Below are 144,179 nucleotides of genomic sequence, written 5' to 3' on the forward strand. Positions count from 1 at the left end.
GCAACAGAATTGTAATACAAGTTATACAACGTTGTCACATGACTCGCATCCACCACTTCCTCTCAACTTAAAACAATAGCTCAGCTAGTGCATCCGATGGATACAAGGCACAGATTTAAATATGGAATCAACAGAAATCAGGATTTTTGAAATTTTATCTTACTAATGAATAGTATTCATTTTGGGTTATGCAAATCAAGCAGTTATTAATAGAACCAAATCTTCTACCCCAAGAAAGAAATCTAGATCCAAACCAGATTATTCAAATTTTACCAAAGCAATTTAAAGAGAAGAAATGGACTGGACATGAGCAAGGTTAGCATATTTGCAAGACAACCTATTATTTTTCTATGCCGATTGCCACACCACATGGGGAAACAAAGTCGTAGTTGGCTTCCATAAATTTGCATAATTGCACAGGCAAAACCAGAAGAGCACTTTGATCCTTCTGTGGTGATCCATAGCGATATCATCCAGTGGGTACTACCAGAACTAAGTTGACTCTTAATTTTTTTGTCTTAGTATATTTTCTAAAAGTGATTGCACCACTCTGTTTTCTTCTTCCATCCATCCATTGCCAGGATCCACAATAGAGAGCTTTGTGAAGAAAAACAAAAACAGATAAGAAATGATTCTTGCATGTGTCTAGTGGTTCTCACTGCTTCTGTAATACAAATAATGTATGGTCTAAATGATAAGCAGCATCTTAGTTTAATAAACCAAGAAGGCACTTCTAAGCATTGGCTTAAATCTGATATACAAGTTCAGAACCAAAACATTACTCCTAGGAAGTTGCACCGAGGATTTTAGGCATCAGCCTTGGAATTTGCAGTACGTATTGCACGTCTAAGCTCTGCCACAAAATCCATCTGCCAAACATAACAACCAGGTTGATTATTGAGAGAGGTTGATTAGAGAGAGAGAGAGAGAGAGAGAGAGAAGAGCAGACCTGGTGAGCCATCACCTGATGAGGAAGTCTCAAAGGTCCCCATGCTGGTGCATTACTTCCTGAGTATATTACCGGTCGTTCTGACACAAAGGCATAAATAAGCAAAAGATGAGAAAACTGTACCATGTCTATAAATAACATTTATACAAAGGCATATTCAAATAACTATGCAGTGCCTTTTTTATAATAAAAGAAAAAATTTTATTAGGAAAAAAAGGAAAAAGGATGGTGACGCAGTCACCCAAGAGAAAAAGAAGCAAGCTTCACCTCCAACGACCAGCCCACACCTCTTTAAAAAACATACATCAAACAGGAACCATCCCCCCACCCCCCAAACCTAAAAGGTGATTATATACGAACCTCTTTACTTCTCCTAAAGACTTACTCAATTTCTTTCACTTTCTTAGTAGGCCCAATTTTGAACAAATCCCTTTTAACCATGCAAACACTTTTGAAACCTAGAATGTTCCAAGGAATTTCTGATTGTTGCAACGTCTTACAGCATTAGGCTTCTTCTTTACATCCCTCAGACCCCTTTGATCATTATAGATTCTCTCCAACTCCAAAACCACATTCCTCTGAAAAAGACCGACTGAAACCACCTTTTCCTTTCCTTTACAACCAGCCCCACCTTCTTTAAGCATGCTCAACTTCTTTTGGACACAATATGACCTTGAGCTGACAACATTCTTTTCAGAGCCCAAACTAGAATTTTCATTTTTCTGTCACAGGCATTGGATATCTTCCAACTTTTTGAACATTTTCCTAGCAAAATCCTCCCCTCCAAGAATAGGCAACCCCCCGAGCCTTACCTCCACCTCTACCATTTTTTTATAGGAAAAAGTAACTTTCATTAACTTAATATGAGAAGAAATACAACTGTCACCTACAGAGACATAAGGTGACCCCTCATCATATAATCAGAATACAAAACAGCCCAAAACAAAGTCTCCCGATTAACCCTTTGCTTTGCTAAAGAGTCAGCTAAAGCATGTGCTGACCTCCTAGTTCATTCACCTTTTCCAAATCAACTGTCCCCTCATATATTGCCATGAAACATTGTTATTGGCTTTTATTTCTTCTAATTTTTTCCTTTTTGATCAATAACAAATAAAATATTAAAGTAGGACAAGTAAGAGATATAAAGACCATCCTTCACAATACAATACCACACAAAATTTAAAAATATCACCTTGGTGGAGAAGAAATGAAATACAAATTGTACCAAATCCTCCTGCACTTGCAATTACTGGACCTGGTTTATGGTCAGTAGTTCCCAGCAGCTATGTCACCAAGATTTAGAAATAGACCACCATAAGTATCATTACAAGGAAGAACATATTTATCATGTTAGAAACACAGCAGGTGGAACATTGCCATAATCATGTCATGGAATATCTAATAGGCAAATGAATGATGTTGAGACAATCCCAAAGACTCAACCTCAAGGACAGAGAGTTTGATTATATGGCTTTTCATGATTGTGCTTGGATCCTAGTGCCTGTAACTGCCTGGGTATGGTCATTTTTCATATTAAAACCATGACTCAAGCTATTCTGGATAACAATTGCATTTTGAATCATGACCATGAATGTTTGAAACAGTTGAGAGGCACACCTAGTTGAAGGTGCTTTTGTCTAATGATGGTTTATACTAATGGAGAGCAAAATTGTAATCCTTTGTCCATTCATATAAAGTCTCTAATGGAAAGGACAACACTCATTATTGAATACCTCAAACGTTTCTCTTTTTTCTCTTATTTTTCTCTTCTTATTCTTTTCTTCTCTTATTTCTTTCCTCTCTTTTTTTCTCAAACATACATTGCACAACTTGGTATCAAAGAAACCTACAGAAGAGGGTTCAACTACAGTAACCATGGCTAACTGTACAACCAGCTCATCCTGCTGTCCATGGAATTCTTCTGAGAAAATCAAGAAAATCAGATTTGAATGTTTCACTATATCTATTGCTTATGTGAAGTTTTTGATCATTGGATCCTGCTCTATTAGATCCATATGAAGTTTCTCACTGCTCCATATTTGATCTCACTTGATTTGGTGATACAATAATGTTTTTTCTACTATATATTTACTGCCTAGCCCCATATCTTGTTTTCTCTCTCTGCTATGTGCTGAAATCATATCGACAGGGCTGTTGGAGGATTGTTCTTTATGTTTTTCCCATCTAGTTGAGTCATTAAGTGCTGTTTCTGGTGTGAAGAATATCTACCCAAGTACCTCTATGAATTTATTGACTGATAGATGGTGAGGGGGTTGAAGAATTGAAGGAAGCTTTTGGATATTTGTTGTGGAATTGATGATAGCCCTAATATCCAGCTTACCACTGAAATTTGATGGAATTATTTTCTTGGAGTGGACTCAGTTCATGAAGGTGTATATTGGAGGAAATGGAAAAATGAGCTACTTAATCAAAGAAGAGCAGAAACCTTTTCCTGGAGATCTTAATCTTGCTTGGTGGCAATAGGAAGACCTCATGATTGTGACGTGGTTGGCTGAGTGATTGAGTCTAGGCAACCCCACATAAGCAAGGAATCATCTGTTTTTGTGAACTGCCAAGGAGGTACAAAACAGGGTCTCAGGCTCTCAGCTACCTATTCTTAGATTCATAACACTGTCAGAGTCTACTTGGTTGTGCAGGGAAGCCAATAATTTCAGACAGAGGCAGAGATCTGTGGCTTGATATTTTTCCACTCTTCAGTCACTATGGGAAGAGAGAGATCATCTGGAGCCACTCAAGTTAAGAGATTCCTTTCATGAGGAGCAATTTAGGAAGCATAATGAGAAGCTCCAGGTCTTTTGAGTTTTTTGGTAGGGGCTGCATCCTCAATATGATTTTGTAAAAGAAGTCCAGTTGAACAGAGATAGAAAAGAGAGAAGAGAGAGAAGGGAGAGAAGAAGAAGAAGAAGAAGAAGAAGAAGAAGAAGAAGAAGAAGAGAAAAGTATCTAACTGAGAAGACAAAGAGTCTAACCCAGTCGACCATCTATTTAAATTTAACAAAACAGTATACAAAGACAGAAATGCCCCTGCATATGTATGAGACATATAAATAACACATTACTTAAATGGAAAAGACTAGAATACCCCTCTTTAGTCGACTCTAACACTCCCCCTCAATCTGGAGAGTATATATCATATAATCCCAGCTTGTTACATATATAGCTCACTCTTCCCGAACTCAACCCTTTTGTGAACAATGCCCACTGATCACCTGTTCTCACATGCTCTGTGCTTATGACACCATTAAGGACTTTTTCCCTTACAAAATGGCAATATACCTCTATGTGTTTAGTTCTCTCGTGAAAAACTGGGTTGGATGAAATATGAATTGCAGCTTGGTTGTCACAATATGGCTTCATGGGTTTGCTTATTGAGAAACCGATTTCCTACAATAGATTCTTCAACCACACTAGTTCACATGTAGTGTGTTCCATGGCCCTGTATTCTGCTTCTTCACTGCTCATTGCTATCACAGTCTACTTCTTACTCTTCCATGTCACCTCCTGGCTTTGTACAGTAACCCATGGCTTGGAGCCCCCTTCAAATACTGCACAATCCTAAGAATTGCATCCCAGTGAGGCACTCGAGGACTTTGCATAAACTGGCTTACCACACTGACAATAAATGAGATATCAGGCCAAGTGATAGTTAGATAATTCAGTTTTCCCACTAACCTTCTATACCTTCCAGGATTATCAAATAATTCACCTATATCACTTCCCAACTTCACATTCAGTTCCATGGGAGTTTCAGCTAGTTTAGCACCTAGTAGTCTTGTTTCTTCCAATAGGTCAAGAACATATTTCCGCTGACATAGGTTCATGCCTTGCTTTGATCTAGCAACTTCTATACCCAGGAAATACTTCAACTTTCCAAGATCTTTTGTTTGAAAGTGATCTTCTAGAAATATCTTCAATCTATCACTGCCAGTTATGACTATGTCGTCCACATAAACTACTAGCAAGATCTTCCTGGCCTTAGAGTCATAGCTAAATACTGAGTGGTCAACTTGACATTGTCTCATTCCGAACTCCTTCACTACTTCACTAAATTTGCCAAACCAAACACAGGGAAACTGTTTGAGCCCATAGTTCGCCTTCCTAAGCTTACACACCTTACCATCCTCCCCCTGAGCAACAAACCCTGGTGGTTGCTCCATGTACACTTCCTCTAGAAGATTACCATGGAGGAAGGCATTTTTAATATCAAGCTGAAATAGAGGCCAATCATGCATAACAGCTAAGGAAATCAACACATGTACTGAGCCAATCTTCGCAACAGGAGAAAAAGTTTCTACATAGTCTACACCATAAAGTTGAGAGTATCCTTTTGCAACTAAACGAGCTTTCAGGCGTTCCACTCTTCCATCTAGTAGATACTTAACAGTATGCACCCATTTACAACCAACAACATGCTTACCTGGGGGAAGATTGGTGAGTTCCCACGTATGATTGTGATGAAGAGCAGAGAGTTCTTCTTCCATAGCTTTTCGCCACCTTGGCAAGGTAAGGACCTCTTGAATATCCTTAGGTGTGGATATAGAGGATAACAGAGAAATAAACCCGTGATGGGAAGCAGAAAGGTGAGATACAGAAACATAATTGGATATGGGGTGTAAAGTGCAACTACGTTTTCCTTTCTGCGATGCAATAGGAAGGTCAAGATCATAAGGCAATTCGGGTGTGGAAGGAGCTGGATCAGTAGGCAGACTAGAAGGTGGTGGTGCTGCTGGTTTTTGTCGGTGAGTATATACTTGATGGATTGGTGGTCTTTTAGTACGCTCCTACATTGGGGAAGGTGGAGACTCGGTCATAATGGGAACCACCGGAATAGAATTACCAACCGGAAGAGGAATAGGAACCTCTGTAGGATAAAGAGGGATATCCGGACCTGAGAAGTACGACATCGATTAAAAAAATGTAACATCAGGACAAACAAAGGATTTCCAATTAATAGGATTGTAGCATTTATACCCTTTCTGGGTCCTAGAGTAGCCAAGGAAGATACATTTAATGGAGCCAGCAACCAACTTATCTAGACTAGGACCAAGATTCTAAACAAAGCACACACACCCAAAGATCCTAGGAGTCGGGGGATATGGAGACAAAGTGGGAAATAAGATAGAGAACAGAGAATGACTATCAAGAATGAACGAGGGCATGCGATTAATAAGAAAACAAGCAGTAAGCACTGCATCACTCCAAAAACATTTAGGAACATTCATATGATGAAGAAGAGACCGAGTTGTTTCAAGTAGATGTGGGCACAGGATGTCTGATGAAGAATACCATGTTGTTCCAAGTACTGTTGAAATTAAGAAAGAAAATACTCTCTACCATTGTCGAAATGATGAATTTTAATTGAAACACCAAATAGTGTACGCACTTTAGCATGAAACTTTTGGAAAATGGAAAATAATTCACTTCTTTCTTTCATTAAATAAAGCCATGTCATAGTTGAACAGTCATCAACAAAGATAACAAAATATCTGTAACCATTATAAGACTCAATTCTGATTAGACCTCAAACATTTGAATGAACTAAATCAAAAGGACTCAACATATGACTATCAACTCTAAGACTGAAGGAAACCCGATGGTGTTTCCCATACTGACACGACTCACACTACAAAGAAGACAGACGACTCAATGACGGAACAAGGAACTTGAGAGCTTTAAGAGATGGATGACCGAGTCTACAATGCCACTAAAGAGGAGTTAAAGAGGTTTGAAGTGCAAATGTAGTACCACCACCATCAAGGTAATACAATCTGCAAGCTTCATGTCCTCCACCAATCTTCTTCCCCATCGTTAGATCCTGAAAAACACAAGAGAAAGGGTAAAATGTGATAGAACAATTGAGGAATTTCGTTAGTTTACTAATAGACATAAGATTAAAAGGAAACTTGGGAACATATAAAACAGAAGACAGAGAAAGAGATGTTGTGTTTACATTACCAACACCGTAAATGGGGGAAGTAGATCCATTGGCAAGGGTAACATTATTTGATGCGGAGGTTGGAGAAAGGGAGGAAAACACACCTGGAGTCCCGGTCATGTGATCAAAGGCTCCAGAGTAAATTATCCAGGGTGAAGGTTTGGATGCTAGGCAAGCCATACCTGAGCAGTATTCTGATGTGAAGTGGCCTGAAGGAATCTCACATACTCCTCTCTTGGAATACTAATCATCTCCTTCCCGAAAGTAGTTGTGACTATAGAAGATGTTGGATCAACTGGTTGAGTATCATTGACTTCACTACCACCAACAGTTGCATATTAGCCCATGTGGATGGTGGGCCATGCAGATCATAGCAGAAGTTAACTGTGTCCTTCTCTCCTACAATGTGTGCATTCCTAGTAGTGCTTCCCCTTCCTCTAGCATGGCCTCCCCCTGAATCACAACCTCCTCCATTGCTACAACCAACCATAGGGTTACCACGACCACTCTTAACTGTACGACCACCTCCTCTGTGCCCATAAGAGCCACCTCGAGTGCCAACAAGATCTGTTGGGAGGTATGTTACTCTCTGTGGGGCTAAGAGATATCCTACGGAGATGGGCAAACACTTCTTCTAGAGTAGGGAGAGCAGACCCCCCCCCCCAATATCTGTGCTTTGACAGGTTCATACTCTGCTTTCAGCCCCACCAAGAACTAGGTAACAACTAGTTATTCCCTTTGTTGCTGCTGAATTTTGACATCCGGAGTTAAGGGATGATAGACATTAAGTTCATTTTGAAGATTTTTGACACTGGCATAATATTCTTCAAGAGTTTGATTCCCTGCTGCAAACTGAAGTATTTCTGATAAAGCTGATAAACCCTTGTAGTGTTGTCTTGTCCAGAATAGAGTTTCTTGGCATGTCCCCATATATCCATTGTTGTATCTAAAAACATGAAGTTAACACTGATTTTAGGCTCCATACTGTTCCACAACCACGTCATGATTTGAGCATCCTCTTGCTCTCAATCACTGAAACTCGGAGATTCAGCAGTAGGTTTCTCCTCCCGTACATGTTTCACTTTCTTCTTAGCCTTAAGAAATATTTCCACTGACTTGGCCCACGGAACATAGTTTTCACCATTTAGTTTGATGGATGTCATCTACACACTTAAAAAATCAGAGGAGATCATCACACTCAATTTCTGGTCACCACTCGCATCACCCATTGATGCCATTTCAATCTACGAAGCTGGTTCTGCCCGTCACAAAAAATTATCAGTTCCAAATATTGCAACTACTGTTCTTCAAACACTATACCAACACACTCATAATCACCACGAACTTGCCCTAGCATGCATTCGGCCACTTTGAACACTATTGTACTGCAAACAGGCAGTTTTATAACCACAGAAAATCCCTCTTGAAACTGCTCATTAGAAGGTTCAGACCACCATGGCTATCACGCATGGTGACAGTAGTCCACAATTTTTTTTTCTTTCACTAGGACTGTCGCATTCTCCCCCTTTCATCAGTAGTCAAGCCACTGAAACCCTAGGACTGTCAAAGGTAGACCTGTTCATGGGCTAGGCCGGGCCGGGCTCGGGCCGGGCTTTTACTGTGTATTAACAAATTTTTTTAAGGCCCGAGCCCGAGCCTGGCCCGACCATCGGGCCTACAATTTGGGCCCGAGCCCGGCCCTCATAAAAAGCCCGAAGCCCGAGCCTGGGCCCGGGCCCGAAATTTAGCCTATATTATTATTATTATTATTAATGTTGAAGCAGATGAATAAAGAGAGAGATAGATTGAAATTATAAAGAAAAGAATAAAATATATATATATTAAATTATAAATATATATTTTAATAAATATTATATTATTTATATATTTTATATAATATATAAAATACATATTATATATTTTATAAAATATATAATACTGAGTCGGGCCGGGCTTTTTTGACAAATCCCGAGCCCGGCCCGAAACACAGTCGGGCTTACTGTGTTAAGCCCGAGGTCAGGCCCGCGGGCCTAATTATATGACCAAGCTCGGCCGGGGTGCGGGTCGGGCCGGGCCGGGCCGTCGGGCTACCCGGCCCATGAACAGGTCTACTCAAAGGGATTGCCGCAGATATTTCGGTTTCGTCGCAGCCTTCTCCACCACCTACTCCAGACTGCACAGACCAGAAAAAAAAAATGAAAATAAAAAAAAAAAGAGGGAGGGAAATAGAGCTGACCGATTGAAGCTGTAATCTTCCTTTATTAGTGGTGCTTTGGTACCATGTGAAAGAAGTCCAGTCAAACAGAGATAGAGAAGAGAGAAGAGAGAGAAGAGAGAGAAGGGAGAGAAGAATTAGAAAAGATAAGTGTCGAATTGAGAAGACAGAGTCTAACCCAGTCGACCATTTATTTAAATTTACCAAAACAGTATGCAAAGACAGAAATGCCCCTGCATATGTATGAGACATATAAATAACACATTACTTAAATGGAAAAGACTAGAATACCCCTCTTTAGTCAACTCTAACAGATTTTACACACAAACATATTCTAAGTAATAATGTTGTCACTCTTCCTGCTACATATTCTTTGGTAGGGCGGCCATGATTCAGTCCCCTGCTGTTGAGCACTCAGCTATGGTGGTGACCATTGAATCTAAGCTGAGTAGAATTTCTAAAGGGGCTCAAGCAGTAGAAGGAGAAGAGACTATGTGTGGTTATTGTAAAAGAGCAAAACACGCAAGAGAAAGGTGTTGGGATCTGCATCTGGAGTTGAAACCAGCCAAGTCATTGCTGGTACAGAGGCTTCAACAGGTGATCTTACATCAATCAGTTCTAGTCATGGAGAAACCTTAGTGCCAAGGCCAAGATTGAAAAACTCAGTTGCCACCTAACTCAATTGGAAAGCAATAGTAATGCCAACTCCTCTGAATGCATTGGTCACTCTATAGCCTTTTTCTAAGTCAAGTAATTCCATTGATTGCCATGCATCCATGCCTTGTTGACTTATTTATCCATGTGCTTCTAACCACAGGAAACGTATGTGTTCTTGTTTCAGTTCCTACCATTTATGTTCTAGGAGAGATAACATTAATTTAGCTGATGGATCACACACTCTAAGCTCTAGTGCGGGTGATCTCAAGCTAAGTTCTAGTCTTCAGCAACCAAGCAATCTTTATTTTGTGCAATCTCAAGGAAGTTAGGGAATCTCTCTTTAAGTGGATGATCTCCACACCAAGTATCAGACCAGAATTTAATTCTCGTACCATATCCCACTGTATACTTGATTCCTTTTCTAACTCCACAAGAGCTTTTTGGATGCCTCTCCAAACGGCACACCCATAAGACATGCTCGTCTCCCCTGGCTCCCAATTTAAGTTACTGGCACCATATTTAGCTAAAATAATCCTTCTCCACAAAGCATTGGGTTGCTCATTCCACCTCAAGCCACTTGGCCAGACAAGCCTACATTTCCTAAGCTTCCTCAACCCTAAACCCCCTGCTTTCTTTGGATACAAACTTTGCTCCATTTGACCAGCTGCAATTAAATTCATTCTTCTACCCTTCTCAGAAAAAGTCTTGCATTTTCTTTTCAATTGTCTTGGCAGTGCTGGCTGGAATAAGGAACAGTGATAGTAGGTAAGTGGGAAGGGAGGACAGAACACTCTTAATTAATCGGTTTAGAAGTCTATAGGTAAGTGGGAAGGGCAAGGTTTTGTAGGCTTTAGAAGTCCATCTATGGGTTCAAGCAATCTCCTTAAGCTTTGTTTGATCGGTTCAGAGATGCTCATCAGAAGGTGGCTTATACACTTATAGATAGTCGTATGCTAATCATGCTTTATGAGAAGAGATGGAGATTTGGTCATAATTTTGATAGTGTGTGTGGATGATATAGTGATTACTAATAATGATATATTGATAATGGTTGTTGAAATAATTCAGTTATTTGTGTTAGGGTCTGTTTGGCTAGTTAAAGCATTTTTTTATTTTCTGTTATTTCTGTTATTGTACTCACTTACAGAAGGGGCACAAGGGTCTTTTCCCTTCTTATTAATGCTGCCCTATATAATATAATAGAAACTGGCGCCACCAGCACTGTTCTATTGCTCCAAACCTTTTCTTCTTCCTTTCTTTCTTCTCCTTTTCTCTCTTCTTCCCTTCTCTTCTCTACTTCCTCATATTTCAATCGGATTTATTGCCAAGATGGTATCAGAGCAAGGCTGTTGAATCTGGGCGACCAAGTTTTTTCTCTTCAAGTTGCTGAATCTGGGCGGAACAGAGGACTGAATCTAGGCGGATCAAATCAGATCTGCAACTGGTACAACCCTAAAGTTTTCTTTCTTCTTTTATTTCTTTCCTTGGTCGTGTACCAAGTGGAGAACAAATGAATCCAAACCACTGAATGTCGGCAGACTTTTGTGAGGGTTATATTTTTTATTTGTTGGATTGTGTGATCCTGTACCTATGAAAAGGTGACTGTAGGTCATAGATGACCTGTTTTCTCTGCTCGTTGGTCTGATTTCATGTGTGTTAGGATTTCTCTTATTGATTAATGCTGTGGTGGAACTTACTGGAAAACCAGTAGGCTGGGACTGTTCTTCATGCAGATCTGAAAATCAGTCTCGTCATAGTTCTTCTTTGGAAATTGGTGCTGTTTTTTGTGCTCAGATTAAGTCCAAAACTGAATTGTTGTGTGTGGAGCTTTTGTCGATATAAGGAGGGATCCTAAGTTGAGAGTTTGGATAAAAAAACCTTATGTTTACCATGTCGTCTGAGAATTCTGCTACTTCGGAGATTTCAGGGAGCCACAATGGAGTGAGTGGGGGAATGGATATGAATTTCCCCATGGCTGTTATTCCCTTTGATGGTCTAAACTACCTTGAGTGGTCTAGGGGAATAAAACTCTACATCACTGCTAGGGGGAAAATAGGATACATCAATGGGAGAGTGAAGGAACCAAAGAACGGAAGTGTTGAATATGATAGGTGGAACCAAGAGAATAGTATGGTGATGTCATGGCTCTTGGTTTCCATGCTTCCACAGGTAAGGAAGACTTTTATGTGGGCTGAAACTGCTTGTGAGATATGGGAACAAGCAAAGTCCACCAATTCAGAGCAGAGACACTATGCCAAGATATACCAACTGCAAGCTGAATCCTCTACTTGCAAGCAGGGGGAGAGGAGTCTCTCGATGTACTATTCTGATTTGACATCGATATGGAAAGAACTTGATCACTACCAGAATGTGAATTGGAAGTGTGATGAAGATGCAAAGGCGTATAAGTCACTTGTATCTCAGCAACGGGTCTTTGCCTTCCTCCTAGGGCTGAATCCTTCATATGAGTCCATCAGGGTGCAGATCGTGGGTAGTAAAGACTTGCCATCAGTTCAGGAGGTGTATGCCTTAGTGCAGTTAGAAGAGAGTAGAAGAAGTGTGATGAATTGTGTAGAGGGAGAGTCAGTTGCCCTAGCTGTCCGAGGAAATTCAGATACAAATGTCGGAGGTGCTTTTAAGAAAGGTGACTCTCAGAAGAGAACAGATGATAAGAGTAAACTTTGGTGCACTCACTGCCAAAAGACAAGACACACTAGAGATACATGTTGGGATCTCCATGGAAAACCTAAATGGGCACAGGATTTGGGTAAGAAGTCAACACCTGATCAGGGCAAGAAACCAAGTCAGTAGAATCAGAAAAAGTATAACTCAGCTAATATGGCGTCTCCAGAGACTAGTCCATTGGTAACTCAGGAGAGGCATCCCAGTTCTAACCCTAAGGAAGAAATTATCAACTCCTTTCGTGACCATTTGAAATTGTATGGTAGGACTCTCCACCAGATGGATTCTGGTCCTACTCCTTCTACCTCCTTTGCGTCTACATCAGGTAACGCTGCCACTGCCTTTGTGTGTCATCTCATACCACTAGTTCTCCTTGGGTTATTGACTTCGGAGCCTCAAACCACATGACCGGTAAGTCAAATTTATTTCAGACATATAACCTTCTCTCTGGGAGAGATAAGGTGAGACTAGCTGATGGTTCTTTCTCTACCATAAATGGCCAAGGTACCATACCTCTCCCACTCGGCCTTACCCTTTCTAATGTACTGCATGTTCCGAAATTACCTATAAATTTGTTGTCCATTAGTAGTATAACTCACTTTTTGAACTGTTCAGTCACTTTTTTTCCGTCTTCATGTGTGTTTCAGGATTTGGCCTCGGGGAAGACGATTGGTAGAGGAAGCATGGTGGATGGTCTCTACATGTTGGAGAATAAAGCTGGTCTTGTGGCTACAAAGTCCACGAGTTTGTCCAATGAGAGTCAAGCCAATTTATGGCATAGTCGTCTTGGTCATCTTTCTTTTGAGTCATTAAAAGTTATGTTCCCAAAGTTGTTTGAGTCCTTGTCAGTGAGTCAGTTACAGTGTCGGACATGTCAATTGAGTAAACATTGTAGAAGTTCTTTACCTTTGAGAAATAAAAGATCTGAATTTCCATTTCATATTGTTTATTCTGATGTTTGGGGCCCTGTTACTCTACCCACTGAGGCTGGATATAAGTACTTCATTACCTTGATTGATGATTACTCTATATACACTTGGGTTTACCCTATGCGATCTAGAGATGAAGTGCCAAAAATTGTGAAAGACTTTCAACGCATGGTGTTCACTCAGTTCCAAACTGAAATCCATATCTTCCAGTCAGACAATGCAAAGGAATACTTTCATAGTGATCTCACGGAGTTTTTTGCTTCGAGTGGGTTACTTCAACGAAGCTTCCAGTCAGACGAAGCTTGCTAGGACACCCCAACAAAATGGTGTTGCTGAACGAAAGAACCGTCACCTTCTCAAAGTAGCTTGCGGCTTATTAATTCATATGAATGTGCCAAAACGTTTTTGGATGGATGTAGTTTTGTGTGCTACATACATCATCAACCGTATGCCATCTCGGTTACTAGAGTATAAGGCCCCACATCAGCTTCTGTTTCCTACAACTCCATTGTCCACCATTCCGATGCGTGTTTTTGGGTGTCGTTGCTTTGTCCATAACTTGTCCACTACTCGAGGTAAGCTTGATCCTTGGGCTATTCCTTGTGTTTTCCTTGGTTACCCTTTATCTCAAAAGGGGTATTGTTGCTATGATCCTACCTCTCGCAACTACTATGTCTCCATTGATGTATCTTTCTTTGAGAATCAACCTTTCTTCTCGGTTTCTCCTCAGGGGGAGAGTAGGGCTGAGGAGAAATAGGTGGCTCAAACTCAACTACCTCTTTTACCCAATCCTCCTCCATTATGGGTCTTTCATCGTCACCATAAAAGCCAGCAGAGTTCAAGAGCCATGGAACCTGACACTATGCAACCAACATCATCGGATTCGCCAGAGGCAGATCCGTCTCATCAGCCAGGTACACTTGCTCCTATTGATATGCCTGTTCCTCTCAATATTGATTCCCCTGTCATCAATGATCTTGATGTTCCTATTGCTAAGAGAAAGGGTGTTAGATCTTGTACCACTAATCATCCTATCTCTGATTTTGTGTCCTATGATCACATTTCACCTTCATTCCGTGCATTCCTCTCTTCTGTGAACAATGTCCCCGTTCCTAAGAATGTGGCAGAAGCTTTATCTAAACCTGAATGGACAGATGCAATGCAGGAAGCAATTGATGCATTACACAAAAAAGGCACTTGGGAGTTGGTGGATCTTCCTGAAGGGAAGGAACTAGTGGGTTGCAAGTGGGTGTTACACAGTGAAACACATGGCTGATGGAACTGTTGAAAGGTATAAGGCTAGATTGGTAGCAAGAGGTTTTACACACGTATATGGAGTGGACTATGCAGAGACTTTTGCTCCAGTATCCAAGATGAACTCTATCAGGATTCTTCTTTCATTGGCAGCAAATCTTATTTGGGAACTTCACCAATTGGACATAAAAAATGCTTTCTTGAATGGTGACTTGGAAGAGGAAGTGTACATGACCCAACCTCCAGGTTTTTGTGCCAAAGGCAGTGAACAAAAGGTGTGCAGGTTAAAAAAATCTTTATATGGGTTGAAACAATCACCTCGGGCTTGGTTTAGTAAGTTCCACTTAGTAGTTCAACAGATTGGGTTCAAACAATGCCAGTCAGATCACACTCTATTTGTGAAAAGAGGTGAAGGGAAAATTGCAGCTCTAATTGTTTATGTGGATGACATAGTGATGACAGGAGATTGGGAGGCTGAAATACGGAGACTAAAAAAATTCTTAGCCACACAATTTGAGGTGAAAAATCTAGGCCCCTTACGTTATTTCCTTGGAATTGAAGTTGCCCGCTCTCACAAGGGCATCTTTATTTCCCAACGGAAATATGTACTAGATCTACTAGAAGATACAGGCAAGTTGGGGGTAAAACCAATTAACTCACCAATTGAATCTAATCATCAGCTGGGAGACAGTCAGGGAGAGTTTTTGAAAGATGTGAAGAAGTTCCAGAGACTCGTAGGGAGACTCTTGTATTTGTCTATGACCAGGCCTGATATTGCTTATGCAGTGGGTGTCCTTAGTCAGTTCATGCACAATCCTATGACAACTCACTTTGAAGCTGTAGAGAGGATCCTTAGATACCTCAAGAAGTTTCCCGGAGCTGGTTTGTTGTTCCAGAAACATGGTCACTTAAAGGTGGAAGTATATATTGATGTTGATTGGGCAGGAGCAGTTGATGACCAGAAGTCTTACCAGTGGGTATTGTGCCTTTGTAGGAGGAAACCTAGTCACATGGAGAAGTAAAAAACAAAGTGTGGTGGCTAGATCTAGTGCTGAAGCAGAATATAGAGCGATGTCTCATGGGGTTGCTGAAATCATGTGGATAAGAAATTTGTTAGGTGAACTGGGTTTTGCAATGAGCAATCCTATGTCACTCTACTGTGACAATAAAGCTGCCATCAATATTGTTGCTAATCCAGTCCTGCATGATAGGACGAAACACATTGAAGTGGACAAGCATTTTATTAGAGAGAAACTTGTAAATGGAGAAGTGTGTACTCCATATGTCAGCTCAGAGGAACAACTTGCAGATATCTTCACCAAAGGTCTTCATCATGTGCGGCACAATGATTTGTGTGACAAGTTGGGCATGATTGACATCTATGCTCCAACTTGAGGGGGTTTGAAATAATTTAGTTATTTGTGTTAGGGTTTGTTTGGCTAGTTAAAGCGTTTTTTTTTATTTTTTGTTATTTCTGTTATTGTACTCACTTACAGTAGGGGCACAAGGGTTTCCCTTCTTATTTCTGTCGCCCTATATAATATAATAGAAGTTGGCGCCGCCAGCACTGTTCTATTGCTCCAAACCTTTTCTTCTTCCTTTCTTTCTTCTCCTTTTCTTTCTTCTTCCCTTCTCTTCTCTACTTCCTCATATTTCAATCGGATTTATTGCCAAGAATGGTTAAGATGCATAAATTAAAGTAGTATTTAGCAACTGAAATTGAAATTAAGGACCTTGGTGAGCTTATATGTTTTCTGGGAATTGAAGATGCAATTTCTAAAAAGGGTATCTTCATCTCACAAAGGAAATGTATTCTTAATTTGTTGAAGGAAATTAGGAATGAAACAAATTGGGTTCTAAACCAGCTGACACTTCATAAATCCTACTCACAAGATTTGTGGGGATGATGGAGATGTGTTGCCAAACAAGGGTAGGTATCAATAGTTGGTGGAGCAAGTTACTTTATCTATGTCTGACTCAACCTGACACCTCTTATGTAGTGAATGTGGTCAGCTAATCATCAGCCTCAACTTCCTCATCTTGCTTCAGTTGAAAAAAATACAATGTTACTTGAAAGGTACTACCAACACAAGTTTATTATATGCTTCTCATGATAATCTGAAGGTTAAAAGCCTATACTGATGTTGATTGGACTAGATCCCTTTATGAAAATGTTGCACTTTTTTAGTAGCAAATAAAAAAGAAAATTTTTATTAATAAAAAAGAGAAGACAGTACATTGAATACTTTGATGAGACATCACCAATATACAACAAACTCCACAAAAAAAAAAAAAGAGGAAAAACAATTTAGGAATAAATACTTAAATCTCCCCTAAGCTATCTGACAATTACATACTCATCCTTACTTTTCTAATTTGACTCTAATATCCCTTGCCGGGAGATGTCATCAAACAGAGACTACCCTTCCATTAACCATCCATCACTCACTTTTTGCATGTGATGGCAAATGATATTTAAATTGTTTAGAAAACTTAAAAAGTCCCTTTTTATTTACCTTTACATCTCTCTCACGATAATCTGGAAAGCCAATTAGAGAAACCATTCATCATTGAAGCAGATGGGCTATTGCAGATTTTTTATTACCTATATGTCCGATGGTCAAAACTCATTTGGTTAGATTGATTTTGTCATACACAATGAGGGCACCTGTTTAGTGAGTTTTGATCATACCATGTGACAAGTTCTAGGCCCAGATTGAGGAAGTTCCCAAGCCCAAAAATTGATCACATTTCTCCTTGTGAAATTATCTATAGATTTCTCTTCAGATTTCTCCTCCCTCCCTGCTCTTGTTATCCATTTTCTGAAACAATGATGCTGAAGTCTAAGGCATTCCTACCTTTCTCTTCAGTCTCTTGCTCTGACTGATTCCAGCAATGGAAACAACCCTGTGAACCACCCCACTGTTCAAGTTGAGTTTGAGGTTGAATACTCACCTAGGGTGGTAGGGATGTTAAATGAGACAGGTGGCATTTGATAACACTTTTTAGACATCTAATGTCTGAAAAACTTACTTTCCAGACATGCAACCCATTTATGTTTAGGTCTGAAAATAAATTTTGATCAAATAAAATAAGTCTGAAAAGGTAAGACATGGCCCAGTCGTTTAACGTGGTTAGACGCATTTCAAAGCCTAGCCAAATTCATAAGTGCTCCTAAAACTTTTTGAAATGACCCATGTTGCTCCTTTAAAACCCAATTCGAGTATTGTAGGCATTGACAATGATGGTGATGTTCTGTGATGTTTGGAGGTTGAAGAGGAACGCTCTGCTGTACTTCGTCAACTAAGGAGGAGGCCAAGGAAGAGTGATAGGAAGGGAAAGAGAAGTATAAGGAAAAGAAGGAAAATGGGAAGATAGAGAGGAGGGGAAGTTAGTAAGTCACTACGGCGAAGAGGGAGAGGATGTGGAGAAGAAGAAGAGGGAGAGGAGTAGGAGAACGTGAGTAAGTAGCTGTCAGCGGTTTAGGTCTCTCCATTTGCCACCAGAGGATGAAACTATTCAGTAGCTGGGCGATTCAAATCCAAGTTCTGTGAAGAACACCCCAAAGCGCTCTTATATTTTCAGAGGCTCTGAAAACCAGAAAAGCATATCTGCCACTTTTTAGACTTCAAACCTGAAAAATAGCTTTTTAACTTTTCAGACATCAGATTACAGAGTTATTAAGCGCCACCATAGTCTACTCTCAATTGTAGGGGAGCACAAACATGATGAAATTATACAAAGTACATAATCTTCAGAGTAATTCCCCCCTTTGGAACCTTCGAACATCCAGTTTGCTGGATCTTTCCCCCATCTTTCAACTCTCTCCCTCTCCCTCCGTCCCTCCTTTGTTCTTTCCCCTCACTATTTTTAGCTTCTAGTTCTGTTATGTTTGAGATTTGTTAGGAAGATATGCAAAGATGTTAAGACATAGACTTAAATATGCAAATATTGGATAGTACTAGAACCTATGATATGAAATTAAAAGGTGAAAAAATGTTATCAAGCTATAGTTAAAGAAAAGAAAGAAAAAAGGGACAGCACAAATACATGAAATCCATGTAAAACAAATAGGTAAGTTTGCCAACACCACTAACTAGCAGATTATATTTTTTTAGTTATTGTTCAAAATTTGTTAAGGAGACTATCCACTTCCAAGCATACCTTCGAAGTCATCAATAGCATATGGGCAACTGGAAGCATACCCTTATGACATTTCCTTTGAATTAAGGAAATTAGTTGGCTATGTCCCATCAATAGTCTAATGTAACAAAAATAGGTTGGTAGGTTGGTAGGTTAGACAAAAAATAGGTTGGTAGGTTAGACAGGGCGGCTCAGGTGAGTTGGGCTGTTGCTGCATTGTGCCTCGCCAGTTCCATGGTTTGTTCCCTCAGGTGGACAATGTCTTGGTGAGAGTTGACTGCATCATCTCAGACAACAATGCCTTTCCCAGAGTTGTTCCTCTGGTATGACCCCAGGTGTCTTCTTGAACCTAAACCATTTTGTGTGTGGTGGTGTCATTAAATCTCTGCAAACCCTCAGCTATTTTCTGGGCAGCAAGAAATCTTCCTAATCAATTTATCCATTCCATGAATGATAACAAAATCTTTTCTAGCAAAGGTAGTTTTTGAATTATCAAAACAGTGAAGGTATGAGCAAGAGCAACTAATTGTCAGATATCCCAAGGGAGATTTAAGTTTTTTACCCTTTAGCTAAATGTTTAAAATAGTGATATTAGATGGGTTTTAATATAAATAAATTCTTAAAATGGAAAATAATGCTTATTGTGCAAATTATCATCAAAACAATTAAAGAGCATCGTACATAAGTGCATGTGGGGAACCTTAAAATTTCAATATATATGCATGTATCTGTGTTCAAGTGCCACTCCAAAACCTTGGAGCACTTCAAATCAGAAACTCCACCATTTGGTCCATTTCCAGTCCTGCTTCTCCATGACTAGGTTACTTATACTTGGAGTGGACCTCACTTGATTAGGGATGTCAACATGTCAGTTTGCTGATGATACAATTCTTTTATGTGAAGGGGAGGATGTGAGGTGGATTAGAAATTTGGAGTTGGTAGTTCAACCTTTTGAAAAAATGTTAAACATGAAGGTGAATTTTGATAAGAGTCGTGTGGTGGGGATTAACATGGAGGAGAGAGCTATGATGGAAAGGGCTGAAATTCTGGGATTGTGGTGTCATAGTGGCCTATGAATTACTTGAGGATGGCTTTGAAGCCCTGTAATTGATAGGTTCCCGAAAAGGTTAGCCTCTTGGAAGAAGAATTATTTATCTCTGGGTGGCACTGGCAGAATCACTTTGATAAAGTCTACATTGTCTAGCTAGCCAGTGTATTATTTATCTGTTTTTAGGATCCCAGAGAGAATAAGCAGTCTTGGAAAATTTGATGAGAAATTTCTTGTGGGAACCAAGGGAAGATAGGAAAGATAGTATGGTGAATTGGGAAATAGTCTCTAAGAGTAGGGCTGAAGGTGAGGCTTGAAGGGGATAGGGAAAAGTTGTGGGCTAAGGTAATTTTGAGTATTCATCAACAGGCAGATGATGGCTGGGACACTAGGGTTTTGGCAAGGACTACTAGAGCTTCTCCTTGGAGATCCATACATGCCATTCCTTCATCCTTTTTGTAGTACGTCAGGTATGATCTTTGTTCTAAGAATTAGGTGAAATTTTGGGAGCACCTTTGGGTGGGTCATGTACCTTTGAAAGATCAATTTCCCTCTTTATTTCCCCTCTCCCAGTATAAAGGAAAATCTATGCCTAATTTTTGGTCCCTTCTAAGTCAAACTTTGGGTTCAATTGGGATTTGGGTCTTAGAAGAGGCCTTAGGGATTCAGAATTTGGAAATGTTCTAGAACTAATTTAGATTTTGAATGGGGTGGTGTTGGACCCTTCAAAAAGGGATAGTAGAATTTGAACCTTATTCCTTTCCCGTGCTTTCTCCTATGTTTCTTTCTTTAAGTCCCTTGTGCAACCTACTAATAGCATTGTACAAACTTTTCCAATAAAGGAAGTATGGGGTGAGCCAATCCCTCCAAGGATTGGAGCTTTTTGTTGGGAAGCCTTCTTGGAAAGATGTAATACTTGTGACCTACTCCAAAGAAAAAGGCCTAATTGGTGCTTGTCTTCAAGTTGGTGCATCCTATACAAGGCTAATGGTGAAAGGTCCTACCACTTATTAATTTCTTGCCCTTTTCTTTTTGATATATGAGATTGGTTTCTTTGTTTGGTTGCAGGTGAATCCCTCCGCCAAATATACAAGGCTCGTTTGCTACTTCTTTCCTTAGATGGTCGAAGAAAAGGGGTAGGATTATGTGGAGTGTAAGGGCTGCCATATGTGGGACTTTATGGGAGGAAATGAACTCAAGGACCTTTTTCTGAAAAGGAAAGGAATAAAGAAAGTATCACTGAAGTAATAACAGTTAGGGCGGTGCAATGGCTAAAATCTTTGGACCTGTTTGCTGATGTCTGATGTCTCTACAGATATGCTGCTTAACAGTTGGATGGAGGTGGCAAACTCTGCACCTATTCCATCAATTGCATGTCCTCTATGGTCACCACCAGCCCCTGGTTTTATAAAGTTAAATTTTGATGGTAGCAGTGATGGAAATCCAGGGCCTTCAGGAGTAGGAGGTGTTTTCAGAGATGAGAATGGGAAGGTGGTTGCAATGTATTCAGGTCCCATTGGGGTTGGTGACTCTCTAAGAGCTGAGGTTTATGCTTTAATGGAAGGTTGAGCTGAATATCCAAAAACTAGTTGTTGAAGGAGACTCAAAGCTGGTTTTAATCTGGTTACAGGACAGTGGACTCTGGAGATATGCCAATGAGAGGAGGGAGGTTAAGTGGCTAACCAGGGGGTTGAAAGTTCAGATTCATTGGGTAAAGAAAGCTGCAAATGCTTTTGGAGATCCTTTGGCAAAGCAGCAGGTGGGAAGGGATCAAATGTTTTGGGCTATTTTGCAAGTCATTTTCTTCTTCTATTTGGGAGAATTAAGTCTCTTTATCACTCCCTGAAGTGTTGTAAGTAAGCTTTTCTTTTAATAAAATGAGTTTCTGTTATTGATAAAAAAAAAAAAAAAGTTCAGGCTTAACCCAAATCCAAACCAACCTCACCAAAGAAAATGAAAATACAAACCCAATGTGACCAGCCCTTCAAATAGTACATCTATACTCAATAAAAGCTAATTTTACAAATGTTTCAATGCTACACGTAAACAGGTTGGGTTTTGCTGCGTGCGGGGAGGGAGGGCACTCAACGTAAACCCAATTAAGGCTGACCCAGCCCTAACCTGATAGGGTTGGGTCAATGCAGATTTACCACTTAACCCAACCCATTGACATACCACACTAGAATTCTTGGCATTGCCTTCCATAGCATCATTTATGCTGGGAATAAGCATAGGAGTGACCAAATACCAGTAAAAGGGACAGTGTGATATGAAATCAGGTTTAGCATCCATCAGAAGGATATCAAGAAAGCATTATCCACTCTTCAAAATAAATCTAATAGTCATATCAATCATATAAATGAACTATCAAAAAAAAAAAAAAAACGAAAACTAAGATTTCATCAAGGACTGGAAATGACAGGAGATGTTTTGCATGACCAGAGATACACAAGAGGCCTGTTGAAGTTGCACAACAGACTTCTAAGTATACAGATTTAAGCAGGGCCCAACTGTAGTTGAAATTCCCTAACAAATGTTAACTGGCAATAATAGTCGGATGACAAAGATTATTATTTTTGGTGAATGCTCATGACATCATTGCTTTTCTTTTCAGAAGTTAAAAGTATATTTGTATTAACTGAAAAAAAAAATACAAAAGATTAAGGTCCCCTGTAAAAAGAGTTTCTGTACATCTTATCTACATTTAAGGACCTCCAAAAATGTCAACTATCAAAAAAAAATGAAGCAGATAATTCATCTTCTTTGAACAACCTACACCCAACTTCTTATCCCATCAAAGACCTGTTTTTCACTATCTCTACCGAATTTCCTTTTCTGATCAAAAACTCTTTGGTTCCTTTCCAACCATATTGCCTACAGGACTGCTAATGGGATGGCTGACCACAGAAGTCTGCCCCTCTTGTTCCTTGCCAAGAGCTTTGCTTTGATCAGCATCCCTCTGCTCCAAAGCTCAGATGTTGAAGATGATAAATTGATAACATAGCAAGGGCTGGACATAGAGATGTCAGGGGAGGATTAATAGGGTAACCAACTCCACCCTTATTTCATAGGGTATGCCCTTAATCAGGTTCTGGTTGTGGGAGTTCAACCAGGTTGATTTCAGGTTGTTAAATATTTCATTCCCAGATTGCCATGTCACATAGATTTCATATGTTTTTACCTTCTTTTCCTATTATTTGTCTATATATTTTCCTTTTAATAATATTTTCCATTTATTATCTTTTTATATTAACCTTTTCTCATGTCTTATCTCACACCGTCTTGCCCTGTTTCATGCCCTGATGCCACCCTGGCCCACTCTGTTTACAGGGAAGGGCAAGATTGGGTTGGTAAATGGTCAAGTTGAGTTGGTTTTAAGTCAAGTTCAGCCTATACCAAACCCAATCTGTGGGTCTACTTGGGTGCCTCCTATGACATTCAAAGCTATCTTGCTCCTTCTTAGCACTAAAACAGAGAAGATAACATGGAGATGTATCACTATTAAAGCCACTATGCTTTGGAGTACATGGAATGAAAAAAAAAATGATAGAATTTCCAAAAACAAGTAGCAAGAGATCAATATTAACATTGATACCATAGAACTTAGAGTAGCCCATTGGATCTGAAAAAGATGAATTGGGTTGATCTATGAATTCTATCCTAAGGGGCTGGCAGGTGGTAGCAAGATTTGCTCAACAAAGAAAGCATGCCATCCAAGAATCGTTTGCACTTTGCACAAGAAAAGTGGAGTGAGCAAATATAACTTTTCTGGTTGTGTTTTAGACAACCTTGGACCTTCTAGGGTAGGGGAGTTTTAGGTACACTATTTTAATGACCTTCTCCAGATTGATTGGAGAAGGCAATTCACTTGAACCAGAACTACTAGAATTTACACAACCTAGATCTGGCTTGTTATTCAGGCTGCAGAGGTTTGGTGATTGAAGGGGATGATCAAGTGGTGATTGATTGGCATGTTTCATTTCAGGAGATGTTTCATCCTACACCCAGTGATTTAAAAGGTGCGCCTAGGCGCACAGGCGAGGCGCATTTTGGGGTATGCGCCTCGCCCAGGTCCTAGGCACCTCTTTCAAAAGGCACGCGCCTGGTGTGCCTAAGCATGCACCTGATGCACCTCGCAGCTCAGCCCAGGCGTGCGCCTTTTTAAAATTTTGCGCTTTTTGCTGTTTTTTGAGTCTAACAGCCCAGTCCAGTCCGAGAACCCCCAATTTTGCACCTCAGCCCAGTCCGAGAACCCCCTATTTGCTTATGTTGTTCATTCATTCATTGCAATAAAATATCATCTTAAAACGCAATGAAAGTTGTAAAATCATTATTTTTTTTATGTGAGAAATAAGAATTTTAGACCCTAACATAGACTTGTTCGGGCTTGCCTTGAGGGGTGTGCTACAAAGGCGACTCATAGAATCAAGAACGCAATATGTTTTACATCACATTAACTACTTGAAGCAATGCAATTAAGGAAAAAAAGAGATTGCGGGTTTTACATGCTTGAAAATGCTTTATATGTTTGCTTTTATTTTTTAATTTTCATTTGAATACACTTTACATGTTATGTTTATGTATTTTAATTTTAGATAATAGGTTTTTTAAATCATTTATTTTAAAATTTAAGTTTATATTTTTATTAACATTATGTTTATTATTTTTTAATATTTTTGCATTTTTTTATTTTTTTAAGAATTTTCTGACTTTTTTTTATTTTTTAGCTTTTTTTTTGTAATTTTGTGCCTTTCTTAAAAAGGTGTGCGCCTCGCCTTGCACCTTGCGCCTCAAGCGCAAATTGGCCCTTGCGCTTTTTTTGCGCCTTGCGCTTTTAAAACACTACCTACACCTTTAGAAGTGGGAACATATTAAAGGATTCTCTTGAAGGGATGGGAGATCCATCATATGGATGGCCGAACCATGCAGGGTGGTTGGGCGAAATTTCAAAAATTTCTTTCTCCCATCCGGGAATCCTATTCCCTGATTTAGAAAAATTGCATTTTTCAAGGTTTGTTCTTGAAACAAACCGGACCAAATTTGAAACAAAGAATAGGGAGAGAAATACCTAATACGGAATCCACGCAAAAAGCTCCTCCCAATGTAGATGTTCACGCCCAAAGAGGTTACCAAATCTTTCATCCACTGAAGATGACACAGCTTAGGGTGAGGCAGGATCAATAAGGAGATTCTTCAGCAAGAACCCCAATTCTTCAACAAGAATCAAGCAGGGATGTGAGCACAGCTTCAAGATTGATTCTTCCAGCAAGAATCAATATCAAGATCCAATCTTGATCACTCCAAGAACTGGAGATCGAACAAGGTAGGGCGGCAAGAGCAAAAGGAGAGAGAACTGAATGCAAAAGACTGTGAAACTGTGTTACCTTTTTCTAGTTCGCCCTCCTCCTTTTATATAATCTTTAAAGAGTTAACCTCCTAATCTGATTAGGAGTTTCTTGATCCAAATCTTTATTTGGATCTAGACTCTTTAAGTGATAAGGCTTATCCCTTATCTTATCTGCAGATCAGGATTAGCTTCTCCTAATCCAATTAGAAGTTTCCTAATCCAAATCTTTATTTAGATCTGGACTCTTTAAGTGATAAGGCTTATCCCTTATCTTATCTACAGATCAGGATCAGCTTCTCCTAATCCAATTAGAAGTTTCCTAATCCAAATCTTTATTTGGATCTGGACTCTTTAAGTGGATAAGAGTTATCCTCCTATCCTTATCTGTTGATCCATACCCAGATTCACCCCCTATTTAATTAATCAAATTAAACCTAATTCGACTTGAGCTTTAGGCCCATTAAGCTTTCAAGATCATTTCCTTTTAAGTGTTGGCTAGCTTGGCTCTCTTTGTATGGCGTGGGACCCTATCATTGATCTCCACATAAACCACATGGGTTCAGCCTAACCTCTGTTACAAGGCCTGGCCGAATTCACTGCTAAGTACAGTGAACCCCTAAGTCTATCAGTATGGGCTCTTAATGGACCCAACATTTACACTAAATGGTCCTTGGGTCCAGCCATCTTATGAAGGCCCGAGGACTGTGGGCAGATGTGAGATTAGCCCATCAGGTAAAAACCCTAAATGGTCTTACACTTAACCTCTCAGCCCTTAATGATCATACACTGCCCGATAAGAGAGGACCTCTCCCTCGACTGCAAGGTACAATGTTGCACTCTCTGCTAACATGGATCCCATTAATTAAAACATTTTTGCAAACATTTTGTGAAACCATAATATATATGTATATCTCTATAAATATATTTTGCAAAAACAAATCTCAACAAGTTTGAAATCAACTGCCGGCAGTTTAGGTTTCCATAAGAGAGAATGCATTCCCCGATTATTCACTTTGTCCGACAAAGGGGTTGATCCTGCCATTATAATCACCCACTCAGGTGAATTCTCGGATTGCCCCAACATACCCAGGTTTTGACCCCCTCTAAGGATCTCACTGATTGGCATATCAAAGACAGCCCAATCCAACACCTAGTGCAATACCATAATCGAGTCTAGGGGTCAGGTGTAACTTTCCAGTTTTGCCCATCTATCTCCAAGGTCCAGGGCATAACTGGAAAATGGTCAAGTTCAGGATTTCAAGCAAACCCATACTACATGTGCTTCAGGTCTCACCCTGGCAGTTGAGACAAGCCACCTCAACCGACTTGGCAGCACATTAGTGTTAGCCTTGGCAGGATAAACCTTCCCAGGTCTATCCAATGGCTGTGAAGATTCTAAACTAACACGAGTCTCATAAGTGTCCAGTTTAAAGGTATTACACAGAAACACACCATATATAACACGAATCAATTATGTACTAATAGTCATTTACAATAAATGCACCAGTACATTAATCTGATTGGAGCTAAGGGCATACACTATCTAACATCTCTGATGTGTCCCAAATATGTAAACATGAACAACTAAGTGTAGTCAAAAGGGATTTGAAATCTATTTATATGAAAAACATTTCTCATAATGTTTTAGGTTGTAATGAAATGAACATGAATGTTTATCTCGCTCCTGTCTATGAACATTTCTACAAACTCAGACTTCTGAAGCAATCATGGTGAATCCAAATGGTAAATTAAGACATACCGGATAGGTCTATTGATGGATCATTATAGGAGTGCATAGCTGCTGCCCAACCTATATTAAAATATAAAAACATCATCAATTTGTTGTATATGTGTAAGATTAAAACTCTTGTAGTTAATTATTTTTTATCAATAACACCAAGCAAAGAGGATTTATTAATGTAAAAAAAAAAAAAAAGAAATCACAGCTAATTAGGAAAGCTAACTGCAGGTATAAGACAATCCTTACATAACAGCAACTGCTGATATAAACAAGAGTACATAAGCATGAAAAGTAATAGTACTTATCAGACCCTGTCTATGTGCACCAGCCATTGTGCTCCCCAAAGCTATGTTACAAGATATAGCATGGACATGGCTGGATACAGTATCAGATATGAAATTTACACTAAAAACTGAGGTACAATACAGCATCCTTGTATAGGTATTTGGGTAGTATAGCCCCAAAGTAAATTTTGTTTAACAATGGCTCTTGTGGTTATAAACTTGTAGCTACTATTACAAGGCTATTATATCTTTGAAAAAGTTAGGCTGAATCACCAAATATTGGTGATCCAGTTGAAGATGGCCTCTTAGATCAAATTATTGCCATGCATAGGTCTTCTAGCTGATTCGGATGTATATTTCCTTTTGGGCCTAGTGGGCCTAAGTTATTCTTCTCTTAAAGACTGTTTATGTACAACCCACCTAATGAAGGGCAATCTTGTACTTTCCCTTATTTTAAGTTTCATTTAAATTCTATCAAGGGCTGGACAGAAGTGAGCTGCCGCCCCATTTTCTTATTCTCTTCTCTTCTTGTCTTCTCTCATTTTCTCCTCTTCTCTTGTTCAAAATACTTCATAGTATCAGAGCAATAGGAGTTTCTTAATATTCGAATCTTCTTTTTCCCTTATTTTCTCTGCTTTTCTCGCTAGAACTTTATTCTACTGAAACCCCAACCTGCTCGCGAGTCACTAAGGAGCCTGCTTCTTATTCTTAGGGTTTCTTCCTTGGAGAGGAGACCAAGGGAACCCTAAGCAGCTTCAGTCATGCCCTATTAGGGTAAGAAGAAAGAGAGCAGTATGTGGACTGCTAGAGAGACCTGAGTTCCAGGTCTAGTGACTGTACAGCAGGAGAGGCATTGGTGGATGCTGGACAATGAAGTTCTACTCCAGGAGACCTACTAGGAGGTGAAGAAGCTCTTATGTTTTTTGAGTTCAAAGATATGGAGAAGTCTATTTGATGAAGCCATTGACAATATATCCATTAAATTTGTTCTCAAAGTGAAGACTATGGAGCTATTTTCACTTTTTATTTTGCATGATATCATGAGAAATTGGAAATAAGTGGCTGAATTGTATCAACTAGAGTAGTTCAAGTTACCCATTTGTCTCCTCCCATTCCAGGCTATACAAAGTTTAGTTTTGTTGGATGCATTCCAAGTGTTAGGCATTGGGGAAGTATACAAAAATGATGAAGGAAACAATTTAGACATATATTTGGGTCCTATGAGGATTGGAGATTTAACTAAGGCAGATATCAGGTAGTTGAAGGAGATCAAGAGTTGTAATTGGTTGGCTAATCAGATATCATGAGATTTCTTGGAAATACAGATATATGGTTAAAGAGATACAAAATTATATCAAGTGAGCTGAGAGCAAATGTGAATGGGTATTTCATTCTGCAATGGTTGGGAAGATGGATAAGTAAAGCAAAGGACTGAGGAATCAGATATATTGAGGTCAAGTGCAGTCAAGGGAGATGTAATTGAAACTATAAGGGAGTTAGCAGATGTTAACCACCTCCTGCAGGTGTAAGGTTGCAATATGTCAATTTCTATTACAGTAATAGAATGAACGACAGTAATTGTAAAAAAAATTATAGAAAATAAAAAAACTAAGTGTTACAATATACTGTCTGAAGAGTCACAGTAAGCATAAAGTAATACCAAACAGAACTATGGTTGTACATACGGTCATTCAGAAGCTGAGCAGCCTCACTACTACAACACCCACTTATGGATATTAACCCTGGGCGAAGGATCTCATTCAGATGATTGCTGCTACCTGCCTCCCCACGTTCTAAAATAGGGATGTTTCTTGAAGAAGATTGACTCTTATCTCCTTCGTTGGTGTAACTGCTGTTTGTTCTTTCAAATCGATCTGCTCCGTTGAAATAGAAATATTTAAACATCTAGAATTTGGCAGACCTGTATATGCATGAAATGGTATTTCCTCAAAGCAAAATGCAACAACAACATTCATGCTACCTCACCCAAACACCACACAATTAACGCATTCATTGTAAGATATGGAGCAACATATCCATGAATCACCTTCTGTATTGACTTTATATCCCAAAAGCAAATACAAAGATAAACTTAACACTTCAGAAAGGGGCCTTTTTTTCTAGGTTTTCTGGGAGTCCAAAACCAGAGTCCACATTGTAATGGATAGAAACATCCAGTTGGCCTGATTTTCCAGTAAGCGCATTTGTCAAGAACTGGAGTCCACATTGTATTGACTTTTGCAGGCATTTTTTTTATCATTCGTTTTGTAGGCATTTGTCAAGAACATGTTTTATACTGAATGACAGCAAATTTGTTTTTTCCTGACTGGCATGTTTGCATTCAAAATGGGAGCAAAGTTTGCTTCCAAAAAATGGATGCAAACTCTGTACTCAAGGTTGGTCAATATAAAAAAGGTAGATCTGGTCTTGGAACTTGTGTTTGTACCCATCACAATTAAATACATTTGGTAAGAATACAAAATTTATCAATGCAAAAACCAAACCAACTTTGCATTTTCATGAACCATACATATTTGCATTTGCACTGAACATATTTGTATTTCACTCTTGCCAAACGCAGCCTAAATGATGGTATGTCATCCTGAAGAGACTCTAAGAGGTCATTTGGAAAGCAGTCAATAATCTAGATTGTGTCAGAACAGGATTCTAGTGAGAATACAAGGTCATTTGTTCAAATGATAATGCCTATGCTGTAAGTCCATCCTGATCCGATTCTAGAATCCACCTGCATCTCAATTTTGGAATTTTGGGGCAGTGGATTTTGGCAGAAAAGTAAGAATCTCAACAAGCCAAATTGTATGGGATTTTTTTTACAAGTAACAGTGTCAACTTCATTAACCAATCAGGAAAAGTTTACAAAAAGAGAAAAACAGAAGTTACAGGCCATTTGGTTGTCAAGGAGACACCAAATTTACATAACTGATCCCCCCTGGAAGCAGCCCCCTAATAGAATTCATTCTATCCACCCCTGACTTGGCTACACTATCAGCTAATATATTTTCTGTATGATACAAGTGAAGATACATCCAACCTGAGTTTATGGCATTCCATTATATCGGATTTTGCAATCCTGATTCTAAAATCTGTTGAGTGATGCACTATATTTTCTGGTTTATGTAGAGTTTGAGTATGAATTTCTTGGGAGCTGAAATATTTTCTGTTTTCCTTGTTTATTTTAAGTTTATTATTATTGTTATAGGGAAGTACATAACCAGGGGTATAGTAGTCATTTTCCATTGTATTGTGAAGTGATATAGTATAAAGGGACTGTATCGCTCAGTCTTTTCTCCTCTCTCAAATCAGTCTCTCTTCGTTCACTTCTCTTTCTTCTCTTTTTTTTTTAATTTTCACTCTAATTTCTAGTTTTATAAACTAAAATATCTGCCAAGTTTGTGTCAGAGCACAAGATGCTTCTTGTATAGTTCTTCCTAATAAAACTCATGCAAATCTAGGATAAAAAATTTGCATGGGAATTAAAGAATCTGGTCAGATTATTATAGTTTGCCTGGTTTTAGATGCGTTTTTTTTTTTTTTTGATGAATTGGTTTTAGATGATTTTTGGAGAACTATTGGGTGAAATTAGCATTGCTGCCCAGGTGTTTTTGGATCATCTTGGATCACAGAAAAAAAGTGGGTTATTTTGTTTTAGGGGAGTTCAAGGGCCTTTGAAGTGCCTGGTTTTAGATGCGTTTTTTTTTTTTTTTTTTGATGAATTGGTTTTAGATGATTTTTGGAGAACTATTGAGTGAAATTAGCATTGCTGCCCGGGTGTTTTTGGATCATCTTGGATCACAGAAAAAAAGTGGGTTATTTTGTTTTAGGGGAGTTCAAGGGCCTTTGAAGTGAGTGCTTCCCTATTTCCACAGTTTCTACCAGTCCCTATAGAAGTGATCTCTCAAACACTGTGCAAAGGGTTGTAGTTTTCTCTTGGAAGTAAATCCCTATGGTTGATTTGTTATTCTATTTCAGTTTATTTGATAATCAAAGATTAATATAGACTCTTCTGGGAGTAGTGATTCCTATCATGTCTCAAAGTGATACTGAAGAGAGTTTGAATATCCAAGCTACTATTGTAAAGCTCAATGGAAATGATTATTTGGAGTGGGCATGGTCAGCTTGCATGTATATTGGTGGACATGGGAAACTAGGTTATCTCACAAGCTTTGAGGTAGAGTCAAAATCCTAAGATCTGAAGCATGGAAGGTGGGTGCAATGAAAACTAATGGTAATATCATGATAAGTATATTCTATGCAGCCACAACATCACCATCATCACCCATGCCTTTTCCCAACTATATGGGGTATTCTATGCAGCCACATCTGAGTAGAAATTTTCTATGGATGAAGACAACAGAACAAATGAAATTTGGGGTAGTTTTTCTAAGACATATACACAAGCATTAAATGTAGCTCATGCTTCCCAACTCATTACACATCATTCTCAGAAATCCAATTAAAAAGATACCAGCCCCTTTTAAAATAAAATGTCCCATGTTTAACAGAATGTTTTTAAAAGCAATATGTCAGCTTGACAGTGAATCTAATCTGATGAGCATAGACCAAATATAATGGCAGTCCTTTTTTACCCTTAATCTGTTCCAAAGTCATTTTCTTTCTTCTATCTCGTATGTTTAATTTCTCAAATGGCAAAGGTGTCGCAATGGTCATCTTTTTTTATCAATAACTGCACCATTTTGTTAATGATTAAAAGAGTACAAAAGAGCAAAGAAAGGAAAAGATAAGCTCTCTTAATTATCTCCCTAGAAAATATCAAGTTTACAACAAAACCCAAAAAAAATTTATCTCTTTCCACCCCTTGTTTTGCTAGTACATCAGCAAAAGAATTATCACTTCTTTTCACCAACTGTAGCCTTAGTGTCTTACTTCCATGCCCTATGTCACCCACTTAAATTTCCTTCTTTCATTAACATAGCACCACCAGCCATCTTCCTCATTTTGTAGCCAGCCTACCACCAGCTTTGAATCACCTTCAATAATCAACTTTCTAATATTCAGTTCCTTTACCCTTTGCACACCTTCCATCACAACCATGATCTTAGCCCTTAAAGAATCACCTACATCAATTGGGCCAGAATAAAAACCAATAATTTTCCTTCCTCATTTCGGAAAACTCCTCCAAAGCCTGAAGGATCAAGGTTTCCCTCACTACTTCCATCAAAATTCAGCTTAATGAAACCACAAGTTGGTAGAGACCAAATAGGGCTAATGACAGCCTTAAGAGAGGCTGAACCAGTGACTTCCACTTTCTAAGCAAATTATCAGTAGAGGTATCCTCAAAGATGTTCAAGGAGTTCACCCTATGGACCATTGTAATGGCAATAGCTTCTATGAGTGCTTCTCTGCTTCTCTCCTATTCTGAAAAAATGCTTAGATTCCTTTCTTTCTAAACTCTCCAACAAACAACAGCTCTTGTGCATCTCCATAAAATTCTTCCCCTTTTCTTCAGCCAACTAGTAGAAGTAGAAGCAAACAAGTTTGTACATTTGGTGGGAGATTCCACATGCACCCAAACAAATAGAGAAACCATTCCCAAATAGAAAATACAAAGGGGTAGGAGATTAACAAGTGATGGAAAGTCTCATCATTAGCCTTATAGAGAATGCACCAATGAGGACCAATTAAGTCTTTTTCTTTGGAGTAAGTCACAGGTGTTTATTCTTTCCAGGAGAGCTTCCCAGCAAAAATCTCCAATCCTGGGAGGAATAGGCTTACTCCAAACCTCCTTAACAAGAAAAGGCTTCCCAACAGTATCAAAGGATTAGATTAAAGCCTCAAAGAAAGAAGCACAAGCAAAGGAACCAAAAGAAGAGAGAATCCAGATACAGCTATCCAATTTAGAAGGATCCAAGAAAACCCCTTCTAGAATATGAAGCAAGGCCAGGACACTATTTAATTCAGAGTCTCTAAGTCCCTTCTTAAAATCCAAGTCCCAATCAAATCCATCTCTCAAGTTAGAGAGAACCAAGAAGGTAGAAAAAACACAACTTTATGATTTGAGAGGGCAAATAAAGAGGGAAATTGTTCCTTCAATGATGAGTTGCGCATCCAAACATGCTCCGAAAATTTAACAAAATTTCCAAAAAACAAATTATACCTAATGAAAGGTAAGAAAGAAGGTACAATTTTTAAAAAAAAATAAAGATAAAATTTTATTTAAAATATAAAAGATACATCAAGGAGGTGATATGATATCACTGAGAGAAGAAAAGCAGTCTGAAAGACCCTTTGAGAGCCCAATACCCATGCAACTTGTTGACAAAAAGGAACACCCAATCAATTCCAAGCTAGGATCAAGGAAAAGACCCCAAACCAATCCCCAATAAAACATACCCCGCCAACAAAACAGAAACCAAAAACCCCCCCTTTTCGGAGTCATGACTTTAGTCTTCCTCTGTGAACATGTCATCTTGGATTGAATCGTCCTCATCCCATATCTTGTCTCTTTTCGAACGGGCATTTTTGTTCAACTTCTCTTCCTTTCTTCTCCTTTCAAAATCCTCAAAAGCCCTTCTAGCAAACTCCTCACCACCCAAAAAAAAACAGACCTAAGAAAGAAGGTAGAATGGCATGAATGGACTTCCAAGGGAAGATCTTGTAACTTTAGCCAAAGCTCATGCATCCCAGCATCAGTCGCAAGCCCATGAATTCTTATAATCACCTTAGCCCATAGCTTGTCCATATCTACGAGCAATCTCCACAACCACTTCCCAATAGAGCCATACTCCACTTATGAATATTCTCAACACCCAAAGCACCAAATTTCTTACTTCTACTAACCACCTCCCATCTAACTCAATGGTCATCTTTGATATATGTGATCTGTGTAGTCCAATGACTCAGTAGGGGTGGATTCAAGCCGAGTCGAGCCAAATATCTGGCTATTCGAGCTCAGTCGAGCTCAAACTCGATTCGAACTAGAGGCTTGAGCTCGAGCTTGACTCGAGTCAAAAGCTCGGTTCGGGTCGAGCTTGGCTGCCTCTGATCATAGGTCTCGCTCAGTTTCTGATGTGCCAAGCCGAGGTCTCCCCAACAGTCGAGGTGTTGAGCCAAGGTCTCCCTCAACTATCGAGGTGTCGAGTTGAGGTTTCCCCAGCAACTGAGGTGCTGAGCCGAGGTCTTCCTTAGTTGTCGTGGTGCTTAGCCGAGGTCTTCCTTAGTTGTCGTGGTGCTTAGCCGAGGTCTCCCTCAACCGTCAAGGTGTCGAGCTGAGGTCTTCCTTAGTTGTCATGGTGCTTAGCCAAGGTCTCCCTCAACTGTCAAGGTGTCGAGCTGAGGTCTCTCTCAATAGCTGAGGTGTCGATCCGAGGTGACACCCTATGTACATATATACTCGATTAGGCTCGCAAGCCTCACAAATTGAGTTTTATTAAGCTCGAGCTCGGCTCAATTAGTAAACGAGCCTATATATTAGGCTCGAGTTCGGCTCAAAGCTCGGTTTAGACCGAGCCAAGTCAAGCTCGAGCAGCTCGTAAACAGCTCGGCTCTTGGCCACCCCTATGACTCAGCAAACAAATACCATGACCTTCACAAGGTAGATCCAATGAAAAGGCTTAACAATGAGAAGATGTTGAATGAGGTAAATTTTTCCTTTTACTGTGAGACATCTTACCTTCCTTGCAATTACCATAGCTTCCACCTTATTTCAATCCCTGCAACAAGGATATTTTTGCATTTTTGTTAATGTTTTTGCATTAGAACTTCCTCATTTAAAAGGCCACTACCCAATGTTGGTCCTAGCCATATGGGGTTGTCTTGGAAGAGGTAGACTGGATATGGACCTAACTTTTTGACATTTTTTCGCACAAAGTGATTGCTCTAAGACTCAAACCTGCAGTCTCATGCTTGTCAGCCAAAGGTTTTACCATTACACCAAGCAATGGCCCCTTTTAGGACTCTCATTTCTTGTCCTTATTTCTCATTTTGCAAAGAATCCAATTTTCAACTATTGATTCCATTGTAAACCACAATTGGACCACATAACCACAAAAAACAAAAGTTCATCAAAACGTGTTTTTTATAATAAAATAAATGTGTATTAAAATGAAAAACAGAGAAACAGAGAACATTTCAGCCCAAGGCCCCAAGCAAAAACAATAAGCCCTGTTTCAGTAATACAAACTATAAAAATTGTCCTCTCAATTGAAGATATAACAACCTCAAGGTACAAATGCTGAAGACCAAAACTAGCTACCTCCTAAAAATGAGCCAGATTGTAGGTAAAACGAAACACAACCTGGCAGTCCAAAGACCCCACCTCAAAAATATACTAAAGAACCACTGTTACAGGCAACCAGAACCACAAGAACCAACTGAAGATCAGCTCTAAGTTACCTGTTTCTTACCTCTATCACCCCTGCCCAATTCCACCACAACATTTCTTTGATGTCTTCACCTGGCTTAGAGTTTGAGGCTTCAAATTGCACATCTTAATTCTCACTTTCGACATTTACTAACACATCTTGATGATGAACCTCTTCTTCAGTTGCCATTAATTTCTTCAATTGTTCTAGTTACATCTTCTCAGACACCATCAAGTTGATTATTAGTATTGGGACCTTCTTCTTAGCAATTTTAAATTCAGATTCCTCAAATTCAAATTGAAGTTGACGATGCAAACGTGGAACCTCATGCTTTAAAACTCGACTTTTGTTTGCATCTCATTAAAATATTCAATCTTTCTTTTATGCTGCCAATCAAAAAAAAAAAAAACTTTCTGCTGTCATTCAATATTTTTAAGTATCGTTGAGTAGAAATCATCTTCTTTTTACTCTGGCAATCTAGGTGCATATGAAGTATACTTGTGACATTCAGCATCTTGTAAGAACATGGTGATAAACCATAAGATCAGATACCAGTTTGATGCAGGATTAACTGCTCTGCTACTAATCTAATACAAGATGAACCTGCAACGTTGGGGAAAAGAAGAGAGAACAAAAACAACCTAAGAATTAAGAACCTAGGCTTCTATCGGAATAAATACCTTTAGGTACTATTAGGAATCAGCACCTAACAGCTTTTCGAAGGAATTAGAACCATCACGAATATTAGAATCTTCAAAATTAGAAGAACAAAATTAGACCTTTATTCTTTGATATATTTATATGCAAAGAAAGGAAGGTTGGCCAGCCCTTTTCCCTTGATTTCATACTCTAAATTACTATCTAGGAACAATAAAAATACTAGCAAACTTGGGACTAAGACTTTGACTTAGGATTCAAGTAAGACAAATCTAAGTTGACTTAAGACTAGGAATAAGACAAATTCTACTTGAATTAAGACCATGACTTTAACCTACTAAAATAACCCTAGTTTTCTAACATAATTCCTAATCCAATTAGAAAAGAATCCCAATGTAATTAGGAAAAGCAACTCAAATCTAACTAGTAAAAACTGCCAATAACTCAAATAATCAGAAAAATAGCCACTGAAAGTTAAAATAATATCCCTACTATGCATAAATACATAAGAAAAATCATAAAATCCCAGATATGATCCATTTTCTCTTGCATCACCAACTTACTATTGCCTCTAGTTTACAACACCAATTTCACTTGTTGTCAGTAATGTGATACTTACTACTCAATCCAAACTCAAAAGTAGGATGCAACTTCGGGCCTTTGGCAGGTTGAGGGTCAAGCCACTCAAACCACAGCCTTGGGTCTGGCCCAACCCAAGGTCAAGCCCAAGTTTGCCAACACAGGCCCAACCCAAGCTTAACCTAACAAAAGCTGAGCTGGGCCAAGCTTGGGCAGGTTGGTCGGGTTTGAAAGTATTGTTGAATATTTTTTGTGTATCCATCTTTCGTTGGGCTTTGTAGCACAATTTAGGAGTAGAATTAATTGAAATATGCACAAACTCCACTGATAAATACATATACAAATATTTTTTACATATATAATCAGACAAGGACATTTAATATTTTTACATAAATAAAATGTATAATATGTGTGTATTTGTACATGTTTGTGCATGGGCGTGAATTGGCAGGCCCAAGTTGCAGCCCAGCTTAAAAGCCAAAGCAAAACCTAGTTCTCTAGTTTTCTACCAAATAATCAGGTTGTTTAATCTTAATTTCCTTTCTCTCCTATTATGAATAAATTTTTAATCTTCCAGGAAAAGTCAAGCCTTTATTCTTCCTGTTTTCTATATTTAGCAGATTCAAAAGATTAATCACTATCAACATTTTTTATTATTACCAATAGAAATGCTCAAGTCAACCTTAATCCCAACTATTTGGGATTAGCTACATGAATCCTAGCCCACCATTATGTTCTATCAAAAGACATGTTTTGTGTCAGATTTGAAGTCGTTGTACCATTTCTTACCACTTCAGTCCATATTTCCATTGGTCTTCCCCTTGCTTTTCTAGAGCCTTCTACTTGCACCAAATTGGTCCTCACTGGTGTAGTCATTGGTCATCTATACATATGAATAAACCATCTCAATTGACTTTCCCTCATCCAGTCACCAATTTGAGCCACTCCTAAGTCCTCTTTAATGTGCTATTTCTGATCCTATCCTTTCTAGTCTTTCCACTAAGCCATCTCAGCTAACAGCCATTTTTTTAACATGTTTTTGATTGCAGGGGCCATTGCTTGACACAAAATGGTAAAACCTCATGCTGAAAAGCATGAGAACATGGGTTCAAGTCTGAGAGAAGCCACTTTTTACAAAAAATGCCAAAGGCTATATCCATATTCAGTCTACCCCACCCAGATAACTGGAACCAACATTGGGTAATATAGCCTTTTGTTGACTCTTGATTAACCAGTACTTTGTCTCATATAACAACATGGATCCTATAGTAATCTTATGAAATTTTCCTTTTAGTCTCATTGGTATATGCTGATCACACGACACAAGATGCACCTCTCCATTTTACCCACCCTTCTGTAATTCTAATGGCAACATCCTCTTCAATTTCTCCCTCATTATGGATAATTGATTCAAGGTAACATAAGTGATTAGTTTAGGGGCTATCTAAAATGTTGGCGTCTATGGAAATGTCAGTCATCCAAACATAGGAGACATGTCAGAAATGTCGGAAATATCAAATGGAAATATTAATTACAGACATGGTGGAAACATTGTAAAATATGCAATAAAATGTATAATGATATTTTATGAAATGACAAAAGAAGCATAGGCACACCCTTTTAAATTATTATCTTGTTCCAAAGCATTAAATGAAGCTAAGAAACTAAGCTTATAGACAAAAGAATATGATTTGAAGTTGTCCTGTAAACCTTATGATTCAAAACTTCATGATAGAATAAGTTAAAGCAAAATTTAAACTCATAGAAAAATGTAAACGATTGTAATAGATCAACCAAATAACCTATTACACAAAGAAAAACTAATATTTAATTTCATGTTTGAAACGAACATTGTTACTCCAGATATCTACAATATTGACACCAACGTTTGTTATAATACTATCTCTTGTATCCCACATAGTGTTGGTAGTGTTCATTGGCAAATATGTTGATTCCGGTAAAATTTCATGTCACTACCATGGAAATGGAAATATTAGGGAATTTAGGGACATTTTAAACCATGAGTTATAGTGGAAGGGGGACCAATTGTTACTATTATCCACTAAGTTCAATTCCCTAGGGATCCAACTGAAAATGAGTTAGCAAAGTTGCCACAATCTCTCTAGATCTGTTCAAAAAGTAATACAACCTCCAAGGGACACTCTGTGATTTATCATTCTATCTGATTGTGTTCACCAAATCCCTTTCAATGGTGAGAGATGAAAGACCTAGCTGTTTCACTATCTCAGCGCCTAAAAAAAGAGCAACAACTTCAGTCCTTAGTAGGGTCAGTTTGCCTAATAGGCCCACTAAAAAATACCCAAAGGATATTTCCATCTATTCAATAGAAAACAACTCCATGCCAGCCACCTTGGGATCCCTGAGAAAACTTCCACCAAAATGTAATTTAAACTCACAGACCTCTTCTTTTTTTTTTATCAATAACAGAATTTCATTATATTAAAGAAATAGGTACAGCAATCCAGAGAGAGTTAAAAAGACTTAACTCTCTACAAGAGAGCAAACATAGCATTTCACAATACAGCCCAGTACAAATGATCCCTACAATTGTTATTATATCCTCTTCTAATGGAGAACGAGGATATTAATTGCACCACAATCGTTATTATAATTTTCAGTAAAATTGCAATGCATGCATTTGATCTTAATCCAACGTACCTGGAAACTTTTTTGCTTCTACAACATCTCCGCATTGTTCTAGCTTTGCATTCAGTTCCCACATTTAGCATATTAATCAATACCATACCAACAACATCAACAACAGAAATCACAAATTTTATTATGAAATTAAAAAAAAATGGAAAACCTACATCCTCACATGATATTTTGAGAGGAGGGAAATACATCAGCATTTGGATGTCCAAGTTATTTGATTAGATTACACCACACAATTACAATAGGACCTAGCACCCCCTTTTATTGTCAACCATTGTCACTAACTATTTGGACCAGGTAAACAAAACTTTATTTTCATTTCAGCCTTCCTTTTCATTGAGGACCCTAGATCCCATCTACTTTGAAGCAACGCCATATCCTCCATTGATACATCTAAAGAAAATTTTTGCTTATTACCTACCTTATCTTTATTAAAATAGTGGGCCTGCATACCCTGCATAGGCAAGTACCAAATTGGCAGATATAATGATAACTTACCAAATGAATGTTGCACGTCCAGAACTATCTAATTACCCACCCCCAGAGCCAATCCTCTCCATTTCCATGCCAATGTAAACGTCACCATTAAACAACTTGACAAGAGAAATTCCCCAATAATCTTATCTCGGACTACAATGACAACGAAGCATACATGTGATCGAAGATGTGAATTCAGTTATAGAAACCGCCCCCAATACCAGGCGTGGCCCAAAAGAAAGTTACTGTCCAAATTAAATACAAAACACAAATAAATAAAATCCTCTCATTCCGTACAATTGGAGCTCTCTGTCCATAAGCTTGAAGCTTTATGTATTCATCGAATTAAGACATACCAAGCAATATCAGCGCCGAGTTCAGATCAATAAATCATGTCAAAGAAATGAGTCTTTTTTTTCTTTTTTTTTATTTTTTTAAAACGCCATTGTGGAGAACAGCATACCAAAGGCAAGGGTAATCTTATTAACCTCAGTGTATTTCAGCTGCCAAATGATTAGAGAATAATGTAAAACCATGCAATTGAGATTAGTAAAGGTTCTAACCTCCAGACTTGCGTCTGCTGAGAACACGGTTCCTGCATGCCAAACAACATCACCAGAAAACAACGAAAACAAATTAAACTAAACAAATCAGATCTCTGCCAATCAACTACTGCAATTACTTGACAAATTAAGAAATAAATCAATATAAACTCAAAAAACAAAAAATCAACTTGGAACTGAGAGCGAGAGAAAGTGCCTTTGATTCGGAGGAGCGTATCGCTTGACGGTGGTTGTTGGGGCGGAAGAGTCGGGAGAGCTTTCTAGCATCTCTGCTGCAGAGATGAAGAATCAACAGCAAAGAATAAGAAGATACGAAGAGGAAGGAAAGCGGAGGTTTTCTTCCTCTGTCTGCTCTTCTGCCGATCAACAACCTCTGTCGACAGCTGAGACGCTGAAACTGGACTTACGGGAGGAGAGAGAAATGTGTTTTTAGTTTGGGAAAATTCCAAATTAGTACCTGAACTTTGGGGTAGTGTCAAGTTAGTATCCGAACTTTTAAATGTGTTATTACAGTACCTTGACTTCGAAAATTTGTCAAAATTGGTCCCTGCCGTTAACCGATTGTTAGTTATCTGTTGGAAATGTTAAAACTATTCTTCAAAAGAAGATGTTCATTGTCTTCTACCTTGAGACTGAACGGGTTATCTTGAAAGAAAAAAGAGAGAAAAAAACATGAAATATGATAAAGGGAAACAATAACTAAAAGCAAAGAAATAACTACACAAGAATATGTTTCAAATCTCAAGGTAGAAGACAATAACTTCAATAGTCTAGAATCTCAAACACCTCAACCGGTTCAATCTCAAGGTAGAAGACAATGAATAATGTCTTCTTTTGAAGGTAAATTTGACATTTTCAACAAATAATTGATGGTTGGTTAACACTAGGAACCAACTTGACACATTTTGAAAGTTTAGGTAATGTGATGACACATATGAAAGTTTGGGTATAACTTGACACTACCCCCAAAATTTAGGGTACTAAAGTGGAATTTTCCCTTTTAGTTTGCTCAATTTCTCTGTCTTATGCTTTTTCAATTTGAGATACTCTCATGGGACATCATGGAGACATGAATCGGATGTCAACATCAATGTTTTAAACCCATTGTTGACCCGCCTGGTCTGATCGGGAATCCAGATTCAATATGTGTTTGGTATAGTTTCTGTTTATTAAATAAATGTTTGTACTTTGATTTGTCTTCAAAACTGAGAAAAATACTCAATAAACCATTTATTGACAACTAGGTGCCACTTGGGGGAAGCGTTAAAATGAAACTTCCCCCAATAGTTGGAGCGCACATGCATCAAAACCAACTTTTGTGAATATTAGTATGTATGGATGAACATGATGAGAAAAATGTTGATCTAGCAATGGCATGACAGCATTTTGATAAACGCCTATCACAAAACATCCACATAACAAAAAACATGGTGATCAGTCATCACAAAACTTGTATTCACACCGCCCTGACAACACTTGTAGCCATGCATCCTAAGTATTTCCTTAGGATGTAAATATATAAATATAGAGATGTTCCAAATGCATGACTATAAGTACTACGAGGACAATGTGAGTACAGATTTTGTGAGTATTGAATCCATTCTCGTATGATCAGATGACCTCCTGACAAATAGCAAGGAATCCAAGCCCATTTATCCCATTAACTTTTTTGTAAGACTCGGTTTGGAATGAGTACAAGTGCAAATATGTATAGTGCATATACATACAAAATAATACAAGATACACGATTTTGCACTCTAGATAATTATATTTGTATTCCTTATTAGGCTCAGTTTGAAAAGAGTGGAAATATAAATATGTATAGTACAAATACAAGGTTTAGAAATACCTTATACAATTTTTTGCATTGTACAAAATATATTTGTATTTGCACTCTTCCCAAACTGAACTTAAATGTCAAGAAAAAGGAAAAAAAAGTTACTGGTTTGGTTCAACCATTGAACTTAGCAAGTCAGGGGTTATATATTATACCACTTCTAGTGATCCAATTGGGTGAACTATTAATGAATCATTTGATGTCATCAGTAGGTAATGGGATTACACATGACCTAAAGCAAGGGGGTGCAACTTATGCAAGAAACCTTGGGTTTGGGCCTGACCCAAGCAGAGGTGAAAACCAAGTTTATCAACTCAAGCTCAACCTAAGTTTAACCCAATACAACTCGAACCTGGCTTGAGCTCAGGATGGGTCAAGCAAGGCTTGGACAAGTTGGTCAAGTTTGAAAGAATTTATGAATATATTTTTGTATAACCATCTTTTATTGGCTTTTGTGGTCAGTTGGGAATAGAAATGTTTGAAATTATGTAAAAACTTATATCTATGGCAATTTGATCCATCTCCACTGGGCTCCACATTACCTCAGTCAAAGGCGGGTTTTGAGGAAACCCAAAACTTTGGTATTTGTCCACTTCACCCCAATTATATATAGTTCTAGGCAGGTTTTAAAAAAAAAGTAAAAAAAATTAAATAAAATTACAAGTAGAAATGATCGGGACGAGGCAGGGTAAATTCAGAGATCCCCATTCCCAATAAAAGATAGGGATGGGTTAGGATTTCTAGCCCTAGTGGGGTTTAGGGTTGGGGTATTTGAATTCAAAAATATTCAAATTAAAGATGATCTAAATTCAATCCATTTATATTTGAATCAAATATGAATCCACCCATATCCATCCTATATATGTAATCTATCTATCGATTGGAAGTCAAAAAAGTTATATCCAAATACCATATATCACATGTGGTCAATGTTTAGTTGAATACGTGTAGAGCAAGTGCTCTTATGCTAGTATTTATTGCATAAAAATTATTAATTGACATTAGATTCAAAGGCCTTCAAAGCCCCTATCCTATTAAGGCAAGTATTGACATCTTATATATACCTATTAATAGGAAATGGGTGTTCTCGAGCAACCCATTACCGATTATAAATAATTACTATTATTATAAATAACAGTAATTATTGATTATTACAATAGTTAATTACTGTAATTTAATAATTTATGCTTATTATTGTAATTTAATAATTTCTTATTATTACAGTAATTTAATAAATATATAATTAGTGATTATAATTAATATTAAAATGATAAATATTGTTATTATAAATATTGTTAATAAATAGATATTTATTTTAATTTTACTTTAAATTAAAATTATAAATACTATTAATAAATTTAGTAATTATTGTTATATTAAAAAAAATTAAAAATTTTATTAAAAGTATTGTTATTGATTATTTAATAAAATATTATAATTACTAACTATTACTAATAAATACTGTTAATTTAATTTAATTTTGGTAATTATTAATTTAATGAGTATTGTTAATAAATCCTATTCATAAATTTAATAATTATTGTTATATTAAAAACAACTAAATAATATTATTAAAACTATCATGAATGATTATTTAAGAAAATATTATAATTACTTACTATTATTGATAAATATTGTTAATAACGTTTTGACAAGGTTTGATCATTTGGTTCGAACAAATGACCCATTTTGACAACAAAAATTACAGGCAAAAAATTAAGTGTGTAAGGTCCATTAAGCAGTATCATACATGTTGTCATTCGAGCATGTAACTCATACGACCCGAAAAAGGAACCATTCTAGCCACTGATTTTTGGGTCGGCGGTTTGACCATATGGTTCAAATGGACAGCCTGTTTTGGCAACAAAAATTAAAAAAATAAAAAAAATGACCAAAAAACATTGACCAATTCAAACGGACGGTTTGGCCATATGGTTCAATGGGTTAACGGTTCGACCACTTGGGTTAATGGGTCGTTGACCGATTCAACAGTTTTTTGGCCAGGGACTAGGATCGGGGTAAAATGGAACCGGTTGCCTGGATGATTCCCGATTAAAAAAAAAATGAACGACCTGTTTTGACAACAAAAATTACAAGCAAAAAATTGAGTGTGTGAAGTCCATTAAGCAAATACCATACGTGTTATGTCATTCGAGTGTGTGACTCATACGACTTGAAAATAGAATCATTTTAGCTACCAGCTTTTGGGTCGACGGTTTGATTGTTCGGTTTGAATGGATGGCCCGTTCTGACAACAAAAATTAAAAAAAAGACCAAAAACCATTGAACGGGTCGACGGTTTGACCGCCCAGGTCAATGGGTCGTTGATCAATTCAACGATTTTCGGTCAGGGACTGAGATTAGGATAAAATGGAACCAGTTGCCTGGATGGTTCCAAATTAAAAAAAAAAAGCGGCCAAAAAGCATTGAATGGGTCAACGGGTCGACTGTTCGACCGTTCGGGTCAATGGGTCATTGACCAATTCAACGGTTTTTTTGCCAATGACCGAGATTAGGGTAAAACGGAACCAGTTTCCTAGACGGTTCCCAGGCCAAAATGTCCATCCATTCAGGTCAACGATGGTTCAAAAACCATGGTTTTTATGCTTTTGAATTTTCATTATTCAAAGGTTTCTTCTACTGTAGGCTTTATTCGAGCATGTGCGGTATATTCATTTTTTTTCATTTTCTGCTTTTTTTTGTGTGTGTTTGGTCTTCTCTTCAAGATCCTCCAAAATGGTTTAGGGTTTACCACCATTTTATTTCTTCCCTTTTGTTTTTTCTTTGGGTTTTCTTGTGCATTTTTTTCTCTTACAAAACGATTTGCTTTGTTTCTTTCTTTGATTGCATGTAAGTTTAGCTCCGTCTCAAAGCGGAACTTTGGATTCGATTTTATAGTTTTTTCCTTGGTTTTTCCAATTTGGTGGATTTTCCACCAATTTTTTTATGTGTTTAAAGTCACTTTGGATTTAACTTTCAAGGTTTTGGAATCCCTTGCAATGTATACCCTTCCCATGATTACGACTACAAAGTTATTTCGTCTAATTATTGACACCTAGGAAAAATGACTCAGAAACAGAACCATTTTGGCCACCGGTTTCCAGGTTGACAGTTTGACTGTCCAATTTGAACGGATGGCCCATTCTGACAACAAAAATTAAAAATAAAAAATGGCCACAAACCGTTGAATGGGTCGACGGGTCGGCGGTTAAACTGCCTGGGTCAATGGGTCGTTGACTGATTCAATGATTTATGGCTAGGGATCATGTTTGAGGTAAAATGGAACTGGTTACTTGGACGGTTTCCGGGCCGAATGGTCCTACCGTCCGGGTCAACTAGGAGTTATTGGTGTGAAACAAAGGACAACTATGAAGGAGAAATCAGAACTATCACTATATGATCATGTTCTTTTATATGAGATGCTTTGCTGAAGCAATATTTAAAAAACAAGCACATGATGATCTCTTTTAAGTCTTTATATGAGTTTCAAGACTTAAGTACTTATAATTGCAAGTTTCTTATTAAGAAACCATTGTCTTTAATGTAGCAAATAACAATATTACAATTCCATTCCAGCCCCTGTGAAGCAGGCCCCTTCGCTAGTTAAATATTAAAGATTTATCATATTTGGAATTGCCTCTTTTGGTAGATAAAATAAAATTAACAAGAACCAAGTTAAGATTGGAGGAGATATTAACCATAAAACTTCCTCCAAAACTAGTTTAACAAATTAAACTACCATATGCACAACCACATTTAAAACTTTTTTAGTAAATCTCTCAAATCGTTGCCAAGTTCTAGGAAAAGTACTAAAACTTCCCTAATTGTTTGCAAAATTCCTCACAGTACCCATAAGTTTTATAACAATAGGACAAGCACCTCCCACCTATTAGTTCTTCTTCTTCACATTCTATTCACATGTGACTACTATAATATTTTAAAAACCCAATTTTGCCCTCTTTTTCTTATCTAGGTGAGGAGATGGTGATACCAGAGAAATGGGTTTCAGCAATTAGAGATGTTGAAGAAGAAAAGGATGGGTTTGAGGATATAAGCAGCATGATCTTGATAAACTACACACATAACTATCTTCAAGGTGTTGTAGTCAAATACCCTCATTTGATTAAAGGAAGCTTGTTGGTTGCAAAACTGTAAAAGAATAAAAGCAATCATAAATTTGCTAAGAAAGAATTCAGTACCACCCTCTTCTTTAACTGTCAAAGGTATTACTTTGGTGATATGAAAAATATTTCTACCAACTTAGAGCCATGAAAAAAGACATTAAATACATGGCAATTGAAGTAGATTTAGACCATAAGGCTCTGTTTGGTTGCAGTGCAACTTTATTTGCATTAGTACAAATGCATGAGAGTGCAAATGAAAAAAAATGCAAATTCTCATTTAATTTTGTTTTGGGTTTTGCTTTATTCTGATTCATGTCTTAATTTACTTCATTTGTAATGCAATCAAACAAAATAAACTAAATTTTGAAACAAAAATAGGTTGGAATTTACACTCAAATCATTTGCACTACCACAGTTTTGCATCAGTGCAAATTTATTTGCATTGTAACCAAACATTGTCTTAGGATGGCTCTCTATATCATAATTCAACTATATCAACACCTTTTTCATTAAAGCAGTTAAATCTGTACACATTACTCATACATTCAACTTACTGAACTTTCCATCCATTCCATTTGTATTTACTTCACCACACATTAGTTCTTAGAAGGAATCAAGTTTATTGAGAAGGTAAAAAGTACTTCTGGATGTATTTACGCAAATACATCAATCTAGAAGCTGCATCTGCATAGCCTTTTCACCTCTAACCGTGACATAAAAAACAATTTCTCATTACATCGGATACCAAATGATTGCATAGTAGCTTTAGAGAAAACTAGAGTTTGACCACTAAGTTGCTCCAGTTGAGGGGAGAAAGGGAAGATGGATAAGTGAGAGGAGATAGAGGAATCGGAAGTAGGGGTGTCCACGATACGGTTAACCAAACCATGGGAAATTTTTGCAAACCGAATCGGTACCACCGGTTTTTCCATTTCTCCAAACCAACCAAACCGGTACCACCAATTAATCGGTCTGCCGGTTTCAGTTTTTGACCGGTTTGATTCTTTGTTTTTCAATTTTTTATATTTATATCATATATTATATAAATATATATAATATTATATTATAAATAATAAATAATAAATAATAAATAATATATAATATATTATAAATAATATATAATATATTATAAAATATATAATATATAATATATAATATATTTATAAATAGATTATTATAAATATAATATATGCATATAATTATATATAATGAATATATATTTATATATAATATATAGAAAATATGTGACATACATTAAAAATATATAAAATATACATATAAATATATATACCGGTCGGTTTGGTTAACTGTAGGTTAACTGAAAACCGAACCAGTTCTTCATTTTTTCAAAAATACCACATCGAAACTGAATCAATCAGTTCAGTTAACTGCATTTTCTGGTTCGGTTTTCTCGATTCTATTCATTGTTTTGGTCTTTCATTTTTTCATGGACACCCCTAATTGGAAGGAGAAGGGGTTTTTGTCACCACCGCTTTGCTCTTCGTCTCAAGGTTGAGGACGATGAATAGTTCATAAGAAGGGTATTTTAAGAGCTTTAAAAAAATTACCAGTCATGTAGTGTTACATGTGAACAGAGTGTGGTGGAAAGTTAACGGCAATGGAGGTTTTAGACAATTGTTAGAAACAATAGGAGTACTTTAAGATAATATGTAAACAATAAGGACAGAATTAGTCAATTAGTTAAACCATAAGGGTAGTTTAAGAAATTGTCCCTTCTTTTTTTTTATACCATTCTCTCATAAAACCTAACTGACAAAAAAATCTCTTCATTATAAAAATAGAGTTCGGTTTTAAAAAAATCTCTTCATTAGGCCTTATTCGTTTGTAACAGTGCAACTTACCTGGGTAAGTGCACTTATTCATGTTCTTTTGATTTTTAGGATTCCCAGGTAAATAATAAAATGACATTTCTAGCCATCAAAAGTAACTCTTAAAATGGGTAAAATGGTCCCATTAGGTTTTGTAAAACTTTCTCCTAGGTGGGAAAGTTACTTATCCACTTGAGAGATGGGTAAGTTTTACCTAGGAAAGTAAGGCCATGTTTGGTTTAATTCTCATTCTTTCTCATTTTTACCCAAGATGAAATTCTAAAATGGAAAAGAATTGGTAAAAATAGATAGAATGAGAAAATATTGTTATGAACCAAACACTTTTTTCCTAAAAATGAATGATTTTCATACCAACAAATGTCCTATGTTGCTTATTTTCATTCTTCAAAAAAAAAAAAGTCGTGTCGGCATTCACAAACTGCTAGCCTAGGTCTTCAACAGTCAATGTTCACCACTTGGCATAGATGTTTTGTAAAATTAATAAAAGTACTTTTGTAAATGTGCTTTTATAACTTTCCTAAAAGTGCTTTTGTAAAAGTACTTCCGTAAAAGTGCTTCCATAAAAGTACTTTCATAAAAAGTGCTTTTGTAAAAGTGCTTTCATAAAAGTACTTTCGTAAAAGTGCTTTTGTAAAAGTACTTTCCTAAAAGTACTTTTGTAAAAGTACTTCCGTAAAAGTGCTTTCATAAAATTGCTTCCATAAAAGTGCTTTTGTAAAAGTCCTTTTATCAAAGTGCTTTCATAAAAGTTTAATAAAAGTGCTTTCGTAAAAGTACTTCCATAAAAGTGTTTTTATAAAAGTGCTCTCGTAAAAGTACTCCGTAAAAATGCTTTTATAAAAGTACTTTCATAAAAGTGCTTTTGTAAAAGTACTTTCGTAACAGTGCTTTTATAAAAGTGTTTTCATAAAATTACTTTTTATAAAAGTGCTTTTGTAAAAGTGTTTTCGTAAAAGTGCTTTTATAAAAGTAATTTCATAAAAGTGCTTTAGTAAAGTACTTTTATAAAAGTGATTTTAAAAAAGTACTTTCGTAAAAGTGCTTTTATAAAGTACTACCGTAAAAGTGATTTTATATAAGTACTTTTATAAAAGTATTTCCAAAAAAGTGCTTTCATAAAAGTGTTTTCGTAAAAGTGCTTTCGTAAAAGTAAACATTTATGGCAATAGTTTTGTAGGCAAAGTTTCCTCAAATAATGAAATGAGCAAGATGGGGCATGATTATTTTTCATGCCGCAAGCTGCTCTATTTTTGTGCTACAAAGCTGATTTTTCATTCTAAGAAGAATGTGACCTTTGGTAATAATTTTGTAACCAAACACTCTAATGTGATTTATTCTTGCCCATTCTTACCTGGAATAAGCAAGAATTAAAAGAATAAGGCGTAGAGCAGCGAATCAAACATGGCCTAAGGATAACTTTAACATGGCCTAAGAACATAGGAAAGTTGGTCAATGGGAAAAAAATACCCCTTAAATAAATTTCCCATACATATTTACCTGCAAAGGAAAGAGACCTACCTTAAGAGGCAATAAAATAAAACCGAGAAAGACATAAAAAACAGAGTTCGGTAGTTCATTTTCCCCCTTCTGTCGTACGATATTCGAACAGTTGAATCGGACCTGCCCAAATGGGGCTGTCAGAATTTGAAGGCTGCCCAAACGGAGTTGAGTCGGACCTGCCCTTATATGATGCTTACGAGGACTATTATCTCGACATTCTTTCCGATGAATTTGGGAGAACATCTGAACGTTTCTGCTCTTCAAGCCTACCGATAAAGCCTATTATAGGGATATTTCGGTCCACATGCAACTCGATTTTTGCTTGAAGTGCTTCCTTTAGAAGAGGCTTTGCATCCATAACCTGGAAATGACAATTCCTGCAACAAGAAACTGTCAAATAAATGGGAGAGAGGGTGGTTTGAAAGTTCCTTATAGTTGTAGTATAAATGATATGGAAAGAGTTATGACCCATCAAAATCATTCATGAATTTTGATAAATAACACCTGATTGGCTATCACGTTTATGATTCCAATTTATTGATCAATTGCTTTCGGATATTATATCTTTTCCATATCATAGTCTAACCCTCGTATTTAACATTGATATATTTGTCTATGGTTGGGTTCCACTCCTGAACATCTATGCCATTAACAATACCACCAATGCCAGTCTTCCGAATTATGTCATCGCCATGGCAAAGTCCCGGTGGAACAGGGCGCTATCGGTCGGGTAGGCATGAACCCACCATCTGGTTCTATCACCGGTCATCAGTTGCTGGTCGGCGTGAAGGATCCCCCTCCTTTGCACCAAGGTCTTGTTGTATATTGTTCAGAAACATTGTCCCGTTCTTTCATACAGAAGCTTTGCTCTTCCCTGTGTTATGACAACTGCCTCAACATTGTTGACCTCTACTTCAATCTGGTTGCCGGAGAAGGCAAAAGAACTAAAGATAAACGTGTTTAATATCAACTACTTTTAAGTTTTAACCCCATGGCCCATACCCCACATTTAACTCAAGTTGACTGTGAAATCCTTCTGAACACATAGTTGATGGGATCAAGTGATCATAGTCACATGATCAATCAGCTTCTGTTCAATAATTTAACTTAAATGTGTATGGCTTTTCCATGAAAAATTAATTCAGGACTTGTTTTTGGCTGGCTTATTCCAACATGCGTTTTTCTTCCTAAATGCGAAGCCCAAGGAGCAAATGTTTGTGGAGAGATGTCGGAGATTCAAAGCTCCGGTCATGTTGTACCGGCACCGGAGTTGGGCCTATCAAAGAATTCCGTCATGGCACTGACAACCAGCTTGACTATGGATCATATTGTTGCATTTTGATCGAGAGATGTCGGAGATCCGAAGCTCCGGCCTTGTTGCATCGGCAACGGAGTTGGGCCTGTCTATGAATTCTGTCATGGCACATGAACAAAACAATCCTAAAAGATGAGACGTAATAGGGTCGGTACAACATTAGGGGAGAACAAGGGTAGTTTGGGTATTTAGAAAACTTTAAACCGTCGATAAAAATCTTTTTCGAAATTATCTGACGGAATGCGAATGAAGGGGAAGGGTCTTTGTCACTGACACCATGATACAAGGTGCAATGTCTCCATGGACAATAAACGTGACGCTATAGCCATGATGTTGCAAAAGGGGGACAGTGACAAGGGGTAGTTTGGACATTTAAAAAATTATAAACAGTCGGATGAAATTTTTTTCGTATTTAACCGTTAGAACGTTAACGATAACGGTTAAAGTTCAGGCGCAATTTGTCGCAAAAAAAATTACAGTGGGGACTTTGTCACTGAGCCCATAGTACAAGTGGTCTTTGTAATTTATCATATTTTTTTTTTATTCAAAAAATCCAATGAATTATTGAATATGCAAACGTGGCAAGTGATGCTGCAACCAGACGGCTGGCTGGCTACATACGCTTATCCCGACCCGAACTTTTGGTAATCTCTTCATGCAGTGAAACAAGATAAGTGAGAGAGAGTGATCGAGGGATCAAAGCACCTCCTCTCCATTTCATCTCATATTTATGCAACGGCTAGAAATTCAATGCCAAGATGTGGTAATAGTAAGACTTCTGCCGTTATTTCGCAACTGTAGGAACTGGATTGCTTCTGGTTATGCGAGATTTTGCCGTTGTTCTCTGTAACAACTGGATTCTTGTTCTTGGGTCATTTCTCTTTTTCTCTTTATTTTTCCAGAACTGATTATATTCCTTCATGGGTGTGAGAGGAGAGTCTTTTCTTTGAGCTAGTCCCCAGTGGTTCTGAGTCCTTCAAGTTGTCGTTTCTCTCTTCGTAAAAATGGAAGGGTTGTTTAATACATTTGTGCCTCAGAGATGCTTGCAGACGCTGAATTTTGCTCAAAAAAGAGTTCAGAAGCTTCCAATAACGAAATTGGGATATGGGCTTTCTTATAGGAAACTCGAGCTGGGTTTTCTCGGAAGGAATTGCAGAAACATAGGATGGAATGTTTCGGTTGGTGTTAAAAGTGTAGAGGAGGATCAGCAAGAGCATGACATGGACTGGGAGTTGGAATTTCTTGGGGAGCTCGATCCATTAGGGTTCCAGCCCCCTAAGAAGAGAAACCGTCAAAAGTCGAAATTGCTCGATGATACCGAAGGGATGGATTGGTGTGCGAGGGCAAGGAAGGTTGCATTGAAATCCATTGAGGCACGTGGCTTGACTCATACCATGGAAGATTTAATTACTGCTAATAATAAGAAGAACAAGAACAAGAACAAGCGGAGCAACACAGAGAAGATCAGTACTAGAAGCAAGATAACAGAAGAATATTCAGATGAAGAATTTGATATGGAGGATATGGACCCTGCAGATGGTACCGGCCACCTTAGAAGGACAGTGAGTATGCTTGCAGGTGGTATGTTCGAAGAAAGGAAGGAGAAAGCAAGGGATGCTTTTGTGCAAAGGCTCTCCCAGTTCTCTGGACCCTCTGATAGGAAGAAAGAAGTAACCTTGAATAAAGCAATTATAGAAGCACAGACTGCAGAAGAAGTACTGGAAGTATCTACTGAGACAATCTTAGCAGTGGGGAAAGGATTGAACCCATCCCCTCTCACCCCTTTGAACATTGCAACTGCCCTTCACCGAATTGCTAAAAACATGGAGAACGTCTGTATGATAAGAAGTCATAGGTTGGCATTTGCTCGTCAAAGAGAGATGTCTATGCTTGTGGCCATCGCGATGGCAGCATTACCCGAATGCTCTGCTCAGGGTATCTCCAATATTGCCTGGGCATTGTCAAAGATAGGGGGTGAGCTACTATATATGTCAGAAATGGATAGAGTTGCAGAAGTGGCAGTAACCAAAGTTGAGGACTTCAATTCACAAAATGTTGCTAATCTAGCAGGTGCATTTGCTTCAATGCAGCACTCTGCTTCAGAACTCTTTTCAGAATTATCCAGAAGGGCATCAGATATAATTCATACTTTTTCCGAGCAAGAGCTTGCTCAGGTTTTGTGGGCCTTTGCTTCTCTTTATGAGCCAGCAGACCTTTTATTGAACTCCCTTGATGATGCTTTTGGAAATGCAGCCAATTTCAAATACTTCTTGGAAGAAGAAAGAAGCCTGGAAAGCATGGAGGATCTTACCTTGGAGGAGTCTTTAGATTCTCCTGTACTCAATTTTACTAGGGATCAACTTGGTAATATAGCATGGTCGTATGCTGTTCTTGGACAAATGGATAGGGTCTTCTTCTCCAATTTGTGGAAGACTCTAAGCCAATTTGAGGAGCAAAGGATTTCAGAGCAGTATAGGGAGGATATCATGTTTGCTTCTCAGGTTCATCTTGTGAACCAGTGTTTGAAGCTTGAATACCCACAGCTTGACTTATCTTTGAAGTCTAACCTGAAGGAGAAAATTGTACAGATTGGGAAAACTAAGAGGTTTAATCAGAAAACAACTTCTTCATTCCAAAAGGAAGTGGCTCGCCTTCTTGTCAGCACGGGCCTTGATTGGGTTAGAGAATATGCTGTAGATGGATATACCTTGGATGCAGTCTTGGTTGATCAAAAGGTTGCTCTGGAGATTGATGGACCGACTCACTTCTCACGGAATTCTGGTGTTCTCTTTTTACCTAAATATTTTCATAGTTTAAGCTTTAGCAGTTTTTTTGATTTTTCTCTGAACATTGTTTTTATCCTTTTATCTCCATTGACCCTGCAGGGACCCCCTTAGGTCACACCATGCTGAAGCGCCAGTATATTACTGCTGCTGGTTGGAAATTAGTGTCTTTGTCTTATCAAGAAGTAAGTTCCAAAAAGGAAATGCTTTAACATCTTTAATAACGTTTAAGACACCTAGATACTGTTAATACACAAACTGGATATGGAAAAAGGAGGCATGAATCTCTATTTCTGGAGATCCAGACAAATGAGTATGGATACAAGTATACATTTACTATGTTGATGTCATGTTATATATTCATTTTTCTAGAACTAAGTATCATTTTCCAATACTTCTAAAGACCATTGCCCAATGTTGGTCCCAGCCATCTGGGGTCTTGGGAAGATTGGATATGGTCCTAACCTTTGGCAGCACAAAGGGGCCTCTTGCAGAATCAAATCTGTGTATTGTCTTTTTTTTTTATCAATAATCTTCATTTTTTTATTGCTTTCTCCCCACCCCTTGTTTTGCTAAAGCATCAGCCACACTATTAGCTGACCTTTATGTCCATTGGAAACTCACTTGCACCCTCCTAGTTGGATTGTGCTAAGATGTTTAGTAGGAAATGAAGATACAGAACAAGACCATTAAATGAGAATGAGGAAGATGAGTATGAAGTTAAAGGGGAAGAGAATCTAGAGGATGAAGTTACATTGGATGAAACACATATAGTAGAGAGTTAGTGGAAGTGGGTAAAACACTGGGTTTATTCTTCTTGAGAGGGGGGGGGGGAGTAGAATTCAAGACTATTGAAAAGAATGTTGTGTTGGAGTTTGACAGCATTAATGATAGTGTTAAAGCTGTTAAAGAGGTTAAGAAGAATCCTAATGCAGTAAAGTGTTTTAAAAGATTAAGTGTTAGCAATCTTTCCGATTTCAAAAGTGTTTGCCAGATTGAGAGGAATTATGTTTGGCATAGGGCCTACCAAGAAGGTGAAAAAGCTAGAAATTTTTAAGAAGAGAGGTGGCAAACTTACGGCAGTTGATTCTCTAGCATTCAAGTAATTGGGTTTGAGGCTGGGTTGGGGTTTGGAAGTGTGATTGTAAGGCCTGAATAGGTAGTTGCTGATGTTTTTGCGGATGTGGTCAAGGTCTGAATGGTGGTTTTGTTTTGTAGGCGTTTAGGAGGGGCAGGGTTTGAAATCTTGCTCTCAGTGGGGTAGTGTTTTTTTTACCTTTTTTGGTTTGGGGTGAATCTGATGTGGGTCTTGCTGCTGTTCAGTTGGGGTTGAGTTCCTTTGTGTTTGTCCTAAGGTGTAAAACCAATAAAAGTACAAAAGTTCCCCTATTGAGTTATATGTCAATATCACTAAAATCCCCATCAAGTGGAACATAGATATCTGTTCTCACTTAGGCATTTAAAAACACCCAAGGAACTGTTTCCCTCTCCCCCCTCCACACACACACACACACACACACTCACACACACAATACACAACACACTTACAGACAGCTTGGGAACATTGCTGTGGATATTGTAATGAAGTTTGTTCTTTAACTAAGGAAAATCATAACTGGTGTCTGTTTTTTTTACTTCAAAAACCTAGATAGAAAGTCTAAATTATTTAAGCATGGAGATAAAGAGATAAATATGAGGAATTGTTTTTGATTTCTGCCCATAAAATGGAAAATTTATATATTATGAGCCTTTGATGTCATTACATCCTCTACATGTGGGAGAAGTATCTTCAGTGGGAATATGTTATTAATAAGTTTTAGACAGCTTGTAGATGTAACAAATATAAATTTCATAGCTTGAATGATAATTATTGTAGTTAATACCAATGAGCTATGAGGGAGGGGCTGGTGATGCCTTTACTTCAAATTTTACCCACCCAGGTATTGAATAAGCATGGACTTTTTGATCAGTGGGTGACATCTTGGATTGGTGGCTCTTCTTGTGCATATTAATTCTCAGTATTCTTCTATTTATATTATGGCTGATGTTGTGAGTTTCTTATTGTTATCATTCTTACAGTGGGAGGAGCTTCAAGGTGAATTCGAGCAGCTGAACTACTTAAGGAAAATTCTTGATGACCATATAGGCAAACACCATCAAAATGTTATATAAATACAAAATATAGAGGAGGTAGAAGTATTGATAGTTGATCCAATGAAATCAAGGAATATGTAGAGGGTCCAGCCACTATAATCAAATTGCTACGTGAAATGTGTTAGTCATTGAAAGGAGTTGGTTAGAAAGGAGTAAATTCTTTTACCCAAATATCTGATTCAAATAATTATTTGTTTCTTCTCAAGTCTCCTACTCTTGCTCAAATATTCATTTCTTCATTTATTTCAATGTAATGTATGGTTCTGGAAGCATCAAGTTCGCAAAGATTTTGTGGTTGCATTAAATTTGGTGAAGTATTTCCATTTCTAGTGTATTGCCCTTGCCAAGTAAAAATCAAACTTTAGACTGATAAGCAATACTGACTTAGAAAAGCTAGAGATTTTATAGGGATGATGGATTTTACTTTTCTTACTTTGGAATGAAGTATCTATTTTGTAAGAGGCCAAGCTTTGGAACCTCTAGATTGAACTAAAATCCCATCACTGTAGCAACTCCAAATCCTTGAAGAGAGAGTAATTCTGGATACCTAATATGGCCCTCACTCCCTTAAAATATGCTGTAAACTACTTTAGATTTTGTATTTTCTTAACATGATTGCTTTCTGTGTCTGTGCAAGCTAATGTTCGCTTCCTTAGAAGGGGGGGGGGTCATTTTTCTGTAAAAAGATGTTGGACTCTCTTTTCCAAATTAATAGTTGGTCCTTAACTTCTCTGCAATGTCTGTTTTCTCTTTATGTCTGATTCTTCATGAAGTCCATGGGTTGCATGATCTTCCTTGTTTGACTGGTTAGACTTCAATTAAAGAGTTAGAATCAGGTAGTGAAACTCTATCCATACCCCATCTTTTCTTTCAAAAGTCATCGTTGAAGCATCAAAAAGCTTGTGTCATTGAAATCAACTTGTCCTTTTGCAACCTTGTGGCACCAATTTATGTCAGTAGGCCTGTATAAGATGCATCAATGATATTTGGTTTACAAAGTTTCTGTTTTCTTGGTAAACACACAACAGAGTATCAGAACAGTGAGAGAAGAGAAGGGAGAAGAGAGAAGAGAGAAGAGAGAAGAGAGAAAAGTTTTGGAGTCAAAAAACATAAGCTGGTGGCACCATCCTTTTTGTTATTTATATTAGGGCGACTCACTTTAAAATAAAAGAAGGTAAAATTACATATGTGCCCCTGCGGCACTAAACTAAAGAAAAGACTAACATATTCAACACTCCCCCTCAAGTTGGGACATAGATATCAATCATGCCCAACTTGTCACATAAGTCATCGTGCCGCGAGTGATGTAAGCCTTTTGTAAATATGTCTGCAAGTTAGATTGAAGGAAGATTACTTGGAAAGGAATTTTCAGAAGAAGGGATTGCCTAGTGAGGAAGGAGAGGGGGCTGAAATAGAAGAAGATAAGAGGACAGAATTGAATTCTGAAACAGGAAGAGATTATCAAAAGGTTGACCTTGGGGTGGGAAAGGAAGTAGTTAAAACATACCAAAGGAAACCTGAGGAAAAAAAAGAGGAGAAAAGGGAACATAGAAAGAAGAAAAGGACAGAGGTGCAACGACTAATATTTGACATTGAGGCTGATATTGAGTTTAGTGGAAGGGGAGAGAGGAGGAAGAACTCTAGGTAAGGAGTTGACTTCAGGATGGACTTTATTGAAAGTGTGCCCATGAGGATTATCAGTTGGAATGTGAGAGGCTTGGGGAGTGCTAGGAAAAGGAGGGTAATAAAGGATTTATTCACAAGAGAGAAGCCTGACATTGTGATGGTGCAAGAAAAGAAGCTCTCTGGATTGGATGGAAGATGGATAAGAGGATTTTGGAGGATTAGGGGTGTTAGTTGGTCCTCGGCTCCATCCTGGGGTGCCTTGGGAGGAATTGTCACCGTATGGAAGAATGGGGTAGTGGAAGCTGTGGAGGAGCTAGTGGGTAGATACTCGATCTCCATTAAATTCAAGAATGTAGAGGATGGATTTTGTTGGGTGTTGACCAATGTGTACGACCCTAATTCCTACAGAGAAAGAAATGAATTGTGAGAGGAATTATATGCAATTCGGGGTTTATGGGATGGACCTTGGTGTCTGGGAGGGGATTTTAATGTCACAAGATACTTAGAGGAATCTAGCAATCATGTCCAGTCAATTACAAATTTACAACAAGTATGAGGAAATTTAATGGGTTTATAGAAGATTGCGAGCTAAAAGAAATTCCACTGCTGCAAGCTAGATTCACAACTTTCAAGATAATCCGCTGTGTTCAAAGCTGGATAGGTTTCTATTCAACTTAGAATGGGAAAACTACTAGGGGAACTTGGTCTCTAGAGCTTTGCCTAGGGTCACATCAAACCATTGTCCCATCAAGATTGGTGTGGAATCCCTAGTTAGTGGACCTAAACATTTAGGTTTTAGAATATGTGGTTAACTCATCTTGGGTTTGAAAGCATAGTGAAGGATTGCTGGAAGAGGAGTTAAGGGGAATAAAGTGGAAAGGAATTAAATTTCATCAGAAGTTGAAGAGACTAAGAGTCAAATTGAAGGAGTGGTATAAAGATCACTTTGGTAGGGTGGAGGAACAAAAGTTGAGCTTGGTCACACAAATTGAAAAATTGGATGAAAAGGAAGCCCAAGGGTTGTTGAGTGAACAAGATAGAGAATCAAGAAGACAATTGAAGAAGGACCTAGAAGAGGTTTTACTCAGAGAAGGGATTTACTAGAGGCAGAAGTCGAGGCACAAGCGGATTAAAGAGGGGGATGGGAATACTAGGTTCTTTCATGAGCTGGCAAATGGTAGAAGGAGGAAGAACTTAGTAGCTAGACTAGAAATAGAAGGGCAGGTAGTTACCAACCAAGAGGATATAGCCAGGACCTTTGTAAATCATTTTAAATCCATCTATAGTAGGTCTTTGAATGAGAGGGTGCCTTTGGAAGGTTTGGAATGGCTGAGATTAGAGGAAGAAAAAGCAAGGTGGTTAGAAAGGAATATTGAAGAAGAGGAGATCAGGAGGGCAGTGTTTATGATGGATAGATCTAAGGTGCCAGGTCCCGACGGATTTACCATGGCTTTCTACCAAGATTGCTGAGACATCTTGAAAGAAGATTTTTGTGCTGCTTTTGAGGATTTTTTAGAGAATCATATAGTAAGTCCGGGAGCCAATGCCACTTTCTTGGCCTTAGTCCCTAAGAAATCAGATGCTATCCAACCTAAGGACTTCAGGCCAATTAGTTTTGTAACTAGCATTTACAAAATCTTGACTAAGGTGTTGTCTTTGAGGCTTAAAGAAATTCTCCCATCCTTAATAAGCCAAGCACAAGGAGCCTTTGTACAAGGGAGACAAATAGCATATCAGATCCTAATTGCTAATGAGTGCGTGGAGGATATGAGAAGATCTAAAAGAAGAGGCTTTGTCTGTAAGTTGGATTTAGAAAAGGCCTACGATTTGGTGGATTGACACTTTTTGGTAGAAGTATTGAGAAATTGTAGATTCGGGAATAAGTGGTGTAGTTGGATTTATGGATGTATTACTGTGTCTTGGCTAATGGAATGATGAAGGACTTCTTCCCAGCCTGTAGAGGTATCAGGCAAGGGGGCCCTCTATCACCCTTCCTCTTCACTCTAATAGCAGAGGTGCTTAGTAGAATGATCTCAAAGGCTGATTGAGAAGATGTGATTAAAGGGTGGAAAATAGGGAGGGATGGTATTTCGGTCACCCATCTCCAATTTGCAGATGATATTCTGATTTTCTGTGATGGGGATGATATTGAGAGAGTGAGGAATCTCAAGGAATTGGTTAGAAGCTTTGAGAGGTTGTCAAATTTGAGTGTCAACTTCGAAAAGAGTTGTGTAGCTGGTGTTAACTTGGAGGATAGGGAGGTGGAGTTTATAGCAAGAAGTTTAGGTTGTTCTATCTCGTCTTGGCCTATGACCTACTTGGGTCTTCCGTTAGGGGCAAACCCTAGGGAGAGTAGCTTTTGGTGTCCAGTGGTAGAGAGGTTCCAAAAGAAGTTAACTTCGTGGAGGAAAAACTACTTATCCTTGGGGGGTAGAATCACGTTGATAAGAGCCACACTTGCTAACTTACCAACCTATTTCCTGTCTATGTTTAGGATACCACCTAGGGAAGCTAAGAAGCTAGAGAAGTTGATGAGAGACTTTCTTTGGGAGCCAGGGGAGAGTAAAAAGGGTCACTTGATAAAATGGGAGGTGGTTTGCTGGAATAAAGAGGAAGGGGGTTTGGGGTTAGGGAATTTGATTAAAAAAAATAAAGCATTGCTGGGGAAGTGGCTATAGAGGTGGCCAGTGGAGAGAGAGAGAGACTTTGGCATGAGGTGGTGGGTAGTATTCATGGCCGCTCAGAAAATGGATGGGATGCTGGAGTATCACGGCGGGCAACCTTGGCAACACCTTGGAAAGCTATTCATGGCATTCTTCCTTAATTCCTCATTTTTGTTAGGTATGATGTTTGCAATGGTAACTCAGTCCTATTTTGGGAGGATACTTGGATGGGAGAGGTTCCATTGAAGGACCTTTTCCCTTCTTTGTTCTCTGTTTCAAGGTACAAAAAGCATGTTGTGTCAAAGTTTTTTTCCATTATGAATAACCCATTAACACCAAACTGGGACTTTGGGTTTCGTAGAGGTTTAAGGGAAGAGGAAATTGTGTCTCTCACAAATCTGCTAAGTCTACTTGATACGGTATGTTTGGACCCTTCTGAACATGATACTCGGATTTGGACACCCCAGCGGAGTGGATCCTTTTCATGCACTTCTTTTTTTTAAATCCATTACTCAGTCTACCCCCAACCAACCTTTCCCTTTTAAGGAAATTTGGTGCAGGCCTATTCCCCCTAAGGTTATGGCTTTTTGCTAGGAAGTGTATTATAGGAAAATAAACACCTTTGACACTCTACAAAAGAGAAGACCTTTTCTCTACCTCTCACCTTCTTGGTGTATTCTTTGCAGGTCACATGGTGAGGACTGTAACCATATAATATCTTGTTCATTTACTGCAGAGTTATGAGAGTGGCTCTTCTCATTGTTTGGGTGCGGGTTGGTTAGGCCAGCAGATGCAAGTTTGTTCTTTGATCCTGCTTTCTTCCCTTGGTGGCATAGAAGAGGAAGAATTATGTGGAGGTGTGCAAGAGCAGCGTTGATTTGGTCGGTGTGGGAAGAAAGGAATGCCAGAATTTTCCAAGAGAAGGAGAGAAGCCCAGAAGAGATGAATGAGTGCATTCTAAATAGGGTGATCTTATGGCTAAAATCACTGGATTTATTCCATCAATTCTCATTCAATGATGTGTGGAGGAATTGGTTAGTAGTGGCTAATTGTTCATCCAAAAAAACTAAAGTGAACATGGCTTGGGAACCCCCCTCCTGAAAGATTCTTGAAGCTGAATTTCAATGGGAGCAGTCTTGGTAATCCTGGTCCGTTGGGGGTGGGAGGGGTATTGAGGAATGAGAGTGGAAATGTGATCCTTATTTTCTCAGGACCCATAGGAGTTGGAAACTCTACTAGGGCGGAACTTGCTGCCGCTATCCAGGGAGTACAATTAGCAGTGCAGATAGGTGTGGAACAGATGATAATAGAAGGGGACTCCAAGGTAGTAGTGGGCTGGCTACGAAATCTGGAATCTGTAGTGTGGTGTTTTAAGAATGAAATTAAAAAGTTCAATTGCCTAACAAGAAGTTTGATTGTAAGAATACAATGGGTGGGGAGGTCAGCAAACTCTATGGCTGATGGTCTTGCAAAGCAAGGGGTAGATAGGGAAAGTTTGTATTGGGCTCAATTGTAGACTGAACCTGTCTTCTATCTTTTGTCTTTATTCCTACTGGTAGGAGAGGATGCAGCTCGTGCCTCTCCAAAGGAAGCTTGTAACTGCACTAGTTTTATTAATGAAAGTGATCCTTTTTAATTATAAAGAAAATGTCTGCAAGTTGCTCTTTAGAACTAACATGCAGTAGGTTGTAAGTGGGTATACACTGTTAAGTATTTTCTTGATGATAGTGTAGAGCAGTTGAAAGCTCGCCTGGTTGCCAAGGGATATTCCCAAATGTATGGTATTGACTACACTGAGACCTTCTCTCTGGTTGCTCAAATTGGTCCAATCCGTGTCTTAATATCTCTAGCTGCTATGTACGGTTGGCATTTGTTTCAGCTTGACATCAAGAATGCCTTCTTACATGGTGATCTCCTTGAGGAGGCCTATATGGAGCAACCGCTAGGGTTCGTTGCTTAGGGGGAGGATGGTGGTAAGGTGTGTAGACTAAAGAAGGACATTTATGGACTTAAACAGTTCCCCAGTGTGTGATTTGGTAGATTCAATGAAGTGATGAAGAAGTTTGGCATGAAACAGTGTAAGGTTGATCACTCAATATTCGGCTATGATTCACATTTTGGGAAGATTTTATTGGTGGTTTATATAGATGACATTGTTATTACTGGCAATGACAGGTTGGGAATTGATAGGCTGGAAACCTTTCTACAGGAGCACTTCCAAACAAAGGACCTTGGGAAATTGAAATATTTCTTGGGGATAGAAGTAGCAAGGTTGAAGCAAGGTATTAACCTGTGTCAGAGGAAGTATGTACTTGATTTGCTGGTGGAGACATGATTGTTAGGTGCCAAACCAGTTGAAACACCTATGGAACTAAATACCAAATTGAGTAGTGATGTGGATGAGGAGTTCGAGGACCCTAGAAGGTATAGGAGGGTGGGCAAGCTAAACTACCTAACCATTACACGACTAGATATTTCATTTGCAGTTGGTGTGGTGAGTCAGTTTATGCAAAATCCTAGGGTTCCACATTGGGATGTTGTTCTAAGGATTGTAAGGTATTTGAAGGGAGTTCCTGGTTGTGGCTTGTTATAAAAAGAGTGGAGGAAACCTTGAAATAGAAGGATACACTGGTGCTGATTGGGCTGGTTCTATATCTGTCATAAGGTCCATTACAGGTTATTGTACTTTTCTTGGAGACAATCTGGTGATATGGAAGAATAAAAAGTAGACGGTGGTAGCAAGAAGCAGTGCATAAGCTGAATACAGACCCATGACACATACAACTTGTGAACTAGTGTGGTTGAGAAATCTTCTATAGGAGATGGGGTACTTGATTGACACTTTGATGAAACTTTATTGTGACAACCAGGCTGCAGTCCATATCTCTTCTAATCCAGTTTTTCATGAAAGAACAAAACATATAGAAATTGATTGTCACTTTGTGAGAGAGAAAGTGCTTAGTGGAGTAATAAACACTGCATATGTTAACACAGGAAGTCAATGGACAGATTTGTTCACCAAAGGGTTGAGTCGGGCAAGAGTGGACTATATTTGTAACAAGCTGGGATTATATGATATATACTCACCAGCTTGAGGGGGTGTGTTAGTGTTGACTGTATAAGGGTAGTTCAGTCTTTTTATCTATGTTTGGTGTGAGGTGCAACTACTTAAGTGATGTGTCCCATACTTAAGTAGGGGCATAACAGACTTTTTGTTTTTATTATAGAAAACTATAAATATAACCTGGCTGACTAGAGAGAGTGAATTCTCTAGTTTAAACCAGACTTTTCTTCTCCTCTCTTCTCTTCTTTTCTCTTCTTCTTTCTACTCTCTTCTCTCTTCTATCTCTTTCTATTGTTATTCTTAAACTAATTCTGGTACAGATCTGAATTCTATCAGGCATAATGCCATTGTTCTGAATATGTAGATTTAGCCTGCTTTGCTCCCATATCTCATGAGCTGTTTCTGCCCACATGAAGGTCTTTCTCACTTGTGACAGCATGAACAATAACAACCATGACATCATCATGTTGTTTTCCTGGTTCCACCTATCATGTTCTACACCTCCAGACTGTGGTTCTTTAACTCTACCATTGATATACCCCACTTTCCCTCTTGCAGTTATGTAAAGCTTGATTCCCCTTGACCATTCTAGGGAATCACAGCCATGGGAAAATTCATGTCAAAACCTCCACTCATTCCATTCTGACTAGAGGTCACACTAGACATACCAGAATCCTCAAAAGACATGGTACTTGCTCTCAGTTTAGTCAATTTAGTTAAGGTACTAATTCTCAGTTCAGTCAAGATATTAAAAACTTAGTCCAGTCACAGTTCTAGGCACAAATTAGTTCTTGTTCTCACACAGCATAATCAAATCTGACCACACAACATCACTTGTTCTCAGATTTACCACACTACTGAACCAGTTCAGATGAAAAACATATCAGTATCAGGTCTGACCAGTCCCTTTAAGCAATAATTCACCAATTTGTTTTTTGCCACACAACCACTGTAGTTTAATAGGAATGAAGAAAAAACTGCAGTTACAGAACATGCAGACCTGAACAGCTCACTTTCAGGGCACAAAGAAGGATCACTTGATCCACATAGGCTGAGAAGAAACACTTTCACAGCAGCCACAGGTCAGTAGACCTACATAACCCACTCACCTGGGTACAGAAGGATCAATCGATCCCCAGAGTTGAGAAAAGAAATTGGGAACACCCTTCACAGCATTTGGATTCCCTTCCCTTGGTGTTTTCTGGGCCCACGACCAAGAGGGAAGAGGAAGAACAATACAGCAAGTCTCCTCATGTCAACCAGATGTGCCTTTTCTTTGGATTCAATCCACAATAGACAAAAGAAGAAAGAAAAAAAAATTGGAGGAAGAAAAGGACTGATTGCACTGCTCCTAAACCCAGATCTGTTGCTCTGATACCATGTTTTCTTGGTAAACACACAGCAGAGTATCAGAACAGTGAGAGAAGAGAAGGGAGAAGAGAGAAAAGTTTTGGAGTCAAAAAACATAAGCTGGTGGCGCCAGCCTTTTTGTTATTTATATTAGGGCGACTCACTTTAAAATAAAAGAACGTAAAATTACATATGCTCCCTGTGGCACTAAACTAAAGAAAAGACTAACATATTCAACAGTTTCCATACATAAAAGGTAAATGCCATTGAAATATGGAAACCATTGAAATGTTTTTTTGGAAATCAAAACAACTTCTTGGAATGATGCTTGCCTATTTTAAATGATAATTTTATGTACTTTTGATTGCTCTATGATACCTGCCGTCCCCTGTTGCAACTTTTTTACTAAGAAGCGAGTGACCAAATATTTTTCTCTGGGTCTTCTAGATGGCTTTCTTGTGATCTATTTTTTTAATATTCTTTTATATATAGGTATATGCACTACAAAGATGCACCCCTCTTTTTAGAATATTGTCTATTAATCTAATTTTGAATTGTGTATGAAGATTTCTATATAGCTCTAATCATTGTTCTTAAGCATACTTTGGTGGTTTTGGCGCTTTCCACTAAATTGGGTTGACACAGGTTTCTCCTTCCATTCTTGTAATGAATTTCTTCTAACGTACTGTTAATTTGTTCTGTGTCTTTGGTTTCAATTGTTATTCCTACAAATTTGTATAGAGCAGTGTGTTGGGCTGTCAAGAAACATGTCCAAATTCATCAAAAAAAAAAAAAAAAGAACATGTCCAAAAAATGAATGTGGCAAAAATGCATGAGTGAAAAAACTACAAGGAGTAGGGTCAGAAATGAACTTATTTGAAGGATCCTGAGAGTAGTTCCAATAGGTGATAAACTGAGGGACAGTAAATTAAGATGGTTTGGGCATGTAGATGAGGTACCACGGTGTTTTCCTTTACGGACTGCAATGGGAAGATCAAGGTCATCAAAAGGGGGTGAAGGTTCAACAGGAGGGGGTGAAGGCTCAACAATGGAAGGTATCTCATCATTAATGGAAGATGAAGGAATAGTGGTATTTGGATCTGGATCCACAGAAGGAATTGGGGCTGGCATGGACTACTGATGATGACCGAAATCATCACCGTATGTGATAAATTCTCAAATCCCGACACCTTTGACAACCCTCTCCATTACACCCCTCTTTAGTAACTAGAACAGGTAATGGAGTTTTTAATGAATGAATCCCCACTTCACTATACTCCCCCTGAGAAGAAACCGTAGGATAATAAGGTACGTCCTCAAAGAAAGTGACATCCATAGAGACAAACCTCCTCCCAGAAGTAGGTTCATAGTAGCAATATCCCTTTTGAGTTTGTTTATAACCAAGGAAAATGCATTTTGAGGCTTTATGATCAAATTTGGAACGATGAGGACCAAGGGTCTGAACAAAGCAAGTACAACCAAAGGTTTTAAGGGGAACGATGAACAACTCTTTATCAGGGTATAAAAGGGTGAATGGAGGTTTCATGCCAAGAACCCGTGAAGGAATTCAGTTGATGAGATATACAGCTATATGAATGGCATCCCCCCCAGAAATGTATAGGCACATTGGAGTTAAACATGATGCTTCTAGCCACCTCCAATATGTATCTATTCTTCCTCTCAGCAACCCCATTCTGCTAAGGAGTATGAGGACAGGTACTTTGATGGGTGATCCCATGGTCAAGGAAATATGAGGCTAATGGTTATGCAAAATACTCTTTTGCATTATCGGATTTGAAAATTTTGATTTTGATCCCAAACTGGGTTAAAATCATCTAATGGAAGATTTGGGTTAATGCAGGAACCTCATCTCGAGAACGCACAAGGTAAATTCAAGAAAACCGGGTATAGTCATCAACAAACAACAAAAAGTATCTGTACCCCCCCATAGCAGTGATATGATAAGGTCCCCAAACATCGGTATGCACAATTTCAAAAGGAATACTACTTCTTTTATTACTTAATGTATGTAGTTCTACAATGCTTTGCAAGCTCACAACTTTCACATTTCAAGTTGGACATCTAGACAGACTCAAACAAACTAGGAAACAAATTTTTCAAAGACTTAAAAGATAAATGACCCAACCGATTATGCCAAAGCATAACCTGACCAACAGACTGAGAAACAAAAGACCTCCTAACTTCACTATCTTCCCCATGTGAGCTCCCTCCAAGCAGGTAGATTCCATTTGTCTTACGGCCAATACTAATCACTTTCTTCGTCTCCAAGTCCTAAAATACACATCGGTCAGGAAAGAAAGTTGCTGAACAGTTTTGGGTTTTAGTAATGCTACTAACTGAAAGAAAATTGTATTGAGTTTAGGAACATGCAAAACAGAAGACAAAGAAATTGAACTAGACAACTTGATGTCTCCCTTGCCAGAGATGGGAACAAGAGAGCCATCAGCAATAGACACTTTGTCTCTGCCAGAGGATAAGTAGTAGGTAGTGAACAGTGAGGACAAGCTAGTCATATGATCAGATGCACCTAAATCTATCACCCAACAAAGTTCAGTGTTACTTGGGGCTGAAGCATGATAAGCTGAGGCCCATGTACCTGAATGAGCAAAAACTGAAGTTGGAGTAGATGTTGTGACTGATGGCTGAGACAAAGGTGCTGAATTACCAACTTCACTCTCCAACTGAGTCAGAGAAGCCCGAACATCAGCTAAGGTGCCTAGGGATGTGGCTCTTGTGCCCGATGAGGTTGTACTGTACTACTGTCAGTAGTAACCGCCACATTGGCATTCCCCTTTTTATTTATGAGTTTTGCTAGAACTAGGTGTGGATGTAACTTCCAACAGGTGTCCTTGGTATGTTTTGGCTTTTTGCAATGTTCACATTACTAGGTCCCTCTTGTCTTCCTTCTTACTATCTCTCTCCTTATCACCCCAAACTTAGGTTTAATTGCTGCCAAGGCTGATGCTGCAACATAACCTTTCTCCTACTCTCTTCACTGTGCACCAAGGAGTAGGCTTGTGATAAGGTCACATTGTCTCTCGTTAGAAGTTGCTGTCTCACAATGTCGTATTCAAAATTCAGACCAGCTAGGAACTCAAACACCCTATTAGTTTCAATTTGCTTTCTGTAAGTCTATGCATCCTTCTAATTTTCCCACTCAATTGTTTCTAGATGGTCAATTTCATGCCATAAGGATTTCAAATTTGAGAAGTAAACCAAGACTGGTTTCTCTCCTTGCTTAAGATTATTTACTTTGCATTTCAGCTCATAAGCCCTAACAACATTAAGGGGTTGGGAGTAGGTCTCTTTCATGATATCCCAAATTTCCTTGGCTGTTTTTGCCCACAAGTAGTTTCGGCTGATGTGTGGCTGCATGGAGTTGCACAGCCATGTCATAACCAAATAGTTCTCCTGAACCCATTTGGCATAGGTTTGGTCCTCCTTGATTGGTTCCTTCACATCCCCCAACAAATAATTTAGTTTCCCTCTACCCCCAATAGCCACCATGGCTGATTGGGCCCACTCCAAGTAATTTGATCCGTCAAACTTGACAGTGGTAATCTGAAAACTATTCTCAGGCATGTTACCAGAACCACCAGCCCCCAAAAAACTTTCCCCTTGGTTCTTAAACTCCATTACTGTCAGCCCTTCTCAGTTTATAGGTCAAGAACAGAACTTTTAGGACTCAAAAAAAGGTGAAATTACACTCAGAATTTACTCAACAGCAGACCTAGAAGGTTCGGCCACCACCCAGAAAGGAGAAAACAGATTTGTTAATTCTCCAGAAAGTTGCACAACCAACTCTTGAATGATGAAACAGGTCTAAATATTGCCCTAGAATTGGCAACAAACAAAATCTTTAGTTCAGTCCTAGAAACCCTAAAACTGATCGTAGGTCAGAAAGAAACCCTAAAACATGATAAGAAAATTCATGGTCTTCCAGCCGCACCTCCCAGACTGATAAAAAGAACACCCTTTTAGGTTCTATCTCAAGAAAAGATACCAACTTACCCGGAAAAATTCTGCCGCCACCTTCAATCCAAGGTCAAAACCCTAAAAACTGAGATTTCTGCCTTCTATCCAAGGTCAAAACCCTAAAAACTGAAATTTCTTCCTTCTTCTGATTCTTCCTGATCACTGAACACTCTCCAAGGTTCTACAAACTCTCGGGCAACAATTGCACACTGCCAGCAACCTCCAAGAACCAGCTGATGAACAAATCTCTGCCTAAATTTTCAACCCTAGGAAGTTCTTATGTAGTCAACCTTATTAGACTAGCATAAGAATCCCTAGGTTGGCTGGTTCTTGGAGTTTGCGGGCATGATTTCATTGGGTTAGTTTGCCTGTTCTCCAGCATGATTTCATGATGCAGACATGGAAACAAGGAAAAAATGCATGGTGAAAGAAATCAGTTTTCACCTTGTAAGAAGTGTAAATGCATTGGCAGATGGTCTAGCTAGGCAAGGGGTGAACAGAAATTCTATCTTTTGGGCTGTTTTGTAATTGTTTCATGGTTAGGGATACATTGGGTAGTAAGGAGTTAAGATTCTTTAGCTCCTTACCTTGTAACTCTGGTTTTCTTAATTATTAATAAAATTCATTGTTATTGATAAAAAAAAAGAAATCAGTTTTCACAATTCCTTATCAATGGTAATTTCATAATTGTCAGGTGATCAGGATTTTGGTTTATTTGAGTTTTTTTTTTTTCAATTATTATATAGTTGATTAGTGGTTTAGGGATAGGATAAACCATCTTAAAGAGTCTTACTGTCTTGGTAGAGTGTTCTTAGAATTTTGGAAAGTTGAAGTTGGAATGAAGCTACACTTTTCTCTGTCTATTTGTTCAGGATCTAAAACTTGTCTGTTTTGCTTGGATGTAAGACTCGGACTGGACATAAAACCATAATGCTTACTTGGTGATGGCTTTACTGGTTAACCGGAAAGTTAGCCTGTTCAGACCATGAAAGCCCTCATTTAACTGGGACCCAGAAAGGTCAATGGGTCACTGAGTAACCAATTCAACCTTTCTGGTGCAGTTCAAGTCTTACAGCACTCGTTTTGCTTGACTTGAAAGGAGATTGAAATCATGTGAATCATATGTGGGTCAGGAATGCTATAACCATTTTATTGCCAGGATATTAATGGGTTATGGGACAGTTGAGACTTTCTATTTTCTTTGAGTTATATTTAGAATAGCAAGTTTGGTTGGTTAATCCTGCTTTTCAGAGTTTATAAATACGTGCTTTTGTAAATAAGCTAATGGAGAATGTGATTCTGAATAAGAATTTGAAATATTTCAAATATAAAACTTTATATTTTCCCTACTTTCAGATTTGATTCTTTTTTTGAAGAAGGTATTGTATGATCAAAAAGAAAAATTATAAAAAACTAGCCCTGCCACAGCAAGAAGCTGTGCCAAATCATGGTCAAGACTGCATCCATATGCTCTTTAATTATTACAAAACAGAGAATCAGAAATGAAGAAAGACTATACATCCATCTCAAATTTGATTTCTCTCCTTTTCATTAGGTGAAGATCGTAGGACCTATTCTATACTCATTACAGTTGTAGTTTCTTGTTATTGTTAATTATTAAACTTTCTACTTTCAGGTGAGGTGGGTGGAGATGTTTCTCACTCAGTTGTTGCAATTCATACTGAAGAACTAAAGTGTGCTTCTGACACTGATTGTATCTTGCAATTCATAGAGAGGCTGTTGAAGATTTGAAACATGGGCAACCAGGGTTCGAATCTTAGAAACAGCCTCTGTGCAGGGTAAGACTGTGTAAATCTGTCCCTCCCTAGACCCGCATTGGTGAGATCCTCATGCACTGGGCTTTCCTTTTAGTTAGATTAGGCCCCGTTAGGTGCATCTTTCCACGCAGGCTGTCGGCTGTTTAGAAGCCTGACAGCCTGCGTTTTGGTCTTTTCCTGTTTGGTTGGAAAAAGATCTGGTCGTTAAAAAAGATGCTTCCTCAAAAAGACGTGCGGAGCCTATTTTGGACTATTTTTGGAAATCTGCAAATGGAGCTTTTCAACTTTTTTCATCGCGTCTTTGTGCGGAAAGACGAGCTTTAATCAAACTGTCTTTAGGCTGTTAAGATTTTAATGCAAAAGCTCACATTGTCTTTTGGCTGTCAGGCCTGTTGGAAGATTTAAAAAAAAAAAAAACTTGCCAAATGGCACCTTAGTTGATGACAACAAGGTGGCTTTGCATTAGGGCTGTCAACTGGTCCAGTCTACGCAACAGAACTGAACCGGCTCTGGTTCTGTGGTCTTGTTTCGATTAATAGCTTGTGTCCGGTTCTTGTTCCAAACTTATTAAGACCTGAATTGATTATATAGTTAATAATATATAAAAGGTATCATGGTTTTTGTTATATTTTATGTCTAAAAGGGTTAATTTCACTGACAGTACAAGATAATTTTGGTTAAAAACAATTGTTTTATGACTTTATCAATGTATAATCCCATTACTATTTTCTGTCATTTTTATTAAGGTTATATTATCAAAAATAAAGTTTTAAGTTGTTATTATCACGGCTAATTACAGATGTCAATATAATTGGGTCTAATCAATATCTGATTATCCCACTTAATAATTGGTTTGACAGTTCTACTTTGCATGCTCAATTGGGTGTCAGTGTGTCACCAGTCTCTGTTTGCCACTAAAAGATCATTTATGAGAATTGGGATCTGCTCCTCACGGAGTGTGTCACCAGTCTCGTAACTTTGCATGCTCAAGTGATGTGTGGCCAGGACATGCTGTGAGGTTGGTGTGAGACGTGCTGTGTGAGGAGCAGATCTGGATTCCATTTAAGAAGGCAAATGTTACTTTTATAGGTGTTTTGTTTCATGTATTTCCCTTTTTGTTTTTAGTTTTATTGCATTTCATTTCTTCTATTTTTTTTCTTGAAAAAAAATGTTTGGTGGAGATGCATGCTGATGGGTGTAAATGATGGCTGTACAGCATCTCAAGCAAACTGTTAGCTTTTTCAAATTTCAATGTGCTACATCGCTTTGGTGATTCAAGAATCAAGATGACGGGCGATTTAAGAAACACTCCCTTTTCATGGACCTCTAAGCTCATATATTTATATATTTAAAAACAACTGCCACATCAGCAAAATTATATTGTTTTTGTTGATAGTGATACATACTCATAAACAGGTATATCGGGTGTTTTGATACAACAAAAATATTTTTTTTTTTTAGTTTTTATTTTCAAAATTGTTCAGCGGGGTCAGTCTTGGGCCTGTCTATCCCCTTAAAATACCCAAATCCCCATACCCCCTTTACTTCCTGTATCAAAGCCCCACCGATATGGCATATCGTATCTAAAATTTGAACCTTGGGTATTGTTTTCAAAATAATACTATGTTGTCGAACACCCCCTTAAATAGCATTTCTGTCCTTTTTCATGTGAAGCTTTTATTTTAGCCGATGTGACAAAGTCGTAAAATGAAACACTTATGAAACATTATGGTGCCAAACATCCACATGATTTGATGATTTGTTAACATTTGAGTGGGCTTGGGCCTGATGTGTGAATTCTTCAAATCGGATACTCAATTTGAACCCAACTTATAATCAGAAGGATCACTACAGACAATCAGGGGAGCAATTTGTGCGGTCTCAGGTTGAGGATTTGCTAAAGTTTGAATATGCTGTGTAAATTCTTTAAACTAGGTTCCATTCCAATTTGCACCTCTACATACAATCAAAAGCTATTTATGCCGATTCAAGTCTACTCCCTGATGTTCTCCAACTGCAGACTTGCAGAAGAAAAGAATATGACTTTCCAAAGTGAAAAAAGAGAACACTTTTTCACTTGCACTTTCCAATCATTTTGGGTATCCATAAATTACCAGTCAAAATAACAACAAAAACACATGAGAGGGTAAGGTTCATCCAAAGCTAATGATGCATTAATAAGGCTGTGCTTGCTTTGCTTTCTGAGAAAATAATTGAAATTGGGAAAGTTGTGGGAAGGAAAGTCCATTATGAATCTTAGGCCATGCTTTGTGGTAATGCAAATTTATTTGCACTAGTACAAATGCAAAAAAATGCAAATTCTTGGTTAATTTTGTTTTGAATTTTACTTTATTTTGCTTCATGTATTAATTTAATTCATTTGTATTGCAATAAAAAAAAATAAACTAAAATTTGAAACAAAAATAGGTCAAGGTTTACACTCGAATCATTTGCACTGTCATGATTTTGCATCAGTGCAAATTTATTTGCATTGCAACCAAACACAATCTTATGAAGTTTCTTGGGAGTTTCCCATAAATTTTTCAATTTTAAGAAACTAAACTGCAGAAAGAAAGGTGTCATAAATCAAACGCTTAAATTCAAACCCCAAATTTAATCCAGAATTTTTAAAGATTACGTTATAAATTTATAAGTTCCAACTTTCAAGGATTTGCACTAATAAATAAAGCTCAAATAGAAGGTATCGATATAGGGAACTGAACAAGTGGCAAGTTTAGAGTATTTTTCTTGACTTCAAAAAAGTTTAGGATCCATTTAGTTTGCAGTCGGAATCGGAATTGAAATCGAGATCCTCCGGAATTAGAATCCGAATGGTTCATTTCCATAATCTGTTTGGTTCAGACAGGAATGGAAATGGGAATTAGAATAAACAGGAATGGGATGTCATTTCCAAGGGTGGGGCAAGGAATGGCCATTCCCTCAAATGGGGGAATGCCATTCTAGCAGGAATGAGAATGGGATTCCGATTCTGTCCAACCAAACAGTTGGAATGGGAATAGCCCATTCCAATTCCAATTCTAAACCACTATTCCCGCAAACCAAACAGGGCCTTAGAATATTGCATATCTGATGGGCGACTCAGACTGGCCATATGACTCTTCAATGTGGCAAACATCTAGTGGCCTTTCATGATTGACTCAAGAGAAATTTCTTATTAAGTTATTTGATTTAAATATGCAATAAAAACTCAATTTACCATTTTTTTTTTGCTTTTTTTAAATATTGTGCATCTATATAATGGCATAAGCCATAGAAAGGAATTAGTGAAAATTGGCTCAATAACAAAGTAGATGACTTGGCTAGGGGCCATTTAATAATAGCTGAATATGCTGAACTGAAAAAAAAAACTTAATGTTTTGTCTTTTAATGAATAAGATTTTAAGGGGATTGTGGGTTCATTAATGGTTGAAACTGAAATCGAGTAGATCATTATATCCTTGAAATTTTTAGTTTTTACTTATTTTAACAACTAAAAACAATAAAACAATAAATATTTCAGTTTATCAACTTCAGCTGTTACAAAAGGCCCCTTAGATATGGAGCAATCATCACAAAAGAAGTCATCACCATGACTCGGCTCTCCATACCAGGGAGTATAATCTACTTGGAAATCAGCAAGTTATGATTTAGGTTGCATTAACCAACCGAGGCTGGCTCGTTGGTGTGTTAGCTGAGCATTGACGCAGAATCAAATCCCGCAACCAACACTTTGGGGAAAAAGGGGTCGGGGGAAGTTATTAATGGTGCATAGCACCAAACACCAAAAAAAAAACAAAGATTTAGGTTACATTTGAATAAGCTTCATGGTTTGTGCTTTTAATGCCCAGAGAAGCACAAAGCCCCAATTTACTTAAAAAAAGTGCATTGGCTTTAGATTGCTTATTTTTTAAAAGCAACTGCTATCAAATACTTGAAATACTCTTGGTTCTTTTTTTTTCCCCACAGCCTAAAACTCAAAAGCAAAAGCTTATCCAAATGGAGCCTTAATCAAATTTGTGCTTCAACCTGTTGTTGCAGAATTGTTCATGCTGTGAAATACATTTAGAAAGAGGGTTCAACTATGATACCAGAAAACTTATAACCAATCAATCAGTATTATAAAAGTTGTAACTAATCAGGTGGTATTCATTAAAAGTAGGGGAGGGGGGGGGGGTTGATTGGTCAAAGATCTTCCTGTATCATGCATTTCTAAACATATTAGATTTATCCATATTTTAAATTAAAACATTCCATGTGGTCAAATTGTTGGTCCCATTAGACCTGCTCTCTCACTAGGGATGCAGTTGTTAAATCTTGAAGGGTCTGGCCTGAGACTGAGAGTTCAGGCCCAATGCAGTGTAATTCTTCAAATTGGGTACCCAACTTGCACTGATATTTCTCACCCTCTAGACCTTAGTTCATGTGTTTTTTTGAAAGTACTTCCCTGGCCTTATGTAACCAAATGAAAAAGGATGTTTCTTGAATCACCAAAGTGATATTCTGATCTATCACATTGAAATTTGAAAAAGCTGTCAGTTTTTTCTGAAGGATATTTTGATAATAAAACTATTAGGCTGCGTTTGGCATTTCTTATTTTAAGGATTTATCTCCTTTTAATTGTTAAAATGCCCCCAAGAAAAACTGAATTTTTAACAGCAAAAAATGAGATAAATCCTTAAGAATGCCAAATGCTCTAAAACACTTAAATAGCCAAATTGGCATGTATTTCCTCCACCAAATAGGTTTTTCAAAAAATGACCAATGATCAGAATGATCCATTCCTGATTCTTTATGGATCGCTATAAAGCTAAACACCCTCTAATTTGTTTATTAAATCAAGTAAATACTTTGTGTTCATAGAATGGGTATTTTATATTGCCACAAAAACTGGGTCAGACCTATTTGAAATCTAACTCCATAGTAAAACTTAATTGACTTGATAATTTATTCAAATCAAAGCTCTCTAGCTCTCAAAAGGGAAAAAGAAATCACAATTTCACCATAAAATTAATAAACTAATTCAATTTGATACACAAATTTGACAACAAGGAGCTGATTAAGGGGCTATCAATATTCCACATATTGCCCATAAAGACAAGCTTGGTTGGCTGTATTTACACCACAACTTTAAGCATCCCTTTGATCATTCTAAATGTAGGGACCATCTATTCATTGATCAAAAAGCCAAAACCATGTCCAAAACCAGAAAGCCCACAGAATACCTTGAGAGAGAGAGAGGTAATCATCAGTCATTTTGATCCCATATCATGGAGACAAGAGCAGCCCAACCACATGGGCCCATAAGGGAGGCATCCATCTAGACACTGATTGGTATCTAAAACCACGTTCTAAACCACCCAGTCCACCGGATGTATTGAGAGAGGTAGAAGTCAGTAATGTCAGTCAGTCAGTCCCTGACCAAATCCCAGGCCAAGTAAACAAAGGCAGCCTAATTCGGAACGGCATCTGCTCTTTACACTTGGGCGCCTCACATGCACATTCACCGTGTATTGGGAACATCTCCCGTAAATAATAATTTATAAGTACGGGAGATGTTCGGAATGCATGGTAGGGTGTGCGTGTGAGGCACCCTACGTGAGGAGGAGGTCTGGTCTCGCCTAATTCACATAGAAGATGCCTTCCCTTTTATAACTCTCCCACCCCAAGTCAAGTCTAATACAGTTTTGAGACCAGATTGAGATTTGTTCCTCACACAGGGCGCCTCACAATGACCTTACAGACATATTCTACCGTGTTTTCCATAAATAATAACACATAAGTGCGGAAGATATTTCTTGTGAGATCAGTGTGAGGAACAGATCTGGTCTCCAGTTTCCTACCTGTGATAATAAAAAATCCCTCATAGGCGTGTACTGTCATACATCTCTTAGCACATGTTTCCAATGTTATTTCTCTTGAATTGAATCTCTCAACCATGTATTGATATAAAAAAACAATATTCCTGTTAACATGTAGATTTAAAAATTTTAAATATTTTTTAATACTTATAATATTTAAAAACACATTTGAACTGACGTGGGTCTTACAAATTATAGATCATTAGATCCCAAATTCAAATTAAAAAGAGTTAAAAATTTCACGTGGATGGTTGATAGTTCTATTATGGGTTATAGTTACTACTCTTGTAGACAAACAACTTTTCCTTATATTTAATTTACTTTTCTCAGAAAATGCCTAGAAAATGTGCTTAATTTTGTATTATACGTGGCCCCTACCAAACCCTAAAATATGGTGCCACGTGGTTAGGAATTTGAACTAAATGTGAAGCTAGCTATCTGCTGAACATGGGTTGTATTGTGGTCACCGATATCCTCAACGTGCTTAGTTATGACTTATGAGTAAGGGTGGTAATGGACCAGTTTTGGATTGGACCCCATTCAGTCCAAAATCAATTTGGATGGATTAGACGGACCAATAAGACATATTGGATTGGATCAATTCGGTCTAAAATATATGTTAGATTGGATTGGACATGGTCTGTCCGTAACAAATTTATATTGGATTGGGTTAGATTAAGCCAATATTTGGTCTATTGATATAAGATAAGAATATATGTGTCAATGGATCGGGTTTGGGTTGAAACCAATCTAAATCAAAATAAATTTGAACATATTGGATGGTCTAGACATTGAATTGGACTGATCCAAATTGGTCCAAAACATTCATTGGATTGGATTGGACTTAATCCATTTATAATGGACTGAATTGGATTGGACCAAATCCAGTCCAATTGACACCCCTAGTTATGAGCATGGCAGCAATGTGTTGTGGTCAATAGACCCGGATTCCTACCAATGGACTGGATTGCAGAGGTCAAGATGTCTGTTTATAAAACTAATGAGATAGCTGTTTGCATTCTCTTGTTTTATCCCTCAAAGCAATTACTTTTAATAAACTCAACAGTTTTTGGCCCAATGACAATTTTAGGGTGAAATGGAACCAGATGCCTGGATGGTTATTGAGTCAACCGATCTGACTATCGAGTCTGGTCTGGTTTTCAAGACCTTGATGTAAACTCTGGCCTACTTTTTTTTCATATATTTGACCTTGTCTTATTTGTTTGTAAAAGGTAAAATAGGAAGTAAAAATGGTGTGGTCTTTATTTGGTAGTGAGGTAGGAAACAAGATGATGTGGTCACAAACTTTAATATTAGAGAGAATTGAGGTAGGAGGAAGGTGGTGCAAATTTTGTATTAGTTTTTGAGATGCAAAATTTACACCGCTAATGAATGCAAATGTGACAAAAAGTATAAAATTTTTATAAGGTAGGAGTGCGAGTCATAGTTACAAAAAAGAAAAAAAAAGATGCAAAATTGAACTTGGTTCAAAATGTGTATTTGATTCATATTTGCACTGCAACTGAATGCAGCCTAAGAAGTAAAATGTATAATGATGTGGTCCCCAATTTATATGAAGGAGAAATGAGGTGGGAGGAAGGTAATTTATTTGGGGGAGCAAGGTAGGAATGGGAATGGACCATTCCGATTCCGATTCCAGACCCCTATTCCACCCAACCAAACAGTTGGAATCAGAAGTAAATCAAAAGGGATATGGATCAAACTAGTAAGGCAATTTTAGCAATAATTACATTGACCATTGTGATACATTGTCATTAGCAACAATTGATTGTAAATAAAAACTTTTAACCACACCACTATTGGCAACGACCAACTTGATTGTAACTAAAACCTTTAAAACCGCTTTTTTAGCATTTACCAACAAAGTTGAGACTGTTGCTAAAAGCCAATTTTCTTGTAGTGCAATTTCTCTCTCTTTGTTTTGCTTCTCATAATTTGGTCTAGTCTTTCTTTTTGAAAAAAAAACCCATGACATAAATGAGATTGACATTAGTTATCTGATTGGGGGGGGGGGGTTCGAATGTGAATTGGTTTTCTTGTTGTGAGTTCCAAAAACAAATTAGAAAAAGATGGTTTGAAAACAAATTGGGTCTTAAAACAAAAACATAGAAAACATGTTTTTGGCTATATACATGTTTTTTGTTTTCAAAACTGAAACAAAAAGTATGTTCTTGAATTTTTAGTTTAAAGAACATGTTTTCATCTGGTTATTTAATACTATGTTTCATAAATTATATTTTTATACTATGGAATTTATTTTTGTTTTAAAAACCATAATTTTGATGGTTTCAAAAACATGTATTTATTATTTTTTGGGAAAAAACCATACTGATGGTAAGACACAATACCATCGATTTGATCAATCAATGACACCTTGTGGATTTTGATAAATACCACTGATTGGCTAAAATTGTTATGATATTGGTTGATTCTTTACAAGTTTTCTATCATATCTTTTTGGTATCATAATCAAACCCTATTTTATTCGAAAGAAACCAACTTACTTTTGCCTTTTAAAGTAAAAATACAATTCAAAAACATGTTTTTGTTTTTTGTTGTTGTGGCAATTTCAAAAACAAATGAAAACAAAAACATTCATATTGTAGAACACCCCTTTAAAAAGTAAAACATTTGGGAACTGTAATTGCAATAGTCTAGTTTAAAAGTACAACCTCTATTGTCCACCTAGGAGAATGATGCTTTGTATTAATGCATATTGTAATGACCAAGGATATTGCAATTACTGAGATGAAATTTTGTATTTATTATAAAGGAATGATATGAGAATGTGCCAATTGGCTGGGGACCTAGATTTGCTCCTCAAAGTGTGCCTCACACAAACTTTACAATGCTTTCAACCGTGCATTGAAAACATCTTGCATACTTGATTGTCATTCATGACAAGGTTTAAAGTATTGATACGATACATCCCGTATTAGATGTATCATATCGTATCTTTGATGCACCTATTTACAAGCGTTTTGAGGAACTTAATTTCTATTGAATAATATATAAAATATACATACAACTAAAAAACTAAAAGGTGCATGGTGAACCATGATTCATGGGAAAACGTTTCCTATGCAGAACAACAATGTATTGTGAGGTTGGTGTGAGACACACTCTATGAGGAGCAAATCCGAATTTGCTGTCTAGCTGTAATAATGTTATTGGCTTGTTGAAGTGGAGACTTCGGCTTGAATTCAGCTTTCACTAAGGTTAGGTTGTAGGTTTGGTTTTAGGGCCACTGTTCCATCATGTAGTTCCATTCATTTAACCAAAAAAAGGGCTGACGTATTGGCTTTCTACCATGCGAATGGAGATTGTAACATTGGTTGGATTGCTCCTGATTTCAATGAGGAGATTCTTAGCTTTTTCTCTTAGTTTATTTGGTGCTCTCCAATCAACGTTGCCAAAACTTGGACTACTTGGGAGGTGCATCAGTTTTTTAGGATGCTTGTGAACAGGACGATCATGAACTCATCATTGAAGGAAATTCAAAATTAGTCATTGATTGTGAGGACCGGATTCGGTCTTAAACCATCCTCACAACACTTACAGTCGTGCATTTGGAACATCTCATACTTATCTTTTTTTTTCATTCATGAGATGTTCCCAATGCAGGGCAGCAAGTATTGTGAGGACAGTGTGAGGATTGAATCCAGATTTGTTAGTTGTGGCCCTGATGATCCTTGTTTGCATTCAATTGTCGTTAATAATGCTATTAAGCTATTTGTTTTTTCTAATTGTTGGGGAAAGGCTACCCCAGGTTTGTGTAGCCTTTGACTTCTCCCTTCATTACCAAAAAAATGGCTGACATAGAATCTATATTTATATAGGTATTAAATAGAAGTTCAGATCTGCTCTTCATAGAGCACTCCTCACACCCGACCTCACAGCATGTTCCAGTCGTGTATATCAAGAACATCTCTTGTTCTTGGTTTTTATTATTCATGGGAGATATTCCTAATACATGGTGGTTATGCTATTCTGTTTGAAGTCCACATAAGTAGAAATATCAAATAAATGTTTCCTCCAACAACCATTAGGGCTATTGCATTTCAAATAATGCGGTGCTTACCTAACTTATTACATGGAAGCATGTTATAGATGGGGTGTGGTGTGTCTCTTTCATCCTAACTTATTACAAAATGGGCACACTATATATACATGGGGTGTGGTGTGTCTCTTTCATCCTCAATCTCATCACCACACCTTGCCATGATGCCAAACACCCACATAGTTTAAGTTATTCCCTTCAAACAATCCGGTTTGTAGGTCAGGATCACTTGCCAACAAAACACATTCCAACCCTCTACCAACATAATCTCACAACACACATCTCATGCATGGTGGATCCCACTTTTATGGTGTGTCTCAGTTTCATAGTGAGATTTACGGTGTTAAATCAAGATGGTAGAGGGTTGGAAGGTGTTTTGTTGGCAGAAGATCTCAACTCCTGATTACCCCTAAATTTGATACCTTGTGGTACTACAATTGACTGGCAAAATATTGTCTCAAAACTATTACAAAAAAATGCTACCAACATTGTCACAATAAGTCATTACAGTCGTACATTGGGAACATCTCCCTATAAAGATGTTCCCCATATACGGCTAGTGACCTATTGGGAGCATTCTGTTGGTAGCAGATTCTTATTCCTCAAAAATATGCCTCGTCTAATGTAATATGTGTGGTGTCTCTATTTGTTACCATTATTGTTTTTACCTGAAATGTTTTGTGTTGATCAATACAAATTGAAATACAGTTTTATTTAAGAACGCTTATCAATTAAACAGGAATACCTTAAAAATGCATTTGCACAAGGTTGGTTATAGAAATGTCATGAATTTAGTTTGTCTAACTGGAGGAATTGTCATATGTGGTGTGGCATATCTCTTACCAATTTCTATTGTGATGATGCATGGATTCACATACTCCCTCACGGGAGGACAGTTTGGACAAAACGTTAGGAGGATGGTATACCGGTCTACAAGAGTGAAAGAAATTAGAGTATCCAGGGGTTTAGATCTAGATTGAGCACTCTGATGCTTAAGTCAATTGAGCTAGTTGAAAATAGAGAGCAAGAGAATGAGATCTAATTTGCACTTAGTTGTGTGTACCTTTGTGAAAGAGAGTCGAGTCCTTTATATAGGCATCGGGGTTTGAGTTCCGTGTTCGAGATATTCGGGGACATTGGACCTTACCGGTTCGTTATCTTTGGGGCACATTCTTCCCATGTTAGCAGTGAGCGTTATCCGGTCTTTCCAAATTATACGGGGTACGGGTCGTCTGTGCTAAGTGGGTGACATGCTATACCACTCGACTCGAAACCGATAGGTACATTACCCTGGGCAAAGTCAATCTGCCATGCAGGTCGTTAGATCGATGGGTTGGAGTGAATACTTGGAATTGAATTCAGCCTTCATTAGGGTTAGATTGTAGATTTGGTTTTGGGGCCACTGTCCCATCATGTAGCCGTTCATTTAACCAAAACAACTATTCACATCTGCACCCAATAAACGCCCCACAATACATCGCAACTGTGTATTAAGAACATCTCTTAATGATAAATACGGAAGATGTTCCCAATGCACACTAAGATGTGCATGTAGGGCATTTGTGGGGCGTGCTCGATGGGGCATAGATGTGAACTCCCAAAAAAAGGACTGACGTATTGGCTTTCTATCGTGTGAATGGGGACTATAGCATTGGTTGAATTGGTCCTAACTTTAATGGGGAGATTTTTATCCTTTTTTCTCGGTTTATTGGGAAGTGCATCAGTTTTTAGGGATGTTTGTAATCAAGACAGTCATCAACTAATCATTAAGGCAATTCAAAGGATTCGGTCCTCACAAAATTTATTCTTACACCATCCTTACAACACTTACAGGCGTGCAATTGAAACATCTAGTACTTATCTTTTAATCATTCATGAGATGCTCCCAATGGAGGGCTGCAAGTGTTGTGAGGACGGTGTAAGACTGAATCCAAATTTGTTAATCGTGGCCATGATAATCCTTATTTGCATTCAATTGTTGTTAATAGTGATTTAAGCTATTTGTTTTTTTTTTTTATTGTTGGGGAAAGAATACTCCCAGGTTTGTGTAGCCTTTCATTTCTTCCTTCATTACCAAAAAAATGGTTGACCTAAAATTTACATTTATATAGGTATTATATAGGAGTCCGGATCTTCTACTCATAGAGCGCTCCTCACACCCACTTCACAACATGTTTCAGCCGTGTATATTGGGAATATCTCCCATACATGTTTGTTATTTATTATTCATGGGAAATGTTTCTAATACAAAGTGGGATGTGGCTATAAGATTGGTGTGAGGAGCACTTTGTTAGGAGCAGATCCTTGGTCTGGTTGGGCCAATTTTATGTTAAATTTTGAATGGGCCCTGACCTTAAGAGTTAACATTGAAGCCCACATAGTGTACCCCACAGGTGCCCCACATGCACATCTCAGCGTGCATTAGAAACATCTCATGTACTTTGTGGGGTGCCGATGTAAATTTTGACCTTAATCTCTTAGCTCGATATAGGGAATGTTTGGCATGGAGGTTATGTTATTGTGTTTGGAGTCCACATTAGTAGAAATATCAAGTAAATGTTTCCTCCAACAGCTATTGGGGCTGTTGCATTTCAAATTATGTGGCACTTGCCTAGCTTATTACATGGCAAGAGGTTATAGATGCGATCCAAGTCAAAATTAAATTTTGCTAATAGGTCTAGTCAGCAATTCAACATTCATCCATACCAAATGTGTTTTAGGACAAAATGGGCACAATATGCATGGGGTATGGTGTGTGTCTTTCATCATCAATCTCATCACCACACCTTGCCATGATACTCAACACCCACATAGTTGAAGTTCTTCCCTTCAGACAATCCGATTTGCACCCATAAATTAGTTACCTTGTCATACTACAATTGACAGACAAGCTTGTCTCAAAACTATTACCAACAATTGCTGCCAACATTGTCCCAATAAGTCATTATAATCGTACATGTTCCCCATGTGCTGCTGCAGTGACCTGTTGGAAGTATTCTGTTGGTAGCAAAGTTGGAATATATTTTTTTTGGGTCCATCATGTGGTAACTAGTGTAGGGGCCCACTAATTCTTCAACCCAAGAAATAGGTACTCCACCAACCCATCAATAAATGAATGGGATTCCTAAATCGGCATATTACATGAGATGAAATCCCATCAAGATTAATTAACAAATTAGTCAGCCCAGTGGGGCCCAATTAAATGGCAATCACACTTAAGGTTTCATAGAAAAGGAAACATGGTGGGCTAATAAATATGAAAAAGTAGCCTAATCGGATTGATAAAATCTTTGAGATCAACTCTTGCCAAGTGGCCTATTCAATAAGCCTCACCAATCAATCTTAATTGGATTGATTGGATTAAACCCAAAATCGGTGGAGAGAATCCTATTTAAAAAGGAAATCACACAAGAAGGCTTGATTGATCAGCAAAAGTTGGGAAGTCAAGTTCGGTTAAATAAATTGAGAATTGCATGAACCCAACCCCTTTTCCCAAGTGGCGTTTGTCTTTAAATAGGAGGGGGACAGATCCAACCCATTTCCTAATTAGCCTTTAAACAGGATCATAAATTGATCATTAAAGTATTAAACCATCAATCTTATGGGTCCCCCCAAATTAAATGCTTGATTTCCAATCAGATCTGAATGAAGAATTGGGCAGGCTCTTTCACTATAAAAGGGGATGGGGGGTTTTCTTGTACAGACAGTTTTTCTCCCCTTCGGTTCCCCTTTCAACTACCCAATAATTCCTCTCCATTATGTTGTTTTTGACAAAGAAGAAGAAGAAACGGGCCGCACCAAGATCAAGGGAAGAAAAATCAAAATTTCAGCTCCTCAATTATTGAAGCTTTGAAACCATTATAGCTCATTACAATGTCGGCAAAAGGATTCCGGCCTTTGAGTTGCTGCAACCAAAAGCTTCATCAAAATACTACAACAAAAAAAGAAAGAAAATTTCTTATCTTGTGCATGTACAATTGATCGTTGCAAGTTCTTTCTACAAGTTGTCAAGATTTTCGGATCGTGTTTGTGACAAACTACAAGTACAAGTTCGGGTTGTATTCGTGACAAGAGAATCAGAGGGTTTTCTTTGCAAAAAAGAGAGTTTGTATCCCACTTACATTTCTGCAAAAAAAAAATTAAATTTCTTTGAATTTGTCTGCATTTTCTTTTATGCTCCAAATTTAGCATGAAATTTGTGTCGACAAATTTTTTGCACACCCGGTGGGACGTTTCTTTCCTTTCATCTCTCAAGTCAATACGTCAAGTTTGTTTTTGCAAGTGGTTTGGACACATGGCTCCAAAGAAACCGTTTCAAGATTCGCCTGGAACAAGAAAAATGCCACATACAGTTCAAGCTCGTCCAACTCAAGTGCCTTTTTAGCCTCTAACTATGAGAGACCAACCACTTGCCTTATGACAAGGTCCGGGGATTTACAACTGGTTGCACCACTCGCCTTCTATGGAACTCAAGGGGTCCCTTCAAAAGCCCGGAATGCCAAAGAGGAACCTTCAAGGTTACTGATGGGAAAGGATGCTAATACGAAGTGGGTAGCCCCGACGAAAGAGTTCATCATGACAAATCCACTAAAGCATCCAAGTAGAGGAATGCCCATATCGGACGTGGAATTGAGTACCGACTCAAGCTTTGGCTCCCATCCCAACTCTCCTAAGAATAGAGGGTCTAATTACATGAAGACTCACTCCTACACTTCAGTAGCACCCGTCATGATGGCAAGAACTACTATAGTGGAAGAACAACTTGCTGAGATGGCTGCGACCATCGCTAAGTTAATAAAGACAGTGGAAGAGAAGGACCTTCAAATTGCTTCTCTCATGGACCAAATGAAACAAATGCAAACAATGACATTCAGCTAGGGCCTTCACACCCACTAGGTTTCACCTCGCAAGTAAACCCTCCCCGAGAGGAGTTGCCAAAACGTACTAACATACAGGACGCCCAATATGCTTCGGTTTCCTCCCTCTCAGTACAACAAATCCAAAACATGATAGCTGAAATGGTATGCACTCAGTATGAAGGTGTCTCACAATCATCCTCAGTGTATACTAAGCCATATACTGAGCACATTGATCATATGCTTATGCCATTAGGGTACCAACCCCTGAAGTTTCAACAATTTGACAGAAAAGGTAACCTTAGGCAACATATTGCGTACTTCGTAAAGACATGTAACAATGCCAAATCTTTTGGTGATTTAATGGTAAAGCAATTCCTACGATCTCTACGAGGAAATGCTTTTGACTGGTACACCGACCTCCCTTCTAGATCAATCGATAGTTGGGATCAATTAGAAAGAGACTTCTTGGATCGCTTCTATAATATTCGACGTACTGTAAGCATGTACGAACTCACTACCACAAAACAGAGAAAAGATCTTAGAAGCTTCAACTATTGATACTTGTATTCAAGGCATGCGTTGGGGTTTTCATTACATCCTCAAGGGAATAAAACCCTGAACATTTGAGGAATTGGCCACCTGTGCCCATGACATGGAACTTAGCTTGGCTACCTTTGAAAACATCACCTAGATGAATTCTAAAGGGAAAAGGAAAAGAAAGATGGTGAAAATGAGATAAAATTGTTTAGGCCGATGCAAGTTCTAGCAACCTCAATAGCCCCTCTCAAGGTTATTGTGAAGAAAAAAAAGCAAAAAAAAAATAAAATCAAATATTCAGCAAGAGAAAGAAAATCTAAAACTCACTCTTAAGGAATTGGAAGCGAAGGTGTATTCATTCCCTGACTTAGATGACCCAGAAAAGTTGGACGCCTTTCTAATTGAAAATCTTATAGATCTTCCTGATAGTAAACACTCAGAAGAGGAAGGGAAAATTGATCATCCGAAGTATTGTTGTTACCATCTGATAATTAGCCACCCAATTGAGAAATGTTTTGTCCTCAAAGATAAGATAATGTGATTGGCCGAGTCAGAAGTGGTCGAACCAGATCTAAGTGAGGACATAGCGACCACCAACATGACAATCGTTACATTTGGATCATTTGAACTTGAAACTCTCCAATGCCCTCATTGTCCTATCATTAATGAACTTACACCGGGGGTATCACTAAATTAAACACAAATCCCTAGTGACCCTTCTACTTGTTTCCATACACTAGGGGCAGTACTAAATCGAGCACAAGTACATGCCTTAAGTCCTAAGGAAATTTCTTCACCCTGATCCATCACATCATTCTCAAAAGATGATTGGACTATCATTACACGTTGGGAGTGTCATGCGACATACCAATCCACTCTACCTTGTGGACAATCAAAGCAAATTAAAAAGAATGTTTATAACAGAAACCCCTCAAAAGCAAGAAAATACAAGGCAAAAACATTGCTATCCAACCACCGAGAGTGGTAACTAATGAAATTTTCAAAAAGTCCCTCGATTTTCAATTACTCTATAAGAATACATACAAAATGAATTATTTTTTAGAGGATGTGTAGTTGTGCATACAGTCACATGTTACACGAGAAGAAAATGAGTCAAAGTTCGCTATTGGATATGAGCCTAAACTATCTATGCTCCTAGATACAAGTTTAAATTATCTATTAGAAACAAAGAAAATTACTCAATTCGCTCCTGGATATGAGCCTAAACTATTTATGCTTCTAGATATGAGCTTAAACTATCTACGCTCCTAGATATGAGCATAAACTATTCACGGGACTCTCGAGTATGAGTACAAATTATTCAATTTCTTAAACAACTCAAAATATGCTCTCGGATACAAGCATAAACTGTCTGCAAGACTCCTAAGTATGAGTATAAACTATTCAACTTCTAAAGTAACTCAAATATGCTTTCAGGTACGAGCATAAACTATCTATAAAACTCCCGAGTATGAGTATAAAGTATTCAACTTCCAAAATAATTCAAAGTTTGCTCCCAAATATGAGCCTAAATTGTCTACAAGACTCTAAGGCATGACTATAAACTGATTTACTCAAAGTTCACTCCTAGATATGAGCCTAAACTATTTATGCTCCCAGATATGTGCTTCAACTATCTAATAAAAAAGGGGAACACTCAAACTTCACTCCCGGATTTGAGTCTAAACTATCTATGCTCCCATATACAAGCCTAAATTGTCTACAAGACTCTAGGGCATGAGTATAAACTGCTTTGCTCAAAGTTTGCTCCTAGATACGAGCATAAACTGTCTACGAGACTCCGGAATATGAGTATAAACTATTCAACTTTTTAAACAACTTAATGTTTGATCCCGAATACGAGCATAAACTATCTACAAGACTTCTGAGTATGAGTATAAGCTAATCAACTTCCTAAGAAACTCAAAATTTACTCCATGATACGAGTATAAATTGTCTACATGACTCTGAGTATGAGTATAAACTATTCAACTTACAAAATGTGCTCCTGGACACGAGCCTAAATTATCTACAAAGCCCCAAAATCGCAAGTATAAACCATTTCATGAACTACGTCATGACTTGATTCCGCTAAGGGTACGTAGGCAACCTGTAAAGGTGTAGTCACAAAATAAATTATTTGTATCACTTCTAGCCTGCATGAGTATAAACAGTGAATGACCAAAACCAAAAAAGAAAAATCCTACTTGTAACCTATAAGAGTGAACTACTACTGGCACAAAAAATAAAAAAGAAAAAAGAGAAAATTCTCTGCTCCTACCCTGCAAGAGTGTAAACTTTACAACTCCGTGGTTACATTGCTAATTACAAAAACAACCATCAACTTAGGGGGCATTTGTTGGAATATAATTTTTTTTGGGCCCATCATGGTGGGACCTAGTGTAGGGGCCCACTAATTCTTCAACCCAAGAAAGAGGTACTCCAACAACCCATCAATAAATGAATGGGATTCCTAAATCGGCATATTACATGAGATGAAATCCCAATAAGATTAATTAACAAATTAGTCAGCCCATTGGGGCCCAATTGAATGGCAATCACACTTAAATGAGGTTTCATAGAAAAGGAAACATGGTTGGATAATAGATATGAAAGAGTAGTGTAATCGGATTGATAAAATCATTGAGGTCAAGTCTTGCCAAGTGGCCTATTCAGCAAGCCTCACCAATCAATCTTGATTGGATTAAACCCAATATCGGTGGTGAGAATCCTATTTAAAAATGAAATCACACAAGAAGGCTTGATTGATCAACCAAAGTTGGGAAGTCAAGTTCGGTCAAATAAATTGAGAATTGCATGAACCCAAACCCTTTTGCCAAGTGGCATTTGTCTTTAAATAGGAGGGGGACAAATCCAACCCATTTCCTAATTAGCCTTTAACAGGATCATAAATTGATCATTAAAGTATTAAACCCTCAATCTTGTGGGTCTCCTCAAATTAAATGCTTGATTTCCGATCAGATCTGAATGAAGAATTAGGTAGGCTCTTTCACTATAAAAGGGGATGGGGGTTTTCTTGTACAGACGATTTTTCTCCCCTTCGGCTCCCCTTTCAACTATCCAATAATTCCTCTCCATTAGTTCCGTTGTTTTTGACAAAGAAGAAGAAGAAATGGGCCGCACTAAGATCAAGGGAAGAAAAATCAAAATTTCGTTTTCTCAACCATTGAAGCTTTGAAACCGTTACAGCTCTGTACAACGTCGAGGAAAGGATTTTGGCCTTTGAGTTGCTGCAACCAAAAGCTCCATCAAATTACTACAACAAAAGAAAGAAAGAAAATTTCCTATCTTGTGCATGTACAATTGATTGTTGCAAGTTCTTTTTACAAGTTGTCAAGATTTTCGGATCGTGTTCGTGACAAGTTACAAGTACAAATTCGGGTTGCATTCGTGACAAGAAAATCAAAAGGTTTTCTTTGCAAAAAAAAAACAATTTGTATCTCACTTACATTTCTCCAAAAAAAAAAATTTCTTTGAATTTATACACAATTTTTTTGTACTCCAAACTTAACACAAAATTTGTGTCGACAGCATATTCTTATCCCTCGAAAATATGCCTGTCTAATGTAATATGTGTGGTGTTTCTATTTGATATCATTACTTTCTTTACCTGAAACGTTTTGAATTGATGAATACAAATTGAAATATAATTTTTATTTGAAAATGCTTATAAATTAAACAGGAATGCCTTAAAAATGCATTTGCACAAAATTAGTTAATTATAGAAATGTCATGAAATCTAATTTGTCTAACCGGAGGAACTGTCGTATGTGACATAAGAATTTATTTTTGGTACAAGTAAGATGGGACTGAACAAAAATTTTGGCAATTTATTACCAAAATATACAATTGCCAAGAGATCGATTGAATAGGATGTTTCTAGAACCTATTAGTATTATTTGTAGTATTCAGATTATATTGAATCAAGGCATATCTTTGGGATTCATCAAATCCGATCCAGAAGTAGCATAAGATTAATAAATTTTAGCTTTTTGTAAAATAATTATCTTTCTTCAATTTACAAATTCCGTTAGGTTCTTTGTTTGCGGTGCAAATCTTAATCAGATGCAAAATTTGTACTTGCTATAGTTTTGCACCTATTTTTTTGTAAGGGTCATTTATTAAAACACTCCCTATTGTTCCACAGGTTTATTAAAACACTCCTTATAATTGCAACCAATTTACTTAACTGACCTTATGTTATGAACCGTATGTCTTGCCATCTAGAAGTGGTCACGTGACCATACTTCTTTCTATTAAAAAAAAAAGCTGATTAGTACAACGATTAGGGTGTCTTTTATATTGCCTAGCTGAAAATGAATCACAACTTTTGGCACCAAGATTACATTACAAAGTGGATAAACATTAGAAGCAATAAATTATGCAGATATTTTAAGCTAAGAATGGAAACTAGGATTTTTTGGAGCAAGCCCTTCGAGTTGTGTGCTAGACCTGTTCATGGGCTGGGTGGCCCGACGGGCTTGAACACAGATTTGAGCCCGCGGGCTTGACTCCGGGCCTAAATGCCCAGCTTGAATTTATTTTGGGCCAGGTTCGGGATTTGTCAAAATAGTTCGGCTCGAGCCCGGCCCAGCCTGGCCTTAGGTTAAACTAAAAACCCTAAATATCATAACCCCTCTCTTCTCATTCATCTCTTTCTAGCCGAACCTCAGTTCTCTCTTCTCTGTAGTCGAACACTCATAGCCAAACCTTAGTTCTCTCTTCTCAGTAGTTGAACACTCACCAGCGCAACCTCACACTCTCAAGTAGACAGAACCGATGAACACTCACCGGCGCAACCAGTGAACTCTAGCGGGCCGGCGATGAGTCCTCTCTCTCTCTCTCTCTCTCTCTCTCTCTCTCTCGTTCCTCTTCTCACTTCTCCTTCACTCTCAAAATCTCAGATGCGAACTCAGGCATCGGCGAGGTGGCGAACACAGGCACCGGCGGTGGTGGCGAGTCCTCTCTCTCTCTCTCTCTGACGCGAACTCACTTCTCTTTTTCACTGTCAAAATATAAACTCAACTTTATTAGATGCGGACTCAGCACTGACGAACATAGTCACTGGCAGTGAGTCCTTTCTCTTTGCCATTTTGTTGTATTACGAAATTATTGTTTACATATATACTATTAGCCTATGCGCTTTTGTTTGCCCGTATGCTATTGTGTTTTTTTAGATCCGTCAACCAAGCCAGAAATCAATTCCAATTAATTCTCAAACAAGGTTACAAATTGACAATGGACGTGGTGAAAACAAAGAAATGAAACAAGAAAAAAATGGGAAATGGGTGGAAAGAAAGGGAAGAAGGAAAAAAAAAGAATTGAGAACTAGAATCCATAAAAATAAAAACAAGAAATTAGCAATGTATCATACACCCATTAGAAGAAATAAACCCAGATCATTTTGTTTACATCCCTTTTCCATCTTTCTTGAGCTCAGTCTCATGCATGATATAGGTGAGCACTAGAGCAGCCAACATCAACACATATGCTATTCCTTGGTCTATGGCAATTCCATCTGGGCTTTGGGCTTTTTATTAGGGCCGGGATCGGGCCCAAATTGTAGGCCCGTTGGTTGGGGTGGGATTAGGTTTGGGCCTAACAAAATCCTGTTTATGAAGAGTAAAAGCCCGGCCCGGCCCATGAACAGGTCTTGTGCCTTAACTTTGCTGCAAATATCCTTGTGTTTGGCTAGTGTCATTCACCTTAGCAACCGACTTCAATGGAATTGATAGTTAAGTTAGATCCAATGGTTAGGGCTATTGGATTGGATTGGATCCAGTAAAGGGTATATCTGATCCGATCCGATAAAAAATATGACTGATTAATTCAATAAGAAATCTGACCGATTCAGATCGGGAATATATTCGAATCTGATCTGTTAACTAAACGGATCGACCTTTTCAATCTGATCCGATTTGTTAGGATCAAGGGAGGTATCCCAATCTGGCTCTTATCGGATTGGTTTTGGAAATGAATTGGATCCGATCCAACTTATTTGCAGCCCTACCATTGGTCCCATCTCCCATGGGGTTAAAACCATAGACAATTTGAAAGGGACTAAGCTATGTGCTCCGGTGGCAGCTGCTCATGGTTCGATTAATCAAATGGTGGGCTTTTTTTTTTTTTGAAACTGATACTGGTTTTTGCAATTTCGTAAACCAATAAATATATAAATATATATAATATTTATAATGAATTATATATTTATATATATAATGCATACATGTTTATATATAATACATAGATAATATATGATTATATATAATACATAAATACATAAAAATATATACCGATCGATTCAATTAACTATTGGGTTTTTTCTAGGTTAATTGAAAATTGAACTGATCCTTCATTCAAAATATCCTGAACCAAAACCGATCTGATCAATTTGGTTTTCTTGATTCGGTTTGGATTTTAGGTTTTTTCAGCTTTTTATGAGCACCCCTAGTCCGAGGACTTTGGAGATCTGTTGATCTTTGCTCGTAGGAGTTTTCTAACTTCTCTAGCTACTGACTACTTCAGTTTGAACATCTGTCTATGGGTGGTAGGAACTACTGAACTTTAGTTTGGTGTCCTACAAATTTCCTATCTCGGTTTGAAACAATGGATTCGGGAACTCTATATAGCCACGTGAGATACATTATTGGCCTTCTGGAAAGGGATGGAGTGTGTCATTTTGGAAAATCAATCAACCACGACCTAGATGTTATTATGGACATTGTGTGAGGTTTTGGGTAAAGCGAGGATGAAGTCCATATTGATCTCAGAATAAGGGGGCGTTCTTTTTTCAGATTTTGAGAGGGGGGAAGTTGGTCAATGGGATTTCGGTTCCCATTGACCATGAATCTCATGTTCTTTTTTCAGATTTATGTGGGGATCATGGAAAGTTTATTTTCCTAGGTATTACTTACACGGTAAGTGATACCCATCTCCTAGTGGGTAAATAACTTTCCCACGTAGGGGGAAATTGCCAACACTTGAATAGAACAAAAATGTCATTTTTAATAATGGATTTTTATGGCTAAAATGGTCATTGCCTTATTTACATGAGAAATAAAAGAACATGGGTAAATGCACTTACCCGGGTAAGTGTTTCATAGGAAAAACTTACCCAGGTATCGAAAAGCGAACAAGGCCTAAGAGTGAGAGGGTACAAGTAGAGGTTGGAAAATGCCAACATCAGAGGGTTTGCCTTTAGTGGTCTGGAAATGACAAATCTATCCATGACTCATTTTAACTTTGGCCAATAATACTACTTTACAATCAGGGTGTAGGTCTTGTCTCGCTCAAAATGTCCTTCATTGTGAATCTCTTGAAAAATCAATAATCTTTAGGCTGTGTTTGGAAACAATGCAAATGGAGTGTAAATCCCAGTTTAGGGTAAATTTGTACTCTGGTTCACTTTTGCCTTTGTTTGGCAACATTATATTTATGCATTGACAAATGACAGACCAATGCATATTTACATTAATAATAAGATGTAAAAGTACATCAATGAAAAAGAAGTAAATTTGTATTCAAGTGGGCTTTTGATAAAGAAAAAAAAAAACATATGCTTTATTGGAATTCATATTTGCATCCATTACAGCTAAAAGTCTATTTGGTAAGAAGACAAATTTGTCAATGCAAAACTAACCAAATTTTATAATTTATATAAACTATTTTACACTCTACATATTTGCATCCACACTTATCTGCATCTTTTCCAAACGCATCCTTACGAGCAATCGGGGGCACACAAACAATTGTCTTTGAACAAATAACTATCATGCAAATGATTGCCTTTGTATTCATCATTACAAGTGGACGGAGAAATTAAAAATCTGTACTTTTTGTCTCATTTATACTCATTCACAATGTAAATCTGTACTTTTTGTCTCATTTATACTCATTCACAATGTAAATCTTGAATTTGAAAATTTGATGCAAAATTTGTACACCTTTCACCTTCCACCTACCTCAATTCTCTTTCATTTAAAGTGAGGACACATTGTCTTTCTTCCTACCCTCGTTCCCCAACAAATAACCACCGTTTATCACTATTCCTTTTCATATAGAGTGGAGACTAACTTCACTTTTCACAAATAAATAAGACAGTCAAATATGAAACAAAATCATGGTTTTCGAACTAACATTGACCCATATGGTCAGACCATTCAACCTAGGAACCATCCAAGCAACTGGTTCCGTTCTATCCCAAACTTGATCTTTGGCCAAAAACTGTTGAAAAAGTCAATAATCCGTTGACTCGGGTGGTTGAACCGTTGACCCATTCAACAGTTTTGGCTGTTTTTATTTTTACTTATTTTTTATTTATTTTTAATTTTTTTGTCAAAATGGGTTGTCTGTTCGAACTAGAAACCGATGGCCAGAACAGTTCCATTTCCAGGTCATTTTTTAAAACCATGGACAAAAGTATAGCCTATTTGCACTCTCATGTTCTATTAGTTCAAATGAAATTCACACCGCAAAGAAGCTAAGCTTTCTGTCTTTTTTTTTTTTCTTTTGAAGCAATGCTGAAAGGTTGTGTTTGGTTTGAAAGAAAAAGGAAGGAAATGACTTTTCCCTTCCTTTCTTTCAAACCAAAATATAGGTTAAGTGAATGGAAGAAGGTCCAAAATTTTGGACCAAATTACCCCTTTTAACAAATCTTGTTTGTTTTCTCTTGACATTACACCTTTTCAAACCTTTTTCTCCTGCACTTAAGGGTGTCAATGGACCAGTTTTGGATTGGATGGGGTCCAATCCAAAATCAATTTGGATAGATTGGAAGAGATCAACAAGACATATTGGATTAATGGACCAATCCGGTCCAAAATATTTATTAGATTGGATTGGACCTGGTCTACCCATAATAATTTATATTGGATTGGGTTGGATTAAACCAATATCTTGTTCATTGATATAAGATAAGAATATAGGTGTCAATGGACCGGATATGAGTTGAAACCAATATAAATCAAAACGAATTTGAATAGATTGGACGATCCAGACATTGAATTAGTGACTAGTCCAAAATGGTCCAAAATGTTCATTGGATTGGATTGGACCTGGTCCATTTATAATGGACTCACATTGGATTGGATTGGATTGAATCAAATCCAGTCCAATTGACACCTCTACCTTCACTTTCTCTGGGTTTGGCTTCGATTTCAGGTTGGTAGCCTCTCTAGTTGGCTTCTGTTTGCTCTACTCTTTATTTTTAGCGTTATCAATAAAGGAGCAGAGTTTTATTTTGAATTAAGATGACAAAAGGATACAATTTTGCAACAATAACAAACAAAGGATTTTCATGTCCTCTTGTGAACACATTCAGTTGAACAAATGGATTTTTCTTCTTTTTCGGAAGCTAGTAATTAAGCATGTGCATTGTACGTGAAAAAACTTTCTTCATATTAATTACTTGAATTTTATACATATCATAGTTAAGATAGAAATTAAGAATTACAAAAGTAACAATATGATTAAAAATAAACTTAAATGTTTGTAGTAAATGTGCACATGCATTGCATGTGAAAATTTTAAATTATAATAACAAACTATTATTATAATTAAATTTTGTATTCCATTTTTGTCATAAATAAAAATAACTTTTATTTTACCAATTATTTTTATTTAATATGATGAATATATAACATTGGAAATATTCCTAAATGTTGTTGACAAAATTCTGTATTTTTTCATTTTTTGTGTTTCATATTTTTCTAAATATTTTTTATTCAATTATGACTTCATGAATCTTTTGAAAAGTAGGATCATTGACCCGCCATATAGATAAGAAAATAGCTTCGCTTTTGAATCAATTTTAAATTATATATTTCATCTACATTATATAAATAATTTTTACTTATCACACTTAATTTTTGTTTGACATAATTAATATATAATTTTTTTATATATTCTTTTGATTATTAAAATTTTTTTAATGATTTAGTATTTAATCATCAGTATCATTGATTAATCCATTTGACGCAAACCACTAACACACCACTCAAAAAGGAAAGTATTTTGATTTTTAGGCTGACATTAAATTGTGTATTACTTTTTCATCATTGACAAAATTATTTCTTATGTATAAAACTTATTTTTGTTTAATATACTGAATTTATAATATTAGAGATGTACCCATTATTTTATTTTTATAAATATATAGCATTAGGTATGTGCCCAAAATTTTCTCTATTTTTTATTTTTTGTGATTCTTTGTATTTTTTTATTTTTAAAATTTTATTATTTAACTATGACATCATTTCATTTGTAGGTTGATTTTAAATTTTTCATTCCATTTTCATGGTTAATAAAATTACTTCTTACATTACATACTTATTGTTGTTTTGTATAATGAATATACAATATTAGAGATATCCCAATTCTTTTTTTTTGTATTATATATTTTATTTATTTTAATTTTTAATATTTAATTATGGTATTGTTTATTAACCCATTTGACCCCAAATGGTTGAATTGCTTGCCCACCATTGGGAGGGAAGAAAACGGTTTTGTTTTTAAAGTACTTTTCAAAATATTTATTTTTATACTATTAAAATTAATGTTATGGATTTAATTAATAAAACTTAATGATGGGAAAAATATATCTTAAATATAGGATTTAATGAAAGATTAGATATATGATTTAATGAGAAAGAATAAGAAAATGGTTTTAATTTTATATTCCATTTTCACCATTAATAAAAATATTTCTTAATTATCATATTTATTATTGTTTAATATGTAAAACATACGATGTTAAAAATGTTCCCATTTTTTTTAATTTCTATATTTTTTGCATCTTATCTATTTTAATTTTGAACTTTATTATTTAATTGTGGCAACATGAATTGACTCATTTACCTAAAATGGTTTAATTTCTTCCCACCACGTAGATGAAAACACTATTTTTTCTGGGTAGATTTTGAAAGTACAAGTTTTTATGTTATTGGAATTATTAATTTATTATGTATGGATTTAATTAATAGAATTTAATGATGAGAAGAAACAAAAATGTTTTAAATTATATGATTTAATAAAGGTGAATGCAAGTTAATACCTTAAATGTTGAATTTAATGAGAGGGAATTGAATGTATTTAATATCTTAAAATTACTTTTTTAACTCATTTAATATTAATAACCAATTACCCTATTTGCCCTCATTTTTTATCAATAAATTTAAATATAGAGGAATAAATTTTATTTTCAAAATATTTCGGAAATATTCTAGAGGCTGTTCATGCTTTTTAAAGTAGTATAGATAGATATGAGACATCTTTCACGAGGTAGGACCATTGAGGAAATCCACTATTTGTAGATGCATACAATTTGCTTGAAATTTATGGTGCTAAACTCTTGACTGTATAGGGCTTCAATAATTAATTAATGGTATTCATTTGTCCGAATTTGAATTTGAATTCAATCCAATTAAGGCTATATGAATGGGCTATTATCTAAAAAAACTCCCTTCACTTTTCTTCATTTCTCTTAAATATCTAAAAAACTTACCTTCCATCAGGTCATTGTAAGCGACCATTAACAGAAGTTGCACAGCTAGGCCATTAATTATTTGTAATGACCAAATTAACCCTAATATTCTGTTAAATAATTGTTTAAAAAAGAAAAAAAAATCTTGTTTTATCCTCTCCAGCCCAAAGGTCCCAAGCTCTTTTGGATGAAGAGATGAACCCAATCTAGATGGAGGGGTGATAATAAATCTCATAATTACAGAATTTGACAAGGGGGCCTCTGGAGGTTTTGAACCGTCCGAATAATTTATAAGTAGAGAAAAGTGAATAACCCTCTATATGAATTCAATCCATTTATAATTAAACCAAATATGAATCCACCCTAATCTGATATGCTAAATATATTTAAATATAATGCTTATCTATTACTATATAAAGTGGACATTTGTCTTGGCCTCACATCTAATAACCATCCCAAAATTTTAGTCCATTTATTTTTCTTTTTTTGCTTCCTCCACACTTTCTATCCTCTTGTATGAGCCACTCAGCTAGAAACCCTAATACAGATAGGTCTAAATGTTATATGTTTACTAAAGAGTGATAGGTCCAAGTTCCTTTGAAATTATTTTCAAGTCGTTTCATCCATAATATTCAACATCAAAACCATTTCTAATTTATTCTATTAATAAATCTATGGTATATTATTAACATTTTCAGTAGGGATGGTAATGGGGTAGGTTAGGGGAGGGTTTTGTAAATTCCAGACCCTACCCACCTCCCTAAATCTCTCAACCTGTACCCACCCTAGAACCCATAGTGGATTAGATTTTGAGAATCCAAACCCTCTCCACATATGAAAACGTAAAACCCTCTCCGACCCTATCCTTCCTGCATTCAAGGGTAGGATGGGTTGGGTTTAGAACCAGCATTTATTTCTTGTTATATATAAGCAATAAACAAGTAAAATAAGACAACACAAACAATAAAGTTTCTAATTATTTGATTAAGACATGTAAAAACACATAAGCTATCAATGATCCTTCACATAAAATTCAAAATATTATTAAATTCAACACCTAATAATACATAAAGTTTAAATGCTTTCCAACAATATGCGGGTCAGGGAAGGTCCGGTTTATCCTACCCTATACATGCCCATACAAGTTATAGAATCTCAAAACCTGTCTTTCAAGTAAAAAAAAAAAAAAAAAAAAAAAAAACTGCCCCATCAGGACGGATACCCACCAGATAGGGTAGAAATTGCCATCCCTAATTTTCAGTTTAATTTATTAATGTTATTCAATACCCAAATCTGGATTTGATCTATGGCCATTTATAGCGCCCTATGACTCTATCCACCATCTGACTTTCCCTTGTTTCTCTTTCTTCTTCCTTGGCTGGAACAATTTTTCTTTCAGACAACTCATTGTCAATCTCTTTCCGTGAAAGAATCATACATCACCTGGTTTCTTTCCCTAATTTGGACCATACTAAGCCAGCTGGAAATTAAGGTGGTCGTCCGATTTGAATAATTAATGCTCTATTTGCTTGCTGAATTCTCTGTCAAAGTGGGGCGAAAAAATGAAAGATGGGTTCCTTTTGGTTCTTTGACGGAAGGAGAGAAAGACAGCCACCGGCTACCGTCGGTAGAAAACTCTGCAACATAACCCATGATATCAAGTATCAAGCTTAAGATTCTTTCAAATATTGGCACCATGACTTTGTTACCATAGAAGGTGGACCATTTCCACCTTCCGTGAAGGAAGAAAAGTTTTTTTTTATCTATTATTGCTTTTGGTAAAGGGATATACATCAGCATTGGAACAATTAGGTTGTGTTTGGTTTGAAAGAAAAAGTAGGGAAAAAAAGGGAAAGGTATGGAAATCTTTACAAACCTTCCTACTTTTTCCCTCAAATCAAACATGGCCTTGGTGTCTAGTCTTATTGGCAAAAGTCTTGGCAGTAGGTATAGTAGTCCATGGCGCCGGAATTCATCTAAAAATGGAATTGGAATTGCTTTCCTTGGAAGGTTTGGTTTGATAAAGATGGTTATTTTCTCATCATTTTTATAACTTGCTTTAAGAAGCCGCCAAGTTGACTCAAGTAGTCAGTCCCTCCCCATTTTCCCCACATTAGATGGGTGGGTAGTTGCACTTAGAATTCTGGAATCTAGGTTGGAACTTGGGTGACCAGGGCTTAAATGACCCCGGATCTCTTGTCCTTGCCTACCCACAACACACTACCCCCCGTGAATTGGGAACATCTCCCTTGGCCTACATAATACTATACAGGAGGATGAGATGTTCTCCATGTGTGACTGCAACGTTATGTGGGTAGACGTGGACAGAGTTTGTGTGAACAGGAGATCTGGACTCGGCTTAAATCTTAGAACCAGCATTTATAATTTGTATGTGCAGGGGGGGTAAGGCTGGGTGCATCTGTCCCTTCTCAGACCCCACATTGGTGGGAGACTCGTGCACTAGGCTGCCCTTTAGGTTGTGTTTGGTTTGATGGAAAATAAGAGAGAAACAGAAAGTTGAGGGATAACTCATAAGGATCATGAGTCCATATATGCTACCAACAAGACGTTACCAATATTGAGGTTGATCTATGTTCTTTGCAATAAAACGAATCAAATTCAGATTGCTACTAAGGGGCTATTTGATAATAAAGCTGAAGTGACTGAGCCCAATAAATTATAGGGTAAATTGATGAAACCCCCTCTATAGTTTAGTAATTGCAATCATCTCCCTTGAATTTCCTAGTACAATTTCAAGTAGACCTACTATGGTAGAATTTTCTAAAAAAAGGGTTTGAAATGTCTAAAATACCCATGCAACTATTATTGAGGCTGGTTTCTATAAAAAATACAAACAGTATGAACAACAAAAACAAAGATAATTTAAAGTTGCAGCTTTACGTTTGAGTGATTGATATGAAGGGCAAATTTGAAGAATAAATCAATTTTAGAAAAGAGATTGAAAGGGTTTGGGGTAGTGATTCATATGAAGAGAAAATTTGAAAAATAAACATTTTTATTAAAAACAACTGCATGGGTATTTTAGACATTTTCATGCCTCCTTTTAGAAGATCTTACCAGAGGGGGTCTTCTTACAACTATGTCAGAAAGCTCAGGGTAGGTGATTGAAATTACCAAACTTCAAAGTAAGTTTCAACAATTTACCCTAAATTATAATGCTTTGTGAATAATTAGCACGCGATGCACTACTAGACATATGATAAAATATTTAGGAATATGGTATTCAAACCTAACTTACCATTCAACCATTAATAAAGATATCACAACCTCCTTAGTTATCACAAAGTAAAAGAGTCATTCAGTTCAGCCACTTCAGCCATTATCAAATGTCTCTCCCCTTCAAATTTCTTAATTAAGTTCAATATAGCAACAGAAATAGCAATGGCAATGGATAGATTCACCTCAATTGCATCCAGTAAACAATTCAGAGATCACTTTCATCCAACTTGGTGAACAGTTGACCAGTCTACAAGATATAACTGCTGTAAGCAGATTTAGAATGTGATAATAAGTTATTACTTTCTTTTTTTCCTGAAACTTTGATTTTTTTTTTCTAAAGGGTATTTTTGGTTCTTTTCAAGGAAAATAATTTTCATTTGAATATCACTTAGGAACAATGCCCAATAAACCTCAATTCTTCTCTAAAAATCTTTTTCATGTACAACTCTAAAAATCTTTAGGTTTCCTATTTTTCATTTTCCTCATTATTTTTGTTAAATTTTGTTCCCATCACTCTTCTTTATATTTTGAGAATTTGACATTGAGGGTATTCTAGCCCTTTTGAGCGTTCATCTTTTCCACAACTTTCACATATATAGGAAACATGCTTAATGGGTTTCTATCTTCCGATTTTGATTTCTTCTACTGTTTATTTTCCACTACCCTTTTTGCTATGTAAATGAATCTTACTAAAATAAATTGAGTCTTCTTATTTATTTTTCTGAAATTAGATATTTTCTAAAGGGTATTAATCCTTTTGAGATAAATTCAACTTTCCATTTATTTTATGTATGCCCTATCTCCACTAATAATCTATATTTTCTCTTTCATAATTTTGTTTTTCTTGTTTCTACATTTTAATTAGGTATTTTCTGCTTTTATTTTGTTTTAGAAGAAGCGATTTATTACAAGTTAAGGGGAATTAGCAGCACTGGGGCAGACTCAAAAAGATTTGGGTGAAAGTAGTAAGAAATGATTTAAGCGCCCATAATTTGATGATGGATATGGCACCAAACAGAATGAAATGATGAATAAGATTCATATAGCCAATCTCATATAATTGAGACTAGGCTTGGATGATGATGATGACAATGATTTTGTTTTCATGATTTTAGTTTTCTCTTTTATTTTAATTAGGTGTAATTGGGACTGACATCAAATGGATTTCTTTGTCCCCCTATCTGTTGACCAAATGTATCTCCCACTCTCAAGTCTTAACACTGAGATTTATTATTTTCACTTTCATATCACAAAGTTTCCTTGACCCAAATATTAACTCTACCCTCTTCCTGAATAAAAAGAAATTGAGCTTTGGAATTTGAATACACTATACCTTTCTTTTTGGAATTTAAAATACCAATAACAACTAGTTTTTTTTTTTTTTTTTTTTTTGGGGGGGGGTGGGTGGATGAAGAAAGAACATGTTAAGATTGACTCCAAGGTTGGTTCTAGCCTTAACAATTCCAGGGTCTACCCATGGAACCTATTCTTTCTTCACCCCCTGCCCCCCCCCCCGCCCCCCCCCCCCCAAAAAAAATAATAATAATAATAATAATAAAAGGGAACATTTTCTTTAATAAAAATAAAAAATGAACATTCCATTACATTAAGAAACAACTCAAATAGCCATATATATTGTTGAGTTTGATGTGATACTATATGTTTTGTTATATTTTTTTAATATTAAGAATCATAAATGTGACTTAATTACATAATCACAAGTAATGTTACATTTATTAGAAATCACAATCATAAATTGTTTAAGCATGATCTTCAATAATAATAATAATAATAATAATATAGTTTAAAACTTATTATTATAATTTAAATTTTGTAAATATTACTTTCTACACTACTTATTATACACATTCAAATATATTAATACGAAGAAAAATTATCAATTTGCCTATGTGGCTTAATGGTCAAGTGAGAGCATAGTCTTTGTAATCTTGAATGCTTGGGATCAAATCTTCACATCCTCAAAGTAGTTTTGATATTTATTCTAAGACAAATCTGGTTCCAAGATTCCAAATTTTTTGAACCATACCCTACCCGGTAACAATTTGAATAAGGTCTGTTTGAGGCCAGCTCGAGATTGATTCCATTTGGTTTTAAATAGAACTGATCCATTTATCCATCCTTAATGACAAGGAAAAGGTTTTAATTAATTAATATTTGCTACTTTTTCAAGAACTTAAAATGGTTATAATTAATCATCATCTTAATACAAAACTTTGATTATTTATTGTAAGGGGAATCTGTTAGTTAGGTCATTTAGTGAAGAAAATTAAATCACCAAGAAATTTTCCACGTGGCAACTTCTTTTCAAATCCAAAAAATTCTTTGCGTTTCTTTCTCTAGTTTGTTGCCATGTGCCCAAAATGAGATATTCATTGTATCATTATTTTAAAATTAAAAAAGGAAGTTATAATTTCTTGGATAAACTCCAATACAATATGGGGTATAGGGCTGATGTGGATTGTGGGAGTGAATACATGATGAGGGTAAGGAATTACAACCAAGTGGATGATTGAGATAGATCATAGCATAGGATTCCTCCTCCACTTTGGCACAAATAGGTGCAGCTAATCTTATACAAGTTTCCCTAAGGTTATGTTTGGTTTGAAGGAAAATGTAGGAAAACAAAGAAAAACCTATACAAGATTTGTAAAGGTTTCCTTACACTTTCCTTACAAATTTCTATTCCATATTCCAATTTATGGCTTTACAACCCTTGAGCTTTGTCAGCCACTTTATATCCTAAAGAATTAAAAAGGGTCTTTTTTGCTTTCAAACTATGACGAAAAGACCACTTTAAGGCAAAAATAGATGAATTAAAGATGCCACTGATGGATTTGTTAGACAATGAATAAAATAATAAGATATGCTTATGTGGCACTGCTTAATGTTAAACTAAATTACGTCAAAAATTTCATCAAATTAGAGTCATTAAATTAACAATAATTAATTTAATAGTAAATAATTAACAATAATTAAGTGTAAATTATTCCTTAAACACAAACTTAATTAGTTTAACTAAAAGAAAATTAATAATCACTTCATTTACTTAATTAACTTAGTTAACTTAGAAACCTAATTTGCTTAATTAAACTGATTTACTTACTTTCTTTAATTATTTTATTTACTTATCTTATTTTACATAATTAATTAACAATAACTTAATTTACCTATTTACCTTAATTATTTTTTATTATTTAATTACTCTATTTGCTTAGCTTAATTTATCTTATTGCTCTATTTACTTAGCTTAATTTACTTATTAAGATTGATTAGATTTTTTATTTAACTTACTTAATTAACTTAGTTTTCTTAATTAATTTAATTTACTTATTCAATTTATCAATTTTCATAGTTGGTTTAATTGACTTAATCAAATAGTTAATTCACTTAGTTGACATAATTTAATTATCTAGTTTAATTAACTTAATTTCTTTAATTGTTCCATTTACTTAGCTTAATCTACTCAATTTACTTAATCAATTAGTTAACTCACCTAATTGCATGGTTTTAAAATCGCCATTGACCTAGGCAGTCAAATTGTTCAACCTAAGTAAAAACTTTGACTTGGTTAGCATACCTTTGACCCAGATGGTTGGACTACTAAATTGTTCAAATCAAATGATCAAACCGCTAACCTGAAAACTAATGGTCAAGAACAATACTAGCTTTTGTTCTTAGGGCTGTCTAAAAAAGTAGGAACTCGAAAACTTTCAATAATGTTTTCCAATTATTTTGGAACGGGCTCTTGATTTGTTTTTAGAGTTTCTTGATGGGAGCAAAGAGAAAGACATTGCCCGAATTGACAAAGTGTGGAAACCAATTATTTGGAGTGCTCCAAAATTTGGCATTATTAAAATAAATTTTGATGCCTCTCATAACAGTGATGGAAAATGTTCTATGGCTAGTATTGTTTGTGACCATCTTGGTCAGGTGCTAGCGGTTAAAGCATATAAACTCGGCACCTGTACCATCAACCAAGCGGAAGCATGGGCTGCATGGGAAGCCCATATTAAAGCGACAAACTACAGGGAATATCCTATTATTATCGAGGAATAGGGGTGCTCACAGTTCGGTTAACCAAACCGTGGGGCATTTTTTGTAACCGAACTGGTAGTACTAGTTTTTGGAAAACCGAATCGAAACCTATCAGTTAACTAGCTGACCAGTTCAATTAACCATCGGTTTTTCGATTTTAATTTTTACAATATATATTATAAAAATATATATAAATATATAATAAAGAAATATAAATATATATAAAATATTATATTTTAAATAATATATCATATATTATAAATATATATTTATATAATGCATATTTATTAATTTATAACATATAAAAAATATATAATATACATAAATATATATAAAATAAATAGAAATATATGTATACCGATCGGTTCGGTTAACCACCGTTTTTCTATATTGGTTAGCCAAAACCAAACCAACCAGTTCGGTTAACCAATTTTTCGATTCAGTTTTGGTCGGTTCGGTTTTTCAGTTTTTTTCTCACCCCTAATCGAGGGTGATTCATTCTTGGTCATCTCGTGCCTCAACAAAAAGGTGGAAGTTCCTTGGAATTTGAAAGGTGTCATCTCTTACTACTTGAGGAGGAAAGTTCTATTCAAATGAGGTCTTTGGTACCAACATATTTTCAGAGAAGCTAACTAGGCGGCAGATTGCCTTGCTCATGAAGCTCTTTCTTCTTCTACCCCTTCCCTAGACCTTTGTATCAACTCCCTTCCCCCTTCCCTTCTTCTTATTTGTTTTGTGGATTTTTTGGGATGTACTACCCCCCAAAAAAGAAACCAATGGCCCAAGTAGTTCCGTTTTCAGGTTATTTTTTAAAAACTTTGCTTAATTGTCTTAATTTACTTATTTAGATCGATTACACTTCAGCCATCACTTTGGCATCCAAAATTACGATCTCAAGCCTCCATGAGAAGTGATTTTTCTAGAGGTGTAATGTATATATATTTATCAATATATTATGGTTTTATTACAATTTTATTAGTAATTTATTATTATTTTTATTTATTAAATTAATAACTAATATCCTAGTATTTTATTATTAATTTATGAGCATTTTATTATTATTATTATTATTTATGACTTTATTTATATATTTTACTAGCTTAGTAATATTTTAATATTTTGTTTTATCAATTTATTATTACTATTTAATTATTAATTAATTATCATTTCATTATTAATATATAATTATTTTATTACTATCTTATAATAATATTTTATTAACAAGGTTTGGGGTTTCTTTTGTTAGGACTCGGGAGTTCTTTACATTTTGAGAAACTCTAGATTTGGAATTCCATTCCCAAGCAAGGGCTTGGAATGGACATTCCTCCATATGAAGAATCCCATTCCACCAAGAGAGGAAATCAGAATCCCATTTCTACAAAACAAATGGTTGGAATCGGAATAGGCCTTTCTGATTCCAATTCTAGGCTAGGCACCATCCCAATTCCAGGGAATGGAGCAGGCCCTAATATATCTATTACACTTTCTATGGCCCATGACTTGTGCAATGGTTCGGTTGCTGGTTAGGGCTACAAATTAACAAATTGGGTCGAATTGAATATACCAAGATCCAAATTTGATCCATTAATATTGAGGGATTCAAATTGAACCTTATGAGTTGAATTTATATTGGATTGGATCAAACTTAGATTACAATTAAATATTAAGAAGATATTAATAAATTAAAATTAAAAATGATGAAAATATCATATTTTATTAATAAAATGAACTAAAAATGACTTCAATGCTGTATACATAAACCAAATGAATAAAAAATAGATTGTATGAAATTCGAATCTATGACTTAACCAATCAAATGCACACAGAGGTAGGGGGTTGATTGGTCAAGGTTCTTCAGTACCATACCTTTTCGGCATCAGAGATGTCCTCAATATATACTTGAAATAGAATTAGATCATATCAAAGAAATGGGTATGTATCCAATCCAATTATAAACGTGTCAAATTCAGATATATCACCCATAACCAGTTTAGAATTCGAATTCAAATTCGGACAAATGGATACCATTTGCAGCCCCATGGGCCAAATTGTGCATCATGATCATGGGTAGAAGAATATATGAAGTTTTAATATACTAGTTTTTTCAACCCATTATTAGCCGAGAAAGTTGAACTGGTGACCTGCTGCTGCTATGAATTAGTATTGAATTAGGGCATGCCTTGGATAGATGCAGATGCATCCCCCTTTCTAAGTTCTAAAAACAACTTGACTAATAAAATATGGAGAAATATTCAGTAGCTTTAGTATCATCATAAGTATGATGAACCCTAATTTATTTGAGACAACTAGTTGAAGATCTTTGCAATCTGAACCATAGATATTGTAGGCCTGAGTTAGAGAGATCTTGTAGATTAGAAAACAGATTTGATTGGATAAGATCACATAAATGGATTGTTTTCCAAAGAATATACTTCTTTTTTTTTTTCTTTTTGAACTGTTCAGAAATTATTCAATCTTGCAGTTGGGTCAGTTCATCCAATCGGATTGATTTTTTTTCAAAAAGTTTTAATAAATTTTGAATTAAACATGCTCCATTAATGAAGATGTTCATAGATTTGATATTTATTATTGGTAGTATCTAAATTGTACTGGTCCAAGGGCTATTTAATGTGTGCCCAATAAAATAAAGTATTCAATTGAAGTTTAAAAAAATGAATATGGATTTGTTAGGTGAATAAAGGGTCGGATTAATTTAAGTGGGCATTAACTTTGACATCAATTGACCAAAAGTAGAAAAGTTAAAAAGTAAGTTTGGCTTCCCATTCATAAAATAGCTTCGATAAGAAAATTATAACCAACAATAAGTAGGTTTATGATATATAAGTAAATTGTCATAAGCCTAATAGCCCATTAACAAACCAGAAGCGGCTTTTCAAAAAATGAACCAAGCACCACTTAAGTGGGTGCTTTTGCAATGTGGATGAGAAATTAATGGGTGCAGATTGGTCTATACTACATCACTTTAACAGGGACCAATTCACACCATAGTGGTTCTATAATTGTTCTGAGTTGTTGATAAAATGCATGGATTGAAACTGTTCATATACAAAGGGGTATTCTGAAGTCTACATCACACCTATTGATTCCATACATTTTACATATAACTTGTGAGATAATATACATAATTGATCATGAATGAAAAATTCTTATATTTGAAGTCCAAAATAAATTGAAAAAAAAATTAATAAAAAATAATAATAGATAAAGTAAAACACCAATATGTAATTACTAATAAATATAAAAAATATATATTGGTAATATATGTCAAATATTAGAAGATAAAATGTGTAGAATATGAATTTATCTAATAATAGAAAATTATTTTTATTAACAAACAATAATAAAATGGTTCAATGTTAAAAATAATATCATAATATATATTACTTTCAAATATTAAAAATAAAATCAAAAGAAAAATAAACTAAAAAAATAAGAATGACAAATAAGTCTCACAAAAAAATTATATAATAATCACTAGCTCCGCTTAATGGTTGGTTCTCATATTACAGATGGGCAGATTGGTGGTTTGGTGACAACATAGTGGAAGAGGTCGGAGTTGAAGAAGAATAAACCTACATGCGGTTGAGAATGACAATCATGGGAAAAAGCTTCTCACAAGGGCGAATTTGCAACACACCATGTCAAATCGAGACTATAGTCTCACAGTGGATGGGGTGGATGATCCCATCCATGAGTTTTAACTATGGACGTATGTTGGGGAATAGACGGTCCCTGTCCATGATATATTATGAATGGGGGGGACCATCCATAGTGAATCGAACAGCTGAATGTCTTATGAACGGGACCACGAGATATTCACGCAGTAGAACGCAACCTAAAATACTCTCAACAGTCTTAGATAGAGCGGTTTGGTAATTCATGGCTAGAAGAATTCTTTAAATACCATCTTTTTGGCTAGAAGCTGCAAACCAAAAGCAAAGCATTTTGGGCTAATCCACTCCTCTTGAACAAAGTTACAAGAGTTTTCTTTGTCTCTCACTTAGTTCTGTGAATGGGTCGTGTCTGGTTCGGGATATGATGGATTTAGAGGTGTAAAGTGGGTCATGTTGGACCGGCATGGCACAGCCTGCAGGTGGCCGCGCAAAGTGTGGGCCGTGCCGTGCTGGCCTGTGGGCTGTCACAGGCCGTACTGCCCTCCCCAATGAAAATTTTAGGGGTCGGCACAGCATGGCCCACAGCCCAAGCCCGCGTGGGCCCGTGCCGTGCCGCGGGCCAGGCTGGCCTATGGGCCAAGCCTTGGCCCAAGTCGGGCCATGGACTGGACCAAAGCTATTTTTGCCTATTTATTTAAAAAAATGAATAAAAGCTTAAAATTTTAATTTTATATGAATTTTGATGTACACAATTGCTTATATATACAATAATTAAATAAATTAGTATAATAAAATTGAAAAAATTGTTTATTTTATTAATATATTATATATTATATATTATTATATAATTATAATTTATATAATATATTATATTTATATATAAATATATATATACAATTGTTGGGCCAGGTTGCAAGCGGCATCACGCGCTTGATCGTGTCGTGCTATGCCGGCCCGTGAACTTCAAACCCCTGGCCCAGCACGATACGGACCATTGTGTCGGGCCTGGCACGGCCCGACCCGATTTACACCTCTAGGTGGATCTATCCTGAATTGATTATTATTCAGTTCTATGAAGTAGACCTAAAACTGAACCAATTATTAATCAGGATAATTGGGTCTTACCCAATTAATCCTGATTAGACTTGACATCTATGCATATGTTTGGCATGATGCTGAAGATGAAGTACCATTTTCTCAAAAAACGGTGTCTTTTTTTGTCTGGAATCGTTGCTGCCAAGTAAGATGTTTCCTGGAGCAACAACAACTTTTTTTGTTTGGTACCAATGCTCCAAGAAACGTTTTCAGCATTGGTACCCATTATCCAGTGCCACCTCACATCCTTGTTGACAGCAACGAGCTGCAGCTCTAGGAAATGTCAGATTCAGCGTTGCTCCAAGCCATGCCTTCCCGATTTCCAAGGCGTGGCTTGGAGCACCATTTTTTATGAAAAAACGGTTCCAACAAACACCCATTTCCTAGAACGTCATTTTTTCCAACGTGGTGTTGATGTGGCGTCGTTTTCTGGAGCAACAACAACGATGCCAAACAGACACTATAATTACTTGTGATAATAACAACTAAGGACTTCATTTTTTATAATATAACCTTAATAAAATTGTTATCTTATATATTGTCTATGAAATTTATCCTTTTACACATTAAACATAACAAAAAGGTACAAGAAAAAGAAAACTAGGAGAAATGTGTATATATATAAAACTAACTATATTATAGGTTCAGAACAGTAAAAATTAATCCCCATAGTTTTGAAAACCGGAACATACTAGACAGTCAAACCAGTTGACCTAAGAATCGGTTTCGTTTCATCATAAAATCGCTTTTTTGATAAAAAATCATTGATTTGGTCAACAACCCATTGACCCAGGCAATTGAAATGTCGACTCGGACAACAGTTTTTGGTTGTTTTTTATTTTATTTATTTTTTAATTTTTTTTAAGTCATAACGGGTCGTCCGTTCAAACTAGACGATCAGACCATTCAACTCGGGAACCAGTCCCCAAAACGGTTCCGTGTTCGGTCCGGTTTTAAAAACCATATTAATCCTGACCTAAGTATTAATTAAGACACAAACCACAAAACCAAAATCAAAATCGATATAGGTGGTGTTCGAAACTGTGATCATCTTGTGGATGGCCCATTTCGGTCCACACCACGGGATGACCACAGACGGGGGCTGCTCCACAATATACCATGGATCGGCCCCATCCACAACTCAATATCTTTTCCATGCATATTTCTCGTGGTTGAGTTTGGTTCTCAGTGTTTTGAGAATATAATATTAATAAGATACATCGCTCTTTACCCCACAATATTACCATTGAAGCTCTTTCCCACCGCCCAAAGCTCTCCTTCGCCGTTGTGCTCTACTACAAGAGTAAGAAGGCGATTCTCCTTCGTCTTGCAATAATTTGTTATTTTGTTTTCTTAAATATTATTTTTAAATATTTTATCAATAAAATAATATTTTTAAATTATTTTCTTACCATTTTTGTTAAAATTAATATTTATTGGTTAATATTGAATTGTCGATACCTTTTCCAATTTATTTATCATATAAATTGTAAAAATTAGACATTTATGATCAATTGTATAGATTATTTCATAAAATGTATATGAGATATATAAAATTAAAAAGTATGGTGTGGATCCACACCACACCTACAAAACGCCACTATGGATATAGATTGGACCAGTCCGCAATTTAGAATAATTGTGGACTATATGGTATGGTATGGTATGGATCCAATCCATTGACAACTTGGGTGAGCGGTTGAGAAATTGTTAAAAATTGAATGGGCCCGGTCTAAATTTGGTGTAAATTCTTCAAATTGGGTAGAGACTTTCACCCCTATCTTGCACCAAGACCTAATTTAGGCTTTTGGTCTCGGGGAGATGAATGTGTTGCCAAAGCAGAACCATCATCTTCAAAATACAGGACTTCTACGTTAGCCTGGCCTTCAAATCTTCAGTGGTTGAAGGTTCAAGGTTTCAACTTCCAGGTAGAAAATCGACGAGGGAATATTTTGAATTGGAAGCACTGTAAGGGATTATGATAAAGTGATTTGGCAAATGCATGAACTAAGATGTTTGGTGGGAAGATTCTTGGATTTCTCATATCTTTCTGCAAGGCCCATTCTCTTGTATTTGATCACAAGAAGACAGTTCTCTCTAGTGGTTGGTTGGTCTACAGGACAGCCGTATGTGAATCTATGATACCCCACAATACTACTCGAAGGATTGGGACCCATCACTGGATCAGCTTCACATGGGCATTCCCTTCAATATATCATCCCCCAATCAGATGAAATTTAACCATTTGATCCATGTAATTTTCTAGAAACATTTCTAAGTTCTAGTACTTCTTTTCCCATTTCCACCTATTCAATCAAATAGCTGCATTCTTCATCCAGGCTTATTTTTAACCCAGTTAATACCCATTTAAGAGCTCTTTATTGATGCTCTTAAAATGGGTTTCAAGAATTTTAGGGAAATGGAGCCCAAAACCCCAAATCTTTCCAAGGGTAAATTAAAGAGAATGACTTTTCAAGGGCTAAGAATGAATTGGGAATCCAATAGATGGGGACCCACCACTGGATAAACATTCCCTAAATCAGATGAAATTTAACCATTTTATCTATGTAATTTTCCAGAAATATTTCTCAATTTTAGTACTTTTTTTCCATTCTTACCATTGAAATGAAATGAATAATAACACATAGCTACAATCTCCATTCAGACTGGTTTTCAGCCTAGTTAGTTATTCATTTAAGAGGCTCCCTATTGATCCTCTTGAAATGGGTTTCAAGGGTTTTTAGGGAACATGGAGCCCAGAACCCTAGATGTTTCCAAGGATAAATTAAGGAGCTAATGACTTTTTTATAAGGGTCAAATTATGAAACATTGAGCCATTGATGAGTGAATTGGGAATCCAAGCCATTGCAAATTGCTACAGAATACACGGATTAACAGCTAAGTGCACATCTGTATCTTGATTTCCCCTGTAATTTATTGATTAATATTAAATAAATAAATAAAGTCAGTTGACCCGTTTCTAGAGAGAGATTATGGAGATGGAGAAAAGACAGCAAAAGAGGACAAAAAAGGCAAGGATGGGTCCAGGGGTGAAGAACCTTAAAAGACAACCCCCCAGTCTTTATCATACCAGTTTCCATTTGCAGTCAAGCAACCCCACTTGGGATTGAATTCACTGAATCCAGCCAGCCCACCACCCCTCTCTCTCTCTCTCTCTCTCTCTTTGAGAACCCAATATCCATCTCAATTCATCGACTCAAACGTCCCCTACGTACACACAAAGAGGGAAGCAACAGTCGAACGTCAAAATCGACATCTCTTGGAAAGAAGGTTATGGCCTTTTCACCTCCTCTTATTCTTCTTCTTCTCAATTCTCGTGATTCATTCTTAATCACTATTTCTACTTCTCTCGCTTTCTGAAATAACAACTAAAATCCTTCCTTCTTGGTATTCTTGCACTTTTGATCTGAACGGAGAAGATTTTAGGAGAGGAGAGAGTCTGAGATGCAAAGGGTGTGTGAAAAGACCTTTGTTTGTAGTTGCCCATCTGGAAATTTTCACCTCTTTATCAGCGACACCGCCTAAGGCAACCATAAGACTACCAATTCTACAGGTATCACAGATGCCTCTCTTGCTTGCTTTTTCAACTTCTTTTTTCTGTTACTTCTTTTGAATGGTGTTTTCATTCTCATTTCCTTAAAACAAAATATGATATCTGTATCTTGTTGGTTTGGATTCGGTTTCAACTTTCAAGTTTCAACCATGGAGGGAGGTTTAGAAGGGGCTGGAATGAGAAGGGTTCCTGAGAGAACGTCTTTTTCCTGTTTCCTGATTTAGTTTTTCTTTTTCTTGTGATTTTTGTGTTTCTTTTTGGGTCGGTTTCCTCCATTTTATATTGCATATGAAGGTCTTGAAGGATATTTTTTATCCATACTTTTCAGATTGTAAAGGGAAAAAATAACCGATGTTTCAACTTTCACTTCCTCCATCTCTGTCTGGTTTACATAGTTTTGTTCCAAAGCTTTGTCCACCGACTAAAGAAATCAAGATATAGTTGAACCCTTTTGTGGCTGCATTCTGAAGGGCTTGGGATTGACTAAAATAGTAATCTGATCGAATCTATAGGAATGAAATCTGGTTTGGGCAAGCTCAGTTTCTACATTATTGCCTTTAATTGGATATTCATGATTTCATGGTTTACAGGTTCAAGTACGGCTGAATTAGCTTGGACGTCCCGAGAGTTGAATTGAAGCTTGAGATGGTTGTGAGGGATCTACGCTCAAATGGTTATCCAAACTGGGGTTCAATGCTGCGAATTTGTCAAGCATATGCTATTAGTTGAACTCTTGGAAACTGTCACTCCAACTGTTTGAATTCTTATTCGTGCTCATCATCCCTCCTCAGAGCTCTCAAATCACCAATAACAACTGCTGTAACTGGGAGAATTTACCTGAAGGGCTGAGAAACCTCTTAGCTGATTGAATACATCCAATAAACTGACTGGGCTTTCCTGAATTGTGAATTGCATATTGGGTGACTGATTGCCAACTTCACCTGTGGTGTAATTGAGACTGGAATATACTTGATTCATGAGGTTTCATGGAACTGGGTGACTAAGGGAAATTTGAAGGAGTCTTGATACCCCAGATGTGGATTTAAGGTTGTCGAAAGAACATCATTGTACTAGAATAATGGATGGCAGAGCAAGAAGGGCTGCTAGTCTTGTGGAGAAAAAGAGCGGGCATTATCATCGATCCCTCTCACAAGATCTGATGACAGGGAACACCAGAAGGCCCTTTCCATCAAGTTATTTCAGTCTGGAATCCTTACTTGCACTTCTCTTTCTCACTGCCTCAATGCTGATCCTTCCTCTCATACTACCACCATTGCCTCCCCCACCTTTTCTGTTGCTTCTGCTTCCCATTGGCATACTTGCAGTGCTTATGATCTTAGCTTTCATTACTTCTGATGTCCGAAATATTGCATCATCTTATATGTAAAGTGGAGCTGAAAGTCTGTTTCTCTTGTTTCAGAGAACAATTTTTTTTCTTGTGTAATTTTGTTCTATTTCTCCTCCTTGAATGACTCAAAAGATTACAGTTTTTTTGTATCTTTCTCTCTCCAGCCTCAGATTAATAGCTTTGATGGCCAATTTGTTTCAACTCCAAATCAAAATTCATGAGCTCATAACTGGACCTGAACTAGCCAATGAAGCTTTGTCCAAATCAAATCAATGATAATTGAAAGCTAGAGAAGATGACTTAACCTTGGTCAATTGAAGGGATAATAGCAAGATAAAATGGAAAAAATTAGGTCCCAATAAGGCTGCTTCCAATTGGTTAACAAGCAATTGATACAGAGATGGTAATCTCTTTTTCAAAAGTTTGCAAGGAGTGTTTTATAACCATTAGTTCAGAAAGCTCACCAATAAACCTTTCTCTTTAAACCGTGCCCTGAATGGCAATGGCATCCTGACAATTTTGGCCCGCAAAGGTTCTAATTAATCACAAACTTATAATTTCTTCTAGTTTTCCACTAGGCAATTGGATAATTTGTATTGAGCATGCAAACACTGAAGAAGTTTTTGAAAACTCAAGAATGGCAATTGTATGACTAAAATTCTAATCAACTTCACTTTCTTAAGAAAATAAACAGCAGCTCTGTTATTCTCAATTTACAGTACAGTGAACTTTTCAAAACAACAGGATCTTTTCATGAAAGTATCTAGAAAGAAAAGCAATTCAACATTACAGGTTCAACCTTATCAGCTGATTGTGTGAACAAAAATCCTTTTAAAGAAAAATATTTTAAGGACTTGATGATGCAGCAGATCATTGACATAGTCTGGGCCTCTCTCTCTCTCTCTCTCTCTCTTGCTTAGCCATTATATATGAGTTCTTTGATCATGAAATCAAACCATGGAAACCATTGAAGAGATGATCAAGGGATAAGAGCGCAGTCTCTGATGTACTGATGGAGAGAGACCCCCATTGGACAGGCAGCTTACTTTGAGTATTGCAGACAATTCCAAATGACCTAACCTCTACAAAGTGGTGGATTATTCCAAGGCTCTGACTACATTTAGCCTTGGCTGTGTGATTTGTGACTTTCCTAATTTCCTTGCACCAATATAGTGTGAAGTTGCTTTCCTCTGCTGTAGTCTTTTTGGGACATTATAATATCTTAACATGTGATATGCATCTTTTACGTAACTAGAAGTCTAGAATGAACCTTTATCATTTTTCTTCAACTAAATTCTAATTCCATCTAAGAAAGCCATTTGTTAACTTGTGGTCTATACTCTATTGGAATCAACTTTATGGTCATGTGGCAGATCAAAACTACTAATTTGAGCTCTATTGGAATCAACTTTATGGTCATGTGGCAGATCAAAACTAGTAATTTGAGCTTGTTTCCTAAGGCGGTGTTTAGAACTTTGGTATTACAGTAGTTCGCATTACATACAGGGAAATCTGGGGTGGGGACAGAGTAGAGTGCTCGTGAGGCCCACTGGCCATACCAGAAAGATCAGCATGTGGTTCCGTGGGTTTGATCCTATGCCTCTTATTTTTGCTAGTGATGATGTGTCTAAATTGTGTTTATAATTTTGTTTATATATTTTTATATATAAAAACAATTCTTATTGTCACATCTATTTTTGTTTAATATGATGAATATAAAGTTATTTATCAAAAAAAAAGATGAATATAAAGTTGTCTAAAAGTTTTTTACAAAATTTATGTATCTTTTTGTATTATTATCTTTTGGGATTATAGTTGATAAGGGTAACTTTTGGGTCTTATTATCAATAAAAATAATCTTTTTAAAATAATTTCTAGAATAGGGTAACTTTTTTTAAAAAATATCAAAAAAGGATAGAAACACTGTTCATCTTCTTTTTCCTTCAGACCACTGAATAAATCTCCCAACCTCCGGTCTTTATCTTTCTCTTTCCTCCTCCTCCACCTTTCAACATGAAAGAGCTTCATCGTCGAGTACTACCTGGAGTTGGGAAGGCGGATGCCATGAAAGACCGACGTCCAGAGCTCAACACTACTTGGAGGAGTTTCGATGGCCATCGCCAAGATCGCCATGAAAGAGCTTCATTCGCCTTCCACCTTCAGACCACTTTGATGGAATGCATGGTCTCTGTTTTTCCTCGTCGAGCACTACTTGGAGTTGAGAATTTGTACTTCTTCGGAACCTACCAATTATTTTGATGTTGCCAATTACTTTTTTTTTACTCAAAATTTTGACAATAATAATGAATGATCCGGAATTGGGAAGGCGGACGAAGCTCTTTCGATGACCATGCATTCCATCAAAGTTGGGAAGGAGGATGAAGCTTCACCTTTCGATGGCCGTGAAAGACTAGCGATCTTGGGCATAGAGGTGGATCTGAAGCAGAAGGTTCTGGTTTGAGAATGGACTCATTCGTCTAGATCTAGTTTGTTGAGCTCTGAAAGGCGGATGGTAGCAAACCACCAGGCAGATGAGGGAGCGGGGGATAAATTGCTAACGGCGAAGCGAAGAGGAGACGGTAGCGAACCACCAGACTTATTGGTATGGTGTTTCATGTGTTCTTCTAATTGTTTCAAAAGAAGAACTCATAGCAGCTCTACTCCAAACTCAGATGCAAAAAAGAAAGTTCAAGGGGTAATTGTCACTAACCCCATAGTACAAACTACAAAGGGGGCCTTTGTAATTTATCCAAAAAATATAAAAACAATTCTTGTTATCACTTATTTTTCTTTGATATGATTAATATAAATCATTAGAGATCTGTCCAATTTTTTTTTTTTACTTTTTATATTTATTTATATTTTAAGAATTTTATTAGTTAACTATGACATCATATTGACCCATTTGATCTAGATGTTTGAATCCTTTACGGCCAGGGACCAAGTTGACACCTTCTGAAGTTTGGGTACTGAAGTGACATGTTTGAAAGTTCGGGTACTAACTTGACACTAACCCCAAAGTTCAGGGTACTAAAGTGGAATTTTCCCTTATCATTTTTCAAACTTAGTTTTGTTTAATACGATGAATATATAATCTTAGAGATGTACTCAAATGATTTCTATATTTTTTGTATTTTTTTGTGTTTCTATTTTTCAAAATACTATTATTTAATTATGACATCATGTGTATACATTTTTTACTCAAAAGGTTAGATCATTGACCTACCACCTAGATGAGAAAATGGTTTTATTTCCAAATCGGGTTAAAATTTTGTATTTATTTTACACAATTAATAAAACTAAATAAGTTTATCACACTTATTTTTGTTTTTTATAAACCCAAATATCATTCAAAAGAAAAAGAGGATAACAAAGTTTGCACAAAAGGAGGAAGATAAACAACGCAATAGTGCTCCTCCAATACTTCAAGCCTAGCCCAAGCTACAAAATACTATAATATATATTTTAAATGTATAATATATAATATGTATATTTTTATATTATAATATATGTTTATTTTATATAAATATGTTGTATATATACACACATTTTATTTTATATTAAGTGATTATTTTTATATAAAATATAAAAGAGTTAAGTTTTATTTTTACATACAAATAATTATTTATGAGTTGACACATCTATAGATGAAGGCCTTGCCCTTCATTCCCATTCTTGAGCAATGTGGGACTTGAGAAAACATTCAATGGATTACTTGCACTAACACTTTAGCATTGTTCTAAGTCCCACATTGCTCAAGAATGAAAATGAAGGCCTTTACTTTATCTGTAAAAGGATAGGTAAGCCTAGCAAAAATGAGGCCCATGTCTTATGAGTCCAATTTAATTTTGGCATGCACAATATTATTTTTTGCAAGTATTACATGTTATTTAATTTAAAATTTTAAATAATTAAATTTTTATTATTTGATATCATGTGGCCAAAGTCATTACTCATTATGCCTGAAAAGCCCGAATGCCTAGCTTGGGCCCGAGCCTAAGTTAATACCCTTATAACTGGTGCTAAACCAAGCCCACAATCATCCCTACATAGAAACCAAAGTCATAGAAAAACTACTAGAACCCTGAATGAGAGCAACCAAAACTACAAGCAGGATAGGTTTCAGCTCCATCTCTAACACAAACACCTTCATGGTATACATCCTACAGCAAAAGCAACAAAAGAACCATCATTAGAAAGATGGTTAGACTTAATACAAGACTTAGGCAATGTTTGGGAGTGCTTAAAAATAAGTGCTTATTTGGGCCATTAAGCATTTATTGGTATTTGGGAAATAAGCCCGAAATAAGTGCTTATTTTAAAAATAAGGATTTATTTTTTAAGCCCAAATTTTCAGTTTTTTTCAATAAGCACTTATTCAATTTTTTTTTCCAAAATTATCCCTAGTTGAATTTTAAAATACCACTTATAAAATTATTCCTAGTTGAATTATATAATACTTTCATGAAAACACTTATACGAAAGCACTTTTAAGAAAGTACTTTTATGAAAGCACTTTTACAAAAGTACGTTTATGACTTACAAATGTACTTTTATAAAGTGCTTTCATAAAAATACTTTCGTAAAAGTGCTTTCATAAAAGTTCTTCGTAAAAGTGCTTTCGTAAAAGTGTTTTCATAAAAGTAATTTAATAAAAGTGCTTTCAAAAGGGTGTATTTTGAAAAATCGAAAGAAAATGAAGGATAAAATAGTTACAAATGCTTATTCAAGTGCTTATTAGAGAAAAATACTACCAAACGTCCAATATAAAATAACAACATAGCCTTAACATCCAATATAAAATACCAACATAGCCTTAACATTCAATATAAAATACTATCAAACGTCCAATATAAAATGCTTATTCAAGTACTTATTTGCATTGGGTGTCAAATGCAAATCTTATTTTTAACTTAAGCACTCCTGAACATAGCCTTAACATCCAAAGGAACATCATTCTTCATACCAACACATTCAAAGAAGGAAACAAGAACTCTTCTTACAACTTTTTCAATATGCCACTTAACAGCTCTAAAAGCAAAATCATTCCGAAACATCCAGATAAGATATAGAATAATCGCAGTCCAGCACAGAAAAGAAATGTTTTCTTCATTAGGATTCGAACTATTAAGACTATCCAGAAAAAGCTATCTACTAATCCCTAACTTTGATTCCACAAACCAATGTTTTCAACACCAAATCGGACCGAATGGTCAGACCGGAAATACTAGGAACCGGTCACTTGATTGATTCCGTTTTACCCAAAAACCACTATTTGGCAAAAAATCATTGATTTGGTTAACGTATTGCTGACTCGGGTGGTCGAATTGTCGAACCATTCCACCCAGGAACGGTTTTTTGGTCATATTTTAGGGTCTTTTACATTTTTTTTGTCAAAACAGGCCATCCTTTTGGACCGGATGATCAGACCGTTCGATCCGGGAACCGGACCCCAGAACGATTCCCTGCCCGGTCCGATTTTAAAAACCTTGCCACAAACATCCCAATGGTAAAGCAAACCAAATTGCTCTCGTAGAACTACAATAAAAGAATCAATGCATTACATCCTTGAAACAAGAACCATAGAAAACAGAATTAGTACTAGGGGTTCAAGCCAAGTTGAATATCTGGTTACTTAAGCTCGGCTTGCCTAAAAATTATGAGGCTCAAGTTCGAATCAAGCTAGAGACTTGAGATCGAATTTGACTCGAATCAAAAGTTTGCAAGTTTAAGATTGTCTCGGTTCGAGCTCAGCAATGAGGCTTATGAGCCTAATGAGCCAACCTTTATCAGGTTTGAGATAGGTTCAATTAACAAACGGGCCTATATATTGGGTTCGAGTTCAACTCGAAGCTTGGTTTAGACCAAACCAATGTAAAAACCTCGATTCGTGTCCACCCTAATTAAAACCACGCAAAAAAACAAAACAATGGCAGTAGTAACAATTTCTAACAGCTCTCTATAGGAACAACTTATATCTCGGCAACACAGGAAGCTGTTAGACACTTATATCTTACCAATTATGCCCAACCTTTGAGTAGTAAGTCTAGAAGCATGTTGTTCCCAAAAATAATAAACAGACGTTTTAATAGAAAATTTCCCATTTCTACTCAAATTACAATAAAACAGGTCCTTATAAGGGAGCAAGGATCAAAATTTTGTCACGTATTGATCTGTATCGACCGATATGTATCATATCGGAGCCTTCTTGATAAGCTTCTACAAGGGATGTTTCGGGTTGGCAAGTGGTTCAGAGGCTCTGAATCAGTTTCAAAAAAATTAAAAATAAAACACACATAAAAAATAGTACCAATACAGGCCGATACACCCTACTGATGTATCGACCTGTATTGATATTTTGAACCTTGCAAGAGAGTCTAAACACATAGACCAATACGCCCCTACCCACGTATCTGCCTGACCCAAAGAGCATTCCTCTGCTTAATAAATGTCCAAGCCAATTTCCATTGAAAAGCCCTTATTGACTTCCTAACAAAAAAAAAAAAAATCTAGTGATCCTAGTTAGCCCAATAAAAAGACATCCTACTCTCCAAAAATTTCCTTGAATTTTATCAATTTCTTCATTAACCCCATCAGGGAACGGGACCAAAGATATTGACTTCCTAACCTTTCCTTAAGCCACCCCCCCTCCCTCCCCAAAAAAACAAACAAACAAAAAAAAAAAATCTAGTGATCCTACTTAGCCAACACCTGCTTGGGAAAGTTTTGCTGCCTTCCAAACATTCAATTGGGAAGAGATATATTCCAAAACAAAATTAACAGATAAATCTTTATTTATTGTTTTCAAAAAAGGGGAATACCCAAGTACTTAGGATCAATGTTCTAAATATCGATACAAGTCAATACGCCGATTGAGGTGTATCAAGCTACACCCTTTTTATAGTTTTTTTATTAAACTGCTTTAGGGGGTCGTCGGTTTAATCTACCCCCTGCACCAGGTCAGACCCTGAAACACCCACTATAGGGATGTATCAGGGGGTTGCCAATATGATACATATCAGCCGATATGCCCTGATACGTTTTGATACTTTAAACCTTGCTTAGGATTATAATCCAAATTCCCCATACGAAGGTGTCTCTTTCTTAATTTTTCCGCCTTATGATTAACATTCTTACTACAAAAAATTCCAGATTTGCTACAGTTAATTAATTGCCCCAACATACCTTAAATTTTATAAATAATAACTAAAAGATTAGCAACCACTTCTCTAGAGGCCCTAACAAATAGGAACACATCGTCAGCAAAAAACAAATAAGAAATTGAAGGAGCATTCCTACAAATTTTAACCCCTGGGTCTGACCCTAATCTTTAGCCTTGGCTAGGATCCTAGAGAGAGCCTTCATACCCAAAATAAAGAAATAAGGAGAGTGAGGATCCCCTTGTCTAAGCCCTTTAGATGGATGAACTTATTTTGATGTAAGATCAGAAATGTGTCTAAATTATTTTATTTTTGCATTTTATTTTTAAAAAATTTAGTATTTAACTATGATATCATAGGTTAGCCCATTTGACCCAAATAATTGAACCACTAATTCACCACTTAGACAGGAAAATGATTTCATTTTTAGGTCGGTTATAAATTTTATGTTCCATTTCTACAAATTTTCTTTATTATTTGTACTCTTACTTTTTTTTTAATTTTCAGTATTTAATGATGATATCATGGGTTCACCTATTTAACCCCCATGGTTTAACTATTTACCTGCTACATGATAAAACTTATTTCATTTTCAAGTTGGTTTTAAAAGATAGTTTTATATACTAAAATTATTGTTCATGGATTTAATTTAATCTAATTAGTATAATTTAAATTTTTAGTATTTAATTATAACATCATGGATTCACTTTTTGAATCCAAATGATTGAACTGTTCACCTGCCACAAAGAAATCAGTTTCATTTCCAAATCTATTTAAAGTATATGTTTCTTATACCATTAAAATTATTATTCATAGATTTAATTATTGAAATTTAATGATGAGAACCATAAACATAGGATTGAATGAGAGAAAATGAGTTAAGTCTGCTTAATATGAGAGAGAATAGAATCGACTGAAAAGTGGTATTAGATTTACAATTTTTTCCCTCACAATAAAGAGAGACCAGGGGTATTTTAATCATAAAAAATCCCAATACCCAATGCATTTTTTGGCAAAATGGTGGGTTGCAACACATGGATCATGAAACGTTAAGACAAAATAATAAAACACCCCACTCCAGCCACCGAGCGCAAAATTATAATCTCTAGAATTTTTCCAACATTTTGATGGTGTTTGGAAATGTAGGCGTTTTTTGGGACCGATTTTCAAGGAAAAACATTCATGTTTTTAAGACTTGTTTTTCAAAAAAAAACGCTTCTGCCACGTAGGCACTAAGTAATACTATGTTGTTTGGTAAGTTGATTTTCATCACCATTTTTCCTGTATGTATTGACAGGTAAGCACTATATAGGATACACATCAGTCAACCGTTGGGGGAAATGATTCACCGATGCATGAAATGCCAAATTTGACGTTTCATGCATCAATGGGGTCCCAATTTACGAGGCATGCCCGATTTTTCAATAAACACCTGAACCAAACATTCATATATATGGGTGATGGAGGGTGATTTGGCCCGACCTCGTAGCACAGGTACACGTGGACGTGACCTTGCTCAAACAGTGACTCAGCATGACAGCGCAACGAGCGTGAGCACAACTCGGGGAGAAAGTCCCACCGAGTTCAGCACGGCAACTCGACAGGTAAACTACTCGCCGGAAGCTGCCTTACCCGCACCTCCTCCTCGGGGTTAAGGCACTTCGGGGGGTCCCGAGTTCGGGATGCCTGGATCCCTTTTAAGACCCGAGCTCCTCCCAATGGACCTCGAGCCACTCCCAGGCAAGAACGCACCGATCCTTCTCCGAACACCCCGAGGCATAGACACCTCGGGTCAGCTAGCTCGGCATAACCAACTACAGGCAACCCGTCACTCAAAGGACAGCCCGGCTCAGGGTAATTCGTGGGAGAGCAGTTCGGTATACCACAGGAGGGCTTCCTGCTCGATCGCCGTACCCGACAAATCTGTGGACAGCAGGCATGTCCCCCTCGCCGCGCCTACCACCTTTAGAAAGGTGTCCCGCACCTGACAGACACGTACCCTGCAATGACGGCCCCGCGTGTGCCACCTCAGCCTTGCCTGTAACGGCTGTGGCAGACTGACAGTGGCGGTTATACCTGCCCTGTCAGAAGTCAGAGGGGCTGAAGCAACGAAATTCAGTTATAAGGAGCTTATTCTCAAGGAACAAGGTATCTTCGAATCACCTGCGCAACCTGCACTCTTAGCCTTCGTTTTCCTTCTGCTTCTTGCACACAATTCTAACTTAAGCATCGGAGTGTTTCCGCCGGGAAACCCCCCGGGAGTTCTTCCTCTTTCCTCTCGTCTCAGGTACCTCTCAGGAGCCACGCGAGCACCAGCTAGGAGTGACCGGATTGTGCTACATCATTTGGCGCCGTCTGTGGGAAACGTTTCAAAAGGCCTTTCTCCCTAAACTCTTTCAGTTCTTTTTCCTTCCTGAAACAATCCAACGCTCATGGCTTCCTCTAGCAACGTCGAACGAAGCACGGAAATGGATAACTCCAGGGAACAACCCCAGCTTCCAACTGTCTGTATCGGACAGTTCACTATCCCCCTCTCGGCGGACGGAATCCCCAGCTTGAATGTGCCTCTCACAGTAGCACCTCTCATCGCCCCACTCCCTGCTACAGTCGGAACAACGTTCACCGAACCTTCGGTCGTGCCCCCAGCGGCCAGCCCGAACCAACTGGAGGACTTGATGCAGTGCATGTGGACCATGCAAGCTCAAATGCAACAGTTCCAACAACTTCAGCTCTATCAACAACACGTACTGCACCAGGTCTCTCAGTATCAGTATCAGCATCAGTTCCCCCAGCTGCCTCAACCTCAGCTTCAGCACCTAGCCTCGTAGCAAGCTAAGTCTCGCCGCTAGGACGAGCGCCCCTCCGGCCAAGGAGAGGCCCCCCAAAATCTCCCAAAAAACCAGGCCTCCCCCCGCAGCAGACGGGAGAGACCGGCTACCCCGATCTCGTCGCAGGCGGACAGGTCGAAAGGACCCCAGTTCGCCAGGTCTACATCACCTCGGCAATCGAAGTTTGGAACCCCGATCCTTGAAAACCAGTTCGAGATCCTGGCAACAGACTCCAAACATGACCCCTCTGTCCGCAGCCATCACTAGCAGACCGGGCTACTTCATGCACAAACCATTCCGGACAACGCAGAGGGGAGCAGCACGAGCGCCGAGCCCACCAAGAGGCAGAGATGTCACCGTCGAGCTCACGGGCAAAGAAGAGGTAATCTCGGCCGAGGCCAAAGCTCCCCTCCTCTCGGTTCCATCCCCCCTGTCTTCCGAACTCCTAGCAGTCCCAATGCCCAAAGACTTCAAGCTCCCCCCTCTTGACAAGTATGACGGGTCGTCTGACCCAAATGACCACGTAGATGTCTTTCAGTCATAGATGCACCTGGCGAGAGCCAGTGAGTTGTGCATGTGCGTGGCCTTCTCCACCACTTTTAGAGGAGCCGCACGCACGTGGTACCGGAATTTGGCACCTGGGTCGATAAGAAGTTGGGCGCAGTTCACACAAACCTTCACGTCCCACTTCGTCACCAGCAAACGGTGCCCGCGAACTGAAGAAAACCTCCTTAGCATAGTGCAAAGAGAGGGAGAGTCCATCCGGGGCTATATCAAGCGGTTCAACGATGCCTGTATGCAGATACCGTGCCTGGACCCCGTCGTATGCCTTGCAGCAGCCAAGAAGGGCGTGACACACAAAGAGTTCAAATGGCACATGGTCGTCAACCAGCCCGCGATCAGAACCGAGTTTCTGAAACTTGCGGACAAGTTCATAGCCACCAAAGAGGAGATCAACCAGAAGGGCAAGGGCGCGCCCGAAAAAAGAAAGAAAGAAGGAGAGCCTTCCAGTCAAGGGGACAGCCGAAAGAAAAAGGAAACAGTTTGGGGGGCAAAGCCGGGTCAATTGTTCCGAGCTCCTGTAGCGGACCGAGCTGATTACACCCCAATGAACGCGAAGCGGGCCGAAATCCTGATGGCGATCAAGGACACCCCGTACGTGAAGTGGCCACCCCATCTGAGGGGGAATCCCAATGAATGAAATAAGAGCCTGTATTGCAGTTTTCACAAAGATCACGGTCACAGTACCGAGAGTTGCAAAAACCTCCGCGACGAGATAGAGGAGCTCATCCGTCGCAGATATTTGAGAAACTTTGTACAAAATAATAACAACAATAGTAATAGAGCGGGTCGGCAAGGGGAGAAAAGTAAGGATGCTCCCGAGTCCAACAGCATGTCGGCCGAACAACCACAGAGGCAGCCTCCGGAGGAGAGGCCAGTTCGGGGACCATCCACATGATAGTGGGAGGTTCGATCGTTGCGGGTTGCACTTCAGCAGCAGCTCAAACGTCAGTTCGTGAGGCCACCTGAGAAGAGCGAAACCCCCCAAAGTGGCCGAAGACAGGAGACCCAATTTTCTTCATAGAAGATGATGCGTAAGGGGTCCACTACCCCCACGATGATGCGCTCGTAATAAAGCTAAAAATCAACGACTTCGAGGTCAGGTGCGTACTCGTTGACTCAGGCAGCTCAGCCGACATCCTTTTCAAAGCTATGTTCGACCAGCTTCAGTTGTAGAGAAGCGACCTAAAACCTATAGACACCCCTCTGGTGGGCTTCAGCGGAGAAGAAGTCCGTCCCCTTGGGAAAGTAACAGTACCTGTAGAGGTCGGCACATGGCCTTGTGTGGTCAGATTCGAACACAACTTCCTGGTGGTCGCGACCCCCTCCCCCTACAATGCCATAATAGGTCGACCGATCACCCATGTCCTACAGGCGGTGGTCTCCACTTACCATTTGGCTATGAAGTTCCCAACAGACTTCGGTGTGGGAGTAGCGTGGGGCGACCAGCTCGAGTCCCGCAACTGCTATGTTGCCGCCCTGAAGGGGAAAACCAAGGTGGCCGATGCCCTCGAACTGGAGCGGCCCACGGAGCAAGGTGAAGAGCAACCCGCGCCCACGGAAGAAACAGTCGCGGTCCCGACCTCGGCAGCAGACCCAGCTCAAACACTTCAGATCGGCGCTTCCATCCAGGAGCCCCTACGATCCGAACTGGTAAGCTTCTTACTTCAAAATTTAGATATTTTTGCATGGTCCGCGGCAGAGATGTCCGCGGCCTAACCTTGTAGTTAGGCCCGTTAGACAGAAGAAACGCAACCTAGCCCCGGAGCGGTGGAAAGCGGTCGACGAGGAGGTCGAGAAGCTCCTCGCAACTGACTTCATAAGAGAAGTCCACTACCCGAGCAGTGTAGCCAACCCCGTCCTAGTAAAGAAAGCCAACGGCAAGTGGCGCATGTGCGTCGACTACACCGACCTGAACCGGGCATGCCCAAAAGACTGCTTCCTGCTCCCCAGAATTGACCGTTTGGTGGACACGACCTCAGGGCATGAGTTGCTCAGTTTCTTGGACGCCTATTCGAGCTATAACCAAATCAAGATGGACCTGGCGGACGAAGAAAAGACTGCCTTCATCACGGAATTCGGCCTGTACTATTACAAGGTTATGCCCTTCGGTTTGAAAAACACAGGGGCAACCTTTCAAAGGCTTGTAAATAAATTGTTTGCGCCGATAATCGGCAGAAAAGTAGAATGCTATGTAGATGACATGGTCGTCAAAACTCAATTCTCACATGAATTAATACAAGACTTGCATTCTGTTTTTGAAATTTTGCGTAAGTTTAATATGAGATTGAACCCAAACAAGTGTGTGTTCGGTGTGACCTCGGGCAAATTCCTAGGATACATCGTTAACTGGCGCGGCATTGAAGCCAACCCGGATAAGATTAAGGCCATTTTAGATATGAGACCACCCCGAAAGTTGAAGGAGGTTCAGAGGTTGAATGGCCTTATAGCCGCCCTGAGCCGCTTCATGTCCAAATCCGCAGACCGCTGTCTGCCATTCTTTAAGGCAATCAAGAGCAAAGGGTTCGAGTGGACCCAAGACTGTCAGTTCGCGTTTGATGAGCTCAAGAAATACCTCGCTAGTGTGTCGATCTTAACCCGGCCTGAGGAGGGTGATGTTTTAGGACTGTACCTCTCGGCAAGCGACGAAGTGGTCAGTTCGGTACTAATAAAAGAAGTAGATCGGGTTCAACGACCCATCTATTATGTCAGTAAGGTATTGTAGGGAGCAGAGATGAGATACCTAGAGATAGAAAAGCTAGCATATGCATTGGTAATTGCAGCTCGGAAGCTCCGCCCGTACTTCCAGGCTCACACTGTTATCATTCTCACTGACAAACCTCTGAGGCAAGTCTTACTTAAACCCGAGGTCTCTGATCGGCTAACAAAGTGGGTCGTTGAGCTCAACAAGTACGATCTCCAATACAAGCTGCGAACTGCCATTAAGGCCCAAGCCTTAGCAGATTTCATCGCCGAGTGCACGTTCAGCTCTGAAGCCCCCAGGCCGGTTGAGCACGTGGCTCCCAACTCGGGTGAGCCCGAAGCTCCCAGGCCGATTGAGTCCGAGCCCCGTAAGGTAGCAACCAGTGTGGCATCTCTCCTAGTTCAGCCAAGCCCGAGCTGGGATGAGGAGCCTTGGATCCTTCACGTGGATGGCTCCTCGAACCAACAGGGCAGCGGAGCAGGAATAGTTCTGCACGGCCCAAGTGGCACGAAACTGGAGTACGCGCTATGCTTCGGGTTCGCGACATCTAACAATGAAGCGGAGTACGAGCCGTTGATAGCTGGACTAGCTCTAGCCAAAGATGTAAAAGCCAAGCACATTGTTATCTGCAGCGACTCCCAGCTTGTGGTCAACCAGGTCACCGGCGAATACGAAGCTCGCGAGCCAACCATGACCGCCTACTTAGCCAAAGTCAGAGAGGCCCTACTCAACTTCCACTCACACTTAGAAGTATTTTTGCACTCAGAGATACTCGAAAGAAACTATATTTCATTAAAAAGAGAGTTCATGTACAAGAATTTTTACCCGAGCTCAAAGGCTCAGGATAGTACATTCGCAGTTCAGAAAGGGAAAAGATTAAGTTACAAATATAAAGAGCAAACTACTTCAGGGGCTCGCCGCCTCTATTAAGGACCCCCTCGGGGACAATATCTGGACCGGCATTCTCTGCTCCATCTTCGGCGCCCTCATCCTCAGAATTGGGGTCATCTTTTGACTGACGCACGATGTCGCCAGTAATCCGCGAAGTAGTGATGGCGCTCGTGTCCAGCTCGGGGTAGAGGTGCCTAATCAGCCACCGACTGAGCTTGAAGCCCTTACGATAGGCCTTCGTCATCACGTGGTCGAATCTCGAAGAGTTGACGTAGTCAATGATGGCCTAAGTCTTGGCCTCCTCGAGAGCACCCTCGAAGATCGCAGTCTTCTCCCTTATGTCCTCCACTTCATGCTCCAGCTTCCCCTTTGCCTCCTTGAGGCCTTGTACCTCGAGCTTCAGGGCATCCGCTCAGCCTTGAGGCTGCTCACCTCGAGCCCTAAGGCCTCCTGACCGACCTTGAGGCCGTTCACCTTGGCCCTCAACTTGTCTTTGTCTCGAGCCAGCTCCCCCTTCTCTGACATTAACATCTCGATGAAGCTCTTTTGAACCGAGGCGTCACTCTCCAGGCGGTGAACCTGACAACGAGCTGCCCTCAACTTAGTATGGATTGCGCGAGATGATTTCTCAACCTCCCGAGCCCGCCTCAGATGCCGATCTGATTGGAGGGTCAAGGTGCGAATGGCGGAGTTCACCTGCAAAAGAGAGAACCGGTTAAGAGGGAACCGACAAAAAAAAAGGAGAGAAATAAAAAGAAAAAGAAGGGGGACTCACCACCATAGTATGAGTGGCAGCTCGGGCGCCGAGCTGACCAGGAGTGAGTTCGGCCCACTTGCTGACCTCCCCCGAGTATGCAGCCAACTTACTCTTCTTCAGGCTACACTGGGGGTTCAGGATGGTTTGGCTCCCTTGACCCTTCGAGCTGGAAGCCATCATCTCCACATCGCGAGTGGAACTCTCAGAGGCCTCGGCGGCAGCTTCGGCAGGATGAGCCCCGGCAGCAGCAGTGTTGGCCTCGGCAGCGCTTTCTCTAGCAAGTCTGGTGGGCTTGGCAGCAGGCTCGGTGGGCTTAACGGCAGGTTCCGCCATCACCTCAGGCCCCTTAGGCATGGCCCCTTCTTCCAAGTCGATGACGGGTGCGGCTACCACCTCGGGCCCCGAGAAAGAAGTCTGCGGAGGTTGGGGCTCGGCTGAAGCTTGCAGGGACCCAACGCGCGCCTTCTTGGCTACGCGTTTCTTCTTCTTCATTTGGTGGAAGAGCTTCTGGTTGTCTATTTTCTCCGTCTCCATGGGACCTGCAGTGAAACACGACATCAACAACCCAAAAAAAATATATGAACGAAAAGTCGAAGTGGGGAAAACCTACCCGGGCTCAAGCTCGCTTGGACGAGCTTCTCCTCAGAAGTAAAGTCTTTATAATCCAACCCGAGTTGAGCCAGTGACTGGAGCTCCTTCTTGGTCTTCCCATCTAGGATGACACAAGGGTCTTAAACAGCTATCCTCCAATCGGTGGGGAAGGGCCACCCCGTACTGCTCCGGACTACGAAGTAGTCCCGCTTCCAAGCTGGGACTTTTCTCGGGAGCTTGTGCATGAGTTTGAAACCCGGGCGGGGGGATAGGTAATAGGACCGCCTATACCCGGGGAGAGCGCCCGAAGCGCTCTTCTTTATAGCCAAAATTGTACTGAGAACATCTAAATCTATAGAAAGGGAGCGATCGAAGCAAAGAGAGATGGACCCCACCACATTTCGTATGGAGATTGGGTGGAGTTGGTCTAGGGTGATGTTGAAGTGCACCAACACCTCAACGATCAGAGGGTGAAGAGGAATTCGGAGCCCGGCTACCAGTTGTTCCTTGAAAATCACGATCTCGTTGGGACCGTGCTCCCATGGGAAGTTGTCGGTGGGAAGACTATATGAGTATTCCTCAGGGAGGCGGAACCTCTGTATGAGGTCCTGAAGCCTCTCCGAAGTTATTATGGAAGGCCCGAACTGATCTGGTTCCCGACCTCGGTGGGAGGTGGACGCCAAATGACCTGAAGCCACCCGTACTTCGGATGGCTGGGCAGCAGAGGAGACACCCCGAGCCGAGGTACCTACCTCGGGCTCGTCAATGAGATTGTCTACACTAGACGACATACCGAACTAAAAGGAAGAAACAAATTGAAAAGGGGAAGCTCGGGATTTGGCCCGACCTCGTAGCATAGGTACACGTGGGCGTGACCTTGCTCAAACAGTGACTCAGCATGACAGTGCAACGAGCGTGAGCACAACTCGGGGGGAAAGTCCCACCGAGTTCAGCACGGCAACTCGACAGGTAAACTACTCGCCGGAAGCTGCCTTACCCGCACCTCCTCCCCGGGGTTAAGGCACTTCGGGGGGTCCCGAGTTCGGGATGCCCTAACCCCTTTTAAGACCCGAGCTCCTCCCAATGGACATCGGGCCACTCCCAGGCAAGAACGCACCGATCCTTTTCCAGACACCCCGAGGCACAAACACTTCGGGTCAGCTAGCTCAGCATAACTGGCTACAGGCGACCCGTCACTCAAAGGACAGCCCGGCTCAGGGTAATTCGCGGGAGAGCAGTTCGGTATACCACAGGAGGGCTTCCTGCTCGACCGCCGTACCCGACAAATCTGTGGACAGCAGGCATGTCCCCCTCGTCGCGCCTGCCACCTTTAGAAAGGTGTCCTACACCTGACAGACACGTACCCTGCAACAATGGCCCCGCGCGTGCCACCTCAGCCCTGCCTGTAACGGCTGTGGCAGACTGACAGTGGCGGTTATACCTTCCCTATCAGAAGTCAGAGGGCCTGAAGCAATGGAATTCAGTTATAAGGAGCTTATTCTCAAGGAACAAGGTATCTTCGAGTCACCTGCGCAACCTGCACTCTTAGCCTTCGTTTTCCTTCTGCTTCTTGCACACAATACTAACTTAAGCATCGGAGTGTTCCCGCCGGAAAACCCCCGGGAGTTCTTCCTCTTTCCTCTCGTCTCAAGTACCTCTCAGGAGCCACGTGAGCGCCAGGTAGGAATGATCGGATTGCGCTACATCAATGGGCATTTGTTGAAATGACTATGTGAATCGGACGTGACACCATTTTTTTGAAAAACGGATACAGTTCCAAGCATCCCCTTTATATGCAACACATGGTCAAATCGATTGACGGTTCAAGTACCTGGGCCGAAAATAGAGTCCACGTGATAATTTAAACAGTTCAACTAGTTGAATCACCAATGATTTAGACCTATTTAAAAGACCTAAATGTCACTATTTGGCACTTATGTGACCCTGAAAACCAAAGCGTATCGTACAATACAGATACAATAGGGTCAATACTCGATACATTGAAGTTTGAACCTTAACGGGAGTTGACACCAACACCACATAAAAGGATGGAAGATGGATAGAGATAGTGAACGGGGGTTATAGTTGGCGAGAGAGAGAGAGGTCTCTTTTTTCCTTCATCCGGCCAATATATAGTATGGGTATTTTTTTAATGGTCTGACACTTAAAAACACCATGCAGATTGCAGCCTGCCCAAAAAGAACAGACCATGCAGACAGGCTGGGTCACCTGTAAAGAGTTTGACAGACCAATTGTAGGTTTGACACACCGCCCAGAACTTATAGCTCTGTTAATGCAATTTCAATAGACTGAAATTTTAGTGGATGGATGAGATTTTTCAGAAAATTGTTGGCACTTGGTAGAAATATTTGGGGCCTAATCTTTCAGGTCAAATGTCTAAGACTCAAAGGTCAATTTAATCATACCAGTAAGTTGAGCTCAATTTTTATCAACAAGTTGGCATATCAATGCATTCCAGTAGATTTCACCATTTTACCTTGTATTGGCATATCAACACATCGTTTTCCAATACAAAACTGTTCTCATTAGATTCAATTTAACCAACTCAATTTCCAATTTTTCCACCCCAACCCAAGCAAGGTCTCATCTCAGTGGAATGCATTGAGATCCCCTCATAATATATCTAATAAAGCTGAGCATAACCTCATCATACATATATATTTTTTTTCCAGGCTTACAAAATGAGGATAGCACAAGTAACAGATGTTAAGATCATGATAACAACTAATCATATGGCCAGAACTCAGAAGAATCTGACCACTTTCTAGCTTGTCACACTAAAACCTGCTACTTGCTAAATATTATTACCATTATTATTCCATGGCATATCTATATACTGGGAGAGAGGAACACTTATGAGAATAAGTCATGCATTAAACAACACTGGGTGAGCCGAGCAAAAATGGAGGTAGATGATGCTCCAAAACAGCCAGGAGCTCTCTCCCCTGGCTTGCCTCATCTACGGGCCTGCCGCTAAGCCTTCTTGCGGCTTCCACAAGTTGGCCCCTTAACCGCTGTGAAAACAAGCATCCACCCATTGCAAAACACTCCCTGTACAGAGGCAAGTATGTGATGGCTACCTTCAATGGGCCTGGGAGATCCCTCAGACACAGGGGAGACCCACCCCACTTCAAAATTCTCGTCACATTCACATAGTGATCCTGCTCATGTCTCAACCCATCTAAGAATGCTGCCTCGGACCAATGCTCCTGCAGGAAGGCCTTCAGATCTGGAGCTACAGCTTCATCTTCAGATCTTGCAATGCTGTCTGCAACAGCATATGTTGCAGCTGGGTCACCCAGAAAGTTAGAATGCAATAAGAACGCAACACCATCAAGTGATCCACCGCTTCGCTCGCCAGCAGCTTTGAGAATCTCTATGCTGAGAGCAGCAAGGACATGCTGGGGCACATAAGGGAGAAGGTAGGCAGCAATTTCTACTTGACTACTGGAGGTGGCTGCAGTGAGTGCAAGGCAAAGCTCCATGTCCCGGCAGCCCCTTTGGACAAACCATTGAACAACCTGCATGCATCCCCTCTCTGCAGCCCTCATTAAGGGACCCAAGAAAGCAATAGCGTTACCCTCTTCCACAAGGCATTCCATGGTTCCTATCTTACAGTAGTGAGAAGCAAAGCCCAGAGCCAGGTCAACATCCACATCTAAGCTGTTCCTTTGAGCTATCTAAACAGATTAACCCATGGTCGCCAATTGCACAGGAAAAAAAAAATGTGAGAGATAAGAGAGAGACAAGTCAAAGCAGATTGATTTGAAAGTTGTACCATATTTGAAAATTTGTGTTCAACTGCATAACATGTAAGAAAAACAAGACCTTTCCAGTTCTACAACTTTATCTTTTTTTCCGTATCATACATACAATAATATATGCTTCAACTTCACTATTGATTGCAGAGATTGACCTGGACTCTCCAAGATTACAGAATAAGACTATTGTTTGGCAATGCATGCCATGAATACAGTTCGTGATATGTTCAGTCTCATAAAAAGTTGGGTGGCCAACGGCTTTTACAGAAGTGAATGACACAGAAAACGAGTCCAGATTACCTGCCAACAAAATATGTTCCAACACCCTCTTAAGATGATCTGACGCCACACATCTCATACATAGTGGGTCCTAGTTTTATGGTGGGTCCCAGTTAAATGGTGAAATGTGTTGCATCAAATCATGTTGGAAGGGTGTTGAAATGTGTTATGTTGGCAGGAGATCCCAACTCCAGTAAAACAAGTCAACATCATAAAACATTTTTTCCCTTTTTTTTGTGTGTGTGTGTGGGGTGGGGGGCTTAAGGTAGTCAATAAAATGGAGAAACAATGACGAATAATGACCTTAGAGAACCACTATCAAGCAGCATGGATATCATGGAAAATTCACTTAAATATCCTTTTATTCTATCTATTTTTCTATGTTTATCCCATTTGTTCTGCCTGTCAACCAAAGTTATAACTAAGCAAGGAAAGGCAAGTCACATGGAAATAGAAAATTCTTGGATGTCCCAACAAGATATCCAAAGTAAATGAATCAAACTAACTGCCATGAGATGATTAAAACATTCAGTTTAGCAGATTAAAAAGCATCTATGAGACTCAAATCGATTTAACATCAACCAAATAAAGCAGGCAGTTATCAACCTAATACTTTTCTTAAAGGAACTCGCTGTTGTGATACTAATTGCTGAGGAAGACCACTGGCCCTACAAATTATTGGTTCACCCATTACACTTAAATCATGCCCTCTATTTTACTATCCCTTGGAGTTTTGGAAATAGTAACTATAAATATCTAATTATTTCTCAGTTTCCCTTATTTAGAGAAAGCTCCTACTAAAGATATCCATTTTCCTACAGTTTTAGAGGCTTGTAATGAAATGAAAGCTCTTCATTTATCTAAGTCTGCTAAAATGTAAGAGGATGCAATATTCATGACTAAATGAACAAGTGTATGTTAAGCTCCATTAGATGATTTACTTGGGTAATTAGTAGCTGCCTATGTTTTAAACACAAAGGCACCATGCTAGATATTCCAATATATTAAGGTGTGAGGCATAAAGCTATGTTCTCAAATATATAAATCCAATCAAGTGAAAAATAACAACTAATGTACAAATTGTCAATAAAACAATAATGTCAACAGAAACCCAAAAAGAAATACACAAACACTTGGGAGCCATTTCATAATGGCTGAATTTACTCTACTGATTTTTTTTTTCAAAGGCAGAAAGAAAATTTTATTAAAAATAAAAGACCAAGTCAAATACAAGTGCCTTCCAGGTGTTAAGATAACACCCGACCAACATACAGAAAAAAAAAAAAAAAGAACAAGAGCACAAAAATTAAGAGGGAACAAAGTAAAGCTCCCAAACACAGCATCTTAACCATCTTCTTCAAACAGATCATCTTGCTCATCTCAATCCTTCATTCCTTCTCCTCTACCACCAATTTCTCGCCCTTTCTCTTCCTTAACCCCCCAACCTTACAAACATTCCAACTCAACAGATTCCTCCTCATCCCTCCTCTCAACTTGGCTACATTACAAAACACTGCAGTCACCCTTCTGCTTAGACTTAGTCCTCCTTCCCCCCCCCCCCCAAATCACAAACTGGCAACAATTCAAAACATTGCAAATAGAACTCTTCTGCAAATAGAACTCTTCTGCAGTTCGACTTGGCTGCAATTCCAAACATTGCAATCACTCTTCTGCTGCGGTTTGGTCCTCCTCCCCGCTCCCTCTTCATTCCAGCTTTTTTCCTTTTTTGCTTTCTTCTCTTTTTGTGCCTCTCCCTTCTTTTTTATTTTTTTCAAATTGTTCAAAAGCAATTCTGGTGAAACCTTCTCGCCCCAGAAAAAATAGCCCTAGAGATTTCCCTACTGTAACCTCTCAGTCAACTATCTTACTCATCTCCAACTTCCTTTTTTCAATTACCTCATCCCTTCCTTTCTCAGGCCCCCCCTCTGCTTCCTTTTCTCCAACTACCTCTCCTGAACCTACTGTTTCAAACCCCATCTCTGCTAACAGCTCCTTATTCTTTACTCCTGTCTCCTGGCCTAACCCTGAGATCCTCCTATTACAAACCTTATTTTGCAAACTACTGTCCTCTGTCTCCCCCTGTTGCTTCCTCTCACTTCCTCGTTTATCACCAGCCTGATCTTTCTTCCTTCCAACTGAATGACTTGTTGCTTTGCCTTGTAGTGGATAAACTGATCAACAATAAAATATTCAGCGACAGTATTCAGCCCAGTCTTCCATTCAGCCATTAAGGATCTCACAACCTACTTAACAACTTTTTTTAAATAAAGTATTATGTATTAATATTAAAGTTCCTGTGCAATGAGATGTTGTACAGAAAAAAAAAAAACAAACAAACCCCAGAAAAAGTCGCAACCTAGTTAACAACTTGTTCACTAAAAGGAAAAATAAGTCATTTAGTTCAGCCATTTAGTCGAAATGACAAAGGGGCAGAACAGAACTCCTGAATAGGAAGAAGAAGAGGAAAAAAAAAGGTGCCGAGCTCTTCTATCTTGCATGTGTACAATGGTACACAGAAAACCTATTTCTGCACAAGAGACCATGAGAAGACAACAGTTGCAGAAAATACCAACAGCCCCAAACATAAAAGGAAGGTGCACCTCCAGGTAAATGTCTCCAATGCTTTTTAAAACACTGATACATGCTAGAGCATTAGCACCATTGCTTCAACTCAAATAATCAACCCTAAGGTATCAAAAGAAAATACAAGAAGCAGCACAAGCCCTAGAGCTCTCATTTACACTGTATCATCATCATCATCCAAGCATCCCAACTATATGGGGTTGGCTACATGAATCCCGTTTTGCCATTCTGTACTGTTTAACGCCATATACATTGTCAAATTATGGGCATTTAAAATCATTTCTTATTACTTCAACCCATGTCTTTTTTTATCTACCCTAGCACTTCTAGCTCCTTCAACTTGCAAGATATCACTTCTTACAGGTGCCACTGATGGTCCTCTATGCATGTGAACAAACCATATTAGTCTACTTTCTCTCGTTTTATCACCTATTGGAGCTACGCCTAGGTGCCTTCCAATGACTACATTTCTGATCCTATCCTTTCTAGTTTTCCCATTCATCAACCTCAGCATACACATTCTTGCCACATTCATTTTTTGGATATGCTTCTTAACTGCCCAACACTTGGTCCATGCAGCATAGCTTCCCAACACTCTCATTTGCATTGCATGCTCTAAAAAATACTAGAGATTTTCATATCCTTCTCACATATTGTCTTCTGCCCCATAATGTTATGTAGCATATTGATCTCTGTCCTCTTTTATTTGTGCCTTCTTCCATAATTTGTAATTTGGCTTCCATTTATCCTTCTGAGAAAAAAAAAAAAAAAACAGATACTTCAACTTGATCAGATTTTTGCTTCTCTTATTTTCCTTCTTTTTTTTCTGTGCGATGGGGCAGTGTTTACTAAATTGAACTTGCATTTTGTCTTCAAAGGGCTTTGCCCATCAACATTGGGCACATTCCTCCAAGGCCACTCTAATAGAAATTGCAAACTAAAATAGGAAAATGTTTAATAACAGAAGAAATGGAGATTTATTCAACAAATAATCTTTGAGGAAAGAGAATAGGCCATTCAGAACCCATGAAACTGTTAAGCAGAGGACATAGCACAGGAGAGATGAGAGGGTAATGCCAGCTTGCCTACCAGTCTAAAAGACAAAGGAAAATGAAAGGTAAGAAAGGAGGACAAAGTGGTCATCATCTGGCTTACCAATGATGTTGTGGTTCTGTGGCAACATAAGAATGCCATGAGAGAGCTGAGACAGGTGGCAAGGAATCTGATTATCAGCTATAATTGGACTCACAAATCTGCCAATGCATTGACTAAATAGAGGGTGGATAGAGCCATAGAGGGAACTTGTTTTGGGGAGTGATGGAAAATAATGAGGTAACTTAATGATTTAATCTCAATGACCAAAAACCAACTGGGGTGTGCGACCTGGGTTGGTCTAATGTAGGGGATGCTTGGCATCTCTGTATATATTTTCTTTCTTTAATTAAGCAATAAAATCATGTTACCGATCAAAAAAAGGACAGTAAGAAAAAAGAAAATAAAACTAACTCAATTCAATATCAAACTTTATATGGTTGGCAAGAAAGAACCATTATACATGCTCTATAAGCAAAAAACAGAGAAAAGATTAGTCCCCATTAGCTTCTAAACTGATCAAACTTCAGCCCATTCAATATTCAAATGTTCCGACACAATGAGAAGGATAACAGATTCCATAAAATAAATAAATAATTCCACTAGGGCTGGAATCTCTAAGTGGCTAAGATCAAATCAATATAGGCATTCTTTCAATATCTCACAAAAAACTTGTCCTCCAGAAAGCATTCCCCTAAATAAGTTAACCAGAAGATTTTGTAAGAACTTAGAATATGACCACTAGACTACCCTACTCTAGTTAAACTCAACCGTTTAAAGATTCTGTTGGTCAGGTGTTCACAGTTTTAAAGGACATATGATGCTTATGCCTTGAGGCAAGGGTCAAGGAAAAATGCCTCAAAAGTCAAAACCTTGAGGCTCATACATGAAAGTAGAATGCACATTGTTTACAATCTGAAATACCTTTCTTAGTGTGTGCATACAGGCTTGTATCTATGCTTCATTATATTTAAAACAATTTGAAGAATTATTCTACATTTAAAGCATTTCAAAGGTTAATGTCCCTTATTTATATGATCATGTATGCAATTATATGCTCTTCCTGTAAAATATATATACTCCTCTAGTGCATTCCTATGTTTACTCCTCTAATATATTCCTATGTTTTTACTTATGTCACCTTCATGTTTGTCAAAGTCTTTGCCTGCATCTGAAGGTCCTAGAATCTAACCTCACACCTTTGTATTTTTAAACATTGTGTGAGACATTACACTTTGTTGAGCCATATACTAATAAGTGATACTTTGTCTTAGAAGTTAGAAGTATTCATACAAAGGTTATTTTTGTAACAGTTATTCAAAAAATAAGGTATATGGTTTTACTATGTTTTATTTTCTTTGGAGGCCCTTCAAAACAGGATATTTTGAAGTGGCCATACCTAACAACAATGGAAAATGTTCCACATGCTCCAGGGACCAAGCCAGGGGGAATGAGGGGATTAGGGTCAACCATTAAACGGTTCCACCAAGGAAGTCAGCATCAGCCAAATTTTAACCACTCCAACAAAAAGAGGTTAAATATCTATTCACTGGGAGTTATTAAAATCACCAACTTCAAAAAGAGAAATCATGGTAGATCAACTCCATCATCAACATTATAATGCTGATTAAAGACACAGATAGATGAGGTCAATTTTTTGCACACTCCCCAAAGTAACTCATAGCAAATTAGCTGACAAATAAGGTTATTGTTAGGATAATAGGATATTTTTGATCTCCAATTGTCAATCAGTTTCCTTTTTAGACCGTAAAACTTAACTTTAGCCAGTTGTGTTGGATTAATTGTTTTGTGGTTTGGCTAATATATCACATAGATTCACCAAAAAAATGGTTCATGTAATAAATCAGATGATTCAATCATATGTTCTGGCAGACATCTCCTAGATAAGACAAGCTCAATGACAAAGCCAAGTCATCCAACTGCAATGTGCTACCACAATCTTCAAATTCTGTCATTTTTAACCAACTACTCTATACGGCATAGACCTCATCAAATAAAAGTAAAAAGGTACTGAGCAAATTGTTATGTACCCCCAAGTAGGGGTGGCAACGAGCCGAGCTTTTCACGAGCTGCTCAAGCTCGGCTCGTGAAAAGCTGGGCTCAGCTCGGTTTCAGCCAAGCTCGATTAATAGATGAGCCGAGCTTGAGCCTACTAGAGCTTGGCTCGTGAGGCTCACGAGTCGGCTCAAATATATATAATATAATATATATATATATAATATATATAATAAAATTATAGAAAATAATATATATACAATAAAAATATTATAATTCTTAATTTTTAAATATAAAATAAAATTTTTATATATAATTTTTATAATGAAATATATAATAAATATTTTTATAAAATATAAAATGAGCCGAGCCGAGCTCGAGCTTATGAACTTTTGACTCGAGCCGAGCTCGAGCTCAAGGTTCTGGCTCGAACTGAGCTCAAGCTCGAGCTCGAGCCTGGTACTATTCGGCTTGGCTCAGCTCAAATCCACCCCTACCCCCAAGATACTAAAAGGTAGATAATTAAAGAACTAGATACTGTCCCATAATTCAAACAGTTAGATTACCTGCAATAGGATGCGAACAAGCTCTGTGCTCCCAAAACGTGATGCTTCAAGAAAACACTGGTTGACATTGTCTGCACCACCTTCTACCAACATTCCCAGCAACCCCTGAATTGCAGTAGCAGAAATACCAGATGCCCAACCAGGGTCAAATGAACTAGAGAAGAGAGTGAGGGGAAAGCATGCCGCATCAAAAGCCTCTGTAAAATCCTTTCCTGTAAGCTGGTTACCAGCAAGATCTAGAAATGTTTTGAATGCTGACAACTGGAGTTGGATCTCAACAGCTGAACTTTGATTTACTTTATCCCTGTTTCCCTGACAACGGGAGTAGAAGCCTATACATTTTAGAGCCCATTCTGTAAATTTTTGGACCTTAGCTCCAGCTTCTGCCTTCAAAACCTCATCTCCATGGCATTCCTGGAGGCGTTCCTGCAACCTGATAAAGAAGAAAAGGGAAAACATGTTGGTTCATCTACCCTGTGAATTTTGAAAATACACATACCAATTGGAGCAAAGAAACTGATTGCAGACTTATATTGGTAGTATAACATTGCAAACTATAGAACAAAGTTCAGTATTTAAACTTTAAAGTAATTCATTAAGGTTGTTCTGGGACTTTGAGATGGAAAGGAAACAAAACAAACTCGTTACAAAATCAGGAAATTTTAAATGACTAAACCTCCTACCCCCTTCAGATAGATTCCAAAATCTTTTAAAATGGAGGAAATACAACTTGAGTCGAGGTCCACTACTTTCTGATCTAGTGGAGTTTCCTGTTTGAGCCAAATTACAAAATCCTAAAAGTAATGGATTTCACATTTCCTTTTCAGTCCAGCATTTTTGTTTCTATCACAATCCAAAATCAACCTGACAACATAATATTAAAGATCAACCCTGCACCAACAGCAAACATAAATAACAAATGATATTTGAAGCCAAGATTTGATGCAACAGCAAAATAAGAAACCTCTCCCTTAGGCTGTGTTTGGTTTGAAGGAAAAAGTAGGAAAAGGAAGGGAAAGGTTGGGAAGCCTTTACAAACCTTGTATAGGTTTTCTCATTTTTCCCTTCCTTTCCCCACCTTTTCCTTCAAACCAAACATAGTCTTAAGGAAATTCTTTTCATAGGAAGACCTGTTTTATGGTTTTGTCTTCAACAGGTTTTACATTACAGTGGTGGTTTCCACCCCCCCCCCCCCCCCGGGGTAAAATTATGCTGGAGGAAATATAGTGACTGAAAAAGTTGAAAAAGAAAATTCTCAGTATGGAAGTATGGAGAAATGTGGGCTTTGAAACTATTGGAACTACTATTTTGACTTGATAAGTGATGGTTCAGGAGATGCCAATCCTATTAATGAAAACTTTGAATTGTAAGAAAGGTGCCATTTCCTTTTAAATAAAATTTTACCTTTACAAATCAACTCAAACAAGTCAAATGATGTGACATTAGAATCAGACTTTGGTAGACGAGATATTTTATTGGTTGGAAAGTGAAAAAAAGAAATTTACCTTTGGGCCATGATAGTTACTGTATCTGCTAAACTCATTGTCCGGCTCTGACAGGCAGAAACACAGGAAGCAAGAAATGAAGTCCTCAGAGCTGCCCTTGTAAAGTCATAAGCACCATTGGCAATGATCTTCTTGATCAAACCTGTTATACCATGTAGCTCTTGTTGCGTGCTCAAGAACCAGATGGAATCCAAAGATATGCACAAGGCATCATTGAGAGTTTGAGGGTCTGCCAACAGAATCAGACTTTCTGCAATCTCCCAATCATGAGAGCTCACTGCACTCTGAAACATCCGGCCCAATTCAATCCTGTCTTGTCTACTAAGCTTCTTGTCATGCCCATTTTTCTCCTTGCACAGATCAAAATCTGCTGCAGACATCCTTGACTTGAGTTTCTTAGCACTGCAGCTACAACCACCAGATGTTCTCAAATCCTTACCCATCAGTGGTGCCTCCCTTGAGAAAACAACATTACTTCCTTTGTCTTTTTCGCATGAGAACAACTCGCCATCATCTCCGGGAGTTCCAACCCCATTATCATCGGTTTCCATTTCTGCACATTGGAGATCTTTAGGATTGGTTTCGTTTACCAAATGCAAAACCCCAGTACGTCCCACAGGAATGCTCTCTCCTTCCATTCTCCCCCACCAATGACTATTACCCCAAAATCAATATTTTAGAACCCAGCAAAGTAGCCCAACTGCTTAACTTCTGCAAATCGAACAAGGATACTTCTTCATGGGCCGGCAATTACACCATTCCCCTTGAACGAAAGGATAAAAAATTCCCTCCTTTTGATTCTCAATTATCTGTAGAACGAAATTCCTAATGCAGAGAAGAAAGTCCCAACCTTCGGCTAATCTACCGCCACTTAGACACGATTAGTGAACAAGGAAAGTAGCAGAAACCCAGATTCTTCTAGCACAAAAGAAGACCATAGATGAACTCGACGGTTCAAACTCAACTCCACAATATGGGGAAAAAGAGGAAGATTCAATCCTTATATGCGCAAAACTCAATTCCCCTCTCCCCTCTGATGATTCAGCTCTCTAAAACAACCAACCAGAACCCATAAGAAATAACAGTAATTCCCCTCTTTTACCAGTCCGAGAAACCCGACTCCACGATACCCAGCCACCGCCAAAAAACGTGAGAAACAAAAGATAAACCCCTACGCCGTCGGTTTCAATAGTTAAAGCCCTAAAACCTCACCATGATCAAATCCACAGAAATGCCCTGAAAAATCAGAGATCCAATACCACCCAAATCAAACTCAAGCAATTCCATTTAAGCAGATACAGAACTCATAAAAGACAACTGAAAAAAATAATAATAATAATAATAAAGAAGCAGATGCAGATTTTACTTCAAAGAAAGAAGCAAAACCAATAAAAAAGAGAAAATATGAAAAAAGATGCAGTAAATTGGCACAAAAAGAGAGAAAACAACAGACCTGGTTCAACGAGAAAGGGAGGAAAGGGCTAGCAGTCTGGACTCTGAAACCCAGAATTGAGGTTGAAAAGGGTATCTTTTTTTATATCAGGAGAGAGAGAGAGAGAGAGAGTATTGTATTGTATGATTGAAAATTTACAAAACAAAATAAAAATATATAGAGAGAGAAGGGTCGAAAATTTTAGAAATAAAGAAAATGAAAATGAGAGTCACCGGCAGACTACAATCCACCACAAAAAAATGCCTTCACCTTTAATGGGTCCCACCCTAAGTCTTGCGGACCCACCGCAATGATTATACACCATCTTCCCCTTGCTTTCTCTGCGACTCCTCCGTTTTCCCCTCAACTCAGTCCCATACTCCCACCGCCTGCGTTTCGTTTGGTTTTTCTGGGCTTCGACTGCAATTGAAAAACTGACGCATCAAAGGTTTGTCGGAAAAAATTGCAATCCACCGACCACCGTCATTCACTGAAAGTCTCTTAAATTCCAAACCCCCCCCCCCCCCCCTTGAATTATAGGAGTGTATCATTTTGCTACCTCAAATTTTGTCCATTCCAAAGCCTTTTAGATTTCAACAACCTCTTGAATAGCATATAAAGGCAACTTTTTGCCTTTAATATCAATAAAAAATTATAATTTTATATATTAACTAAAATAAAATATCTTTTTTTGGAAAAATATTCGTCTTCCTCCTTTGCCTCTGTATTCATTCGAATGAATCACAAGATTCCGACAAGTAATACCCAAAAATGCTCTTCGTGTCCCATAAATTAAACCAGCGGCCGTGTCCAAGTGTCCATCTCCAAAGACTCACAGAACCTCCGGAGGTGCTGTGGCATCCTTATGAATCCATTGCTTGCCAGAGAACTGTGGATTCGTAGTCTGCAATGCTTGGCGGAGGATCATAAGATCCCAGTCATTCCTTATGAATCCATTGTCCTTTCATTCCTCTCTCTCTTTTCTTGTCCGCCCATGTTGGTGTGCAAAACGGGACACGAGCGAAGGGCTCATCCCCACCCAATGCCGTCACGACGTTCCGCCAAAGCCTCACCGGGTTTTTCCACGTGTACAGCCCAAGCCTCGCCGGC

At 38.0% G+C, this 144,179-nt stretch overlaps 3 protein-coding genes and 1 long non-coding RNA gene across 7 annotated transcripts; 2 read left to right on the forward strand and 2 right to left on the reverse strand.

The window, feature by feature from the left end:
• Positions 1 to 497: 497 nt before the first annotated feature.
• Positions 498 to 40,915, reverse strand: LOC104593378 (uncharacterized). 3 transcript variants are annotated; one of them, XM_010253153.3, is made up of 7 exons: positions 40,696 to 40,915; positions 40,500 to 40,531; positions 39,463 to 39,501; positions 28,891 to 29,079; positions 26,940 to 26,990; positions 965 to 1,029; positions 498 to 869 (listed from the first exon to the last, which is right to left on the reverse strand). In XM_010253153.3, the coding sequence occupies exons 1-7, from the start codon at positions 40,764 to 40,766 to the stop codon at positions 807 to 809; spliced, it is 510 nt and encodes a 169-aa protein (XP_010251455.1). In that variant the 5' UTR covers positions 40,767 to 40,915; the 3' UTR covers positions 498 to 806. The 3 variants fall into 3 exon arrangements, with proteins under 3 accessions (XP_010251455.1, XP_010251454.1, XP_010251456.1); XM_010253152.3 differs by having other exon boundaries at positions 599 to 869; positions 950 to 1,029; positions 40,696 to 40,913; XM_010253154.3 differs by lacking the exon at positions 39,463 to 39,501 and having other exon boundaries at positions 599 to 869; positions 950 to 1,029; positions 40,696 to 40,911.
• A 10,850-nt stretch (positions 40,916 to 51,765) lies between these two features.
• LOC104593377 (RAP domain-containing protein, chloroplastic) lies at positions 51,766 to 56,367 on the forward strand. Its single transcript, XM_010253150.3, has 3 exons — positions 51,766 to 53,906; positions 54,011 to 54,093; positions 55,988 to 56,367. The coding sequence occupies exons 1-3, from the start codon at positions 52,130 to 52,132 to the stop codon at positions 56,078 to 56,080; spliced, it is 1,953 nt and encodes a 650-aa protein (XP_010251452.1). The 5' UTR covers positions 51,766 to 52,129; the 3' UTR covers positions 56,081 to 56,367.
• A 55,695-nt stretch (positions 56,368 to 112,062) lies between these two features.
• LOC148790316 (uncharacterized) lies at positions 112,063 to 113,828 on the forward strand. The gene is made up of 2 exons (XR_016078331.1): positions 112,063 to 112,974; positions 113,565 to 113,828. It is a non-coding gene; the product is annotated as an uncharacterized LOC148790316 (long non-coding RNA).
• Positions 113,829 to 132,468: 18,640 nt separating this feature from the next.
• LOC104593374 (ankyrin repeat protein SKIP35-like) lies at positions 132,469 to 143,556 on the reverse strand. Of its 2 annotated transcripts, none has more exons than XM_010253147.3 (4): positions 143,340 to 143,556; positions 141,638 to 142,873; positions 140,133 to 140,565; positions 132,469 to 133,515 (listed from the first exon to the last, which is right to left on the reverse strand). In XM_010253147.3, exons 2-4 carry the CDS (start codon positions 142,273 to 142,275, stop codon positions 132,709 to 132,711), a joined length of 1,878 nt encoding a protein of 625 aa, XP_010251449.1. In that variant the 5' UTR covers positions 142,276 to 142,873; positions 143,340 to 143,556; the 3' UTR covers positions 132,469 to 132,708. The 2 variants fall into 2 exon arrangements, with proteins under 2 accessions (XP_010251449.1, XP_010251448.1); XM_010253146.3 differs by lacking the exon at positions 143,340 to 143,556 and adding an exon at positions 143,091 to 143,313.
• Positions 143,557 to 144,179: the final 623 nt, after the last annotated feature.

This window comes from Nelumbo nucifera, chromosome 7 (assembly GCF_055504915.1).
Source record: "Nelumbo nucifera cultivar China Antique chromosome 7, China Antique-T2T, whole genome shotgun sequence".
In the NCBI taxonomy this organism is placed as follows: Eukaryota; Viridiplantae; Streptophyta; class Magnoliopsida; order Proteales; family Nelumbonaceae; genus Nelumbo; species Nelumbo nucifera.

Excerpts from the sequence above, each read along its gene's own strand:
- LOC104593374 (XM_010253147.3), bottom strand. The coding sequence starts at position 142,275 with ATGGAAGGAGAGAGCATTCCTGTGGGACGTACTGGGGTTTTGCATTTG. Across the intron at positions 140,566-141,637 it reads GTAACTATCATGGCCCAAAG|GTTGCAGGAACGCCTCCAGG; the intron begins GTAAATTTCTTT and ends CTTCTTTATCAG. Across the intron at positions 133,516-140,132 it reads TTGTTCGCATCCTATTGCAG|ATAGCTCAAAGGAACAGCTT; the intron begins GTAATCTAACTG and ends TAATCTGTTTAG.
- LOC104593378 (XM_010253152.3), bottom strand. The coding sequence starts at position 40,766 with ATGCTAGAAAGCTCTCCCGACTCTTCCGCCCCAACAACCACCGTCAAG. Across the intron at positions 40,532-40,695 it reads TACGCTCCTCCGAATCAAAG|GAACCGTGTTCTCAGCAGAC; the intron begins GCACTTTCTCTC and ends TTTGGCATGCAG. Across the intron at positions 1,030-26,939 it reads TCCATCAATAGACCTATCCG|AACGACCGGTAATATACTCA; the intron begins GTATGTCTTAAT and ends CCTTTGTGTCAG.
- LOC104593377 (XM_010253150.3), top strand. The coding sequence starts at position 52,130 with ATGGAAGGGTTGTTTAATACATTTGTGCCTCAGAGATGCTTGCAGACG. Across the intron at positions 53,907-54,010 it reads TCACTTCTCACGGAATTCTG|GGACCCCCTTAGGTCACACC; the intron begins GTGTTCTCTTTT and ends TTGACCCTGCAG. Across the intron at positions 54,094-55,987 it reads TGTCTTTGTCTTATCAAGAA|TGGGAGGAGCTTCAAGGTGA; the intron begins GTAAGTTCCAAA and ends TCATTCTTACAG.